The sequence below is a fragment of the Pogona vitticeps genome, chromosome 1 (genome assembly GCF_051106095.1).
Source record: "Pogona vitticeps strain Pit_001003342236 chromosome 1, PviZW2.1, whole genome shotgun sequence".
NCBI lineage: Eukaryota > Metazoa > Chordata > Lepidosauria > Squamata > Agamidae > Pogona > Pogona vitticeps.
The window spans coordinates 271,063,460-271,207,638 of record NC_135783.1 but is presented as its reverse complement, the minus strand read 5'-3'; the positions used below and the strand labels follow the sequence as shown (position 1 = coordinate 271,207,638).

The window sequence follows — 144,179 nt, the reverse complement described above, 5'->3', positions numbered from 1 at the left end:
ATGCTGAGGCCACCTTAATGGGTGGCTCAGGACTTCATGGTCACCATGACAACCATGGAGCTGTCTCAACATGTCATCAGCCCGACTCATGAGAAAGGCCATACACTTGACCTAGTATTCTCAACGGGATGGGAGGATGGTGGTCCGGATGTGGTGGGTTATCTTTGACTCCATGTTCATGGTCAGACCATTTCCTGGTAAACTTTAGACTCTCTGCCACTACTACCCTCTGCAGGGGTGGGGAATCAATTAAAATGATCCACTCCGGAGACTAAAGGATTCCTAAATGCTCTAGAGGAGTTTCCAGCTGATATGGTTGGCGCTCCTGTCAAAGTCCAGGTCGCTTTGTGGTAGAAAGAGATGGCCCAGGAAGTTGACACGATTGCACCTAGGTGCCCTCTCCCTGCCTGCAGAGCCTATATGGCTCCAGGGTAACAGAGGAGCTTCTGGCTATGAAATGGCTGGGGAGACGGCTTGAGCGCAGATGGAGGAAATATTTCTGCGACTATGACCAAACACAGCTTAGAGCCCATTATCAGGCCTACTCTGTGGCAATACGGCTGGCAAAATGCCAGCATTTCTCCAGTTGTATTGCTTCCTCGGTGTGTTGCCCAGCAGAGCTATTTCGAGTAGTCCAGGACCTTCTTCAGCCTAATGGTTCAGTGGAGGTCCTGGACTGCTCAGTGGCTCGCTGTAACAAATTTGTTATACACTTTGAGGGGAAAATTGCTCAGAATTGCAAAGAGTTGGACTCCACTGTTGATGCAGAGCCTATGGTTGGGCCCAGTGCTCCGGACTTATGTCATAATTTATTGGATGAGTTTCAGTTGTTATGACCCAAGGATGTGGACAGGGTGCTTGGATCGGTTCGTGCCACCACTACACAACTCGACCCTTGCCCATCATGGCTAATAAAGGAATTTGTCAGGGGAGTTCGCACCTAGATCCTGGAGGCCATCAACTCCTCTTTAAGAGAGAGAGTGGTCCCCGCCCCATTAAAGGAGGCAGTGATTTGCCCACTCCTAAAAAAAACTAATCTGGACCCAGGTCTAGTGATCTTCTGACCAGTAGTGAACCTCCCTTTTCTGGGCAAGGTGTTGGAATGTGTGGTGGCTGAGCAGCTCCAGACTCTCCTGGATGAAACGGATTATCTAGATCCATTTCAATCGGGTTTCAGGCCAGGTTATGGGACGGAGACTGCCTTGGTCTCCCTGTTTGGCAACCATTGCTGGGAGAAGACGGGGGAATGCATCCCTGTTGATACTCACGGACCTCTCAGTGGTTTTCGACACCATCGACCATGGTCTCCTAGATATGCTGGCTGGGTTGGGAGTTGGGGCACTGCTTTACAGTGGTTCTTCCCGGCTGACTGTGTCCAGAGGGTGGTGCTGGGGGACAGTTGCTTTGTCCCATGGCATTTATGTCATGGAGTTCTTCAGGGCTCAATAATGTCCCCCATGCTGTTTAACATCTACATGGAACCACTGGGAGAGGTCATCAGGAGGTTTGGGCTGAGGAGTCAGTAATATGCTGATGACACCCAGCTCTTCCTCTCATTCTCTACCAATCCAGATGTGGCAATCGCTGTTCTGAACTCATGTCCGGACTCAATAATGGACTGGATGAGGGTCAATAAACTGAGGCTCAATCCAGTCTACTAAGGGCTTTGAAAAAGATCATCCAGCAGATTTACCAAAATAAAAAATAAAAATAAAAAACCCAGGCTGGGTATCACCCATAGAGACCTTTACACCAGTGGTTCTTAACCTTGGGTGACTCAGGTGTTTTTGAACTGCAACTCCCAGAAACCCCAGCCAGCAGAGCTGATGGTGAAGGCTTCTGGGAGTTGCAGTCCAAAAACACCTGAGTAACCCAAGGTTAAGAACCACTGCTTTACACAACCTAACCTCATGACAGAAGTGAAACTTTTAAGATATCAAGATCTATTTAAAAATGATTGTTAGTTAAGGTCCAAAGAAGGGTTAGAAACACAAAACATATCTCGACTGGTGGTTCAGAGCACAAGTGGAATCTAGGTATAGAAAAGATAAAATAGAGGGCTTTTACACAGAACAAACAATATTCGATAAACTTCTGCTGGGCTCAAATGATAAAGTAATTAAGAAAATGTATGATTATTTGCTTGAAACTAAAATGCAGGATGTAATGGTAAAAGAATGTATGATTAGGTGGGCACAAAATATAGGACATGATACTGATCAATGGTTGCAAATATACAAAAATAACAAAGCTCACAAAATCGGTAAATTTCAAGGAGAACATATATAAGATGTTTTATAGGTGGCATATGACTCTTGAAAAATTGTCAAAGATTTATTCAGAGGTGTCAAATGTTTATTGGAAGTGTGAAGCACATGAGGGAAGCTTTTACCATATGTGGTGGACTTGTAGAGTAGCGAAACAGTATTGGATAGCAGCACATACTCTGTTACAAAAAATACTGCTTTGTAATGTTCCACTAGCCCCAGAATTGTTTTTACTGAGCATTATACCAGATAATATAGATAAGACAAAGAACTACCTAGTTATATATATAGTCACTGCAGCCAGAATTCTTTATGCTAAGAATATATCAACTTCGCCCTTACCTGGATGAATGGAGCCTGGCAACAGTCACACGTGCACTGTTAACAACCAGACTGGACTACTGCAATGCGCTATATGTGGGGCAGCTTTTGAAGACTGTCCGGCAACTACAACTGGCACAGAACCGGGCTGTGCAGCTGGTAAGTGGTGCAGCCTCACAGACTCATATCACACCTGTTCTGAAAAATTTACACTGGCTGCCAGTTGCTGCTCAGGCCCAATTCAAAGTGCTTACTTTGACATATAAAGCCCTAAATAGCTTACGACCTGGTTACCTAAATACTGTCTTCTTCCATACGAGCCTGCCTGTCCTCTAAGATCAGGCCAGGAGGCCCTTCTGAAGATGTCATCCCTGAAAGAAGTGAGGGGGATGGCATGCCGAAATAGGGCCTTCTTGGCTGTTGCCCCCCCAACTTTGGAATGCCCTCCCTATAGAGATCCGCCTGGCTCCGATATTTTTGGCTTTTTGGCACCAGGCAAAGACCTTTCTGTTTAGCCAGCATTTTAATTAAATAGTATTCTTTAGCTGGCCATATTAGCAGCAGGATTTATTAATATTAATGTTTTAATGATTTTTCATATAGAATATTATTATAATATTGCCTATTTTTAATGTTTTAAAATGTTTTTATAGTTTTAATATTGTTGTACACCGCTCAGAGACCACCGATAATGGCATGGCTAAAAAATCTTGTAAATAAATAAATAAACATAGGAAACATTTGATGTTTTTGACCTAGTGGAATAATCTATCCAATAAGTAGGACAGAGGGAAGTGACACTGGCCTACTGTCTCTTTCCCATGCAACTCTCTGCTCCACTCCCAGTCTAGAAGGATCCCCAAAATCCTCTTGAATACATTTTTGAAAGATATAAGGAAAGGAATTGGCAAAAACTCTTCACCCAGCATCATTGGGAGTACTCATAATTCGCATGGAGCTCAACTCAGAAGACAATCCGCTAGTAGTAGAACTGAAGTCTCAATCCAAACCAGATTTATTTAAACATTGGGAAATGATGCTGTTTCAGAAGTAGGTAATACATACAGATGGTTTCATGCCTAGAATTCCATTGGTGGAATGGAAAGTTTGCATAAAAACAGCTTGTTTTTTTAAAGTTTTGAATAAACAACAACTTAAGGTTTGCATTTTAAAAAACCTGTTAGAACTTCTCCGCTGGCTGCCAGTCTACTTCTGGGTATAATTTGAAGTGCTGGTTTTGATCCATAAAGCCCTAAATAACTTAGGTCCCAGCTCTCTGAATGTAGCACTTCCATATATGAGTCTGGTTAGATTTTAAGATCATAAGGGCAGCCAATTGATAAAGTATCCGGTGTATTTTGGCACTGCAATTGGGTGTGTGACCAGGGGCACTTCTGAGACACCTTATTAGTTAGAGGTTATACAAACATTATATAAGCAGTGATAGGATTCTGCCAAATTTTTTAAAACTCACTTTGTCTCCTGGGAAGGTTAAAGTAATCAAATTAAGTTGTGCTAGACTTGATAAAATGTGTGGTGCATTTTATCACTTTAAATGACTTTTTAAAAATATATATCTATATGAACATTGCTGATCAATTCTCCTAAGCAATTGTCCTTTTTATTAGTAAAATATATATCTATGGAGGGCTAAACAAACCTGAAATATATGGTGAGAAGTTACAAAGCAAAATTGTGTATAATAAAGAGACACTTACAGCTGATATAATAGGGGGGAAGGGAGAAAGGGAAATCAGGAGGTGGTGAAGAGAAACAGAGAGAAAGCAAACCCCTTCGAAGACAATTAAAAGTGACAGTTGGTCTGAAAAGTAACAGTTGGTCGGAAACAACTGTATCTAACTGTTGAGAACTCTCATTCACATGGGGGTAGGTGGAAGGAGCATTACTGATTGAGTCATGGAACAAATTCTGAAATTAAGAAGGAAAAATGTATATTGAAGTGATGTAAAAAAGGTGCTTGCCCACAGGGGAAGCACAAAAAATCACGCAAAAGGTGGAAATAGAATATGCAGCAAGATTAAAAACAGAATGCAACTGTCAAAGCTGGACAGCTAACGAAATTAGGAAAATGTTGAGAAAGACATCCCATTTTAGAAAGCACCTATTCTTTACATTGCGCAATAAGAGCTTTGGAATAAGTTTTGCTATTTTTCCTTCTTTTCTTTCCGGAGGCAATGTTGGCACTGTTTTTTCCCTCACTAAATTACTAGTTTTGCATGTGCATAAATATATTTCAGATTATTGCAAAAAATAAATTCTGTGAAGAAAACGCCATGACTGCAAAACCTATGAGAGGTGGGACTAGCAAGTAAAGCAGCAGCCCTGTGGCCTCTGGGAGGCTGTCCAGGGAAATAATCTACAGAAGCTAAGAGATCCCTCTTTGCACCCGTAGTGAAGGGAATCCATGGATTGAAAAAGATGTCCCTCTGCATCCCTCTGGAATATATCTGCCAGGGTGTGCAAACTCTTTGCACTAACCCTGGAGTTGATGTTCTTGCGTTCTTTCCCATTAGGACCCAAGGAGAGAAAAATAAAGGATTTCTTCCTGCCCCACCCCCCAAAAAAAGTAAAAAAGAAAGAATATCTGCTCCCCCTCTTTACTTTCCTCTTTGCTGACACAAGTTTAGGAAATGAGTAGAGTACACTCAGCAAAAACAAAGGATAAAAAGCAATAGATCTTTGTTCCCCAACCCCCCTCCTGCAAAATGGTAACATATAAAGTGCAGGCAAAGAAAAGGAGGAGGAAGCCATTAATAGAACTGACCTAAAGCTATAAGGGGGAAATGTGATGGTACTTCCAAAGTATATTTTTAAAATATACATTAAAGTTGTCTGGTTCTTCTGCAGTCAGGATATTTGTCTTCTTAATGTTCAATTGCAGCCCTGCTTTGGCACTGTCTTCTTTAACTTTCGCAAAAAGTAATTTAAAATTATTGCTTCTTTCTGCCAATAAGATGGAGTTATCTGTATATCTTAAATTATGGGTGTTTCTTCCACCAGTTTTCACTTCTCCTTCATTGGAATGGGTGTGCTTCAGCACTTGATTGCCCTGATACAAAACTTGTAGACAAGAAGCTACCATTAGGAGTGAATATGAAGAGATAGGATGGTTTCCTATAGGAAAAAGTGTTACACAAGGATGCATTTTTATGGCTTTCTGTATTATATGTTCTGTGTACAGACTGAACAGATAAGCGGAGAAAATGCACCCATGTCTAACACCTTTTTCCTATAGGAAACCATGCTATCTCTTCATCAATCCTTTGATGAAGAGGACCTTTATGGTCTTTGCGTGAGCAACACATTCTTTAATACGAAGCTGCAACACAGAGTTTCCTGGAGACATCCAAGATCCAAGCATTGGCATCAGCTCGATTTGATCCTCACTAGACGTTCTAGCCTTTCTAGTGTTACGATCACACGCAGCTACCAGAGTGCTGATTGCGATACTGATCACTCCCTGGTGTGTAGTAGAGTAAAACTGCGAACAAAGAAATTGTATCACACGAAAAAGGAAGGAAGACCACGTATTGACATCAGCAAGACTCGCGATCAAAGAAAAGTGAAGGAATTTGCCCAAGCACTTGAGGAAACCCTTCCAGGTCCAGCTAATGTAAATGCACCCGAACGATGGGAACACTTCAAGACTGCTGTGTATAACACCGCCTTGTCCACCTTTGGCAAGAAGACCAGAAAGATGGCTGACTGGTTCGAAGCCCGTTCGGAGGAGTTAATGCCAGCCATCGAGGATAAGAGAAGAGCTCTAACAGCATACAAAACCTGTCCTAGCGAGTACAACCTGCAAGCTCTTCGAGCTGCTCGTAGTCAAGTCCAACAGGCTGCCAGGAGATGCTCCAATGATTATTGGCTTCAGCTCTGCTCTCAGATACAGATAGCAGCGGACACAGGTAACATCAAAGGAATGTATGATGGTATCAAGCAGGCCTTAGGTCCACTACAGAAGAAATCTGCTCCCTTGAAGTCTGCTACAGGTGTGATCATCCAGGACCGAGCACAGCAGATGGAACGCTGGGTGCAGCACTACTCTGAGCTATATTCCAGAGAGAATGTAGTAACCGAAGAAGCATTAAATAACATTGAGTGTCTGCCCGTCTTGGAAGAGCTGGACAGTGAACCAACCCTAGCAGAAATAACTGCGGCCTTGGATTCCGTCGCCCCCGGCAAGGCACCTGGAAGGGACAACATCCCTGTTGAAGTGCTGAAATGCGGTAAGAAGATCATCACCACCGAACTGTATGAAATCTTTTGCCTCTGCTGGAGGGAAGGTGGAGTACCACAGGACATGAAGGATGCAAACATCATCACATTGTGCAAGAACAAAGGAGACAGGGGCGACTGCAATAACTACCGTGGCATCTCTCTTCTTAGCGTTGTAGGGAAGCTGCTTGCCCGTGTGGTGCTGAAGAGGCTCCAGATGCTTGCAGACAGAGTCTATCCAGAATCACAGTGTGGATTTCGAGCTAATAGATCCACCACTGACATGGTATTCTCCCTCCGACAGTTGCAGGAGAAATGCAGGGAACAACAACAGCCACTCTTAGTGGCCTTCATAGACCTTACAAAAGCATTTGACTTGGTTAGCAGGGATGGCCTTTTTAAAATACTTCCCAAGATTGGATGCCCACCTCGTCTCCTTAACATCATCAGATCCTTCCATGAGGGAATGAAAGGCACTGTAGTTTTTGACGGCTCAACATCAGATCCCTTTGACATCCGAAGTGGAGTGAAACAGGGCTGTGTCCTCGCACCAACCCTTTTTGGGATCTTTTTTGCTGTCATGCTGAGGCATGCCTTTGGAACTGCAACAGAAGGTGTCTATCTCCGGACTAGATCAGACGGAAAGCTCTATAATCTCTCCAGATTGAGAGCAAAGACCAAAGTCCAACTGAAATGCATGCGGGACTTCCTCTTTGCAGATGATGCAGCCATTGTTGCTCACTCTGCTGAAGACCTCCAACAACTCATGAATCGTTTCAGTAAGGCCTGTCAGGACTTTGGACTAACAATCAGCCTGAAGAAAACACAAGTCATGGGCCAGGGCGTGGACTCACCTCCTTCTATTACCATCTCCACACAAGAATTGGAGGTTGTTCATGACTTTGTGTACCTTGGCTCAACCATCTCTGACACCCTCTCCCTGGATGTTGAGCTGGATAAACGCATTGGGAAAGCAGCTACCATGTTGTCTAGACTCACAAAGAGAGTATGGCTCAATAGGAAGCTGACGACACATACCAAGATCCAGGTCTATAGAGCCTGTGACCTGAGCACACTTCTGTACTGCAGTGAGTCCTGGACCCTTTGTGCACGTCAGGAGAGGAAGCTGAACACCTTTCATATGCGTTGCCTCCGACGGATTTTTGGCATCACCTGGCAGGACAAAGTTCCAAACAGAGTAGTCCTAGAACGAGCTGGAATATTCAGCATGCACACATTACTGAAACAGCGACGTCTACGTTGGCTTGGGCACGTAGTGAGAATGGCTGATGGTCGGATTCCAAAGGATCTCCTGTATGGAGAATTAGTGCAGGGAAATCGCCCCAGAGGGAGACCACAGCTGCGATACAAGGATATCTGCAAGCGGGATCTGAAGGCCTTAGGAATAGACCTCAACAGATGGGAAACACTGACATCTGACCGTTCAGCCTGGAGGCAGGCAGTGCTTCACGGCCTCTCCCAATTTGAAGAGACCCTTGTCCAGCAGGCCGAGGCAAAGAGGAAGTCACAAAAGCAGCAAAACCAGGGAGCTGGACAGGGGACAGATTGGATTTGTCTTCAGTGTGGAAGAGATTGCCACTCTCGAATTGGCCTCTTCAGCCACACTAGACGCTGTTCCAAGTCCTCCATACAGAGCACGACACCATAGTCTTTCGAGACTGAAGGATGCCTAACCTAACCTAACCTTCATCAATCCTAGTGGTAGCTTCTTGTCTAAATACAAGTTTTGTATCAGGTCAATCAAATGCTGAAGCACACCCATTTTTTCCCAGAACCCATTGTTTATCATGATCTACACCATCAAAGGCTTATAACGTAAGTTATATGTTATAACAAAATTTATGACATAGAATAGTCAAATGCCTATCAAGGAAACATGCAATAAGACGATTCCTGTAGTCAAAAGAAAAGTCTACATGATGATGAAACTCTTTAAATGATTAAGGACGTATGAGAAGCAAAAGAAAGAGATCACAGAAATAGGGGCAGAATCTTAAAAGCAGCCTTAAGGTTAATGACCTGTAGAGACACAGAAGATCTCTTACACTAATCAGTGCAAGAAAATAAAAAAAAAAAAACAGGAAAAATCAGAGATCAAATCAAAGGGAAATTTAAACATAGATTTCCGATCAGGATGAAGAGAATATGGAAATAAAATACTGAAAAACTGTAAAGAAGGGATACAAGGGTGGCCGGTTCTTTTGAAGAAGCATCATGCGATAAGGAGCTTGCAGTTTTAGTAAGCTGCTTTCAAAGCACTTGGAAGAAATAAATAATTAGGGTAAATGGAACACCGCTAAAACTCTTCCAAGTTACAGAGACTAAATTTATCAAATTCTAACAAGAATATGCCAAGAAATATTGAAAACAAAACATTGGCCTGCAGACTGAAAACATTCAATATATATTCTAGTCCCAAGAAAGGAGACACCAAGGAGTACAACAACTATAGGACCATTACATTAATTTCCCTTAGAAGCAAATTGATACTCAGGGTTTTGCAATAAAGATCATATTTGAAGTGAGGAATACTGGATGTTCAAGATGAATTTAGAAATGGAAGAAGTACTAGAGATACTACTGCAAATCTATGTTGCTTACTGCAGCCTACCAAAGAATTCTAGAAGAAAACAGCTGCACTTTGTAGATCACAGCAAATCCTTTGACTTCATAGATTATGAGAAGCTAAGGATTATTACAGGTGAAATGGGTGTGCCTTAGTATTTGATTGTCATGACTGTTAACATGTACTCTGGACAAGAAATTAGTGGACAAGTTGAATGCAACAGAAAAAAGGAAGATCAAACAAAAGATGGCATTACTCAATAAAGGAAGCCATTGTGACCACACTGGTTTCCACTGGTCACTATCTAAACCCTTTAAACTCACTTGGAGGTTTCCCAAATCCTAAATAACTAAATACTGAGCATTACTTAGGAATGAAAGTATATTTTGAAAGTTTATTCGTAAGAGTATAACAGTTTCTCAAAGGTACTTAAGCTTGCAGTTACAACATATTCAGGTCAAGCCTCTTCTGTCTAAAACCTCATATTACACATGTTGGTTACAGTAGCTTATTTCACAGCTAACACCCACCCACCCACCATCAGTTTATTCTCACTCTGTATTTCTTATTCTTAATCTCTTTCTCATTTGTTATTTTCTTCTTCTCCATTTCTCTCTCTCTCTCTCTCTCTCTCTCTCTCTCTCTCTGTGTGTGTGTGTGTGTGTGTGTGTGTGTGTGTGTGTGTGTGTATTCTCTGGCATCCTCTTCTGATTGGATGTCAGTCTCTGGACATTCTCCAGCCAATCATGTGCTGATTTGGTGTTGCTAGGCGTCCTCTTCCTGCTTAGTTCCATCACACCCATGTCCTTGAGTTTGCAACAGTTGAGAGGGTTTTTTTGATGATACGACTTTTGGTATCATCAACAGTATGTCACTAACTCAAAGAATTGCCATAGGTCAGAAGCAAGCTGATGGCAGAGAACAACAGGGAAATTCCAGTGAGGAGCACGTCTCAAGGCCTGCATTCCACCGTAAAGCAGGGCCGAGTGAGCTGGGTGTCAATCAGAACGATTTTCCCCACTGCAACAACTTTCTGCCATGCAAAACGTTTCCAGTCAGGTACTTAGGGCCAATTTCCCTGCTATCATTTCACTTGTATTGGAGACCTTTCATTCCTGAATGCCCCCACAGACTGAAAAGGGAGGGTGTCTTAGGAAAGCAAGGCAGAAAAAAGTGTGGCTGGTTGACTGGCTGATATTTGCAGTTGCACAGACAAATGTTAGCGGTGCAGTTTTGCCATCAGAACCAATTTCAGAAGAGGCAGCAAAGGGAAGGAGCTGCAGGGCCCACAAAATCAACTAGTGCTACCGTCCAGACTCTGCTTTAAACCCTAAAGGTCTTCTGTGCAAAAACAAAGTAAATGCTTGCGTCTTTCCAGGACCATAAAAGTATTTGGAAATTCTTTCAAGTAATACAGGTCCACAGATCAATGTAGACGTAGACGTTATTATGCTTACAATAGCTACATAAGCACCAAGGCAGAAGTGCTATCTATGGAGCACTTCTGCCAGCACATTGCACAGTGGGAATCATACAAACAACAGTGTGAGCAAATTGCATGCTTCCCTGTTACCAGATTTAATGCCCCACACATTTGTATGAGTGTAACTTTACGTTGTGCCTACACAAACAGGATTTTTCTTAATATAACAAGTTTTTTCCCCCATAATTCCTTCTCCTTGCAATCTGATAATAAGTGAAATAATAGAATCAGACTTAGGACAGAGCTTGGAGATTATCTAGCCCAGTCACTTGATCAGTGCAAGACTCAACTGTTTTCTGCAATGCAAGATGCAACAACAGCATCCACAGGAGATGGTTGTCCAACTGTCCCCAGAGAGTACAGCTTGGGGAGAGCGTCTCAGCCCTGTGGAGTCCCAATTGTGGGGTTCCACAGGGGTCGATTATCTCCCCAATGCTGTTTAACATCTATATGAGGCTGCTGGGCAGGGTCATTAGGAGATGTGGGGCTTCATGTCATCGATATGCTGATGACACCCAGCTCTACATCTCCTTTTCATCAACTGCAGGTGATGCTGTCCTTTCCCTTCAGCGCTGCCTGGGGGCCATACTGCAATGGATGTAGGAGAACGGGCTGAGGCTGAACCCGGACAAGACGGAAGTTCTGAGGGTGGGTGCCCCCATGGTAGGTGGCTTGGGTGACTCTCTCACGTTTGCAGGGGCCACCTTGGCCGCGAAGAGTGGGGTCCGCAGCCTGGGCATATATTTGGACCCGACGCTCACCATGGAAACCCAGGTGGCATCAGTAGTCCACACCGCATTTTTCCATCTTTGGCGGATTGCCTGGCTGCGACCCTATCTCGACACGGGGGCATTCACTACCTTGGTGCATGTGCTCATAATCTCTAGATTAGATCACTGTAACGTGCTCTACGTGGGGCTGCCTTTGAGGCTGACATGGAAACTTCAGGTGGTGCAGAATGCAGCGGCCAGGCTCCTTACAGGAGCGAGGAAATACCAACACATCTCTCCAATGCTGGCCGCATTGCATTGGCTGCCCATCTGTTTCTGTGTCAACTTCAAAGTTTTAATGCGTACTTATAGGGCCCTAAACGGTTTGTAGGTAGGCATCCTTCAGTCTCGAAAGACTATGGTGACGTGCTCTGTATGGAGGACTTGGAACAACGTTTAGTGTGGCTGAAGAGGCCAATTCGAGAGTGACAATCTCTTCCACACTGAAGACAAATCCAATCTGTCCCCTGTCCAGCTCCTTGGTTTTGCTGCTTTTGTGACTTCCTCTTTGCCTCGGCCTGCTGAGCAAGGGTCTCTTCAAATTGGGAGAGGCCGTGATGCACTGCCTGCCTCCAGGCTGAATGATCAGATGTCAGGGCCCTAAATGGTTTAGGACCTCGATATTTGGTGGAATACCTCCTCCCACCAAGGTCTACCCGGATCACCTGCGTGAGTCAGGAGGTGAGGCTGAGGAGCCAGACGCCGAGAGAAGCCCAGAAGGAGAAAACACGAAACCGGGCCTTCTCGGCGGTGGCTCCTCGCCTTTGGAACAATCTCCCTCCAGGGATTCACGCGGCCCCCATGCTGGGCATCTTTAAAACCCAACTAAAAACATGTCTGTTTATCCAGGCCTTCCCTCCAGCCAATTATAGATTTCTCTCTTACTTTTCCTTCTTTATTTTACTGCTGTTGTTGTTTGATTATTATATATTTGCCTATGTTTTTATTATCTGATTTTTTATTGAAAGCCGCCTAGAGTGGTCCGGTGGGCCAGATAGGCAGGCTAAAAATCAAATAAATAAATAAATAAATAAATAAATAAATAAATAAATAAATAAATAAACAAACAAACAAACAAACAAACAAACAAACAAACAAACAAACAAACAAACAAACAAACAAACTTCAGTTTATTCAGTAAACTCATATATGAAGAAGTGGATTGTAATTCATGAAATCTGTTCCTGAAATAAAAGTGATGCTTTTAAACATGCTGTAATACTTTTTTGTTTAGATTTGATTGCTTCTTATTGTACATTAGCTTTTTCAGCAGTTACATTGCGCTCTTGGTTCATGTTCAAGCAAAATCAGATTTTTGAAACTTTAATGCCCTTCACATCTCTGGCACTCTGCTGCTTTGTATTCCACAGTGGCGGAAATCCAAATCTGTGGCAACTTGATGAGTCAACTCCTCTGTAGGTTCCATTGTTTGAATAGCCTTACTCTAGTTGCCACTTACTACTGGATTTGAGCCAGCATCTTGTTGCAGAGTTTTCAATTTCTGGTAAAATTCCTCTTGCTACACAGTAGAACTACCGAGATTTGCAGATGAGAATAGCTACAAGTTTGCCAAAGTCCACCCCTTTCTCATTAACTGACACTTAAGCTCTCAATAACTCACTCTGAAACATTTGTAGGACAAAGAATAGAAAAGTTCCATTACTTAGTTACAAACAGATCAGCAGCAAACCAACAAGTGCTACTAACAGACTAAAAAGAGGGGGAAATCATTCAGCAGAGAGGCGGGACTTTCTTTGAAATCAATGGCTGAAAGGAATGATTGGTTACTGCTGGCTATTGTCTCAGCCTGGAAAAGTCCCTCCCAGTCACACAAACTACAGACAGCATGTGAGGTTGCAAATACAACTCCAATATGTCTTGTAGGTTCTGACTAAACTCTCATTTCAAACTGACCCTCAGACATTTGCAGAAAGGTCCATTGAAGAGGTTGCTTATGAGGGTGGGTGCTGGATGTAAATCTGTGACTCTCTGAGTATAGCTGTTTCCAACCTCCCCACCTAGTTCTTCCAATTTGTAGCACTGAGTGAGAACTAACTGTACAAGTGAACCCCAAAAGTAAAAGCATCACCGTGAACAGTAAAATGGGGATGAGAGGGAGAAGTAATAAATACCTAGCTTTTTTGTGCTAGCTCAGTGCTGAAGTAAGATAGTTGAGTCATCCTGAATATGTACTTATTCAACTGTATATCACTATCCTTAACATTACAGCTGAATAGGAACCATGTCAGACAGCATCCTCCAGAGTACATGGTGTTAACAGACATATCCCAGAAAAAAATATTTTCCCAATCTGGGAGTAAATTTGGAAGACAGGATTTTTCTTTAGGGTCCTTGATAAATTGTTAGGGATTATGGTGCTAGGACCAAGAACCAACTGAGTAGATAAAGTTCCCTGCTATTTATGCCACTTGTGCTGAGGGCCCACAATTCAATCTGCAAAGCAGTTTCAGCAAAGAGAGACTCACAGAGTAGCCCATAATCCTCATGGTTTGGCATGTTCAGTGGTGTTAGTTTTAGTACCACTGGAAAAGGTACAGGCTATCAGACCTACCTCCTCCTTCCTTGGGCTGTGGAGAAACTCTCAGTTTCTCCTTTCCCCGCACCAGACTACTGGCTTTTAGCCAGCCTACCTCCAAGCTGTCTTCGGCATTCCTGCCTGCAGTCTGTTTCCAGCCCATCTGCCTGTAGTCTGAGTTTCATGTTGCTTGTAATTGAGGAACTAACCAATGAAGAAGTGGAGTCATTGTCTTTGAATAAAGAGCAGGACCCCCACCCCGCTGTTTTGTTTCTTTTCTCAGTTTTGGGTTGTTCTTTTCTGAGAGATGCTTTTTTTTTCTAAAACAAACATTGCTTTCTCTAGTGTTTCTGTTAATAGCAAAGATGGAAGCAATAACATGGCACTGATTTTAAAAGGAAGAAAAGGACAAGGTTTTAAAGATGGCCATCTCAGAGAATTTTTAATTGCTTAAAATAAATGAGGCAAGGAAGACGCTGCTGCTTTTGTACTGGTTGTGGTAATATTTCTAATAATTTATTTTTTAAAATTTGTTTTAAAAATTGACTTATGCCATCTTATATTGTATTACATGTGCATTTATGTAAGCTGCCAAGACATTTTATATCAAGCAGTATATAAATAAAAAGTATCTGTCAAAACAGAATAAAAAATCATGTATTCTTTTGAAAGAGTTTAAATTATCCTTTAGGTATCTTCCCTTGCTTCTGTTAATAAATGTATCATTGTTCTTTTCCAGAGCAAGTGTGACCCACCTCTTTCCTGCTGCTCTGAAAGAGAGAAAAAGATGTTTTTCTGGCATCTGTGCTGCCTGGTGGTGCCCTGGAACTTGACTTGGAAGCAATCGCATAATGCAGTGCATAACATTATCTCTCCATCTGGAAGTTGAGTCATGGCAACTGGAATTCTTTCTTGTTAGGTTGAAATGTTTCGTTGTTCATCCAAGTAGCTTCTTCAGTCTGAGGAGAGTTGGTAGGAGACCTCTGATATATCATCCAGGTTGGTTTCACTTCCCCCTGGTCTGAATAGGCTTGTCAGATGGACAAAGGGGTGTATGTGTTTGAGTGAAAATCCCACCTCTGCAGTCCTTCTCCACTCATTGTCATGGATCCTTAACAGTCGTTAACAGTGGCCTTTCTGGTGGGTGTAGTCCTGACTCAACTTCCAGATAACCTCATCTGAGAATCTGCACAGATATATCATCTTTCCATGTCACCTGACTGCATACCCCTTCGCTGCTGGCTGTGCAAAGCACTTCTTTCATTTGTGAAGCAAATGAGCGTTCCTGCCAGTTTCATATCTTTCATGCTTTGTCAGACTGTTATTTTTTTTTAAAAAAACATATATTCCCATAGTGCTGTGTGATTTTTGTACCACAATCAAACAGTGTTTAGGAAAGAGAATATGGCAGAAAATGGTGAGAGAAGATCCCATATGAGTAATGAATGGAGGCAGGACCTGTTTGCTACTGGAACCAGCAAACGTTGCAGGTATTATCTCTAAGCTACACTAATCTACACTTCAGAGAGGAGTGTCATATTCTGGGCTATAGCCAGCCAAAAATAAGGGGCTTTTGGTGGCTGTGAAGGGCTTTTTTGTGGGCAGGCAGCTTTCTTTGACATCTTATCATCTCTCCTTGCTGTGCTCCATAGAACTGAACTGCATGAGTTAAATGCGCTAGACCCTGAACTTGAGGATATTACCGTATTTTTCCATGTATAATACACCCCCATGTATAAGATTGCCCCCCTTTTCTAACCCAAAATTTCTTTCTTCAGAAGAAAGTGGAGGGGGAAAGCACTTTCCTCACAAGAAAGTAAAGCACTTTCCTCACAAGAAAGCACTTTATTATGAGGAAAGTGGAAGGGGAAAGAACTTTGTTCACAAGAAAGTGCTTTCTTGCAAGGAAAGTATTTTCCCCCTCCAGTTTCCTCACAAGAAAACGCTTTCTCCCTCCACTTACTTCTGTGTATAAGATGACCCTAAATTTTTAATCTAAATGTTTTAGAGAAAAGTATCATCTTATACATGGAAAAATATGGTATATGTTTTATGGAAGGAGGATGGGAGAGGAAAGAGATTTCCCTTTTTCTTTTCTTCTTGTCATCTTTTTTAGAACTGCAGAGCTGAAATGGACCCTGTGGATCATTGAGTCCAGACTCTCTCAAGGAGGCACAGGGGGAAATTGAGTTCCCAACCTCTGGGTCTACAGCCAGATATCTGAACCACTGAGCTATCCAGTAGTTATTAATGTGAAGGCTCAAAATGGGGCATTGAATCACTAGGCCACTCCTGGGCTATAACCCAACATGTGATATTAAAATGTACTTTGTTGTCTACAATCCTGAAACAAATACTTGGCCAACAGGACAAGTAGCCACTCAGAGCAGCCTGATGTTTCTTACTTCCTGAAGTGCTGGCACACAAGGGCAACACAAGCACACACACAGCCTGCTACTATGGAGATGCAATAGGACATCCTTCTGTTGTGGAAGTGATGGCAGTGGCACCCTCCACCCTCTACAAAACAAAAGAGAGAGAGAGACATCCCCCTAGCCTTGGAGAGAGAAGGGGAGAAAGAGACAGTACAGAATGGCAAGAGGGAAACAGCAACCTTCTTATTCAGGAGGAGAAGTTAACCTCCCCTCACAAAGAGAAAAAGATGGTGTGTAGGGCAGTGCAACAGTGATTGCAGTACAAACTCCCTCATAAGAAGAAAAACAGGAGGCATTAAGGCAGTGGTGGCAGCCCCGTTCCACATGCCCCCATTCAAAGCTGAGTCTCCAGAGCCACCTCTGTCTTCAAACAATGCCATGCTCCTACTGGTTCTCTGAGTCAACACTCTGAGTCAACACTCAATGGGGAAAAAAAATCCCTCACCCCTCAGAGCCTGGCATAGCTTGAAGAAGGAAGCCTCTCTGGAGACCTGGCCTCTGACATGGAGCATCGCTGTCTCTGTCACAAGGGAGATTTCTTTCACACCTCTATGTTAGTGGAGCAACGGGCCATCTCTTTTTCTCATGGCAAAGAGAATACATTTTCCAACTTCATCTTCTGGTATCTACTAGGACCACCATAAATTAGAATTTCAAAATATCAGGCAAGTGATATCAAAGGTTTCATTGGCCAAGGTGACTAAAAAAAACATAGAAAATCCAGGAGAATCTAAAGAGTTATCCCATCCATCTCATAATTTGAATTGTTTGTCAGTGTTTGTTCCAAAGTGAGACAGCAGATGGGTTGAAATACTGTATCCAGATAAATAGCTTCATCTATAAAGCAAGTTCCGCAGCATAGGCACTTACTAGAGGTTTCTGGTCGGTTCAGTTGTGAAAGAGAAAAAAATAGATGTTAGTGAAGTGGCAAAATAATAAAAAAGGCTATTTTGGGTGCTATACATCAAGACATTATTAATAATCCATCTGGATTATATTGCCCAGTTTGATCATCACTATGAAGGAGGGGGTGAACAAAGGAAAGAAAGTAGCAATTTAATAAAGAATTTACAATAGCTGATAGGAGTGAAAATGGAATAAAATTGGCACCAATCAGTTAGGGGAAAAAAAATAAAGTTTAGAAAAATACTTGATAGCCTTCAGTTACCATGCTATAAAAAGAGAATGACGGTTTTCCTGGGTGGAAATCTACCTTTGTGACTCCAGCAAGATCTCTGGAACAGGCAAGTGAAATACACATGGATCAGCCAAAACAAATCCAATCACCGATTACATTTAAACTGACATTCCATCACCTAATCAAGGGGATAAAACTTAAATTCTTGCTCCTTGGAGAACAGCAGCCCCATTCCTCTCTCTCTCTCTCTCTCTCTCTCTCTCTCTCTTAACCAAAACTTTAATTACCCATCCCTTCTTTAAAGGTTCCTGTCCCACTGGGCTAAAACAAGTTTTTCAGAGAGATTACACTGGTGTAGGGACAGTGACCTGACCTGCTAGCCACTCCCCTGTCACCTCTGCACTTAGCTGCAGTTTTCACAGCAGGCAGAGGGAGAATGGGTTTTCCTAGGCACAATATATTGGCCAGAATCCTGTTTGTTTTTCCCCACATAAATAATGGTTTAGTATACATGAACTTCATTACCCTATTGTTCAAGTGGAAGCTCTGTTCTCCTGAAGGGAACGACCTCCAACTCCCATGACTGCAAGCCAGAGATCAAATGGAGCGCATGGAGGAGGTGCATATATGGGAGAGTTACATTCTGTATTTCACAACAGGATACTGTTGATATTTGGTGTTAGACCAGGGGATAGTTCAGTACTTATGAAATGTTTTAGCCTGAATATTACCAAAACATAAGCTTTACAAAACATCCGCACCTGTGGTAGATGAAAACTGATAAATACAGCCGCTTGTAGTTTGGATTCCGCTTGGGGCTGTGGCTATGAGGGTTCTTTTGATCAGTGCTTTCAAAATTTACCACTACTCCACTGGAACTGCATTAGGAGTTACACAGAGCTTACCATACACCCTAGACAGAGTGGTGGTGGTGGTGGTGGTGGTGGTACGCAACTGTGCTGGGGTTGCATTCTCTTCCTAATATTACCACCAACGTTCAGTGGCCACCACTGAGGTTTCCACATCTGCAGTTGCTCCCAAAATTCTGCTGCAACTTACAATAGGTGTTCCTCTGTGGTTTAATAGAGAAGAAGAACAAGCACCTGCACCATACAGTCCTGGAAAGAGCCACTGCAGAGCAATTCCTTCCATCCTGAAAAGGAAGGTAGAAAGACCTCTCCCACCAGAAGCCACGGCTGCCTTTTTTCACACTGGCAGCAGCAGCACGATCAACTTCATCACCACTGTGACAACAAATAGAGGCTGCAGGGTACTGGCATTTGATGCCCATTGCTGCTGGTGGTCTTTGGTGGACAAAGTCATGGATGACATGTAGAGTAAAGACAAAAATACATATTAATACATGCATACAAACAAAGGCATTCAGAGGCGGTGGTGGAGAGGTGACATTCACAGGGAGAGGTAAGCAAACAAGCAGGCATTCCTATGCACCTTGGAGGAAAGGAGACAGACATGATTGGCTTGTTAAAGGCAGGCTGAGCCTGAGGCAATGGGGTAACAATGCTCCATTTGCCCTACTGGACCAGCCTCCCCTGCTGTGAGGGCTGAGAAAACAGCCAAGGGAAGCCAGATCCTATGGGCATTGCAAGTAGAAGCAGGATGGAAGGAAGAGAACTAAGGACAAACATGAGGAAGGAAACTGTGCTGGCAAATGTGTATGTATGTGTTCTGAGAATTCAAGGTGGGGTGAGGATTTCCATTGGACTGTATAAGCTATTGCTTTGCATTGTATGAAAGTAAATGAGTACAAGTTGTTGCAGACTGAGGCCAAACACATTTCCTGACTGTGGAACTAGATAATACATTGACAGCCATGAACCTTCTCTTCCTCATAGATTTAAGGGCAGATGAGTTTCAACAATATTATCTCACAAGGTCCATTCAAACTCAGTTTAGCTATTACTGATAGATCTTCAAGCGTTACACTAGCATATGCTTCAAAAGGTTGAGGCCTCTTTAGAACATGGCTTTGAAAATCTTTAAAACTACACGTAGAAGGTGGAATTGGTTTGTAACTCTCATCAGCCACAGCCAACATAGTCAAGGGTGAGGGATGTTGGCCAGTGTTGTTCAACATCTGGAGGGCTGCATTTTGTCCATCCCAGGCTTAAGTATTAGATAGGTTTGTTTATTTGTTTCAGTTTTCAGAAATATTCCTTCACAAATACTAAGGCTGATTTCTTAATGAAAACTTACCTGTCAGACCTACAACATATCACAACACTTTCCCACCCATTAAGAGGAGGGGTGTCCCTCTTCAAATCTTCAGACAGCCTCCAACAAGACCCTTGCAGTGTTCATTGAGCTCCTGTGAAAGGGGGGGCAGCCATTTCAGGAGTGGTGGTGATGTAATTGAGGAGTCATTTTCTCACTCTCATAGCCTTCCTTAAGACTTCTTCAACTGTCCTGTATAATGTTCTGGGGTTTCCAGCTTAAAACAGTAAGTTTGAAAGTTACATTGTGGGGCAAGTGGAAACAGAACTTTATTCTGGAGGCAAAACCATTTTTGCATAGTGCAAGAGAGCAGCCTTTTCAATATCATGATCTGCACCCACCCACCCCTAAAAATCTTTCATTCCAAGATGATACCCTAAGTTGTTTGAATAGGCCAATGGACACTCTCCACCTATGCCCTCTGTGCTCAGCATCTATGAGTTTTCAGCTGACATTCTAGCATTGCGCACCTCAACAACTCTTAATTGCAGACAAACTCACCTCCGATTCTGGTGTTCCACCGTATTGTACTAGCGAAATACTAGGGGTAAGTACATTGGCTAGATCACAACCAAAGCCAAGATGGACAACAGTCTGGAGAGAATGTTGCACTGCCATTCTGCTGTAGATATGGAAGCCCACACTGTGTTCACGCCTGCCTCCACTTACATAAAAACCCTTGCTAGATTTGAAGCAAAATGATATCAAGTCTGAAACAGTTCTCTAGGTTATAATGGAATTTCTGTTGTACATAAGAGAATGAGGGCAAAGTTCTGATTGAGTAAATGTCCAGTACTATAAAATCTAAGTCGTTCATAAGAGGGAGAAACAAATACAAATCTAGAAACAGATTATCATCAGCCATGTTTGATAACAGACTAAAACAATGTCACAATGTTCAGAATTCTGCTCCTTAAGTGTGGAATGGAAAGACAATTACCTAAGAGTCCTTCCAGTTTGGGTCCTTGGAGCTTGCTTGTTCTCACAGTATTTGGGAGGCTGATTGCACAACTTGTCAAGAGACAACAAGTCTGGTTGCAAATGGAAGGCAATGCTAGCTGAACCCCTACAATAGAGGACTCCCCATGTAAATGGTTAGAAGGCTTTGTGGAACAAATCTGTCCTTTTCTCCTTCATAGATTTTCCATGGTGAGCAGAAGAAGTAATTGGAAAACAAGAGAGGGGTAGGAAAACATGATCTGGAGTCCCAGTAAAATTCTGAAAATAAGGAGGGAGATGTCTTATTTGTCCATGGTGACCCATGTCTTAAATACACCCCACTTGGATTACTATAATGTGCTGTACATTGGGCTGCGTTTGAAATGTGTTTGGAAACTGCCGCTGGCTCAAAATGCTACAGCCAGACTGTTGATCGGGGCTGAGTGCAAGGATCATAGAACTCACCTCTTAGAACAGCTTCACCTACTGCCAGTTCGTTTCAAGGCCCCGTTCAAAGTGCTAGTTATTACCTATATTGTACTGTGCAACTTAAGTCCAAGGACCACACTTTCCCATGCAAGTTCCTCAGATCTTGAGATCTTCAAGAGAAGCCCTTTTCTTGGTCCTGCCATCCTCACAGGCACACTTGGTGGCGCCTTCCAAGTTGTGGAATTCCCTCCCCCAGGATACTAGGTTAGCCCCTCCCTTCTGTCCTTCAGGAGACAGTTGAAGACCTGCCTTTTAGACAGGCTTGTAACAAATGCCATGGGGAACAAAGATGGCTGCTTTTGGAAACCTATACATTATAGTCATTGTTGTCTTTATGTGTTTTTTTAGGTGTATTCTTGAATTATTAGTTATTTTAAACTACAGTGGTGCCTCGCTTAACGATTGCTTCGTATAACGAAAAATTCACTTAACGATGGCTTTTTCGGAGTGATCTTGTGCTTCACTTAACGATTTTCCCTATGGGCGATTTTCGCTTAACGATTTTGGGACCATGCTTCACTTAACGATGACAGTTTTAGGTCCCCTTGTTTCGCTTAACTTCTTTTACAGCCCCGTTTTTGCTATTTTTAAAATATTCTAAAATGTTTAAAAAATGTTTAAAATCCTTGGAATCGTTAGTGCACCTAATAAAACCTTCGTTAACTTAATTTGGCTTTGTTCTGAGTCTTTTTTAATTTTTTGTGAATTTTTTTCCCCCACTGAAATAGGCTTCAATGCATTTCAATGGGTTTCGCTTAACGTTTTTTCCTATGGGGATTTTCGCTTAAGGATGGTAATCCGTTCCAATTGGAACGGATTATCCGGTTTTCAATGCATCTCTATGGGAAATGGTGTTTCGCTTAACAATGTTTTCACATAGCGATGTTTTTTTGGAACCAATTAAAATCGTTAAGCGAGGCACCACTGTAATTGTTTTAATATTATATGTTTAATTTTTTTTACAACTTGTGAGCTGCCTTGGGTTCCCTCACTGGCAGAAAAGTGGCATAAAGCTGAAATGAAATGGAGAGAGAGAATGCGAGAGAGAGAGAGAGAGAGAGAACTTTTAGAGTCCTCAGTTATAAAGCTAGATGAACTATATGTTTGGAGAAAATATTTTGAAACTGAACAGTCCATTTTAAAAATACACCATACTAACTAAATCAAAATAAGGTATGACTTAGTTAATTTCTTATAATATCTAAGCCATAATGTGGTTCGGTCTGTTCCTTCCCACAATGGCTCTTAAATCATAACAAAAATTGCTAGTTTTCCTTTTTTTAAAGTGAGTTGGTTTCTCTCTCTCTTTTTTAAAAAAGTCCTTTTCCTTTTCGGTCTCCAGACTACTAAGGTTTGGGAGATCACATTTGGGAAAAGGAGAGGAAGAAAAGAGAACTTTCTCCCCAACCCCCATACCACCCTTGATTAAAAGAATGTGGTGAAGAACAGACACATTCTTCACTGAAAGCTGGATCCCCTTCTGAGTCCTGTGAGGTTCCACACAAAAGTGAAGAAAGGCAAAGACAGTGTTAAGCATCCATCATAACATCGAACTGTAAAAAGAGCTGGTCCCCAAATTAACACTAAACTCTGCAAGTGTTGCCTGGAGAAAATTAAATTGCACAATGTGATTGGAAAAGGGCAAATCAATCAAAACAAAACAGCCACCAGGTCATGTATGTAGGTGTCCGTCACTGATCCTTTGAAAGGCCTGGCTGTTCTATTTTGATTGATCTGTCCTGTTTCAATCACATTGTGTTATTGGTGGGCAATTAAAATTTATGACAAGTCACTGGTGGACGGCAGTAGTGGTTGAAACTGGAAATTGGTTGCCTTTTTGTACACAATTGCACACGCTCTCTTCTTCTCCTTTGTCTTCTTTTTTTTTTTAACAAAGCAGGCAGCTTAATAGTTTGCAAAAGAAGCACTGGAAAGTCACACTTGAAGCCCGTTCAATGGATTGTCTGTCTTTGAGCAATGGATAACATTACTAGTAATTTTAAACACAAAATTATTCATTTAAAAAAACCTGACTAGATCAGCATTTTAAAGTTTAAGAGTTTAGTGAACCTATGGGTCAGTCAAGTATAACCTAAAATGTTTATGGTATTTAACTGCTTTTTCCTGCTTTTTCTAATCCCATTGGAGAAATAATTCGTCAGTACAGTTCCATTCCTTTCCTACACTGACATGATGAATGAGAATTTAATTTGCTTGCAATGGAATTCCATTTAGCTTGTATTGTGCAGATTAATTTATATAAATGACAATGGAAGAAATGCCACATTTCTGGATAACAGGAAGCTGGCATTTGAAAGGTGCTCTCTTTTCAGTATGGAGTAGTGGTCAAAGCATCAGGCTAGGACTTTGGAGGCCTGGGTTCTGATCCTCAATCAACCATGACATTCACTATATGACTGTTGGCTTGCTGCAATCTCTCAGACTGACCTACTTCACAGGACTGCGTGGGGGGAGGAAAAAGCTATGTACACTACCTCAAAATGATTGGAGAAGTGGAATTTTATTGCAACAAATTAGTGTAACAAAAATAAATATTAAGATTTTTGACTGACCTTCATAAGCATCTGTCTTGCTTTTTAAGCAGCAAGTTCACTCATTAAAATAATATTAAAGTATCTCCATGGTGAGGGTATGTTAAGGATGCTAATATCTTTCTTAATAAAAAGCATAATCCATGGAAACTTCTACACAAGGTTCCTGAAGCATTCTGCATTGATTGATTCATCTTTGGAACAGATAAAAGGTAAAGGTAAAGGTTCCCCTTGACATTTTTAGTCCAGTCATGTCCGACTCTAGGGGGCGGTGCTCATCCCGTTTTTCAAGCCATAGAGCCAGCACTTGTCCAAAGACAGTTTCCATTGTCACATGGCCAGTGTGACTAGGGAATGCCGTTTTACCTTCCCACCGAGATGGTACCTATTTATCTACTCGCATTTACATGCTTTCAAACTGCTAGGTTGGCGAGGAGCTGGGACAAAGTGATGGGAGCTCACTCCGTCGCATGGATTTGATCTTACGACTGCTGGTCTTCTGACCCTGCAGCACAGGCTTCTGTGGTTTAGCCCGCAGCGCCATTAGATAGCCTTACCTAATTCTTGTGAGTTTCAAAGAGTTGGATCCAGCTTCTTCTCCACCAATGAGAGCAACTTTCCAGGCAGTACCTCTAAGGTCACATTCAATTGCAGAAAGGGAAGCAATTCTAGTTCCCCTTGACTTTGCGGCCCCTAACATTCCTTCTCTTCAGAATATAGGGAATTCTGTAACAACCCCACAGCAGATTTCGCTTTACAGTGCCATCAGCTCTGAACATTCTTTGACAAAGTGCAACTCCCAGCAATTAATCAATTCATATTTTCATCCCCATTGTTACTATATGATAACATTGATGTGATCATTGTGGTGGTAGTAAGAGATTTGCCTACTAAAGTTTTGTATAGCAGTTCTGCCACAAGCCTGTGAATACCAACAACATCTAAAGTTTAAGTGATACATAAATAGAGAACATACGTTATTCTCCCTTACAGTACATTGCCTAGAAGTGAACATTTTAAATGAACACCACATTAGGAGACATTACAAATTCACACACAAATCCCTATCCATGTCCCTGCCTACAACGTAACATGCCTTCAGGTTTATGTATGTTGTTATCCTAACTGCATATACACAATGCAACAGGAAATGCACTACATTCCTGAATCCAATGTACCAAAATGGCGTGTTCTGGGAAGGGGAAAAAATCAGTAGCAGAAATCCCCATATATTTAATAAAAATGGGTTCAGTATCTCAAATAGACACTAAAAAAGGAAAGGAAAATGAACCCTCATGAAGTGCTTTTATAAAATAAAAAAAACCATCCAAATTTAACAGTATGTGCCATTTGGAACATATATTCAAGCTCTTTTTATTTTTACAAATGGCAGTGTTTTTTTTTTTGTAAGCTGTACTGAGCCCAGGCAGGTAGGCAGACAGGCAAACAGATGCATATTTACAAATACACTTTCTATCATTAAAAAAAAACACCTCCTGAAAATTGTTCTGTACTCTGTTATATATGTTCGGTTTACCTCAGAATTTCACATGACCCTGAACTTGCTTTTACTGGGAATCTGCAGTCTCTCTCACAGCCCTCCTCCTCCTGCTGCAGGCAATTGGCTCTTGTCAGGGTTCCAGACAAGCATCCTCCAGCACAATGCCGTGCGAAGCTCATGTTCCCTACCCACAATGCCCCCTGGCTCAGAGAGCAGCACTTTTTCCAGGCAAGCTGTGCTCCCAGGCCCAAGCAGCCTAGCTTCAGCCTAATGAGCTGTAAGCCAGGGACTCTTCCCAGCCTTTCCAGTTCATGACAGGGACTGAGGGAAGGATCACCAGCCTGCCAGTGAGCTATAAAAATATTGTACTTGCTCCTAATAAACCCAAAGGATGTGCTGCCACTCTTGCACATGACAATTTTAGGTCATCCTCTGAACTATGCCTCTGGATAAAGAGCAAAGAAAATAGATAAAATAGATAATGCAGATAAGCCTTGTTATAGAACAGGTCCACTGAGTAACAGAAAGTAAATGCTTGTCCAACGTATCTAAACACTGAATTGCTGGGAGAAAAGCAGGGAAAAGGGGAGAAGGCCTAGAGGAGGTGGTCTTTGGATCTCTTCACTGGCTCTTCAAGATAAGGAGTATCTAACTGGAGAAGTGTCTCCCTCCCCCGCACCCCGTATCAGGCTCCCTATAGCATAACCTGAGCCCTGAAATTATTTACAAAACATCTTTGCTGGAATATTCTTAAGATCACTTCACACATTTTACCCCTTAATGCATTGTAATAACCTATAATCAACATGGTTAAAAACATATAGTGGTGTTTTCCCCCCCGTCTCTTCACACTTGCATTGTCTGTTAAGATCTAGCTTGTTCATTTTATAACCTGTTTTAGTGATGCTAAATACAAACATTGGAGAGGATAGTTAGATTAATTAACCTGGAATAAAAGTGCCATTTTGTCATGTGCCCTAGGACATGATTTGACTCCCATGTTGCTGTAAACATGATGGAGAAAACCTCTCTTTATAAGGCCAGAAATCAAACTCATAGAGTGTAAAGGGGTATAGGCTGCCCAATTCAGATAAATACAGAATGTGCCCTGTTGATGTCTAGGTATCAAAAAAATGATATTTCTGTCAGGATTCACACATTTCCATACATATCCAAGATAAGGAAATATAGTGAAAGACAGCTGATCCTCAGATTAAATTGTGTTGTCAAGAATTAGCAGTTGAATTTTATGCAACTTCATTCAGAAGGAAGTTGCATTGATTTCAGTGGTTCTTATGCCCAAATAAGACAGGATAGGATTACGGGCTAGGTTAAGAAGCATCCTCTCTAACCTGATGCAGTTAAATGGACATTAAGTGTTGCCTTTATTTCTTTGAAATGTGCTCTGTGTATTGCTGATTTCCTCAGTGTTTGCTATCTATTTATATGCATTTAATATTACTCTGTGTATAAAATGTGTTGTCTCTCTATGAAATAACATTAAAATGGATTGAGAGAAATAAATAGCTAGCAAAGCAGTGTTGACTGTTCAAAACACCACTTTTTGTTGAGATCAAAAAGCTGTGTTGTTTTTCCCCTCTGTGAAAAATGTATCCATATAAAATCTTGCATCTTTATTTCCACTTGCATTAAGTGTGTGTGTGTGTGTGTGTGTGTGTGTGTGTGTGTGTGTGCGTGCGTGCGTGCGCACGGCCTAATTAAAGCCCATATTATGCCTTGCCTGTTGAGCTCTCCTGCATTTGTCAATGGAAGCACTTTATACATCCAGATGCTTCAACAGAGCTAGCAAACTAGTATCTATGTCCAAGTAAGCACAATTGTGCCAAGTTACAGAAAAAGCAATATTTGTTTACATGGCACATTGAGCAGAAGAAAAAGGCTCTCCTCTGTTTTTTCACAAAGGCAGCTTGTAGTGCCTTCCCTTTGATTCCTAGCTCTCTGTGCATTGCCTTTTTACACATCATCCGTCTGTTCTTCATTGCAACATTGTAGGTAACAGCTGGGCCACAATGAGCCTACTTCATCGATGTGGGAATGTTTATATTTAACTGCCAATGACTCAAGGCCTTCAGCTTTCAGTAGCCTGTCACAGTTTGCATTGTTGGGGCCCCAGTTAACTTCTCTTTCCTAATTATTTTTTGACAGGCTCCTCTTCACCTTCTCCCACACTTGTGCAAAACCAATGAAATATTCACCACTTCAGAAGTTCATTGGGAAATTATTCTGAGAAGGTGCTTTGTGAAAGCACTCAGGGAGGTCATATTCTTAGAGAGCTTGCCCTTGTTGTAGAAAAACAGTTTAACAATTTAAAAAGAAAAACTATTTGAGGCTGCAGTCTTGCAACCAAATCGCCCAAGTTAATCTCAATTAGATTTAAACTGCATTTATCTGAAGATAAGTGATTTCAGGATTGCAGCCTCACTGAAGTAGAAAATCCAAATCTTTCTACAAATCCACATTTATCCCACAAAATCCAAAGTGCAGAACTGTCATAAAAGTTAACTAGATTTCCCCCCCTATTAACTAAACTCTTCCCTTCTGTATACTTCTGTGTAACCTGAAAATTTCCCTTTTTATATTATACAGCTAGACTTCCATACATAATTCTGATGTTACAGCAGTCTGTTAACCTTTCACCTGAAGTTCCAAACTGAGCTATAGTCACTATAAAATATATTTCTTGAGGCCCTTCAATATTTTAAACTGAAAACAATGTCAATGTAAGACCTGTCTGTATGTTAAAAAAAAGTTAAAACCTAACAAGGAACAAAATTTGCCACACAACACTATAAGGTTAAAAAGAAAATAGTATAATAAAGGAAATACAAAGGCTTTGGCATGGTTTTTACAATCAACAATGGTTAATTTTGATATGTCGTTGTGAACAACTTCAAAACACTTAAGTTTAAAACTCTTGCAAGCACTTTTAATTGATTAGGAATGAATTCTAGATGCACAAAAATGATTGGACTGTGAACAGTAGTACAACTATAGCTAAGAACAATTAACTTTTGCCGACCAAAAAAGAAACGTTTGATGCATGAAAATGTGTATAAAACATCTATAGAATATTCTTGTCAAATATAAACGAAATTAACTTTATTATAGAAATCATTCTGGGAGATTTCTAGGGAAGACAAATACTTACATTTTGACATAAAACAAATCGGATTATATCGAAGACACAATCTACCCTTTTCCTATCGACCTTTCTTCTTTGAAGTTCTCTCTTAACCCTTTGTTTGCACATGAGCATCATCTGTTAATATCCTTTGGAAATCCCAACAGATATTTTTCTCACAGAAATCTATTGTGTATTGTTCCAGGTTGAATTATATGCAATGGAATGATACAAACTTGGAGTCTCAGTCTGAAATCTATGAACAGCTTGGTAGAAGTATTCGATATAGCTTGATAAAACTCTTAATTCGTGGCAAAGCTTGTTGATCATGGCTTCCTTTTTTTCCAAAACAAACAAACAAACAAAAAACAACTTCATGACCAACACAAAAGCAAACATCCATTCAGTCTACATTGTTCTTTTTTCATTATAACATACAAATGCCCATTTACAAATAATACACCAAAATGAATAAAAGTTTGGATACCAAAATGAAGATTTGTTCCAACTGATATAGCGCCTTTCATATACAAAGGTCCATGTTAAAGTCCTTCTTGTGCTGTGTTGTAGGGAACAGTTGTAGTACAGAAGTACTTTGAAAGCCATTCTTCTTTTAGAAAAGACAGCTGAACCTCCAACTGTTGTCCATATAGCAATTTACAAAATCAACACATGGTTTACTGTAATCTTGGCCAATACTGAGACATGTCAGGTTCACTACCAGGAACTTGAACAGGAACCGACACTCCAGGAGAAATAAGACCTTTAAATTAGAGAGAAAAGGGAAAAGAGTTAATACACATAGACCCGTATCCATATCCTGCATATCTACATATCCTTTGTTTAAGAGCTTTTAAAAGAGTACACCTAAAATTTTCTGACCTTCTGCAATCAGTCAGTAATTACACATAGAACATAAATTCAGCACTTGAATTCATTGCTAGGAATGTACAATATTTATATCAATCTAGAAGAAAAGCTGACCTGGAGATATTATTTAATAAAGAGATTAAAGAGGGCCTTCAGATAAGAAGAACTGAGGTGGTCAAGGTTCACATTTTGCAGCACAATCCAGGCACAAAAGACAAGCACTTTAAGATGCTATTGATCTCAGTGGGAAATAATTAAGTGCACAGCTCTTTCATTTAAACCAACGGAACTTTCAAGTGCTGAAATCTGCTTGGATTGTTTCAACAGATTTGGATCCCTCTGTATTCAGAAGATTAAGTATGAGGCCCCTGAAATGTTATCTCTGAGGCCATACTGGCTATCCTCCCCTGAAGATGGACACAGAACACTGCTTTCTGGGTGGCTTAGAGTCTGGTGTGGGTGGATCCGGGGAGGCAATGGATATATATCCTTTCTAAGGCCCTCCTTGCCTTGTACCATCACTTCCTTCATCCTGAAGCTGCTGCTCTAAATATCAGCCCCTCCCCATTGGCCATGAAACAAAGTAAATGGTCTTTAAAAACTCCTTCCTTCTCCCTTCTTTACTTACTTTAGAAGTATCACGGCACTTGGATTTAGCAATAGGATTATCCTAAGAAGTGAGTTCAGACAGACAGACAGGCAAACAGATGTCATGTTCAAGTATGACTCATCTTATTTTAAGGTGAGGAAGGGAGAGACCAGCTGCATGTCTTCTAGTGTCACCTTCCTCCTACTAAAAGCAATTCATCAGAAGAGGATATGCTTCTGTTTCCATGGAGGCTTCCCACAGGAGCAAAATCCCAGATTTTCCTGGCATTCTTACTCACATGGAAATCTTCCTCCTCAACAAGAACCTCTTCTCTTTAGATCTTCTGCTTTCCGCAAGAGGAAAGCAGTGCCTGAGGGGGCAGGGTTAGGCAGTTCCCTGCTCACATTTTGGGTCAACTGAGGTGAGTAACTGCTAAGAAGGGCTAGACCAGCTCACAGGAGCCATAGGCATATATAGATACCTTCTGCATTCCCAGTCACACAGCTCCCCATTCTACGACCCAGAACATTTTGTGTGCTGAACTACTTTCACCCACAGAAGTGAATGGAGAAACACACAAGTAGGTAATTTTGGTGGGCTTATCAGACACTGAATTACAACCGTTTCTGTGACTAACTATTAAATTGATTATTTACATCAATAGAGGAAATGTTATGTAGGTATTTTACTCCTTTCAACTGTACCTTCTAGGTTTGTGTTGTTTATTTTAGTATGTCGCCCTGTTTTATCATTTCCTAATATTAGGAGGTAATTTTACCTCACTGCAAACACACTGGAGAAAATTCTGCACACATCCCCATAATTAAATACATACTTTTAAAAAATCAATCTGGTATTCTGTTTTTAAATTTTTGAGATACTTTTTTAATAAAAGGAAAATTTACACACAAGCTAAGTGAGCTACAGTTTAGGGTTCAGATTATAAGAGGCCTTTAAATGCAATCTTAAATTTCACTACATTTCAAGTTTTGCATGATAAATCCATGTGCTTGGAGAAATGGTGCTAAGGTCCATCTTAAACTTAGCATTGTTTAGTACCTCAGCATGTCTTAATTTGGCCCTGTTGTTTATGATTTTAGGAGAAAAAAACCCCAATTCTTACTTACCTGTTGAAGTGGTGCCAGAAGTGCCCATGGGCTGGCTGTTCATATGTGTTTGCATGTGAGGAGGGGTATACGTATCATAGCTCCTCCCATTTACTGACGGACTGGTAGGCAGCATGCAAGAATAAGAAGAAGTCTGGCTGGGTACTGGCGGCTGTGCAAAGAAAGTGGGGAAAATAGGTTTGTGGGTCTAAATGTCATAATGTAACAATTATTTCTTTGCATCAAGTAGGACAGTGTCCTCTTCATAGATTTACTCAGCATATATGCCCAGAGCCCCATTCTATAGAGCTTTCCTTCTCTGTTTCAAAGGAGGCAATGGATACTAGGTTACCTGGGGAATTCTGGGACTGTGTATTCCCCCCTAAAACAAAACAAAACAAAACCCTCAAATCTGCATGTCTCTTATGTTTTGTACTCAAACCCATCTTGTCCTGGCAACTGAAAACTCCAACAATCAGATGATTCCAAAGCACCAACAAAACTGTGGAACTAACACATTGGATTGGAGGTTAACATCTGCATAGATGTTTGGGATAGTCAACAAAAAAACAAAAAAAAGGAGCGCTGGTCTCAATGAGTTTCCCCATGTCAGCAGGATTCATGCTTGTAAAAGGAGACAACAATTCAGTTTTCAACTGTTTCAACCAGTTTTGAGGTTTCAAGCTTTAGAGTGAGCAAGTCAAAGTTGAAACCCCATTAGGTCCTCTTATTAATGGAATAGCTTCCAATGACCAAAATGTGATATCCCCTTTCCCCCCATAGGCCCCCAGGTCTCCAAATATCCGCTTTGGAGATTTGGGGGTCAGATTGTTGGGGCTTATTTTGGAGGGTTCAATTGAGAGCAGAGGGAGAGCAGAGGGAAGAAAGAAGTCAATTTATGTTAGGTATTTAACCCAAAGTGAAAACATTTCCCCTCTCAGTCTCATTCAAAGTCTCCTCACAACTCAATTTAGCCTTTGGGAATGATGTAGAATGTAGGAAATGTGCAAGGTATTGAAAAACCATACCACCAAAAAAGAAATCTTGCCCATAAAACTTGCAGTTATTCATAGTTTGTGATAGTTTTGAGCTAATGAGTTGCCTTTAGTTTTTTTCTATCATAGTAAAATATCTGGATTAGCCAATGAATTAGTATTTGAAATGATTTAGTCACACTGATGTTTATAGAAGAGTAGCTTAAATCCAAGCATTTCATCTTGCAGCAAAATTCTGTGCATGTTTACTGAGACAGAAGACCTTAATTTTTTCCCCCTCTGGGTAAATCAGGATATACTCCCAGGATTGCAAGTCTAAGTGGATTATACATTTATGTGATCTTCTAGGGGTTTTTTATATTTAGGTAAATAAGTATGGTTATAGAGGCAAATATAATAAACCTGTTATTATCATACTGTACTCACTTAATTTTTTTGTTCCTTTGTCTCTAAACTGATCAGACACCCCTTTACTTGCTGGAACTGGTGCCTGGATATTCCAATAAACTCCAGATAATTTTGTTTCTAAATTCCTTTAAGATTTACAGAGATTTGGATATCTTGGTTTGCATGTTTTTCCTATGATCTCCACTGCACATGCACAATAATGATCTAGGTCTTACATTTGTATTTCTTTCCAAAGCCAGCAACCCATGTGCTTCCAAGTCATATGGGTTGGCAGTTCTACTCATTTTAACACAGCTATTTAGTACTGCAGGTGCTATTCACATCCTCCTCTTCCCCTTGGGTATTTCCAGGGTGCCAATAGCCACAGTGTCTCATCAGCCAAGGTGTAATCCTGCTAGCATTTTAATAAGCTTTTTCTCCACACTAATGCTATACTAATGAGTTTCTCCATTTCTACACATATTCCTTAAACAGATATTTTCCTTTTGCTCAAACGAATTTTTTTGCCATTTTAATTTAAATTTGTGAGCCTCTATTAATCTTATTGATATATACTTTGTATAACTTTATCAATTCCCTCATCTTTCTTCTTCACCCCAAGTTAATCAGTGCAAGACCTGGAAATAAGTTCTTAAATTCTTCCCTGTTATGTGCAACAATATTCCATTCAGGCAGTCCCTACAACAGCCCTTTTACTGTGACTCCTTCTACCAGTTTGGAAACCAACACTAGCTGGCTTTCTTTGAAAAGGATAGGGGAATATCCAAAATGGATTCAATCTCCAACTTTGTGTTTAACATATCCTGCCCCCAAGGCTTGTCCTGCATCTTCATGCTAAACAAAGTGACCCCACCTCAAAGAAAGTGGATTTCTAGTTCCAGAGGCTAACATCTTGTTCTGCAGCTCCAATGACACAGCAAGAGTGATGTCATTGGCACCAACAGACTGAGGAGTTCCTGCTTTGGGTTGTGTGCTATTTTGTCTCATTGCATATATGCCACATGCAATCCGTAATCAAAACAGAAACTCTTCTGCTGCAGTTCATGTTATTTGCTCTGTGCCAGAAGGGCTATATGACAAGATACTGACCATTCAAATTGATCTATCCATGGATAGCAAAAATGGCCAATATAATATATACCGTATAAACAAAGAGATTTACAGAATTTCTATTCAGCACATCAGGATCACACAAGATATGACTATGCCTACTGAAAACAATGTGAGAAGGTGATCAGAACTCATTTCAGTTCAGTGGCTCTTAAGCATGCCTAGCATCCTTTGGCTCAGAACTGATGAGCATAATTATCAACACCGAAGCAAAGCACACATTTGGACTGCACCCTTGGAATAGAGCTTGGGCTTATAGATTCCCAAGTGAAAGGAGGCCAGTCAAGTCATCCTATGGATTCCCTAAGAATTTGTTCCAGTTTTCCTCTTGTTCAAGCAGACCTGCCACTCTAGGATTGGAGTGGTCTACAACCTGCCAATTCTATAGCACAAGACAGCCAAAAATACTGACAACTTGTTTCTTAGAGGCCTCATATCCCATAAAATTGGAGTGTGATGAACTCATAGATATGATCACATCTTTTTATTGATCTTAAACTGTATCTGTTTCAAGTTAAGTTGCTCCTGATCTACAGCTGCCCCATGTCCTTTACAGAAACAGTCTTTAACCCAAAATAATCATTTAAAAGTGGAGGCATTATAGCTGTAGGTTTAAAGAGACGATTAAAGTGCACCAAAGCATGTAGAATTCTGTGCTTGAACACTGTTACTAGGACTTAAAAGAAATGTCCAGCTTTGCTTATCCAAACATTGGTCATAGATAGGACTAGTATAATTGGTCCCACAGGCTTAGGGGCGGGTTGTTTTGTTGTATTTATTGTCAAAAGGTTGGGAGTCAGAAACTGACACTGCTGATTGACTGCAAATTATTCAGAGATCTCTTGGTAGATTCTGATCTACCTTTCACTCATCGTGCTTTGATTACTTTACCCAGATTAATTATCCGGCAAATACTCTATAGACACTTGTCATTACAGAATTAAAGTGGTAAAAACATAGCAATTTGTGTTTCAACATGTGATAAAGTGGCAGTTTTTATATATTATAGCCGCCTAGAGTGGTCTTATAGGGTGGGGTATAAATAAATAAATAAATAAATAAATAAATAAATAAATAAATAAATAAATAAATAAATAAATAAATAAATAAATAAATAAATAAATGCTACAAGCGGAAAACAAGATCAAGCAGTGGAAGTTATCCTTGATTAATTAGTACAAAGATGTAATCTTGATAAGGGGCCAGGTGTTTCCCAATTTACAAGGCTAACAATAAAATTATGCAGTCCCACTGAAAGTTTGCACATAACAAAATGGGGCAATGGCAGGATGCAGGAATTTTCCAGACCAGGCTTGGGAAATTGGTTGCCATTTGATGTTATTATTCTCTTATTTCCCATCATCGCCTGCTGCAGCAACCAACAGTGAAGGATGATGTGAGCTGTAGTCCATCAATACCTGGTAGGCCAAAAAATTTCCTGATCCAGCCTTAGACATTTGAGAACTTCTTTGTTAGATCTCCCCCAAAGTGCCAATGGGCAGGTTTCATCTCTGTAATCACTCAGTTCAGAGAGAAGCAGCTTATTAGTACATTATACTTACTTGCATAGGCAGGTTGTTAGCCATTGTGAAGCTAGGCATGGGTGGCAAAGCACTGTATGTGTTTGTTAGCGCGGTGTCTGTTCTGCCCAGCATTGAACCTGATGTGAAAGAGGAAACTATAATAGAATAGAATAGATAGACAGGATGAACGTATTAGTTTACGCTTCAGTCAGATGACTGCATTACTCTAAAGAGCGTTTCTGTTGTATTGCCCTGAATGGATGAGTGACTGATCATTATTTGTCTCAAAGATTATTACCAGGTGTCGTGGGTTGTGGGATTGGTTGGTAGACACTTGTGCTGAAACTACTGCTGATGGGAATGTGACTGGGGGTGTTGCTGGCTTGTCTTCTCTGATTCCTTAGTTTTTCTTCCCGTCTCCACTTTGCCCTCCGATTGGAAAACCAAACCTTGCAAAGACAAAACCATTTTCATTAAGAGTAGTGAACCACAGGTGTTGTCCCAGAGTGCATACATGCAAAAGGGCTTGGCTTAGCCATCCTCTAAAGCATGGTGGCTTTGCAAAGACCAAGAGAGTTGGTCCTACCATGTGGAAGGGTGAAGCAGAGGCCTCAAGTGGCAGACACTGAGGGCGGGGGAGAAATGGCAAAGTGTTGGAGGACAAAGCTGTACTTGACAAACAGCTTGTCTTCAGCCTTGTAGGCTAGCCATTGCCCACAGGTGCTGTAGAGCAGCGGTCCCCAACCTTGGGCCTCCAGATGTTCTTGGACTAAAACCCTCATAACCACCACCTCTGCTGGCCAGGATTTCTGGGAGTTGAAGTTGAAGAACATCTGGAGGCCCAAGTTTGGGGGCCACTGCTGTAGAGGATGCCCACCTGTCACATGTACCTAGGTAAAACTCATCTGCCAGAGCTTCTGCATATGGAATGAAGGCTGCCCCCCACCCCCTCCCTTTGCCTCAGTTATCAAAATATCTTGGACCAGACCTCATCTTCCTGAATAACTATACCAACTGTTTACCTTTGCTACCAAATGGCTGGGGATAATCGTCTCTCTGCTGGTGTTACACAGACAGGTGGCCACCCATAGGAGCCATGTCCCCCAGGACAAAACTTGGGGCAGCACTGCTGAGCTTTTGAAATTGAAGCCAGCCCCAGAAACTCCTCGTCTGAATCCTGGCTTGGCCCAGCCACCCTCTTTTTTGCTCAATGCAAGCATCAGTTAACTGCTTCAAGGCTGGGTAGGAATTTCTGCCCTCGAAATGGTGCTCTTGGCAGACAGATGTTTTTTTTCTTACCCTGCACTGAGCTGGAATGAACTATGGGATACCTGGCAATAAAAGTGTTGCTTGTTAAATAGTTGGTCACTTTGGCAAGTCAATGTAAAGGGAAAAATGGCTGATATTTCAGAGAGCATCCATAGGCATCGATTTTATGGATAGCAGACTCTGAACGTGCCCCTTGGGTTGCGGTGCCCAGGGACGGAAGGTAACAGTTTTTGGGTGTAGTCTATCCCATAGTCTCACCTGGAACGGCCTTCCTTAATCTTGGGTGATAGTTGGTGTAAACTATGGGAAAGGACTTGGAAACAGAGTTTGGATGACTATCCCAAGGTATTGCCCATGGAGTGATCTAGTTTGACCTATGACTTAACCACAGCCTACACCTCTAGCAGCCACCATGCAGACCTTACACAAATAGTTAATAAAGTGGGCCTTCATTAATTCAATTTATGCATCTGGCCACTGTATTCTATGGGGGGTGAGCAAATGTTTAGCCACAGGCAAATGAGATTATCAGCATAAAAGTCAAGCTTTCCATAACGGCTTATCAGCTGTACGTTCATTGTGTAGGGACTTGCAACACATGTGTAAGTCCAGTTGAAATCTAGATGAAACACTGTTGAACACTATTCACTGTTGATAGATATGTGCTTTCTCATCTTCATGCTGGAACCCATACAATTCACCCTTAAAAGATCAGCATGCCCCTTTACAGAGTGAGAAAAAGAGCAAGGCAAGGACATAAGGAGGGACGGAGCAAGAGAAATATTGTCAGGTCATTTACATACCTGTATTCTTGCTTCAGGCAAGTCTATTTTGGCAGCTAGTCTCTCCCTGGCAAAGACATCGGGATAATGAGTTCTCTCAAATTCTAGTCAAAAGAAAACATTATAGAAGTAATGTTAAAAATAGGTTTCGGAAAGAACTATCACCTTTTCCTTTCAACTTCCATATATGTCTGAGTGCACTCAGTGCTTTAAATCTTTGATGAGAACAGCTTCACAAAAGTACTTGGGAACAAGATATTCTGGGGGTTTGTTCCCAAAGGGAAAAATATCATTTGCCAGTGTTCCCATGCATGCACATGCACATGCATATTCTGCTGGATTATGAGATTAATATTGAATCACATGATTGCAGATCACGGAATATATCATAAAGAAAAAAATCAGCAAGAGTTTGGGTCAGCACCTAGAGACGTCGTTGCTGCTGCTTACAATGCTCCTCAGAATAATGAGTGGAACTAGAGGATCTCATGACAGTGATGCCACCCATGTAAGATGACCATATCATGGCTGTTGGAGAATTTGAACAGCAGATTTCAAATGCTGTCATGTCAGGTGCACTGTCACTTTTGTCTTATGGTATATAAGAGATGCCATAAGAAGCAAAAACCCTGCTGCTTATATACCACCCCATAGTGCTTCAAGCGGTTTACAATTTAATTATGTGGGCTCCACCTCCCCTCCCCCCAGCAAGCTGGGTACTCCTTTTACCAACCTCGGAAGGATAGAAGGTTGAGTCAACCTTGAGCCGGCTACCTGGGATTTGAACCCCGGGTCATCATGAGCATAGTTTTGGCTGCAGTACAGCAGTTTAACCACTGCGCCACGAGGCTCCCTGAGGTTTTTTTTTTTTTTAATCAACACCGTCATCCAGAACTTGTCAGAATGTTCCAGTGGAGAGTACAATATACTTCCCTTGCTCTGGTTCTTGCACATGGATGCAAAAGGCTCTGTTGGGTTACCTTTCTCAAGCGCTTCAATTTGTTCTTGGGTGAAAGATGTCCGATTTCTCTGCAGCTTCCTCTTCAGCTGGAGTCTCATCTGGGCCTCGTCTGAATCTTCCCCATTTGAACTGATGGAGTTAGTATTTTCACCCCCTCCTTCTTGTTGTGGGCAGCCATCTGCATCATAGAAAGAAAGAGATTCTGAGAAAAATTCAGACTGAATGGAATGCTGCCATACGTATTATGTTTGGGAATCCCTCTTCTTCAGCACATCCAAATTACAAATACAGTACTCTGTCTGTTCAATTGGATGTTCATTACAACATATATGATGCACCTCCTACAGGTCATTCCAGATGACACTTCTACCAGCATATTTAGATTTAAATCAATTTCCACCCTTATCGAACACACACAGAGCATGCTAGTTCTTCTGTCCATATGTCAGGGATGTCAGCAAGTCTTTGGGTCGTAGTCCAAATATTTGGCACCAAGTCCCAAGCCCTTATTAAAAACAAGCTCTTTTCCCCAGAAAAAAAAGGGAGGGGTGGGTGGACTCAGAGTTGAGACTGAGTCACTGGGGGAAAGAAAAATGAGTTGAGTCACCGGTGCGACATAAGTCCAACTTGACAGTGAATCCCGCAACTTCAGTCCTCATCTCTGCCATATGTCTAGCTAAAATCATATGTCTCTAACTTCTGTGGTGTCTTTGTTATTAATTTCCTGTTGTGGGATGTGGAACTCTCCCATGCAAAGGGTACGCACAAAATTGACAGCTACTCTGAAATTCAGAGGGAGACCTGTGCGCACAGAGTTCATGGCAAATGCATTACCATCACTGGGCTGGCACCATGTCCCAGGGTCAATGGTTTGTGAACCTGAATATGAGGCTGTACTCTAAGAACCCATAGTTTCTGAGACAGAGGAAATGCCCTATTTAAAGCATCGATCAGTTTAGAACTTCTGTGTGTCACGGTGTCTGGGATAAGAAGGAATTAATATTTTGGAGCTCAGAATAATGGTAAACTGTGGGGATTTTGTAGTTTAGAGCTCCATTTTGTGGTTGTTTAGGGATACATCAGTGATGTTTAACATAATCATTATTTTAGTATAATCATGCATTCTCCTGTGATTCTCCTTATAACCATCCCATTGTTATGTGATTCTCGTTGTGTGCAGGCGTGGAATGCCTTAAGACTGATAACCACACGACGCCTCTATGGCCAAATTCTTATCTTATGCTAATTTTGCTTGTTTTGCGTGCTTAATAAAAACGTCTGGGGTGAAGAAGGTAGCCATCTTCTTCTTCTCTACCGATACCTGAATACTAACAAGATAAAGTCTGCAGTGTCTTTTTTATCAGAGAGTTCTCTCATCAACTGTTGCCGGGCAGGCCTGGTAATAGTTCCCTGGCTACTTTCCCACAGTAAACAAAGCAAAAACACAAGTTAGTATATTACAGTTTGGATATAAGTTGTATTCAAATAAAAAATATTTTAGCAGTAGCTCTTTACAAAATGACAAATTAATGAATCTATATTTATTCTAATAACATAAAACACCCCTCTTTACTCACTTCCAAATATAGTAAGCAAAGGCATTCTTTCAATGAATAAAATGGTGATCCCCCCCCCCAAATGCCCTGCAAAACTCTCCTTCTATGGAATATGTGTACCTATTGCTTGATTTAAAATAGTGATGTATAGTATTCAGATTATCTGTAATCAGTAATTCCCATCTAATCAATTAGATGTTGATAGGTTTGCAGAAAATGCTATTAAGAAACCAAACCAAGCTTGTAATCTTTTTAAAAAAATATTTATCTAGTTTTGATTTGAATTCTGCACAGTCAATTTCATTTTAAAGGTTGTGAATTTAGAAGTGCCTGCATTGTTCTGCAGTTTTATTCAACTATTGTATGAGTGTGCATTGTCTTGACACCTATTACAGAGCACAGCTGTAATTATATCATCACCAAGAACAGGCTATAATTGCTGAAAATGGAATTTTATATTTAGATAAAAGGACTGTCCATTCTTTGTAATGTGTTGCACCAGAGAAAAGTAAGATTTCTTTTAAAATTTTAACATGTAATTTAAAAAAGAAATAGTAGTGAGTTTGCTAAGTAGCTAAATGTGCTATTCTGCAGCTGAGTGCTTGGCATATCATTGAAGTGGTACATTTTTAATTAGGGCATTTCTACCACTTTTAATGTAATTTCTATCATTAAACAAGAGAAAGTTTTATTGTTTTTGCATTGCTGCTAGAGGTAAAGATTTGCTCATGGTCTAAGCTGTCTTTCAAAGTGTCTGCAGACTCTGAAGAACAGGAGAAAGGGGGAGGCATCATTTGGATGTGTTTTATATATATATATTGAGCCACATCAAAACCACTCTGAATTATACTTTGAAAGGAGAGAGTTAATTTACTGACAACTTCACTGCCTCTACAGAAATGTCCATTTCTTACATATATATATATGTAAGAAATGGACATTTCTGTAGAGGCAGTGAAGTTGTCAGTAAATTAACTCTCTCCTTTCAAAGTATAATTCAGAGTGGTTTTGATGTGGCTCAATGAAAATAAAGGGGATTCTTTTGACACTTAAACACGCCAGAGCAGAAAGAAGAGTGAGAAAAATAGTAAGGTGGGTGGGGGGGATCCTAAGAGAAAAGCTCTTCTGTTTTGCTGTCTGGGCTCAAAAATGTATACATACATGTACACGTATGTGTATATTTGTGGGAAATCAACTTTAAAGTAAGATTGTTGATAATCAGTTAACAATGGCCCCTGGCCATCAAAGCCAAAAGAGAATTGTGACAGGATCTGGTCGGGATCTTTTCAAACACTTTGAAATGTTTTAAAACCCCAACGTTCTCCCCCATTTAAACAGTTGGATTCATCTCCAGTGGTCACCATATGGGCGTTTGGAGATCTATTGAGATGACCACCAGCATTTGAATAGAGAGGGGGCTGCTTTTCACCGGGACACAATGCCAGCCGAGTGAGGGAAACTATTAAACTCTTGGGGCAAGGAGGAGGGTTGGCAAACTTTCGTGGGCAGAATTTTGAGGACACAATCAGGCCGGGGCCCAACAAAAGGATTCTCTTGAGGCGTGCAGTGGCCCACATTGTGTCACAAGGATCCCAGTCAACAGACTTTTCAGTGAAGTATGTTAACCTTTAGGCAGTACTATCATTAATCACTGTCCCCTGGGCTGGGCTACTCAATGCTATTTAGGATTTAAGAAAAAAAAAACCACCACAACTTTCTATAGGAACTGGGAAAGAAAGAAAAAACACCCCTAAACTGGTGAATAGGCCAGCTCCATACACTGAGCCTGTTTACTCAACACCAAGGGAGGGGGGAAGAAGAGAAGTGGGGTTGGATAGTGGAGAGAAAAGAGAGAACTACTTAGCCAAGATTAGAGAAGCTTCAACTAGCAGATAAGAGTTCTAGACGAGCCTTGTTTTTATTTACTAACTAAAGTTGGATGCTGACTTTTTAAGTGTCTTTGGAGTAGAGGCTCTCCTGGATTCAGATCTGATCAACACTTGCTCTTAAGAAAGGGGGAGAGCTGACTCAGATCCCCCCCCCAACACACACACTATTCTATCTGCATTTTCTGCTCAAGGGTGAGGGGGATCTCAGGACTGATTCAAACAGCGTTCTTTGGCAGTCTGATTTGGATAATGGAGTACAAAGGAAATACACAAGAACAGATGTTTCCTGAAGCTATACAGGGCCAAGTCTTGGATGACATATATTCCTGGGTGCCAGAGAGAGAGATTTCCAAGGCCCAGCAAAGTATCTGTGCTTGCACCACTAGCACATGATGCTCTACCCTTGCACATCATGCTTAAGCAGTTGGTGCATCAAAGTAGTCAAGACCAAAGCTTTGGACATAAGGGCTAGGAGCGGGAGCAGTTAACCCGTGATGGATGATCTCTACCGATATCTCTGTCTGGCCAGGCAAATGCCTGTATGCCTTTGGCTGGGGTCGTAGTTCCCCACCGGCGTTGTCCAAAAGCCCCATCGTGCGTGTGCTCTAATCGGCAGGCACGCGATTTTCCTGACACGGTCGTCGGAAAGTCGCCACTCGGGACACATCGACAACCTAGAGGACGAAATTGGCTAGAATCCGAATCCTGTAGCTTAAGCAGGTTTGGGACCGGGCTGCCCGCCAACAAAAAAAAAAAGGTCCAATATTGCACGAAGTTCGGGGTAGGAATGTAAACACGCTTTGGGGGAAAGAAGCCCGTAGAACTCAGCTGGACTGGCTTCCGTCTGGGCATACTTAGACTAAGACTAAACTGAGGCAGAACTTCTGCAGCTAAACCTCCACAAATCAGATCTGGGGCAAATTCGGTTTCGTCCCACTGATAGGGGGCTACACTGATGGCTGCGTGTAAGGCCGACACACAGAGGGACCCCCTGAGTTAGCGGGAGCTTGAAGACTAAACTTCTGTGGAGGCCAACCGCGCCTGGACTGCAGGCCGGGCGTTTCACAAGACGAAACAAACAAACAAACAAACAAACAGGATTTGACTTTACTGCTTTGTGGATCAGGCAATAGAAAAAAGCAACCCACCCAGACCCGACCCCCCCCCCCCGTTCAAACCAGTTGAGCGGAACTGAGGTCGCAACCAGCGCGGCTCAAGTCCAAAGCCCCCTCCGGCCACTGGGGGCTGCTGCTCAGTCGCGGCACCGGGCCGAGGGGTTCAAAACACCCCACCGCGTGTGCATGAGGGGTGCGCGCGCGCGGAGGCTTTCTCATGTCCTCCCGCTCCCTTCCATTCCTCTCCTGTCCTCCCCCTGAGATCCCACCAGGGATGGGTGAGAGGCCGGTCCGGGGTTGGGGGCAAGGTCAAAGCCGCCTGGGCCCCTGGCTGCTCTCGGGGCGGCCTCTGGCCCAGAAAGCCATTCCTGGCCTCCAGCATGATGGACCATCCAAGCGGCCGGCGGACCTGGCCGTCCAGTTTCTCCGGCAACTCTTGGAGGAGAAAGAGAAAAAAAGGGAAACAGGAGAGGTAAAAATAGGACAAGCCATTCCGGACTCATCAACAAATGAAGCCGCTTTGGATCTAGAAGTTAGTGATTGTGTGTATGTGTGGGGGGGAGAGTAGCAGAAGCATCCCCGCCCCCCGCCCCAATAGCGAATGGTCATATTTTCCTCTTAAAGGCTAGTGGTAGTTTTGCAATAAAGAAACAAAACGAAACATTCTTAGCACTCGGTCACCCAGCATTTGCCGTTCAGCTCCGTTAACATCAATGAGAAATTTACAATTAACCTCAATAGGAGGTGGATGGTGCGCCCTAAATCAAGGCACTTTAAGTAGCACTTATGGCAACCTTTTAACCGGCTCTCATTCTTCTTCTGAAAGTCACTCTTCACAGACCCAGACCTTCCCTCTCCCGCAACCCCGAAAACAGCGTCTATTAATACTGCTTAAAGTTTTGCTCTCGCAAGACAGAATTGTGTGCGCGCGTGTGCTCATGTGTTTGAAGAAATGTCAGACAATTAAGATATCTTTCTTCCTTTTAAAGAAAGACACACACACACACACACACACACACACCCGGGGAGGTTTTTTTTTTTAAAAATAGGATCCTTTAAAAGGAATGAACTCAATAGTCCGTTCCACCTTCTCTAGACCTAATCCGTAAGAAAGAGACAACTGAATATGCTGTCCCTATTATCCTAAAGCTAGACCATCTGACGCTGGGTATAGGATTTGTTTCCAGGAAAGAAAAAAGGGAAGGGGAAGGGGGGAAAAATAAAAGACGCTGGGAAATAAAATCATTCCTTAGTTTCTTAGTGTCTTAATCAGTGAGGCGGAAAACTAGCAGAGAAGAAAAAAAAGAAAGAAAGAAAGAAAGATAGCAAACCGATTGAGGCACCTTTCAGCTGTGGAGCTGGGATCAAAACGTTGTAGCATCTGTTGAAAGAGAAAGTGTCTAAATCCTATAGAAGGCTTTAGTCTTATAAGGAGGGGAGAGAGAGAGAGAGGAGGCGGGGTGGAGGCGGTGGGGAGATAAGAAACAGTGTCTCAGTGATCCCTAAAACCACTAAATCACTGGAGAATTTCTCCCGGATAGAGATGTCTCTTTTTGTTCCGTCAGTCCTCTTGTATCCATTATTTTATTCACTGCTGCATGGCGTTTATCAGATTGAGACCATATTTGTCCCCCTCTGAGACCTTATGCTTTTGGAGTAATGGACTCTTAAAATCCAGCATCACAGAGGCAGCTCTGCAAGAGGAAGGCGGGGGGGGGAGGCGGGGGAGGCGGACATTAGAGCTGCGCATGAATATTCCAGGGCAAAGCCATTTTATTAATTTTAATTTAGCGATGCAAAAGCTTTCAACGTGTTTCTCTGCTCCCTCCCTCGCCACATCTCCCTTCCCCCTTTCTTTTCCCCATATTTTGCGTGCGTGACTTGGGGCCAACGATAATAGCAGAATTCTACCCAAAAAAACCCACAAAAAAACAAAACAAAAAAACCCGCCCCCGCGCTCTTTCCTATTCACGTGTTTTAATTGTATGGCAAGTGGTGATTAATGGTGTGGGGGAGGGTCTAAAACAGTGGCACCCGATCGTGGACTCTTTTGCTCGGAAAGGCTTCAAGGAAACTTAGTTCCCCCTAAGTGTGTTACACGGGACAACCGCTTAATAGGTGGGAGGGAGGAAATCCAGCCCAAGTTAAAGCGCTTCAGAGACTGAAATATGTTTGGATATTTACTAGGAAATAATTCCCCAGGGTACGAAGTGAAGATTTTCTTCCGGGTAAACATCTTATGATCGGCCATAAAAGTCGCACGGATATTGGCGTAACTGACTTAGATATTTGCTTTGCTCTCTCTTTAAAACTAACAGGACACGCAAGTCCTTAAATTAAGCCCGCCCCACCCCAAGGCTAAGGCCTCCATGAAATCTAGCGCAAGCAAAGGGCCAGCGCAGTAACATGGGAAGGCGTGACAACACCCTGTCCACCGATCGCTCCCACCGAGCAATTTGTGCGGCCCCGCCCGCCCCGCCCCACTACCGATTCCTCAGGATTTGACGCATCTTTAAAGCAGGACGCTGGAGCCCGGGGATCGCCCCAGTTTCCCAAGCTAAGACACCCGCGTGGGCCTTAAACACACACACACAAACACACATATCATCAACAACAGCAACACCCGGGAAGTCCTTTGCGCTCGGGTGAGGCGGGTAGGAATGGCAGCGACGGGGTGTCTAGAAATTAGACATCCAGGTTTTTCTTTCGGGAGAGAGATCCAGGCCAGGACCCCCTGGGATGTCGACACTGCAGTACATCCAAAACCTTCTCCTCTCTTATAAGCGAGCTGAAATATGTCTATAGGCTTTGGAAGGAAAAGCAACACATGCGAGCATCTGGAGGGTCAGTCTGGATAAGCACCTGGGGCTTGGACTCGGCTCTAACAAAATACACGGACGGGGAGGGGAGGAAAGAAGGAAATATTGGCCCCACGGAAAAGGGTGAAGCGCCAGAATTCGGCCTTCAAGCATCGAAGAATATGTAACGCCCGCCCCATCCATCATCAGCAATACTGGAGATGTTCCACCTTTTGATTTCACAATTTCTCCTCATTCTTCTAGTATCCACAGCGGCTCGAAGAGAAGGACAGACTCTCTTCCTCGCCTGCAGAGATGAGGTTTCCTCTGGAATCTGCTGCCTATCCTGGATTCCTGCTCACTCGCTCGCTCAGTCTGTCAGCCTCTCCGATCCCCGCCATCCGGAGGCTAGAAATCTTCCCACTGTTGGTTTAATCCCCTTATCTGCCATTGCGATCGGCGCTCCAAGGCGAGCTGAAGAAGGACCCTGGCGGTGTTCCTAGCTCTGTTGGAACTGCTGTCCTTGCGTGCCACTGAACGAAAGGAGATTTATTAAGGGCCAGGCTCCAGATCTTAAGGAAACCGCTCATAAGGGTGAGCCGAAAGTTTGAGGACGCCAGTCTGAGACCAGGATCTCAACCAGTGGGCACCTTTAAACAACTATGTATGGAAGCCTTGTCGATTACAGTGAAACCAACGGTCTGATGCCAGACCATTGAGAAGCAAGACCTATTTGGGCTTAGTCCCAGTAAGGGGTGGTGGTGTACGGTTGCAGCCATAGGTTTCCGACTGGGCTCTGACCCGCCCAGTTTGATAATTTTGGAGGTAAATGTGTCTGGGATCGGGCGAGTCCAGCTGTGCTATTGGTCCGAGGCATCATCAAGCTAACATCTTGAGATGACCACTTAGATGCCGTGGAATCCAATCCGCTGAAGGGCATGGGAGTGCCCTTGCCCTACTCACATGTATTTCGGTACGGGGCGTGTGCCAGTGGATCGTGCTCAGGGCGTTCAACATCACAGCCCAAAATCAACAGGAAAGATAGTACACTATTTAAAGCCTCGGGTCTATCTTTGCAGAGCCCGACCTAGCTTCTCTGACTTTCAAGGCTGATGAAAATCGACTGAAATGCCTGTCCCTCCAAGGCACTGCCTGGACAAGAAATTTTACCACCTGGGACCAGCTGATCTTCTCTCTCTCTCTCTCTCTCTCTCTCTCTCTCTCTCTCTCTCTCTCAGATGGTTATAAATGCTGTGCATGCTTTGATACTGTATTGGCGAAACCCTTTCCTGGCCATTAGATCAGTTGATCCTGTATTTATATACTATATTTATCTGTACAATCCACGGCATACGGCGGCGGGGGTAGTGGTGGTGGGAAGCATAAGGTTCGCTTTCCCAAATACACAGGCAGATTCCATAGTGGTCGTGATACAGATATATCAATATAAAACCAGCTGATCTAGTGGACTGGATCGAGTTTCGCGGACACAATACCAAGGTAGGCACCATATGTATACCCAAAAGCGTCCATATTCCGTCGGGCTCTACGTACACGTATTAAAATGGCTTATGGGGTCCAAGCACACAAGGGCTCCTTCTTGCAACAGCTTGTGCCACAATGCAGGTTCCCCCCCCCCTTTTCTGGAAGTGACCACAAGACTCTTGGTGTGCTGTTTTTACGCCGCCAGACTAGCGCTGCTGCTTCTCTGGAACAGGTGAGCAACCTCTGGTCTTCCGGGCTTGGGCAGCTGAATAGGTCTCATTCCTCGCACCAGAGCTACGCCTGCCCCCTTACCCAAACTACCATTGGGAGCACACTTCCAAATAAAGAGGGCTAGGCTGAGGAGGGGGAGAGGCAACGGTCCAGGCAGGGGTCTTCCCTGGCCGAGCATTTAATTGCCAGGCGGATTCCTTCTCCTTTCCCCGCCTCGGCAGCCTCCCTTCCCAGCTGGAGATCTGGGAGCCGGGCCGGCAACAGGGTGCCCGAGAGCGCTTGTCTTTTCCAGGGTCCCTCCTCGAATGCTCCCTTCTCTTAAAACTGACATGTCTAATTGGCAAGCGGTGCCATATCGTGTCCAGGGGTCTCCTGTGGAACATTTCTACAGCTGTCTCCTTCAACTAGACGCTTATTCATGTCGCCTTAATGAGAAACAAAACGATCTCTAATGAGCAATTACATAGCGACAGAATTGTTCCCATAACAAATTCTTGCGTGTGACAGAAACATCCTTTGTACCAGATATTCCGCATATGGTTACCGGTTTTTTCTTTCTTTTTCTCTTTCTCTCTCCCCCTCTCTCCCGTCTTAACCTCATTTTGGGAGATGAAAACAAAAAGCAGGTTGTTGGGGAGACACCTCTCGGGAGAGACTGACCACCGCTCGGCGAGGGCCTTGCGTGCCGCGTTGGAAAACAAAAAAACACCCCAGAAGCGATTAAACATCTCAAAGAGAAGGAAAGCAACATCCTGTTATCCTCCATATTAACCCCTTGTCAGTGCCGAGCACAAACACCTATTAATCTTCAGGATAAACAGTGGCCCATATTGGCAAAGTTGGAACAGGGCTGCGGGAAGAGGGAATTAACCGCCCCTGAATTCGAAGCACGCCGCTGAGGAGGACTTCCAGATCGGCTCCGACTTGGAGCACGCCAGTCTCAAAAGGAAACGCGAGCGCGCACACGCACGCGCACACACCGAAGGGAAATCGAATCAATCCACTTCTGTGCTTTTTCTATAAAAGCCTTACTTTCTCTCCTAACTGCTTAAGAATCGATTTTTCCCCAGCCACAAAAAACAAACAAACAAACAAAAAACGACCAGAGGGAAAACCAAAAGAAAAAAGAAAAAAACAAAACCGCGACAAAACTTTAAAAACAGCCAGCTGGGACGTGACCAGATAATCAAAGGTCCTGGAGGCAACGCGCCTCCATTTCTTTCTCGTCCATCATTCTAGATGCTTCCCACTCGGAGTCACCTAATTTGTCAATTACACTTAAGGCGCAATCTGATACAATTATGTTTTCCTCCCCGCCTGTCAGAGATTTCGCCTCTCCCAGTCTTAGACTGGGGTTTATTAAATCTCATTGCGGTCGTGTGCACGGGCGTCCCTGTGCAGGGATTTCGACACAACGCGGTATAGGAAAGGTGGGATTCCGTCCCCCTCCATCCTCGCTGCCGCTGACCTGACTTTCGCACCCGCCACCTTCCTGTTCACACGATACACCACCGGGGCCCCAGAAAGTGTGGTACGAAAGGCTGAGGCGGAGAAAGGCCAAAGAGAGAGAGAGAGAGAGAGAGAGAGAGAGAGAGAGAGAGAGAGAGAGAGAGAGAGAGAGAGAGAGAGAGAGAGAGAGAGAGAGAGAAAGAAGAAAGAAAGAAAGAAAGAAAGAAAGAAAGAAAGAAAGAAAGAAAGAAAGAAAGAAAGAAAGAAGACAGAGGCGGAGTCAGAAAGGCAGACAAACTATGGCGGGATTTGTCACTTTCGCCTTTGATGGGTCATTAGAGAAATCGGATTGATCAGGGTGGAGAGTAGGAGGTGGGAGGGAGAGGCTGGGTGAGTTGATCTTTCCCCTCCCCTCTCCTCCCCAAGACCTCTCTCTCCCTCTCTTTCTCTCGCCCCCTTACCTTGCGTTGGCTGTCCAGGAACCGACGTCCCCGGGTACCACCCAGGCCTGGTGCCCCACGTCCCGGTCTGCCCGTTCAGCATCCTCAGCTTGTCATACATTCCATCAGCACCCATCTGTTGCTTTTCGCTAGCCAGGTTGCGGAGGACTCGGTTGATCGAAGAGACCTGAAAGGGAAGCGACATTCAGCGAGATGGTAGCGGGGATGGGAGTACCCTTTGAAAAAGAAGCAGTTCCAAGACAGAGAATCCACACCCTTCCTCAGCCCCCCCCCCCGCCCGCTCCAAAGGACATCTGAAATGCCTGGATCCTATTGACCCCCTTTCTCAAAACGCTCTCCCGAAATCATTCTTCTTCGCTGTGGTTTAGGCTCTGCCAAGGACCACGCACAGTATAAACTCTCCTCTTTGCTCCAGTGCAAGCTCACTGATTTGAACAGGACTCCTCTGGAGCAAATGGTCTAAGCCCTGCTGCCGTCCCAGACTGATTTGTTCCGCAGGGACGTTCAGAACTAGGGCATGAGACACAGATCCTTAGGCTGATGAAGACGGCCAGCCTACGGGAAAGCGAAGGGGTGCAATCGGAAGCAGACAAAATTCGCCCAGGACAAGTTGAGAAGCGGGTTGCTGGGCAGCAATTTCGCCCCCCCCCCCGCCGCTTTTCTCTTCTTTAGTACTGTAAGCTCAAACGATTGGTGATCCGCGAGATTGCTTTTGTAGGAAAATGATCACCCTAGACGGGGGGGGGGGGAGGCAGAAATGCCCTATGTCTTCTTCAGCCTGGGCACCACTTAGAACACTAGATGGACACAGTAGACCAAGCCACTCTGGACTGCTCTGCCTTGAGATGCCCTTCCAGTCGGCACCCCGCAGATATCTCCCCTTCGACCTCTGTATTTGATGCGGGCTGTTCCTTGGCTTTTACCTGCCCAGAGCAAGTAGTTTTAATTTTCGGATCCCTAGCAATTCAATAACCAAGTCTTGAATCCCGAATAATTTAAAAAGAAAAGAAAAGGAAAGGAAAGGAAAGAAAAGGAAGGAGGAGATTTGGGGGGCAGGAGGGTTCCCAAAAGTGCTTCAGGACAAAATTCTTCCCCAGTAAAGGACAAATAGAGAAAGCCCGCGCTGGGAGGGGGGGGGAATTCTTAGCCCTGGAGGGGGCTAGAAGAACAAAAGAAGAGGGGTTAGGAACAACAACTTCCCGGGTATCGTTCTAGATCAGGTAGAAAAGGGTTTCTGGAGGAACTTACGCTGGGTATATTATCGTTGGTACAGACCCCCTCCGATAGTAATCTGTCTCGGATCTCCCAAGCAAAGATGGAGGGGCACTCCCGTTTATACTGTGCTATTTTGCTTACAACTTCTGGAGTCGCTACTCTCGGTTTGCTACCTCCGATTGCCCGCGGTCGGATGGAGCCAGTTTCGTAATACCTGCCCAGAATTTTACTCACACAGCCATTCGATACCTGCATCAGGGAAGCGGACAGAAAATCACATTATTAATAATTTCAAGACAAAAATAAAATTGTTTAAGTATGCATTAAACAATGACAAGCTTACGTTTTGATTGTCCAGCACTTGGACTTTTGCATCTGCATGGGTCTATAACACAAAAATATACCTTAAATGGTATGAGAACTTACTTAAGAGAGGTTTTTTTTTTCTTTTCTTTTTCCCTAAAAAAATATTACATTTGTGGCCCTACATGCTACACAGGTGAGATCTGTTTTAAATTAAAAAAAAAAGAAACCACAAAACGGGGAGGAGGGGAGAAAAACTGGAGAAAAAGGTCAGATGTTGGTGGGGTTTTATTAGAGACATCATCGGACCGGTTTTCAAAATGTTTACATTGCTGGGGTTATTGGAGGGGGAGGTTGGAAAGATGTGAGGAACTGTATTGTAGCCCTACGCCAAATCGTTTTCTCTAAGATAATCAAGACCAAGTAACTATTCCAAAGGAAATCTATCGATTCTTACAACGTAGTGTTTCATAATATTGCTTAACTTATTTGCATGCAAAAACCAGACATTCTACACGGTGGAGAAGACACTTTTAACATTCCTGACCTATACACACTTGCTTGGATAATAAGCCATCCGTGGGACTTATTTCCAGGGAAGTGTGTCTAGGTTGGGCCGACTACGTCGCTGTCATTTCATTCCAGCCAACTAATTTAAAACAAAGTTACTGCATTCATGGAAGGAAGATGGTCAAGCATCCATTCATTGAACAAGCAAGACAAGGCATCAATATTGTATCCCCACGGTTTAGCAAAACAGATTGACTGAGGATGAAGTTAATCAGCATTTTAGCCCCCATAGAGGCTGGACGGGAAAGGCGAGAGTCACGGGAAAAGCCCTTCTCCCAGTTCACAGGCTGGGGTGGTGTGTGCGTGCCTGTGTGCGTGTCCGTGTGTGTGCTTGGTTTTCAAGCAAGGTAAGCGCAGGAGGGCGGACACTGGGGAGGTGACCGGCATTTTCACCTGCAGGATTCGGGAGATGTCACACGGCCGAGCCCCGCTGTGGGCGAGTTCCACGATTTTCTGCCGGGTTGAATCTGGCAGCGGCCGCCCGTTGACAAACACGCCGCCGAGCTGGTTCACGCCGCTGTGACCTGTGAGGTGGGGGAAGGAAGAGACGGACAATGGGAGCCTCGGCCGGCTACCTGAGGAGGGGGAGGCGCAGGAGGAGGAGGAGGAGAGGATCGGGGACACCCGGCAGGGCCCTCCCCCGGCTCAGGAGGCGGCTGAGGGGCGAGGGGGAGAAGAGAAGGAAGGACGAGGGACGGGCAGGCCGGGCGGGGGGGGGGCAAGCGGGGAGCGCCCCTCCAGCAAGCCACTCCAACCAGGCGAGGGTTTTTTCGTGTGTGGTGGCTTCGTTCGGTTTTGTAAGGGGAGGAAGGGCACGGGCACGGCCAGCCCCCACGAAGAAAAGGTCGGCTCTCTTTCCCGCTCTCAAGTAGGCGCGCACACACGCACACGCACACACACGCACACACACACACGTATACACACACACACACATGTATACACACACATGTACGTTTCCTTAACATAGGTAAAGCAATAGAGGTCAAGGACAACAGCGCCAGTGGCTCCCATTCCTCCAGTCGCCATCTCTTGCGCTAGCTGGAGATCGTCTGTCTCTGTCCGACTGTCCTTCCAGCGTTCACGTTTATTCCGCTATATTCATCAAAGGCAAACTCAAAGCAACCCACAAAGCTTTTCTCCCCCACTCTCCACGGCTCTCGCTCTCTCTCGCTCTCCCTCCCTCCCCCCTCCCCCCTTCCCTGCCTCTCTCCGCCATCCAACCTCAACCCCCCCCTCCCCGCGCCAGCCCACCATTCCGGGCTAAAAGCCGCATCCTCTCTAAAGCGCCATTCACGCGCCTCCATCGCTGCCTCTCAGCCCAGAAGAGCAACATTTGGTTACACACTTTCCCTCCGAGTCATCCTTTCAGCCGACTTGGCAACCGCGCCAGCAAGCAAAGGCACGCCGGCTTGGGGAGAGGCAGAGGGGTAGGGGGTGGGCTGGGAGGGGGTGGGGGTGGGCTGGAGGAGCCCCGTCTCCAGGAGGCGGGGGAGGGTGGGGGAGACGGGGTGGCGCAGTGGCACCGAAGCCTCTCCGGCCGGCTACGTGAATCCGAACTCGCCTGGCACCTCAGCCCCCGAGACGGTCCACCTGCCTCCCTCTCGCTCCCTCCCTCCGTCCCTTTCCGCCTGCCTCCTTGCCTTCCACCCTCCCTCCCTCCCTCCCTCCCGGAGTGCCTCCGTCTGAAAAAGGCTCCGCGAACAGGCGCCTCCCGCTTTGCACCTTCTCTAGCCGCCGAAATGCCATCACCGCCGAAAAAAGTCGCCTCTCTCCTTTACCACCACCCCACGCCCATGGACCGTATGGAAAAGAAGGGGAGGGGGAAAGAGAATTATTATTATTATTATTATTATTATTATTATTATTATTATTATTATTATTATTATTATTATTATTATTATTATTATTATTATTATTATTATTATTATTATTATTATTATTATTATTATCGTCTTCCTCATCCTCACCCTCGTTATCAAGAAACCGGCGTGATCTATGCCCATCTTTGCCCCCGTCTCTTTACGTCCTCCCGCTTTCAGCTCCCTTGGCCCAAATCAGCCTGAGTGGCATTTCAGAGAGATTATCGAGCTTTAAAAAACCGGGTTCGAAAAGGGTCCCCAACCTGCAGCTTTAGGCTTTGGAGGCAAGAGTCTCCCTGGAGATGGTCTGGGCTCCCTCGCTCTCCGGGTGTCTGCCTCTGTTCTGCTCTCCTCCTCTCTTTCGAGCCTCCTGCTAAATTGACTCCAGGAGCCTCGGCTTCTTAGCAATAAATAAGCTCCAAATATAGAAGAGGGGGAAAATATGATGAGTCTCTCTGACATTTGTCTTTAAAATAAAACTAGCTGCACGTCAAGTTTGAGCTTAATTTCTGGAAATAGGCGGAAGTCGCCCCGGATCATGCATGGAAGGCTAATTGAAAAGATCAGTTGGAGCGTTTGTGGCAGACATGTCACTTTATGACAGTGCTCCGCTTTTGAAAATTGCATCGTCACGACAAACAGGAGCATGATAAAAACGACCCTTTCTGTCCGGATTTGGGTATCACTCCGACGAGATTGAACTCTACTCGTTTCCCCTTCGAGGAGAAGCGACTTTTTAAGGTAGCCACGGGGCCAGTGCGGACACAACCGAGGGGGCACACTGCCGCCTCGATAAATCCGAAGTGACATGCGAGAGGAGGAGGAGGAGGTGCTGCTGGGTGGAAGGGGACGGGGAGAGGAGAGGAAGGGAGCGACTTCCACGTTTGGCGAGGGGGGGGGAAACACCCCATCACAACAACGCTGGAGAACGTAGGAGACCCACCCCCACCCCCACCCCACCTCGACATAAACTGCAGCACATAGACGGCAGAGAGCTTGCCCTCTTCTCTCTTTCTTAGAGGCACCCACTCATCTTCCATCACCCCCACCCCCACGACCAGAGGGGGAGCTTCCGTCCCCGAGTTGAGGAGGAGGGCCATCCCGTGCCCCTTTTTAATCCCCTCCACCACCACTCATAGGTGTTTACTTCCAGCGGGAGCAGGCCACATTTGCCTCCCCCCCCCCCCTCGCCAGCTTTCTCTCTTTCCCTCTCTCCCTCTCTGTCTCCCTTACCCCTCCCATTGCCCTGGATTGTGGAGGAATCTGGGTTGCCCGCTCTCAAGGCGCACAGGGACCCGATCCAGCCCAAACGAAGCACTTCTCAGATCTATGGTTTTTCAGGGGGAAGAGCGGAGCACGTGCTTTCTTTTTGCCCGTTGAAACCAATGGCTCTTCTTTCCTAAAAACCTAGAAAGGTGGTTTGGTGGTGTCGTATTTTTTGAAGCCTTGGCCTGTTTTGGAGATCCACAGGCAAGATCTCTCTCTCTCTCTCTCTCATGCACTCACATTCCCTCTGACACATACTCAGGCCTGTGGATAGGAAGCCATTTGCCCTCAATCTCGCTCGAAACGTCCCTCGTTCCTTCCCACGTGTGGCAGCGAAGAAAGCCCAACTCCCAAGTTCCGCATAAAAAAAAGGTTAAGCCTTAATCAATGCCTTAATTTCCCTGGAGAGCGGAGGCAGTTCGAGCCTAGTGGCAATGATTATGCGCCTCTTCTTTAGGGCAGAGACATCTAATAGGAAAACATATGGTGTCAATTTGGACGCTCGGCACCAGATACACCCAGGAGTTCTTCACACAAAGCCGAAAGAGCTTGCCGGCCACCTTTCAACAAAATCCAAGCTTCAGCCGAAGGGGCTCCCCGCCTCGCACCGGCATTGCAAGGGGCAGTAGCCGGGTGGAGAAGCGAGAAGAGTCATTTGCGTGCAAGCGCCCGCGCAAAGGCATCCGCTCGCCGCAGAAAGCAGGGTGCGCGCTCCGGCTATGAGCCAGTACCAGGAACATTGCGGCCTCGCCATCTTTATTTCTGATCTCTCTCTCTCTCTGTCTCCTCGCGATCCTTAGAGGTGCCGGGATTTGGGAAAGCAGGGCGCGGAAAGATCCCACGAAAATCCATCCCTTTCCAGGTCGGAAAAGTTTGGGACGGGAACGCGAGATCTAGTCAGGAATGTGGTCTCGTAAGGGTGTCGTCAAACAAATTTACACACGCACACGCACACACGCACACACACCCACACACACACCCAGAATGAATATTTCATTCTCACAACCTAGGCATTTGTGAGATGCCCCCCTATGATCTATGCTTATCTACTCCAGAGAGGCATCTCACGGGTTTGATGAGGCCTACGACAAACGCGCCCGCAAGAGTTTCCCTCGGCTCTGACCCCTCGGCGCTTCATTGGCAATAAATGCCACTGAAATCATCAGCGGAAGGGCAAAGGGACGCCTACTCCACCTAAATACCTTTGGCTGCTGAATCAAGCCGGCGGAGGGCCAGATGCCCTGAGCGCCTACTTACTTTTACTTGGAAGGAAATACCACTGAGTTCGGTAGGGCTTACCACCAAGAAAATGAAATTACAACCACTGAAATCTGAGGAGACGAGGAGAGCCCGGATTATGTTCAAGAAAGGAAAGAGGCCAGACCAGGGGTGGGGTGTGTGTGAAAGTTAAAAACAACAACTATGATTCTCGAGTTTCGAGGCTGGCTACCTTCCCTTCTGAGTAAATTCGAAGGGCTTTTGACTTCTAAGGAAGTAACTTTAGAACGCAGTAGTTTAAAACAGCAACTGGTTCAGCACAGTCTTTTCGAAGGTGCCTTTTCTGGAAAAGAAGAGGCGGGACCAGCCAACATTAAATATTTCCCAACAATCCGCTCTTGTTTAGAAGTAAACCGCGTTGAGTTGAGTGGATCTCACTGGCTGTGTACGAGGTAAATAAACGACTGTGTATAAGATCGCAGCTTTAGCCCACCGCATCTCCGGAGGCGAGCTTTAAGTATGTGGTTAACTTTCCCCTTGAATCGAACGGACTTTCAAAAGCATCCTTTGAGCAAGATTGAACCCTGGGCCCGACCCATCGTCGTGAATACATGAAGTGGACATTTAAATCTATGGGACTCACTTCCCCACAAAGGTGAGCAGGAAATTGTACTCCCTGCCCTAAATAAATATATTTGTGAGGAAATAAGTACCACAGATTTCAAACAGCGGATTTATTTTGCAACTTCAGAAATCCGTGAGAGATAATAGTTTTGTCGAACACTACGTTTGGAAACCTCACTAGAGTTTAAGTATAGTAGGACTTCGAGTTTAAATCAATTGACGCCATCCGGCAGTAGATGAATCCGCAGCGGATCCATCCAGTTCCAACAAACAACAACAACTGCAAATAGAGAGTGAAGGGCTGGGGTGGGGTGGAGATTGTCGTCCGATTTTTGGAAACGAAAATCCGTGTGGAATTCAGTCCCCAATCTCTTTGTTCAGGGCGTTTGCCTGTTTTCCTCATCCTATCACTCGTGATTCCCGCTCCAGAAGGGGGGATATTATGGGTAGGTTTTCCTCACGCAAAGAGCAGTCAGAATAAGCCTTCTTTCAAGAAAAGTCCCACTAAAATGAAGACGACATGACTCCTTCTAAAGAAATGGACGTAAAGGAATCGAGTCCCAAAGACCGTAAGGAAGCCACTAGTTGGATGCTGGAAGCCTGGTCTTCGAGACAAGCCAGATGAAACGGACAACATCGTAGTGAAATTGACACGGCCTCAGTTATTCTCGCCAGCAAACCCTCAGCTCGCTCCGCAACCATCCAGGGCTTGTTGATCTGACGGCTCTTAAACAAGTACGGTCCGTAACCGAATTCTAAACCCAAACGCGCACCATCGGCCGCTATTTTCTCAGCCACGGCCTCCACATTGTTGATTGATTTGACACTTGCTCTTTATACACCGCAGACGCCCGCCCTCAGATTCTCTAGGCCTCATGAAAGCACAGAGCAGGGCTAGGGACATGGAAACTTTTCCTGACACATTTTGCACTTTGGCTTCTGCTGCATTTAGGTTGCTAAAAGCAAGATCTGAAAATCGGAGATACGATTCAAGGACCAAAAATAATTCCAGTGAGAGAGAGAGAGAGAGAGCGTGCCTCGGTTTTGGAAGAGACTGGCATTTATTGCAAGCAAAGAATAACCGAAACCATCACCACCACCACAACAGACGCGACTGCGTCGCTGGAATCTGGCTCTGACGGCCCTTCCATGCCCTGCCTTCTGGACGGTGCTGGGCTTTATTATGACAACAGACCCAAACTGCGAAGCTGACTGGGGGCTCATCCAACTTTCCCGCCTTGCCAGCCTGCTCAATGCGGTTAGGACGGATCTTCCGGCAGCCGTCTCTCCAATTCTAAAGTCACTAGCACAAATCCCCTCGATTTCAGTGACACTTCCTTCTACGTCTCCAAGTTACTTTTTCTGGGGGCGGGGAGGGGGAAGCTGTGGTCTTAAACTGAGGCGCCTTCTTTCAAAAGGGCTTCGGCGCCGCCATACGCGCTTCTTTCCTCGGCGCCACAACTCCGATTTTCACCCGGCGAGAAACGCAGCGTGTCAGCCACACACTTCGATTTAACGCATCCCCTCTTTTTGCCCCCAAGAAATCCCGAATCTACCCAGGCTTCTCGGCCCAAACACTTCAGGGCGATGCACACTCCATCACCGTGAGATATGGGGGGGGGGGCTGGAGGGGGTCCCGGGTGTGTGTGCCGGGGGTGGAAGCCAGTCAGCACAGAAGGAAGGCCAGGGGAAAGGATGCGAGCGTCACCAGGAGAGGTGTGTCTCCCAGGCCTCCCCCGGTAGTGAGGTTCCTCTCACCTTCTCCTCACATTCAGAGCACTTTTCTCACGCCTGCCTCCCAAGCACAAAAGAGCCTCCTGCTCCTGGTTAGCGCGGATGCCTTCCACGGGCCTCTGACCTGGAGACAGGTTAATTCCACAGGCAGGGAGGGGCCAGCCCAGGTACGCGCCATCCACAAAGCAGCTGCCTGAGTGAGGCCCCTCCGGTCCTCTCAAGGCACACTTAGTTGGAAGTACGTCCCTCTGAATCGAAGGGCTCTTCCCTCCCCCCAGGTAAGCTTGCCTCACAAATCTTCCCTGGGACAACAAAGAAGGGAGCCGCCACCCCATCTCTCCTTCTCCCAAGAGCGCCAAAGCGCCTCTCTCGGGGCGCGGGGGGGGGAGCGCGCTCCCTTGGTCGCTGCTCACCCAAACCGCTGGGTGTTGGACCTCTTCAGCCCTCCCGCTTCCAGAAGAAACCGCTTCAAATATGATTAGTATTTTGAAAATGTGAAACTCTACACCTTTTGCACCTCCCCCGTCTCCCACCGCAGGATTCAGGGGAACGCGGTTCTTCCCGCACCACTTTCTCAACCCGGCAGAGCCGTTCAATAGAGGGCGAGTCACTTACTGTTCTGCATGGTGAACTGAGGGCGCAGGATCCCACGTGGCTCGTTTACACGGTTCTAGGAGAGAGAAAACACAGGCATAAATCAGAGGGATGGGATGGGGAGAGCCAAACTCAGAGGCGGTCCCGCCATTCTTCTCTCCAGGTACTTCCCCATCGATGGCCGAGTTTTAAAGGGGGGATTGGTAGGGCTGGTTTTTCCCTTTCCTTTCGTAAACTGTATATACTCCTTCCCAAGTCGGACCCCTCTCCTACCAAACCTCTCAGTACTGTCATCGAATATGTTAAATCAATTCTTTTTTTTTTTTTTAAGTGTGGGCTCTTCCTTCAGCAATATTGCCCTGAAAGTGAGAGGGAAAACACGCGCTTCTTCACCTCCGAGGCAATGTGGAGGAAAAGGGATCGGTAACCATTCTTGTGAGAAAGAAAGAAAGAAAGAAAGAAAGAAAGAAAGAAAGAAAGAAAGAAAGAAAGAAAGAAAGAAAGAAAGAAAGAAAGAAAGAAAGAAAGAAACGGAAAGGTGCTTCAGACTTGCCTGATTTATGAGCGGACTCTCCTCTCATACAATTTAAGGGCTCACACATCTGCGTAGCGCTAGTTAAAGTCTTCTTGCTAGGATGGGGAAAAAAGTATATTAAAAGTATATTAAGTTCTTTTTAATGTACGCCCTCCCCCCTCATAGCGCCGCCTCGCAGTTGGGTGCAGCATAGAGTGGAGAGCCACGTCGTTCAAAAGATTCAACACGCACACGCACAAGCACGCACGCACACACAGAGAAAACAATGGAATACTGCAAAGTTTCCAGCACGCCTTATTGGTGCGCCTGTTGCAAGTCTAAAGAGTTCTGATCTGTGACACTTTTTTGTGTCTGTATTTACAAACAGGAAGGACCTCGACTTTGATTTGATTCGATTTTGCTGGAGTGAGCCGGCGGTGCATCTCTGCCCTTGACAAGTTTGCACTTTGAGGACCAGGAACCCTGGCTTGGAAAAAAAAGGAGGGGGCAGCCGAGTTTGCTAGTTCTTTTTGGTTTGAAGGGAGGCGAGCATTTCTAGATTGCTTATGGGGAAATACCAAATCTGTCTTCTACATGTGCGTTTGCTTGCTTGCTTTAAAATCAATGTTTGATATTTACGTTTGAAACTGAGGGCTGGCGATTCTTTTAGTGGCATTAACAATTGCACCCACCCACCCCCTTATTTTGAAATGAGAGAGAGAGAACGCGAGAGAGAGAAGGGGGAAGAAATCCACTTATTGTGATAAACTTCTTTTTTGGTCTTTAGATCTTCCCCTTTTTCACTGTACTGTGACACACGCTGTCTACCTCGCCTCAGTGCTTTAAAAAGTAAGATCAGGAGGGGGTGAGGACTGCGAGCACAAAGCCTACAGAAGGCGAACAATGGCCTCCATTTTACTCCCCTACCCAGCCCCAGAGCGCGAGACCCCAGCCAGTCAGGGCTGCCGGCAGCTTCCCCACTGGACGGCCCAACAACCCTCCAACTTACAAAGAAGAGGGAAATAAGCCCCCTTCCTCCCTTCATTAGGGCCTACCTTGACCCCGAGCCTGGACAGCCCAAAGCCTGCTTGCCGTGGGGGTTTAGGGTGGGGCTGGGGGTTACTAATTTTTTTAAAGCCACATTTAAAAAAAAAAGATTTCTGGTGTTCTTGCATGCAGGCATACGTGTATTTAATCCGAGTTCTTTCTGTTAGGTTCCCAGCCTAGCAGGGAGAAAATAGAAAAGTAATTTCTCGTTATAAATATCTGGAGGTAATTATGTTACTGGTGTGAGTTGTTAGGGGTTGTAAAAAGATACAACAGCGCAGTGGGGTGCTCAATTGGGGTGAGACAATTACAATAAAGAACCTATTCAAGAGGTTCTGCTTTTAAAAAAAGAGAAGGGGGAGAGAGAAGCCAGAGAGATAGAGGAGGTAAAATAATGAAATAGTGGCAGCCTTCATTTTCTTCATTCCCCCACCCCCCCTTTATTTTTTGAAGGCTAAAAAAAGAAAAAGAAAAAGAAAAATACCTAAGAATCCGATGTCCTTTATTTCTGGGCTCTAATGAGCATTAATTTTTAGTCGCCCCCCCCCCTTACATACAGCCAAAGTAATCGAGATCCAGCTTGCGTAGGGTGTGATTTGTGAAGTGGTTTTTCAAAGCTAACCCGTTTCCAAAGAAAGAAAATCAGTCTGGCTTTCTCGCAGCATGAAAGAGACTTCCAGTGGTAAATATTTACTCCGCTCTGAAGAAGCACCTGATTCAGAGCCGAGAAAGCGGCCTCGAATCGTCTTCAGAGGAAGCCGGGGGGGGGGGGGCTGGTTCCTGGAAGTTCTCGGGCAGGCGCCCCTTTAACACACCAAACACGTCTGCCGGGCCACACGCTCCCATACAGAAAATCGTTCAGAGGCACACAGACTCCTCGCCGTGAGAACCGGAGAGTTTGGTACAAAAAATGGGAGAAAGACTATTGTTCACGCTTCTAGGCTGCGCAGCTAACTGACGAAATTCTCTTTCTTTCTTTTCTTCCTTTTTCAAAAACACACACACCCCACTTTAGATGAATTTGGTGGCTACAAAACTGATGTCCAGCCAGTCTTAAAATACCAAAAATAACAAAACTCCGTTGTTCTGGCACATGGGTGATGGAAAGGGAAGGGGGAAGTCGGGGGGTGGTGGTTGTGCTTTGCAACCACTTTAATTGCAAAGTACTTTGAGGAGCACCAGCATCGGCGAAAACAATCATCCTTCCCTTCCCCCACCCGGAAACATAATCACAGCGGAGTTTCTCTCTGCCGTTAGGCCGATCTTTCGACTACAGCCTCGCCCCCACGTATCTCTCTGCGTGTAAACCTCGTAAATTCACAGAGGCGGAGGGACTCCTTAAAAAAAGGGCCCTTCTCTCGGGTTCCTGGTAGCTCTCAGGTCCTAAGAGAACCGTCGCGTCCTCACCGTGCCTGGCTAGGCCTAATCTGTGAGTCTTAAATCTCGAAATCTGTCTCTAATCTGATCGTGTTCGGGATTTGATCCTCCTCTCCCTCACAAACATAATTAGCTATCAAGATGACAAACGCTTACAATCGCGAGCCAAATAGGCAAAAGATAAACGCTAATCCATCGGCGTGGAGACGCTTGCAAAGGTTACCAGCTATAAAAATTTATTGAGAAAGACCACAATTATTATTTCAGGCCTGTAAAAAGGCACAACCGCCAGCCATAACACATAGCTTCACTTTGCAAAAGTTAACGACTCCACCAACTCGGTAGGCCTGAAAACTTTATTTTGCAAACCTGGTCAGAATAGAATTTCTCCCTGGCTTTTACCACCAAATTTCAAAAGAAGCGTTAAAACTCTGTATTTAAAGTTCATAGGTTTCCTTAAACACACTCTAACCCCTGGGAGGAGTTAAAGAAAACAGACAGGATTGTTCCTGCACTTGTTAATCGATTACCCGCACCTGCTTTTTTCTGTGCAGGTTTATTGAACAGTTGGTGTCATTTATTTCCATGGGAGTTTTATCCCAAAATCTGTGTGGATGGGAGCACAGCCGGATGAGGGTTGTGCTCCCATCCGAGCAGGAAGGGATGAGGGCGGGGGAGGCTTTACGAGGGTCACAAGTACCAACATGATCCTGAATTTTTCCGGGACCTGAAACGAACCTCTAAGATGATTTTCAAGTATACACATACCGGGAGAAATTATTATTCCGAATATCCCGGTCTCTCTCCCTTTCTCTCTCAGATGCAAGCGGGGGGCATTTCCTTGTCTAGAATATTTTTGGGGAAAGCCTTGCTATTGATCAGGGCTTCTCCGGAGCGCCAAACCCAGGAATTAAAAAGCAAACACAAATCTCCCAAGAAAGAAGACCCCTAAATAGGGTGCAGTGAAGGACTCGCGCTTCGTTTGCTTAAAAAGAAAAACGCCACAGCACACCAAACAAAACAGTTTGCAGTTCTTGCCCAGTTGTGATCCTCTTAGGAAGTTAATTCAGGTTCTCGTGGTGGGCAAGTTTGGGGGAGATCTCTCGGCTCCTTGATTTAGAGTGACAGTCCTTCAGCTCAGCTCAGACCTTCCCGGATACAACTACGGAGACCTGACTTGGCCTAGAATGTGACTCTCTCTCTCTCTCTCTCATTCTCTCTTTCTCTCGTCACGACCCCCCACCCCCACGCCTCCACAACCTCTCGGCATGTCGTCTTCTTTTTCTATGTCTTTACGACCAGTTAGTTTTGATAAAAGGCACATTAAAGAGAAGGAAAGGACAGGGGTTCCTAAACGAGAACAACTCCTCAACGCGCGAAGGCACACACATTCATACACACGCGTGGGGATACAGGGGAGGGAGGGGAGGGAAGCGGGGGCACCACGCTCCGGTGCATCCGACTTCCTAAGAAAGCAACTGCTAAATGAGCGCCGAGCGGTCATAAACCATCCGGAACAGACGGAACAAAACAAATGGGAAATTTCTCTGTAGGAATCCGGCGTGACTCGATCGTGTCCGTGTATGGATGGATGGAGAGATGGGTAGATTCGGATCTCCACACGCTGGGTCTCTCCCCCCCCCCGTTTCTCTTGAGAAACTGGGGCACGTTTGTTGGGCGCCCCTCTATCCAGTCAAGGGGAGGGCGAGCTTGCTGCTGTTGCTGTTTGATGCGGCTGCTGCCACTGGCTTCGCATTTGAGACGCTCTTCCAGAGAGAGAGGGGGAGAGGGAGGGAGAGAAAGGGTATGTGTATTGGGGGGGGGGGAAGAATATGAGTGGAAGAAGAGCGTGGTGGTGGGGAACATATAACTGAAGGATAGAGTTTGGGAGGTTTTGGACAGGCGTCTCCCTCTAGGACTTTTTCCCGGGATGTGAGAAGTGGGGCTCCGCAAAGAGGGTGTGCGTAGGGGAGAGAGCCAAAGAAAAGAGAGTGCGAGAGAAGGATGATGTGTGGCTGTGGGGAGGGGGGGGGAGAAGAACAGAGCGAGCGAGCGAGAGAGGGCGAGACCTGTCTAAATATTAAAATGAACTGAAGGGAGAAGTCGGGAGAAGAAACGAGCAGACTCACCTTTCTGCGGCATCCTGCCTTGTTGTCAAAGCTCCTGTCAATAGTGTTAAAAAGCGCCCCTGATTTGAAATGATGGTGCCTTAAAAAGGGTTGCCAGTAAAAGAGTTTTCCTCCACTGAAGCTGCTGGTTGTGTGATCTTGAGTTCCTGGGAAGAAGACAGAGATTGACAATAAAATGGGCTGTCACTAACTGGAGAGGGAGAAAGAAAGAGGATGTGAGTGAAGTAAGCGGGCGGAGGGGAGGGGAGGGGAGGGAGGGGAGGGGGGAGAGGAAGAGAGCTAGGGAGAGGGAGAGCGAGAGCGAGAGAGAGAGCACACCTATGCTGATTGGTGATGGTTCAAGTGTATGAATGCAGGGGTGTGTGTGTGCGTGTGCGCGCGCCTGGGTCTCTGCCTCGCCTCCCCGGCTCTCCACTGGCCCATTAGCGAAGCCTGACCTCTGTCATCATCTTCCAGCAAAACACTTCCTCCCTACGCCTTAACCAGAGCGGGAAATGAGGCTGAGCCCTTTTCAAACCCACTAATCACTCCACGCATGCAAATGCTCCGCTCGCTCCCACACAAAATATTGCTTTATGCAAAGCAACGCCAGGGCCTCCCAGCTGCCGATTGGATGTTCACTCACATTGCCTGGTTCAATTGGCCCATTTGTTTGAATATGAATGCCCTGGCCTCGCTCTCTCTCTCTCTCGCTCTCGCTCTCTCGGCCGCCGCCACCCCTCTCTTGCTCCTCCTTGTTTGGCTTCCACCCACCTCCCCACCCCCACCCCCACCCCCACCCCCCCCTACCCCGCCAGCCCCCTCTTGCTCCGGTTTTCTCTTCTCTCATCCCGGAGCTCTCAGCTCCGAGACTCCCGGAGGCGCGGCGAGCGGGACCATCGCCTTCTCGCCCCGTGTTGCCTTTGGGACACGGTTTGTCCCTCGGCTCGGCTCGGCTCAAGTCTTCCAAAATAAAGCAAGCGGGGCCTGCCTAGACTTTTTTGCCCCCTCCCTTCCCCCTCCCTTTTGTTCTTCTCTCCCACCCCCCCACCCCTCTTTGCCTCGTAACAAGGCGATGAGCTCGAGTCACACCTGCCCCCACCGCTCCGAGTTAGGGCCTGGAGTAAATAAATAACAGGGCTTGGAAAAAGGAGGGCCCTTTTCTCTCCGAGGCGATCTAGGGTTGTGCGGGCGGAGGGTTTCAGTGAGATGGAGAGGAGAGGAGGAGGAGGAGGAGGAGAATGGGACAGAGAGGCGAGTCATTTGCATTTAAACAGTTAGCTTCCCTCAGACAATGGAGATAAGGGGGGGGGGGAATAACATTCAAATGGTAACGACATAAATATTTGGGAGACAGGCGCTTTGTCAGCTGGAGAACGCCTGGAGGTAGCCAAGACCCAAGTTGGGTGTGTGGGTATTTCCTCCGCCCCCCCCCCCGCGCTTCCTCCACTCCCTTGCCTCTTTTCTCCAAATCTGAAGGAGAAGGGAAGCCCTCTCTCGCTCTCTCCGCTGCCTGGAAAGAGCAGAGCAAATACACAATTTACTTTGTGTTTTGAGAGCTCTCCTTGAAAGGGCCTGAAGAGTCCTTGCCCAAACACTTCCAAACTTCTTCCACGTGCCGTTTGTTGACTAAGAGCTGTTGTGCTTCTCTCTCTCTCTCTCTCTCTTTCCCCATCTCTTGCAGACACTATAAGGGGGGGAGGGGGAGAGTTAAAAATTCCTTCGCTGCATGGTGTGTGTGTGTGTGATAGTGAGAGTGTGTGTAAGGAGTGTGAACGTGCTGCTTCCACCAGCTTTAGCTCACTCATGCACGGGGTATTTTTCTTTTTTTGGTGGCCTGCCCCTCCCCGCCTGAGAAACCAAGGGCCAAAGGAAAGCAAATGACTTTGCTGCTCTGACCACACACCACTACAAGTTCATTTGTTGAATGGCGGAGTATTAAGACACACCTCAGTACACTCCAAAGCAACCCCTCCGCGCCTGCATTTAAGGTGACACTGGCAGCACCAGTTTGAGCTCAGGGTGTCCCGCTCGTTTATGGCGAGTGGTCTCGGGGGCGGAGGGGGGGGGTTGGATGGGGGAAGGGAGAGGAACTTCCACACATACTCACAAAGAGAAGGGGGGAGGGAGGGAGGAGGCAGGGAGGAGGAAACCCCCTCCCGAAACTCCGTGGAGGGAAAAGAGAGGAAGGGAAGGCGCTGGATGCGTGGGATGGGAGGCGGTGGGGGGGGGGGGAAGAGAAGAGCACGAACGCGCCAAGCATAAAATGAAGTCGTAGCCCCGCATACACTTGACTTCTCTTGACATGTGAAAAGTGCTAAAAGTCAGAGCTCATCAATAAAGTAGCTGGCGATTGAATGAGGGCCCTGACAACCATTGCATTCTTCAATAAAGTACAATGAGGAGACAAACGACTCTGCCAAGGAGTTTGCATGGGAGTGAAAGGACGCCTCAATAGGAGCTGGATAATGGGCTGCCAGGCCGTCATGCACTGTCATCTCCAGCCCTGCAGAGAAACTACCGCGGCCCCTAATAGCACAAAATGGGCTCTTAAGAGACTACCGGGCGATTCCTCTCTGGGATATATATGTGTGTGTGTGTGTGTGTGTGTGTGTGTGTGTGTGTGTGTGTGTGTGTGTGTGTGTGTGTGTGTGTGTGTGTGTGTGTGTGTGTGTGTCCCTCTCTCTCCGCCACCGCTCTCACCCCCGCCCCACCCGCTTCTTCTTCTGTTGCTTCTTCTCTTAACCTCCTTCCTTCTCTCTTGTGCCAATTTGCCTTGATGCTGATTACCACTAATGTGTCGGGCTGTGTTTTTCCTAGGTCTTGCTTTTTTTTTTTAAAGTGTGTGTATGTGCGCGCATGAGTGAAGCGGAGGAGGAGGCAAAAGACGGATAGAATTTAAAGTCAGGACTTCCTCCAAGGTTTCCTCTTTTTAGACCAGCGATTTGAAACTTTGGGGTGCCCTGGCTCCTGCCACCAAGGAAAGTTGAGGGAGATCCCTGCAAAGCGCCACGAAGGAAGAGGGGGCTTTGGGGGGGGGGGGAAGGGATCGTCTCGTTTCTTCTGCATTTACTGACCAGAACTCCCCCCCCCTACTTTTCTCTCTCTCTCTCTCCCAACCCCCAAGCCCCCATTTTGGAAGGGTCTTCTCTCCAGCTTCGCAGCCTTTCTGAAGAACACAGACCACTTCGATTTGCTGAAGAAAAGAGAGTTCCGGTGCGCTGGACAAATCCTTTATCCACAACCACAAAAGTTCAGGCCTTAAACAACCTGCATTTTCCTCTGATTCTTCTTTTGTTTCGTTTTTTCTTTTCTTCGTTGTATCTTTGTAATCGGAGCCGAATACAGAGGTGGAAAACTGGGGGGCGGAAAACACCTTACCCCCAGAAATATTCTGATAGGATTTCCTTCTAAGTAGGTAAGGAACTTTAGAATTCTCATAGTAGGGATGCTGCTAATGATACAGTAGATGTGTGTGTTTGTGGCGGCGGCGGCGGGGGGGATATTTTTGTAACTTTATTTTAAATAATCGCCTTACTTTCTGCTCGGCCTCCTGCTCTTGGGCTTGAATCGGCCTGAGTTAAGTTTGAAGACGGCTCCTCTCTGCCGAAATTAAACAACAAACAGGGCGGAGATCTACGGCTAAACCCCGAAAGCGTTTTCCCATTCCATTCAGTTCCATGGGAAACGATGCAATTGCGTTCAATAGGAGCGAGCTTGTTCAAAGTGTACCAAAGGAGATCAAAATGGAAAGAAAACAAAGATTACCAAGTCAATGTCTTGTTTGCCTTGCGGGTTTTTTCAGCAAAGAGTTGCCGCTGCGGGATAGTTTAGCAAGGGCCCTGAAAAGACCCCGGCCTTACTAGTTAGAGCTATACAAAGCGCTCTCTCTCTTTTTTTTTAAAAAGAATATTGGAAAACTTTTTAAAAAGAAAAAAAATCGCAAGAAGAATAGAAATGGGGGGGGGAGGCAATGCTCGCTTTTCTAAGGCTTCTGGTCCTCTGGAAACGAAGCGAATCCTGGTCTTTTTGTTGTTCTTGTCCTCTCTCCCTCTTTGTCTTAGAAACACTTTTTAAAAAACTCTCCGGAGTAGCAGCGAGGCAAATGAAGTAAACCAAGATACGGAAAGGGGGAAAAAAAGGAGGAAGCTATAAAAGTGAGGACGCTCTCGACGATTGTTGTCCAGATCTTCAGGCAAATATCATTTTTACAACCATTCAATTAGCTTTCCTTTGGATTAGCACCTTCTTATATACTTCGCTTTCAGAATAAAGAAGCCGTAATCTTGTTGCTATTTTCCCTGAGGGCACAGTGGGCCTTGTGTCCCTTTTCCGCCCTAGCCCCCCCTTTTTTTTAAGTAGGAAGGGGAAAAAATAATAAGGGGAGGGAAGCGGGTGAATAATCTGACGTCATTCTAGAGATGGGAATGGAAGAAGAGAGGAAACTGGCCGGAGTCAAAAGAAAAGGGGGAGAAAGTACCACAAAAGATGGAAGGGGAAAAAAATTGGTGGCTTCCAAGGTTGCGGATTTATCAGGATTTGGCGGCGGGCGAGAGGAGAGGAAGGCGCCTCAGAACTTAAACACGGCCGAAGTTGAAAGGGGAAGGGCTTGGGCCAGCGGCGGCAGTCCTAGAGCGCAAAGTCTGTTTTAAAATGTGCATGTCTGAATGAAAGAGAAGAGGCGTGTAGAGTGTGTGTGTGTGTGTGTGTGTGTGTGTGTGTGTGTGTGTGTGTGTGTGTGTGTGTGTGTGTGTGTGTGTGTGAGGAAGGAAAGTAGAACTTGTGTGAAAACGAAGAGGTGGGGAGGGAAGCGAGAAAAGGGGTGGAGGAACAACAGATCAGTGTCAGTGTGAGAAGTGTGTGCGTGAGTGTGCGATGAGAGGGGGGAAGGGAAAGGAGAGGAACAGGAATGATTGTGGGTGTGAGAAAAGAGCTTGGTCGGTGTCTTCGAGGAGAGCTGGAAGAGGCGGGGCAGCGGAGGGGGGTGCCATCCTGTTCCCACTTTCCTAAGAGTAAGTCCAATGGAACGCCGCGGCGCTTGCTTCCGAGTAGACCTGTGCGGAACGACTGGGCGAGGCTGCCATCCAAGGCAAACCGAAGGCTTCTCGGTGGGACTTCCGTGTGAATCCAGCGCTCTGAGGATCCGGCTGCAAACCCGCAAAGACCTTTGAAGAGCTCCGCCATTCTGAAAGTATGCATGCGCGTATGCGCGCGCGAGAGAGCAAGGGGATGCCCAGAGGTCCCGGTGTGGAAAAACCAGCCTGCCTGGCGTGAGGTGTTACCAAGGTGGGCTCTGGAGGGGGGGGGGGGAGAGAGCAGGCGCCCTTTGTAAGATTATGCTTGGAATGTCCTCCCAATCGGAGGGTTCTCCTTTGCCCGGCGGGGGCTGGGCTGCTGCTGCTTCCAGACACCCTCGCCCAGAAACCACGGTTGGGGACAACCCAGAGAGCTTTTCAACGATTACCTGCGCTGCAATTTACAGACAAGGGAGGCCCCAGCAACAAAGACGCCATTTTAACTCTGACGGTCGGATTTCCAAAGGGAAAAGTTATGTAATAAATATAAGATATGCAATTAGTTTTTTTTTTAAAAAGTAAATATTAAGAAAAAATGCTGATGATTCTGTGTTCCCCCTCCTTTTGGGTTTAAAAAAACCCGAGATACTTGGCAAACCTCTCTATCGTGGGGCTGGCCGGTCAGTAGCTTTGAACTTGAGAAGCAACTTAAGAAAGTTTCAGGAGAATCTCGCGGGCCCTTCCTTTAAACCCTGAACTCCTGCCAAGCACAGATCCGATAACGGCGGTGCGAGGAGAGAGCACAGAAATCGTTGGAGGTTGATGGGGAAGTTGAAACATCTTTCTTGGGGATGGATCGATTATTAGATCCGGTTTGCCTGGGGAGTGGGAGAGACCAGGATTGAACGCGGCCGTGTGTATGTGTGGGTTGGGGAATGGGGGGGAGATTTATTGTCTCCGGAGATCTGTCTTGACCAGGAGGGAAAGAGCGTAACAGAGAAGCAATGGGATGGCAAAGGCGTTCTTTGCCGGCAAGGCCTGCGTCCACCCCGCCTTTAGGACTTGAAGGAAATGGCCACAGCACCGGCCAGACCTGAAAAGGAAAGGTCCTCCTGCCGAGCGGTCCTCTCAATAGACACGTGGACACTTGGGCAGCGCACATTGACCCGGACATGTCCTCGCGCGTGAATCCGGCGGGGCTGTTCTGCTCCAGAAGCGCCTCCGGGGTTCGAGGCTGCGCCTTTCCCTGGCTCGGCCTGACTCTAACGGGCGAGAAAAGGAGTGCACCCTTGTCAGTCAGTGGCGGCATCGGCCGGTCCAACAACAGTAACAAAGTTGACGAAGAATCTAGTGGCACTTGAAAGACTGAGCGTTTTCGGAGGACCAGAGGCGACTTGGCAGATGCAGAAAGCGTTATCTGTGAACGCAAGCGGAGGCTTCCTGCATCTCGGGAAGTCGGCTCTAATCCAGGAGAGCTTCTGTGCGCCCTAATAAATCTGCTGGGCGTTAAAAGGTGCCACTTCATCGTTTTCGGTACAGCCGTGCCTGAACTTTCCGGGTTATTAGCTTGAGCTCCTGATGGAGTCGAGGTCTGGGCGTAGTTGAAGAGGCCGAAAAGCGAGAATTTAATTCTGTATAAATCTTCGGAGGGAAATCAGGAAGGGGAATAACAGAACTAGTCCTCCGTCCTCCTGTGTATGAAAGCGGCAGTGGCAGGTGCATTAATCATTCCTTCTCAGTCATTTTTGTCTTGGGTGCCATCTTTCCTTCGCTCTGCGTGGTGTATAGTATATGTACTGTGAGGAATGCACAGGTTTAACAACTGGAGTCAATGCCGCTTGTCTTTTTAAAATCACACTTGGCAAGTATAGGATGATGGAGAGAATTACTGCCCCAAATAAGAGCCGGTTCCACCTCTGTAAAATCTCCTTGTATCCACTTCAGTGTCTAACTTCAGCACGAGCCTCTATATTTACATCCCAGAAAGTGAAATAAATCAATAAAGGAATGTGACTAAACCATATCCACTGTTTCCCGGTGTCATTTGATCTCAGGAATAAGTATTCCTTTATCCCGGGATGGAGGGGGGGGGGGCAGGAGGGAGAGAACTCCACCCCATCGGCATGCCTGAGTTAGGTGCTCCTGGATCGTCTTGTTGCATTAAGATCTGGCTTGCGCACTAATTTTTTTTTAAATCCAGGAAAATGCTTAAAGTCCTCTTGTCCACTTCAGTCTCCCACTGAAGAGATACACAAGCCCTGACGTGTTAGACGACAACGCTTTTGCCTTGCGGACACCGAATGCCGATTTAGATATGGAGAAGCAGCGCCTGAAACCTCTAATGTGCCGGACATTGAGTTAAATGGAGCTTTGACGAGTTTAGAAACAGTCTGTGAGAAGTTTGGAGTCCATTTAACCTCTTTGTTACGCCAGGCGTTTTTGCAAGGCGACACCACCTTTTGTGTGAAAGAAAGAAAGAAAGGAAGGAAGGAAGGAAGGAAGGAAGGAAGGAAGGAAGGAAGGAAGGAAGGAAGGAAGGAAGGAAGGAAGGAAGGAAGGAAGGAAGGAAGGAAGGGAGGGAGGGAGGGAGGGAGGGAGGGAGGGAAGAAAGAAAGAAAGAAAGAAAGAAAGAAAGAAAGAAAGAAAGAAAGAAAGAAAGAAAGAAAGAAAGAAAGAAAGAAAGAAAGAAAGAAAGAAAGAAAGAGGGGAGAAGGGGGGACGGACTCTGTCTATGAACTCTGAAAGAAGCGGCAACACTCAGTGTTCGGGGAATTCTTCCCCTTCATCCAAGCAGTGGTTCGATATTTATGTTGATGTACGAAACTCTTCAAATGAAGTTTCCAGGGTAAGAAAGAAAGAAAGAAAGAAAGAAAGAAAGAAAGAAAGAAAGAAAGAAAGAAAGAAAGAAAGAAAGAAAGAAAGAAAGAAAGAAAGAAAGAAAGAAAGAAAGACTCTTCCAAAAGTGAGAAAGGGTTGAAGGAAGGAAATCACCGGCAGAAATCGCATCCTGACGGGCTTTTTAAACGCTATTGATTGGGACAAGCTGTTCAAACCCCCCAGTAACAGTTAATCTGCCTGTTAATCAAGGCGCTAAGGAGCTCAATGCGAGTTTTATTAGCGACTGGAGAACACAGCAGCAGAAAGGATCAAAAGACTCTCCCCCTTGATATTTGTCAAACCAGCCTCCCCCGCAAAAATATATTTTCAATTACAGAGCAATTCTTAGCTTATCATCGCTGCCTAACAGAAACACGCAGATGGTTTCCCAAACGCTGCCAGAACAGCCGGAATGAAAAAGCAGGGACAGATTCAGGAAGCCTCCATCGCCGAACCCCGGGGCTTTAGCAAAAAGCAGAACTTACCCATTTGTAAACAAACAAACGAACGAACGAAAAACCCACCCATTCCCCTTTTACCCTTGAATTTGGGAAAGGAAAACAGGAACTGGAAAACCTAAGACGACTGGGTTTTAATCCTCTTTTTCCTTGTGTCCATTGTGCAACCAAAATCTTTGCAAGGGTTTATCTGGAGACAACATAAACGACTGGACTCTTAAGTGTTCACCACATTGCATCGCCATTTTTTAAAAAATTAAGCACTGACAACGACAACAAAGAACAACAAAGAGAAGAAAGAAAGAGGGAAAAGGTTTTGTTCTGTGCTGTTGTTTTTTTTTAAAATGCCCGACTCCGGTTCCAGATCTGACCGTTCACCAGAGCTGAGTTTCAGTTAAGGTAAAGGTGAAGAAATATTATCCCGTTTGCGAGCATCAACGTTTTGGCCTTGTCGTTTTTAATGCGAACCGATGGTGGTGGATGTCGATGAGATATGCATATAAAAGACTATGTGGTCAGAGGTAATTATGTCACAGCTTTTTCTCATCGTGACAGCTAGATAAACACAATCTCCAATAAACATCTCTAATTAGGGAGGAGGACCTGCAGGCCTGGGTGTTTGATTTATTACTCACCCAGAATGTCCATTTACCGGTGGAGATTAACAGGGACTTTTCCTCTCTCTCTCTCTCTCTCCCTCCCTCTCTCTCTCTCTCTCTCTCTCTCTCTTTCTCTTTCTGATGCCAAAGCACCTTAAAAGATTTGGAGCAGGGCTTCAGGGTCTGGAGAAGGCAAAATCCTACAGCTTGAATGGAAGAAAAGAGGGGCACGAAAGCAATTACCCTACAAATCCTTTATCCCGCTAATTAACTACATTTTTTTTAAAAGATAAAACAAATCCAGGTTCTGAAGCATAGTGTAAACTGTCTGGGGCTGCAGTCCTAAACATACTATTCCAATCCAATGTGGAGTTAGTCTTAAATAAGTGCACGTAGCCAATTACAGCCTTACTTACGGAAAGGAGCCGAGGGTCAAGATTCTACCTGAGCAGCTCAAGTCTAAGCATACTTATTCAGGAGAAAATCCAACAGGCTGAAATAAAAGTTGTTTTTAGGTAAATCAGCTTAAGACTGCATGCCTGGAAAACTGCGTCTTGGAATTCAGTTTCTAACTGGATACATATCTCCTCTTTTCTCTCCTAGTCTTCCTCCTCGCTTTTCGCCACAAAGCAAAGCAAAGCACAACTAGTAAACACCAACGTTTCCGCACAAGTTTTCAATGCTTTCCAAGACACTCAACCATTCCTTTAATTACCTCGACGAGAAAAGGAAAGGCGCGGGGGGGCCCCCACACCTTCACACTCCCCCTCATGGGGAAGGCTACACTTCGGAATCCATGAACCCCCTTGTCAATCCTGGCTCAATCCATAGATGTGCCCACCTCGCCCATCATTTGATAACATTCTCATTTTCTGCAGACTAAGAATGCTAAAACTGTAGCGGGGGGGGGGGGGAGGGGAAGAGACATTTACACCTTGACGCTTCCTTTGCAACTACGTTCTATGGATTTCTCCGGGAGTACCAAGAAAAGAGTTCATTTACTCGGGAGTAAGTCTCTGGTGGCTTGACTTGCTCTTCCCGGGGGTGTAGAATCCAGAAGTTAGTTTCAGGCCTGGAAAACCCAGAAGCTGGAATCCAGACTTCAGCGCTTTCGGCCGAACTGCTTTATGGATCGGGCCTTTAGAGAATGGCGCTTCAAAGTGTGGCTAAATCAACGCAACCGGATCCTTTCCGCGCGCGCCCCTCTCCTGTTTCCGCCCCGTCCAGCTTTTCAGTTTGGCTGACACAGCGGCGGCAACAGCAACGACCGCAGCAACTGCAGAGAAAGCACCAGCGGCAGCCAAAGCGGCGGCGAGAGCCAGGAGTTGGCCAGTGAGGTGCATGGCAGGTTTTACCTTGTCGGGTGCTGGGTGTTTGGGGGTCCCGAAGGTGGTGCCCCAAAGGGGAAGGTCTCTTGGCTCGTCTAGGCTCAGCAGTAGCCGCCACCGCCGCCGCCGCCGCCAGCCAAGCCATGCAGGACTGGGAGCGGATTTGCGAGGCTCCCAAAGACAAACCCAGCGCGGGCAAAGGGGACCAAACACGTGGATCTTTCAAAAGAGGCCCGCCCTGGGGAAGCGCCAGGCCAGGCTCCAGGTCGGAAGGGAGGGGGGGGAGAACAACAACAACAGCAACACCCTAACCAACCACAACAGCCCCCCAATCCGCCCTCCGCCCGAGGTTTGCTCGGCTCTGCCCTGCCCTGCTCCGAACAGCCAGCCTGCCCAGTCCTCCCACTCCCCGCCCGCGCCTCCCCGGCTGCAGAGTCCTTCCAATTGCCGGAGAGAAGCCCAGGAGGCGAGCAGGGTTAGCCGGAGCCCCAGCTTGTAATCCGAAGCCCCTTTTCGTTCTACCTCAGTGGAAATCGTTAATTATCAGGTCTTCCCAAGGAAAGCTCAAATCACACGGTCTGGGGATTGAAAATGCTACCCGGCTATGCCGGCCGCATTCTCTCCCCTCTCTGCCTGAAGTGCGGAGCATCCAGTCGAGGGCTGAGCTCCTGTGGACCGACTTGTTTGCATCCGAACCCCCAGAATTACCGTTTACACAAACACACCCCTGGCACGAAATGGAGCCCAGGCTTCCAACTGGGCACCTTAAGCGTCTCAGCGACCCTCCGGCCGCCTGGCCCTTCCACGGCGGTCCCTTTTCCACCTGTTGTGCCCTTTCTGCGACACTCCGCCAGCCTACGGGACCGCGTGTCGCCCAGCCTTGACCCTCTCGCCTGCCGGCAGTTCACACCCTGCCCAGGTTCTTCGCCCCTAACGCGGGACAGCTCGCAAACAAGGAAGGACTGGAACCGAGCAAAGAGAACCCTCCGCAGGAAAGGATTTGACAAGTTCCCCCGCCTGGGTTGTTGGGTGAGGGAGTGCCAGTAAAGCGAATACTACATCTGCATGGCAGAGCCAGAGGGAGAGCGAGAGCGAAGGGAGAAGAAAGCGAAAATCCAGAAGAGGTAATAAATTCGGAAGTCAAATTGCAGAGGCAAAGGTTTTAGGAGAAATTCGGTAACTCCCCAAAACAACCGGATAAAGAGCATCAAATATTTACCTGTTAGAGAGAAGGCAGGCAGAGGCGCATGATCCCAGTTCCGCCTGCGCGAGTCGGTAACTGGCAGGTTTGATCGCCAATTTCTACATAAGAATCTGCCACACAGTTTAAATGTCAATGACAATATAAAAAAAGATGTGTGTGTGTGGGGGGGGAGAGAAAGAGGTTGCTGGGCTTCGCACTAACTTTCCCTTAATATCAGTGCCAGAGCTGCTCTCATTGGCTGGGCTGCCCCGGTGACGTCACAGCGGCGAGTCGTTAGAGCTGCTGAGCTAATAAGAAATTTTAGATAACAGGCAGGCTCAGCGCGGCCCCAGCTCCGAACTCACCTTTTCGGGGCACTTCGGAGGTTTGGAGCCCAGGCGTGGTGCGTGAACGTGGGCAATCACTCCACGCAGCCCCCTTTCTCTCTAGTCTAGAGCTCTGCCTGCCTCATCTATCCCCAGAAAAGTCGCATTATACTAGAGGATGCGATCCAGTATTGGCCAAGTCCGTCCGTGCATCAGTCGTGTGTGCAGGGGATTTGTCGTCTCTCTCTCCCACCCCCCACCCCCCCAGTTTTCAGGCCTGTGGAGAAAACCGGGCAAAGCCAAGTGTTTCGGAGTCTGACTTTCTGATCCGCGCACAGCTGCCTGCCCACTCTTCTCCCCAGCCTTCCTTTCCCTTGCGGAACCGAAGCCCTCGGCTGCGCCTTCTGTGCGCGAACATCCGCAGTTTTAACTGCGACGCAGCGTCTACGGGCAGCAGCGGGCGCAGAGATGTAACCGGGCAGGTTGAAGGGAGAGAAATCCTAGGAAGCGGAGCCCAGGCGCTAACTCTCCCGGACCGTTCAGGGACGATCTTCCTACCTGAGCCGCTCCAGATTAACTCCGAAAAATGCCCACTGCGCCTACAACTCAGCGATGATCACAAAAATCGACGTTTAAGGAAAAAATAAATTAAAAAGCCCCCGGTTCATAGTTTTGCTTATGGAAGGGAAAGTCCGATTTGTACTTTCCGTTGGCTGTCTGCTTCGGAGCAGGGGCAAAGTCTAGGCTTACTAAGTCTGCCAACGCCCAGTATCTTTCAGTTGCACGCAGACAATTTTTCTTCCAAAACGCCTGGGACTCAGAGTCAATCATATGAAAAAAAAATCGGAAAAGAAAGTCAGACAGCATCTTAGACCTGTATCTTGAATAATAATTAAATAAAACAATTTGGCGCTGTTAGACATGGCATGTTATGAGATTTTCCAGTAAAGGTTTCTCCTCCCTCAGGTCCAAACCAGATTTTAATAGCAACCAGTTGAACCACCTTCGTCCCCCTCTCAGTTTTAAAAACTCGGACTATAGATCGAGCCAAAATTAAGCCCTTTTAAGAAATTAATAAATTGTAAAACATCTTAGCCTTGGTCCACTCCTGGACTCAAAGAGCTGAAAAGAATGCAGCTCTCTTCTTTTATCACTTTTACAGACGATGGACAATAGTGCCTTTTATTTCTGCCAAAGGCTGGTGAAATCATAATGCTCATGTCTTAAAACAACATCGAGCTATAAATCATTTATTTCTATTACACCCGCCGTGTCCCCATTCTTCACTTTCACAGAGCGTGGGGGAAACAGTACTGTATTTTCTTTAGCAGCAACAGCAGCCCGGAGAAGGAAGGCTTCTGTGCAGTTCTCTCCGTGGTTTGTAAAAGGTGACAGAGGTTCCTGACTCCTAATTGTTCCTCGCCAACAATAACATGGCACCTCCCTCAAGAAACTGCGCCGTTGTCAGGACGAAAGCTTGGCGTGGTCAGGAATGGGCACTTGTGCGAAAAGACTGCGAGCTCCATTCAGCCCTACTGCTCACCACCAATGTTCTGGAATCAGAGTTGCATCTTTTCCACCTGACTCCGGTCGGTGGATCGTGAGGTTCTTGTAAAAGCAAGCACAGAAAACAACCTCGTCTGTCCACTCTTCCTATTTCTGAATATGATCCCACCTCCCCGCCCCCAGGTTCTCTAGGCGTTGATAAAACAACCCTCTCTTAGCGCACAAACCAGCAAGAAGCACTCCTGCTCAAGATTTACTGCCAGGAGGGCTCGCTCTTTCTTTCTTTCTTTCTTTCTTTCTTTCTTTCTTTCTTTCTTTCTTTCTTTCTTTCTTTCTTTCTTTCTTCCTTCCTTCCTTCCTTCCTTCCTTCCTTCCTTCCTTCCTTCCTTCCTTCCTTCCTTCCTTCCTTCCTTCCTTCCTTCCTTCCTTCCTTCCTTTCCCAGGATTAGTTACTGGGGACAACTCCAGAGATCTCTTTTAAATCCACCGAACTGCCTATACGCAAACTCATAATATAAGCAATGTGTTGCCTGCACGTGTGAATCAGAAGAGGTGACGGCAGTAAAATATCATAAGCAGAAGAGGCAACATTACAGCCAGACATTTCTCGGAGACCATACCTGATTAAGACAGAGGCGCCACACCCCGAAGTTTGTATGGTTGTGACCCCGCGGGACTGTAGCCCATCGAGAGCTCGGAACATGATTTCTGGAAAATTTGTTTGCAAGCAGTCTTTGAAAAGTGAGATGAGGGGGGATGGAGCAAGAAAGTTTTCGTCGGAACACTAGGATTTTCGAGTTATCTACATTTAGAAATACATGTCCAGGTGGCTCTCTAAGCAGGCCAGGGGAGGAATGTGTATCTTTACTTCCCTGCCAAAAGCAGTATCCCAACCCACATCCCGAAGACCTCTCCTCTCCCACGATCGTCCCTTATCAAATCTGTGCCCTGCTTAGCAGAGCAGGGCCGGGACCTCCGGCCACCACACTCTTTAAGGTACAGGTAAATAAATGAACTGAGGAGAATTGGGCTCTTGAGAGGAGAAAGAGGAGGAGAAGCAGAAACAGCCATCGCCAAAGGAGCACAGATCCGCTTACCTAAAAGGTGTGAGTTTCCTATCTCGGTTTTCTTCACTGATCTTCCTGGTGTAAAATAAATAAATATATAGGAAAACGAAGGCAACTGAAGTACTAATGCGAGGCGCTACAAATGATTTGTGAAACTCCTCCGAGATTTTCTATTACAGGTGTGTGAAAGGGTTTTTTTTCCCTTGCGAACCCTCCTCCCCGCTCCCATAAAGGATTCCCAAACGGAAGAGTAAAGGCTGTTGATCTCTCCTCCAGCTGAAGGTCACACACGTTGGGATCTTGAAATGCACGGCCGGCCACAGCGTCCTAAGTGGAATGTGAATCAGAACAGGATCTCATTTGCGCTGAAATTTCAAACAGGCCAGGATTCCTGCCTGTTACTGCCCTACTATTTTCAATGGGTGTTTTTGTTCACATTCTTATTTGAGATACAGGGATTTGAGATTCCCCCAAGATGTTTGTTTGGGATTCAGGACTGTTGGGATCTGTTCCTTGGAATAGGCTAAGAGGGGAGCTGGCTGAAAGACTGAGTCCTTGGGTTATATGGTAGGTCAAGGGTCAGGTCCTGCCCACTTCAAAGATGAGGATCCGGAAACCCTTGCAGACTGGCTTCCACGCCACTCTGGGCTTCGTGGACCACTGGCCAGACACTGGCCAAATGCAGAGTGCCATCGTAAATTCCCAATAGAGAAAGCAAGTGCTGGATAGCTCGGTGGTTTATATACATCTCGCTGCGGCCCGACTTTGGGAGTACAAACCCCCATTGCGCCTCTTGACAGGAGCTGGACTCCATGATCCACGGGGTCTCTTTCAGCTCTGCAGTTCTAACTCAGTTTTGGGTTTATCCAGGAAGATTTTTCTTTTAGGGAGTTGGAAGACTTTGGTACGTTTAGCTTAGCTGAGAGAGGATGGCCACGAACTTACCCTTCTTCCTTGGCCTCCAGCCCCCGTTGGGTGGAAAGCCCAATTTAATCAGCGGGTTGTACTTATGCAGGGGCAAACGTGCTCAGCAGCAGGATCGCTCTGGAGAAGGGAGAGACTCGGGTGCCCCGAGGAAAAGGTCGACCGCCCTGCCTCCGCCCCTGGTCTTGCTTAGAAGATCCGAGGGGCTTCGGAGCGAGGCGGGTCGTCCTCCTTCCTCTTCCTGCCTCCTTGGCCCTCCGCTGCTTCCTAGGGCAGAGGCGCTCTGCAAGGGCCATCCAGCCCAGTTTAGAAAGAGGAGGAGGAGGAGGAACAGGCGCCGCCGCCCCGCTTCGCTCGCTCGCTCTAGTCGAGAGAGGGAGGGAGGGAGGGAGGGGGAGAGCCCTGGCGAAGGGCTTGTCAGGCAAGGAAGTGTGTTTGTCTGATTGTTTGGAGTTGCTGCCATTAAGGGACTCCGGCTCCCTGCAACCCAGCAGGGTTCTCCAAGGAAGCGCTGGAAACGCCACGGCTCCCGCCTGCTTATCTGGCTGTCAATAAAAGGAGATGGCTCCGAAAAGCAGGGCCAGGTGCGGCCTTCCCTTCCCTCCAACCGGCATGGCTCTTCAGAAACTGATCAGGCGTGAAGCCAAGTCTGCTTGGCCAGGCCTTCGGAGCGAGCAGACAAACAGTCCCCCGGCCAACGCCTGAGTGCTGCTCGGGTTGCCTTTGGAGCTGAGGGGCCGCAGGCCTCCTCGCTCTCGCTCGCTCTCGCTCTCGCTCTCCCTCTCCCTCTCTCTCTCTCGCTCTCTCGGTTAGAATCAAACATAAAATAAAGCCAGACAAGCTAGGAGCGCCCCCCACCCCCCCCCAGTAGATAAACACAAAAGAGGTTCTACTTTGTGGCCTTACGGTCCGGCTTTAAAAGACCGCTTGGCCAACACGAAGAGCGGACCGTCTGAATCTGCCGGCCCGGGCGGGGAAAGGGCGCCGCTCCCAGCCTGCCGGCCGCCCTCCTCCGGTTCCTTCGGACCGCGCAGCCCCCTCCATCGGATCAGATGGCGGTTTAATTACACGCTGCCTTTTCCCCTCTCTTTCTCCCGCTAACAAATTTTCAGGCGAGCATAATTTCAGTCACTCTGCATCTCCTCAGCGCGGAGTGACATGAGATGAGAATCTAATACCTCTCCCTCCCCGCAAGGCTCCAGTGAGGTTGCAGCTTAAGCCCCCCTCTTAATTAAAGCCGCGGTAAACAAAGAGGGGCGAGCGAGAGCGAGGGGCAGAGGGGTGTGCCCGCGTGTGGCGAGACCCGCCACCCCGGCATGCCCTCACGTCTTAGACAAAAAAAAAAAAAAAGAAGAAGAAGAAGAAGGGGGGAAACCGAGAAAAGGCCCCGACTTTACCTCCTCACAGGTGGCTAAAAAATTTATCACGGTAACTGAAAAATTTGGGGTTTGGAAGAGGACCTGGCAGAGCGCTCGCTCTCTCTCTCTCTCTCTCTCTCTCTCTCTCTCTCTCTCTCACACACACACACACACACACACACACACACACACACACACACACACACACACACACACACACACACACACACAGAGAGAGAGAGAGAGAGAGAGAGAGAGAGAGAGAGACTTTGCAAGTTGATAATTGTGCTCCTTCTCCCTTTTAAAACAATTTTTCGTACTGAGCTCCACCTAGATTCCTAGATTTAAAGATGATGGAGCCATGAAAACAGAGACCCGATCTTTTCCCTTTTTCCAGGAGAACATTATAAGGAGGGGGGAATTAATATGCCGTCTAAGTAGAGCGAGGCGTTAATGAGGGCTTCGAGCCGGGAAGGGGGGGCGGGGGAGAGAAGGAAGCCTGCCTTCAATGGAGGGGTTTTGCTGCTCAAGATTTCTGATGGGCAGAAGGCTTGAAAGCTGTGAAGCCACTTCGAATGGGACGTAAGCAAGAAGCAACAATAATGTGTTACAAATTTATAAGGATTATACATATTTGATTTTCACCGTAATAGGAAGCCTCTTTCTCTCTCTCTCACTCCCTTTTTCCTTCTACCAGGATGCCTCAAACCCCCGTTTGTTCGCTTAGATGGAGCAATTCTCAATACACACACCACACACGCGAGCGCGCGCACACACACGCTGTAATAATGAGCTTTAATTCTCTATCCAAGCAGAACTTGAGCAATAATAATAAGCACATCAGAACAATTTGTTTACTGTGGCATCGCACAGACGGCAAAATAAGGTCCGAGAAAGACTAACTGCTAGGGACGGTTTTTAAGAGGGGAGTGTGGGGGGGGGGGGGGTGAAAGAAAAATGCAAAAACTCGAGCCAGGCAGAAAATCAAATTCCACAGAGCAGGGGAAAAACCTTACGCGGAGAAACATGGCTTGAAATGGAAGGCAAAAGGGGGATCTTCCGATAGCAGGGAAGCTGATGTTGGACTTGTTCAAGGTATGTGTGCTTTCCAGATCGGTCGACTGTTTAGACATTGCTTTTCCTAGGACTTTGACTTCAGGACAAGAAAAAACGCCCTGTTCTTGCTTGTCCGCGCACAAGAGTCTGTTACCAGAGACATCTGTCTGTGTGTCTGCTTGCCTGCCTTGTCCGTCTATCCATCTGTCATCTAATCCATATACCCATTCAATCTCCTTACCTATTTACTTTTCAGGTTTATTTGATTTCATGTTAACTTTTAGAATAATTTTAACCGCTTTAAATAAGGCTGTTTGTACTATAAAAAGAATAAGCCATCTACCAAGTGATAATATTTGTATGGATCCGATCAGACTGCCTTAGAGTGCAGTCCTGTGCATGTATACTTAGAAGTAAGTCCTGTTTTATTCAGTTGGGCTCACGCACACTAAAGCCTTAGTTTTAACGTTGTTAGGCAGTTCAGCAAATAATTCTCTTCACTTAGCATCTTGCTAATCAGTGTCCCTCTAGCTAAACTTTCCAAAACGTATAATAAATCATACAGTGTTATTTCATACCCCACTTCATGCCCCACTTCCAAACTGCTCAGTCTGTGGGAGCGGCTCGCAAGGATTCTGTATCCCGACCATCATGGAAAGGCTACGATCCGCAGTTGCAGAGGCCCAAGCACGCTCCCATCGAAGTCACTGAGACTTACATCAGAGCAACCGTTACTAAAAAGGACAGTAAGTCTCTCGGAAAATAAACGGCGCTGCTTCCTTCCAATAGTATCCACCTAGATCTCCGTGTTAAACAAGATCGGGGAGAGGGATACTGTGCAGGACAACCCAAGTGCTGTAAGAAATCGATGAGATTCTTAGCTCTAAAGTGTTTGTGCAATGCCACGTCGTAGTCTCTCTGAACACAGGTGTCCACAAGAGATACATAAGTAGGACCATTTATTCAGCCAATGCCCTAATCACTTCGGGTCGTTCCTACTCACTCACTCACTCAAACAAAAAAAACCCCAAAAAGGAGAGATCCTAGCAGTTTTCCTATAACGTTTAACAACCGGTGTGCGCGCCCTGTAGTGTGTTGTGGCGAGGAAGAGAGATCCTGGGCTGTCCAGTAGGATCCTAAGCCTGTTTGCTAGGAAGTACAGTAAATCCTGCCCAGTTTCTAAGGGTGCAGAGAAGATTACAGCCTTAATTTATGATTTGTTTTGTTTTGTTTTTTTGGTAGGCGGGGGGGGGTTTAATCCAATAGGGGTGGTGGTGTGAGAAGCAAGCTTCCTAGGCTGAGTTTGACTCCCCTCTTCCCTGCCCCCTTCAGGATTCCTAATAGTATTAATTTGGCTCCAACATGATCTGGGCTTGTCTCCGTTCTCCTTCTCTCCCCGCCCCCTCCCGTTCCTTTAAAACATTTTCATAATAAGCGTGATGCTGGCCAATGTTGGTGGATTTGTTTTTCTGCCCCCTCATCCCCGAGCTTTCCTCCCTCCCCCCTGCTCCTCTTCCCCCTTTCCCCTTTTTCTCCCCCGACTGAGACATTAGCTGAATTCCCTGGGGGTGATTGGATGCAGTTCGCTGAAAGTCGACAGGCACGTCCTGGATGTTAGAAATCCACTTTTCCTCGACGTGACAAGCCTGAGTTCGATCTACAATTGTATTTGAAAGGGCAACGAGCGGAAAGATCTCCCATCATTAAAGCTTCTCCTCTCCTTTAGCAAAATAACAAGATACTTCATTTGCACACAAACACTCCTTTAAAAATAAGATAAAATAAAAAGGAAGCCTTCTGAACCTCCATAAGTCTTTTAATAATAATAATAATAATAATAATAATAATAATAATAATAATAATAATAATAATAATAATAATAATAATAATAATAATAATAATAATAATAATAATAATGGTTGGATAATTTACTTTGGGGAGGGGAAGGAAAATCTAAAAACAAAAACGGGGGAGTGGGCTTCAGAATTTCTCTCTCTCTTTCTCTCAAGGTATCGGACTTTCCCCAAAGCGCCCATGTGATCCAGTTGACTTTTCATTTTTTTTAAACTTTAAATCTTGAATAAGATGTGAGTTGTAACAAGGGGATTTGCACTTACTCCCTGACCCTTGTAATTGGATTAAATATAGACGGAGCCGTACAAAAACAGACCAAGATTGACACCTGCCAACTGGGCTTCCTTATGATTGATTGTGATGCTTCGTGCTGGCAACAAGAATGAAATAAATTGTATGGATAAAACAGCGCGTTTGTCATTTCCGTGCCATAAGAGAAGCCGGGGAGGCAGAGTGGCTGGCAAGCTGTTCTCTGACAGCCCAGAGCAGAGCCTAGGCGCGTTGGAAGTGCTCAAGCAAGAGAGGACCGGCCTCTGACAGGACAAATGATAACTTGTCACAACCTTCTAAAATTCCCAAGTTTGTCAATTAACATATAGATTGCTCTTAGGAGAGAAGATAGGGAGGGATATACCCGCATACGCACACGTACACCTATACGCGCGTATAGGTGACCCTGACACAGAACTCCAGAAGCTCAAGAAGGCGCCAACATGGCCTCGGAGTTTCCAGAAGCAGCAAATCGCCGAGCGCGGGAAAGGCCGCGACAGGAGGCCGCTGGGGAGGCCCTCCAGGTTCAGCTCAGGCTCTCTCGCCCGCTGCCTTTCCCCTTAGGGTGAAAAGAACGGGGTACGTTTAAAAGAGGGGTGCCGGCCCCTTCCGTAGACGTTGCAGGAGCAGCGCCCAAGTCAGTAGCCGAGCCCGAGCCCCGCCGCCTCCCCTCCCCCACCCTGAAGTTCCTATGGGAGTTGGTGGGGGGGGGGGAAAGCTACTGTAATGCTCCCCAAAGGCTCCCCTCTCGCAGTGAGGCAAAGGGCTCCCTGCCTTCATGCCCTTTCTATGTGGCGGGTCGCGACACCTCTTCCTTCCATGGAGCCTACTTGAAAATTGGGCTGTTCTCTGCGCTGAATGCCACCACTGGGCAACGTTTGGCAAAGGGCCTTTTTTGAGTGGGTGGGTGGGTGAGGAAACCTCTAGCCTAGGGTCGCCAGCTCGGGGGAATTACTTGTGAGTAGCCAGCCCCAGATATCCTCTGTCCTCTAGGTGCAGTGGTTCCCAACCTTGGGCCCCCAGATGTTCTTGGACTACAACTCCCAGAAATCCCGGCCAGCACAGCTGGTGGCTCAGACTTCTGAGAGTTCTAATCCCAAGAACATCTGAAGACCCAAGTCTGGGAGCCGCTGCCTAGCGTAGGGTATTCTTGGAGCTCTGATGGGGGGGGGGAGGTCCCTTGGTCAAGCTTGGCTCCCCGTGGAGTTTCTAGACTGCGAAGTGTGGAAGCCCAACTGCAGCTTGAATCGACCCCCCTCCCTCCCCCGTGATCTTAGGAGCGCTTCCTCACATAGGATGGAGGTGGAGTTTGTACAAGCCTGGGAAGAAGTTACTGAAAAGTATAGTTTCGCGAGCCTAAGTCTCCGTCTGGGAAACTGCATCCGAGACTTATTTTTGCTCCGTTGACTCCGGGAATCAGTCAGGAAGCCTTTTTTTGCAGCAGAGAAGGGATTCTGCCCTCTCATTTCCGACGACAGCCGTTGGAGTCCTCCCTTTGAGGCGTTTATCAGGAAATGGCGAGGGGCATTCTCTCTGGCTTATGGGAGCCTGAAGACAAGGGGTGGTGGTGTCTTGATGACCCCCCCCCTTATCTCAGGCCCCCATAAGCCAGAGAGAATGCCCATCGCCATTTCCAGTAAGCAATCCCGCATCCAGCAAAGCTAAAAACGCTTCAGAAAGTAGCGCCAGCCTTTGATCCACAGCGATTATTAGACCATCCTCCCCACCGCTCACCTATAGCCAAGGCGGGGGAAAAATCATTCCTTTGTACATAGAAGGAAAAGCTGCTGACGGGACCCCCTCCCTTGTCCTCGCAGAACAAGGCCCTCCTCCAAAACATGAGTGGACAGCAAGTTCCAACCGCTGGCAGGAAATGTGCTGCTTTGGGCCTTGCCAGGGGCCTGAAATTAGGAAGCCTGTATAGCTTTTAATCGGCCACAGAGAGTCACTTTATTAGTCCACCCCCATTTCACGAATGCATTTCCTCCGTTGCCTGTTAAACTTTATAGGAGATAGCGAACAGCCGTCGAGGGAGACTTTGCCTTCCTGTACGTTGAAACTTTTCCCTTTGCCCACTGGCCTGGGTGGAATTAGCCACCCTCTTCCCAGGCCTTAAATTGCGCATTCCCCAGATGCCTCGTACAGGATTTCTTCTACTCCCAAACAATCTAAGCCTGCTTAATCATCGTTTCAGGTCTTTGAGACACCTCTTCACTCTGCCAGGTGTTTGATTGTTTGTGTGTTTAGATAAAGTCTTCTGTTCCACCCCCGGGGTGGGGGAACATCAGGTATTTTCCAGCAAGCACCATCTTTGAATGGTGTTCTCCTCTCCTGTATTCGCCCTACAGCAAAGGCTCCTCTAAAGCCCGATCCACAAGCCAGTTAATCTAAGTAACCCACCTGGGGAAAATACTCGGTTTCTAGGTACGCCGAGTTGGAAGGACGTTTCTCCGAAAGCAATGAGATTTATTTTCGAGGAATGCGTTTCGGAGCGATGCTTAAAGGGCCCCATCCTGTACTCACTCACTTAAGTTCTTGCCTTTGAACAGACGTGTAGAGGATTACTCTGTAACGGGAGAAATCCTAAAGACGCCTGTTTGAGAGTACACCCCATTAATCTCAAAGGGACTGACTTTTGGGAAGGCAGGCAGGCAGGCATAGGATTGTGTCATTTGTCTCCTATGGTTTAATGAATTGGGTTTAATGCCTTCCCGCATCATTGGCACTTTTGCATTTCTGAAACACTGATGATCTTACTGCAGCAGTTGTTCTGGGTGGGTTACTGGAGATTTTATAGCCTCCGATGAGTGCATTAATATCAACATGTATCTCGGTGGGAAAAAAAAAATCTTCATGGCTTTTTTCCCTTTGCCTCAAAAGTTCTGTTTAGCATGTATGAAACAAACAACAAATAAAAAGAGCCCAGTAATACAGTACTCGTATAAAGAGGGTGCAATGAAACAGAGAAATGGGTGAAGTTACGCGGAAAGTGTATAAATAGCGAGGGACCTTTTCTTCTCCTAAGTGCTATTTCTACCCCCAAAAGAAACAGAAGACATACCCCCCCCCCAAAGTAGATTCTAGGATTCTTGGCTTCACACACCTCCCTGCTTGAACAGAGTTCCTTCCAAATGGGGTAAGCCAGCAGTGGTAGGTTGGGAGAGCGCCTGCGTATATTCCTGTTCTTTTTGCTAAGCAGAATCTTGGGCGTCTACCCCCAAGCCTTGACCTGACAGCAACGCCGAACGGTGGGCCTGGGTTGTGATCTGAAGACAGCTCTGCTCTCACATGAACTGGTGATAGCAGATAATCGTCGAATAAAGCGGGGGAGGTATTCACGGGTGGGGCGGTCAACTGCAGATTGCAGAGCAATGAAAAGGGAGACCAATGTCTTCTTCCACTGTTCAGCTGGGTGGGCTTGCAGAGCAGTTGGCAGAGTTCACCCAAGCCGAGAAGCCCCCCCCCCCGTAGGGCTGCCAAGGAACAGGAGTTTCTTTGCACTTGGAGTGAGAAAGATGTTTCATGCCACCTGTGTGAGGTGGTTCTCTGGAAACCTGTGGAACTCTCTCCCAAGGAAGCAGCCATTTTCCTGGCAACCAATCCAAGGGAAACCAATAGGACAGATTTCATGAAAAACAAGACTGTGGCTGGAGCAAAACATTGCCTTGAGACAGAGGAGCAAATGCCCCTCCCCTTATTGAAATTCAAGTGCCTAATGGGGAATGCGAGTTATTTGGGCCAATGAGGCAAAGCTCCCCTTCCCATCATTGGGGAAAAAAAACACCCCACAGTAAATTAGGAATTACAGAAAGTACAACCCAAAAAACAAATAACCCATGATATCCAAAACGTGTTGCCTGAGGTAGGCATGTGATTCTGCCTAATGGTAAGGCTGGTCCTATGGAGGGCCTTCAGTTATACTGGACTTAATATCTGACAAGGCAGTCCACCACTTCTGCTATTGGACTGGAACTACTCCAGGACATTAGGGCTATGTCATCAGTATATCAATTGATTTCTATCACTGCTGTGCAGAATCCTATGAACAGGATCAGTCCAAAGCAATGAGAAGATTCTGCTTCTCCTCTCATATAGGTGGAGGTCCCTTCATAGATGCAAAACTCTTTGATCTATATGACGGGTGGATAAAGTAACAAACCCAGGATGATGACCTGCACCTACCTTCTTTACAGTATAGTAGATGTAGACAAACCAGTAGCTTCAATACATTAAAAGTGTTCACTCACTATGGATTTTGGATGCCCATTTAAATTTTATCCACAGTAAATCTAGTTTTTTTTGGCTTCCTTGGTTTTATATTCTTATGATCAGGGGTAAAGACTTAACAGGGCAGTGGACTTGCAAAGTGGACTTCTTGCTAGCAAAGTGCTGGTTTGCTATCGATCAGGGCAATTCTCTCACCACCTCCACCTCCACCTCTAACCAGCAGCACCTAAATAGAAAGAATAAAAACTGGCTGTGAAAAATGACAAATGACAGAAGTAAGATCGAGCTAAAGGCCTACAAATATCTGCCGACAACAGAAGGCTAGCTTTTTACAGGCCTAGTTCATCTCTGTTATTGATCAAAAGCTAGAATTGTTCTATTGGGGAAACAGAATGCCCCCTCTTTAAAGATAGGTCTGCCTTGTTTTCCTGAATGAATTAGTTTATATAGAAAGCAAGAATGAATCTATGTATATAGATAGAGAGTATATAGAGAGTATATCTGTATATCACGGAAAGGCAGAGAAAGGAAGAGAACAAAAACAAAGGCTCAAATTAACCCCAAGCAGCACAGATCATAAAGCAGCTTTTTCAGTTTGTTTTATAATTTCCTACCAAATCCCATTCGTATAAATTAAATGCTGAAGGTGATTAGCATTCTGGTAAAGGAAGAGAAAAACAACAAGAAGGAGAAGAGGGGAAAAAGAGGGACAAAACCCAAGTTCCATCGAATTAGTTTTAGCCTGCCTGCTCTCCCCAGTGACTGCATCTATTAGCATTATAATCTCAAAACACCATTTTTTATGTAACACTATTGTTAGTAAATCAACTCCTCAGGTCCGCAGAGACGCTGACCCCTGGCAATTCAGGGAAAGTGTAATTATCTCCCCGAATCTTGGGCAGATTTAAGAGATTACATTGCAACTAAATCTATATCAATGCTAATTTTTCTTCTTCTAGACTCCAGGTGCCAGGCAGTAGGAAATGGTGTGCCTGCCCAGCAGAAACGGCTTACAAAGAGGAAAGTGCTTGCTGTGGAGAGGGCCGAAAGAAATGGAACCCCCCATAAAATTACACTTTTCCCCTCTACAAAACCTGGTTCTTATAAGGCAAAGTTAAACAAAGCAGCTATGCTAAATTAGCGTTAAATAAAGGCGGGTTTAATGCTCGGCTACAGTCAACTGGTGTATATTTGATGGCTAATTGTCTATCAAAATTAAAGAGAAAAGAACAAATGATTCGTTATAAGAAGGTGTTAAAAGCTCCAACAAAGGGAGACATTTCACAAATATAATATCTTTTGGATGGTGAATTTGAGCCTTTCGGAGGGTTTGAAAAAGTGGAAGGGGGACCTCAAAGTCTCCAGGCAGCTCGAGTTTTAAGCAGGGAGCTTTTTAATCGTCAGGAACGGGCTCTTATAATCAAAAGAGACAGTCGACTCAGTGAAATAAGACTGTGAGATTTTCTTTGTTGAATACAAGAAATAAATCATAACTATTAACTCTCTAATAATGTTCAACGATATCGCTCACTGGGGAAGAGGTACCGAAGGGCAGGCAAGCAGTGGAAGTAAAGGGGCTACGGTGGTCCTTTGTAGTTAAAAAGAGCTTTTGGGATTTTGGAAAGTTCTCCTGCGCATACCTCGCCGAGATGGACGGGAGCTATGCGAGCGGCAGAGCTCTTCCACGGCCTCCATAAAGAATAATTGCCTAGGGCTCACTCACTGGACGATTGCCCCCTCCGTGTATGGGGCTGCAGATGTTACTTGTAAATTCGCTCTATGTTCTCATACGACATATGCTTATGAGATTTCAAATGAAGAAAGTAATGACTCCCCAGAAATCTCCACAAACGAGCAGTGTTAAGGTATTGTCCCCTCTCTTCCTCCGGTGGTTTTCCTTCCTTTATCAAAGAAAATGGTATAGATTCTGAAATGACGTTGTATGGATGCCCTGAAAAGAGTTTTAAGAAGAGCGAAGGGCACGATCCACCCAAAGTTGACCTACTGAGGTCAGCGGAAGACTTGAGGATAGGGGTCTCCTGCCGGAATCAAGGGGACCTCAAAGTCTAGAACGTTCACTGGATCGCGCTGGATGGAGACCGGAGTAATAATAAGAGAAAATGTACCGCGTTCTACATACATTAGGCACGAAAGCCTAAGAGAGGACGACGACGAGAGAGAGGGAAGCAGAGGCAAAGCGCGCTCTAACCAAAGGCGTCAGTGCCCGATGGCCACTGACGGATTCGACACCAATTTTGTCGATCTGCATTAAAAGAAGACGTGGCTGAACGCTTTCGCTGGAGTAAATGTAAGAGAACCCATGTAAGCGAAGAAAAGAAAAAAAAAGGAGAAGGGGAAAAAAAGCCCCCAAACTAAATCATGCAGTAAGAAGGACAAACCGTCTGGAAAATGGACCTACGGAGCAGCAAGAATGTACTTTAAAAAGAGAGAGAGAAAAAAAGTCTTTGACAACTTATGTCCTGAAGAAACTATCTTGAAGATAATTGAAATGATTACAATTCATTGCAACATTACTTGGAATATGAACAGTCAAATAATGAAATCTTAGCAATACAGCCAAAATTGAATTTACATTACAGCATTGTCCCAGTTCTTCTTTTATGTCTAGCTTCTCCTAGAAATTTTGAGCTAATACATAATTCTGTACTTCGTTGCATTATTCATATGCGGGGGGGGGATTTATTTCCCTTCCTTCCTTTCCTAGTAAAAGGTCTAATAAAACTTCAAGGTAAGGCTACAAATGAAAAACACGGAGCAGTTCCGCTGCTGTTCGACTCATTTATATGTCTCAAAAGCGGATATGCTCCACTAGGCAGGCAGATAGGGTATACTCTATATATTCTATATACTGTATATCTGAATGAGAGAGGTTGGGGAAAAGATTTAGCCTATACAGTACTATATAAGCTGATCTGCTCCTGTAGGGAAGCAGGGAGTTTATTAGATGGATAGATTAAATAGTGCTTCTCTGTATGTATATCCTATACTTATATTTAGATTGGGGAAGGTGTATATGTATATAAGTGTGTTTATGAGTATATCTCCTTCCCTTAACCAAGCTTCTATCCAAAAACAGCACTGGCAAAGGAGAAAATTTATTTTAAGAACGTCAGCTTGTCCTTTCTTTTCTTAAAAGTAACAGAGATTTTAAAAAAACACACACTCCACTCAACAACCAAAAGCACAAACACTCGCTTAAAAAATACGAAATAGGTGTCTTCATATTCTTGAAATCTCAAAAGTTAAAAGGAAAATAAAGCAAAATATTCGAGACTTGAGAGCAGAGTCGAGGAAAGGCAAATAGGTCACTGAAAGAAGACCAGAGTTAATATTGCATATTCAAAAGCACCATTCACAGGTTTGGCAGACTTTTATAGTAAAATTATGTTGGAAAATAATTCATTCCCCGTTCCCATTGCCCCCTTCCCACAAATATTTCTTGATGATCATATTTGGACTGTGCAAATGGGAGTCCCCCTCAGACAGAGATCTTTATTATACTTCTTTCTTTCTGAAAAGGACTCTACATACACTAATCAAACAACTAAGTGAGCAGTGGGATTTATGTCCCATTTATTTCAATTTAATTTGTTTGGGGATCGCTGCCCGGGACACGCACATTTAGTTTTAACTCTTTCGGTCTACAGTTTTGGTCAGACTCCTTCAACACTTAGTTGAGCGCAAAGTTCAAGAGGTCGTGAACTAGACAATTATAGATAGATGGACAGATGAAAGTGAGGGAGTCCAGCCAATGAAAAAAGCCGTGATGATCATACTCTGTTTTTTTTTTTTTAAAAAAAAACTTGTTATTCGAGGAAAATTAGCTTCTTCCATATAGAAAGAAGACACATAACCAAGCTCCAATTAAACCAGAGACCCTACAGAAATCACCGTCCCTACCCCACCCCCAATGCTTTTTTTCTCTCCGCACGGACACAAAACACACAACACACACACACACACACACACACAGACACACACACAGACACACAAACACACACACACACATTCAGAAACTATGTCGCAGGCAACGTGCCTCTTAATCTAAATCAGAGATAGGCCACTATACATCCTTCAACAGACTTTTTAAAAAAAGACCATCTGGTAATTGTCTTTCTTTAGATCTTCCCTTAATTATGCTTTTAATTAAAGATGGTTCAAGGCATTGGACCACATGAAGGGCAGTAATTACAAATTACATTACAAATTCAACAGATGTAGATGTATCTGCTGGGAGTGTGTGTTGTGGAGGTGGGAGTGGGGGTGGGGGTGGGGAGGTATCGGAATATAAAATGGACTAAACTTTGGAGGAGGGGAAAAAAATTAATCCGCTGCCCTGAGAACAGAAGCACATTTTAAAAATTATTTTTATTATGCAGACTCTCGCCAGGATTTAAGTTCTCTGTCATGATTGTTTTCATATTTCTTTGACATCTATTGATTCGGAGGCAGCTGCGAGGCTTTGTCACAAGAGAGAAGACCAGTCACAATATATTAACTTGACGGCATAACTCAGAGACGAAGAGCAGCGCGAGGAAACACGACAGCAGCCCACGTGACCCAGGGCTGGGGCCCTCCGACAAAATCAAGAAATTAATTTTTAATAATATTTTTTTTTCTAAGGGGCAAAAAAAGAGAAAAAGAACAAAAAAAGAGAGGAGGGGACAGAAACACGGAGGGAGGGGGAGACGACCGCGGCCGCAACGCTCTCGTTAATTACCTAACACCGGAGAGGCTGAGAAACAGACCTCTTCTTCTTCCCCGATTTTTCTAAAAAACCTTTTTGGCTTAAATGTTTATTTCGAAATTCTTTTTCTCCATCCGGCGCGAGTCGTCCGGGAGGAAGTTTGCTGTCATCCTGCCCCCCCCCCCCCCACAATTACGCTCGGGAAAAAAGCAAACCAGTGAGAACGCGATCAAAAAGTCATGATGACATTAACACAGGGTCTACTTTCAAGTAAGTCCTGCTGCGTTCAGTGGGATTTATCTCTGGGTGGGTGTCGGTAGGATTGCACTCTATTCCACTGAGATCGAACCGAGGGCTTCTTTTCCGTCAACGAGTTCGCTAAAGCGAGTCAGGTCCCATGCCAAGCCCCCTGGAACGAATTCACACGTTGATCTGAAATACGTGTCACTCAGAAGCGTTTCTCATTGGGGTGCTCGGCCTTAACCCTGGTTTGAACTCCCGATGACATTGACAAGGGAGGCGGAATTGTTGGCGAGATCTGTGGCGATGAATTCTCTGACGCTCAGACAGGATAGAGAGCATCAATCAGCAGCTTCATCCGCTTAACCCCCCCCCCCAACTTTATCAAGTCGTCATTTAGTGACACTTAGCTATGCTAAAGCAAAACCAGGGGGTAGGTGGGAGGAATATAGCTTTGCTATTTATTTGCGCCTCATATTTGCACCGCGGAAAATAAAGTCCGTTCGTGTCAACAGATATATGATTCCGGATGCTGGAGGTTCAAGGGATTGTTTCCCATCGTTTTGAACCTCTTCTGTGCAAATGTCAGGCTGGCGTGTTTTCTCCCTTTCTTTGGGATCCACGCGTATGATGGATGTGTATGAAGAGCTCTATACAGCCTAATTCCGGTTCAGTGGACAAGCAGACTGAACAAAATAGAAAAAAATCGAGATTTTTCTTTATTCTTTCCCGAAAATCTTTCTTTAGTTCAAAGTCTTCTGCTTTATTCCCCCCCCCACCGCCCCTCGCCTTTCAAAGTTCCCACCTCAACACCCTGCCTCACATGTCGGTTTTTTTCAGTATTTTGAGCAGGTTCGGGCAAGAGATCCGAATTACCGCAAGGGAGGCTGGCGTTGAAAAAAAAAAGCAGGCTTTGTGCTTCCTCGGAGAGGAGCGGGGAGGGAGGGAGGGAGGGGAAAAAAGAGAAGAGTCCGGGAACAGCGAGACCCCGAAGCTGGCGCACGACCGAAGGGCTCTCGGGGAGTGAGTCAGGCCACCCCAGTCACCTGTTCCTCACCATCCCCGCCTTTCCCTTCTTCAGCCCCGAGCATCGGAGCTTGGAACGGGCGCAATGGCATTTCTGTCGAGCCGGATTAACGCTGGGCGAGGCGCTGCGTCTCCGCATCGAGCTGAGAGGCGTTTACTTCGCGCTCCCGGACTGCCTGGCGCTGAGCGCCTCGGGCGCCTCCGGGCCGCGCCGCTCCTCGGCTCCGACCTGACCTCCTTTGCACATGCTCCGCGCAGGTGCGGGAGGGGAGCCACCCGGCCAGATGAGGTCGCTCCGCGCTCACGCCTTCCGACGGGCGGGCGCCTTTGGACTGCCGAAAGGTGGGGCGGGGCGCGGGGGGGGGAAGCCGCGCCGGGCGTGGAGTGGAAATCGCGACACCCCCCTCCGCCCCCGCCCCCGCCCCCAAGTCAGGCGGACGTCTCATTAAATCCCAAAACAACTTTCCCCAAGGCAAGGTTCTAGTTCTGGGCTACTACTGATCCCATCATCCCCAGCCAGCGAGCTCATAATGTGGAGGTTGACCTGCAAAGCGGGTTCTCCAATCCTTCTCACCCTGTGGGGATACAGCTGTGGTTGGCCCGGGGCTGAGGGGAAAATGCCCTGCGGAGCAAACGCTAAACCCGTCTGGTCACTTCTGGCATTCCAGACTTGGGCCTTGGAGAAAAGTCTCTGAGGGCGGCCCTTCACCTCAGGTCCCCCAGATCCCGAGTAGTCATGCCAAGCGTTTTTTTTTTTCTCATAAGGTCAGAAGCTGAAGCAAGATTTCTCACTTCCAGAAATCATCATATTGTACTTCTTAGTTTTCAGCATTGCTAGTACTTTGGGTTGGTCCAAAGGGTCAAGCCTAGACATTAATAGTCGAATCCTAAACATCTCTGGGTGAGATGGCATCTTTTGCAAAATGTGAATTTTATTCAGGTTGAATTCTAGGAAGCAAATGGGCAGCTATTGGCAATTGTTTGAAATCAGCAACCAAGTATTTTTGGAATGGTTCTCACTGCTGAAATTAACATGGCCAGGAGGTTGACCTTGCTTCCGTAGTCTTCTCATTTCTCATCTTAACATTTTGAGCTTTGAAATGTTTGTACCTTCTGTACTTCTGAGGCTGCTTCTTCAGAAGTACAGAAGGTACAGTACTCCAACTTCTATAAGGTTGTTATTATTGTTATTTTTAATCTTTCCCTTCCTCCACATGGAACTCAGCTAAGTCAGATCACTGTAAATCCTATATTTTCTCACTTTGAAGCCCAAAAATGTTGGTTTATGAAATGGATTTTTTAAAAATTTCTTTTAAGTCTCCCATCTTCCAAAATAGCCCCTTTCATAGACTAACTGAAATTACAAGAGTACCCTTGCCTTGTGCTATTTTCACCTCACCACAAAAGGGACAATAATAAACTAGAGTGCCAGGCGATTGAGTCTCTTGACAGATGTGCCAGGAAAATGAGACCAGCATACATACAGTACTCACTTTTGCCAATGCATGGCCTTCTCCTATTGCTCTTTCCCACCCATAAGTGTGTTCCCTTGGAAGTGTGCCCTATACAGACTAAATTCCATAAAATGTAATGTCAAGGAAGTGGATTTAGAATTATGTCAGGGAAAGGAAAGGAAAAGTAGCTTAGCAAAGTGAGATAAAATGAATTGGTTGATATGGTGCTCTGAAGATACCATATGATGCTGATCTTGATGTAGTATTTAGGTCACACCTAATGGGGGGTGGGTGGAAATTAAACACATGTTTGCAACACCCATTGGGAACAATGAGATTTAGAAGTGCTGGGTACTTAAAAGAAGGTGGACCATGATCTCTGAATGTATTACTGTATTACTGGCTAATTTTGCACAAGGTTAGATCATTTTCTCCAAATATATTGAAATAACTGAGTCATATTTTTGAGTAAGCGGGTACTTCAGCACTAAGTCATCTGGAATACATGTGAACTTCTAAATCTAGGTATAGAGAGATAAGACTGTGGGCCAGCTTAATTTCTGACCACACCTTCAGTTTACTTTATATGACGTGACACAACAGTGATGCTTCTGTGAATTTCAAATAATCTTGTTTTGAACACCATTCAGTGCTTTTGGGGCTTAATAAACGAAGAATTTGTCATTCTTGGCTCACTCTTTTCCTGCATAGTTACTACTTATTCCTTCCTAGGGTTAAAAGAAAATGTGTGTTCAGTAGATAGAAAGGAGTCAAGATAGTGTGCTAAAAAGAAACACACAGAGACACACAGAAAGAAGTAAAAAAAAGATGTTGTGGCACCTTAAAGACTGTCATATTTTTATGTAAGCTTTTATGGAACATTGTCCACTTCTTCAGACATACAGTATGAGACAGAATACAGAGACTTCATGCAAAGATCTAAGATACAGTGGTGCTTAGTTGCATTTCACACCTAGTAATGATTTATGACCCCGTTTGATGGTTTACAACAGAATTCCCCACAATTACCCCAGATCTAACATGTTGCAGTGGGGCAATGGCGAGACACTATGGGCTTGTTTGGACTGCAGAATGAAGCATTGATTCCTATTTCTGCCTTGGTGGGTGTTTTAATACTCTTGATCCAAAACAGTTTAATGCAGACTACTGTCATTTAATTGTACTGACACCCTCAAAATAAGATCTATAAGCATCTCCTAATTCACACATGGATTGGGGGGGGAGTCTTTCTGTACCTCCTTATGCTTTTCAGAGCTACCCTCTTTACAGTCCCCTTCTTGTTGGTCTTGTATGTGAAACTATGGAATGTTCATAATTCCATTAATGAATATTTATTTTATTTATTTATTTATTGGACTTATATACCGCCCCATAGCGCTACAAGCACTCTCCGGGCGGTTTACAATTTTAATTATAAAGGCTACACATTGCCCCCCCAGCAAGCTGGGTACTCATTTTACCGACCTCGGAAGGATGGAAGGCTGAGTCAACCTTGAGCCGGCTACCTGGGATTTGAACCCCAGGTCGTGAGCACAGTTTTAGCTGCAGTACAGCGTTTTAACCACTGCGCCACGAGGCTCTTAATGGCCGGCAGATGGTCTTTGGCTCCTTCTGGGTGTAGGCACGATGGTCTGGTGCGGTCCCAGGAGCAGCTCCGGCCTGAAAGCTCTCTCTCCCCCTAGGCCAGGTGGTTGATGTTGAGAGGGGGTGAGGCAGCCAGGAGCAGCAGGCCGCAAGGCCTGTAACCATAGAAGGAGATCCAGCAGGGGCCCAACCACAGACTCACTGCCTCTCACACAGTGAGCTATGGCCGGCAGATGATCTTTGGCTCCTTCTGGGTGTAGGCACGATGGTCTGGTGCGGTCCCAGGGGCAGCTCCGGCCTGAAAGCTCTCTCTCCCCCTAGGCCAGGTGGTTGATGTTGAGAGGGGGTGAGGCAGAAGCATAACAAGAGTTTGTTCTTCTAAATATGCTGTATGCATAGCCTTAGGTGGCCCACACATTCTCCTTGCATTTCATTTGAAAAAATAGGGATCTTTTGTTGCAAAACACTTCATACGCTAAAAATGAGACCCACATGATTTTCACAGATATTTGAAGGCCATATTTTACACAATTTACTTTGCAGGAAGAATGTTATTGCTTTAAAGCTTTGCCTCACATTTCAGTTTCTATTTCAATGCACAAAAGCAGGGAAAAGAGAGAAAAAGCTTTGATATGTTGGCTCTGTGGGTTATGATTATCAGGTGTTGCTGTAGATTCATTTAAGAACCTCTGACAGTCACGCATGAGTCGACTTTTAGCTGCAGAAGCTAATACTACACTTTAGCAAATAATGAACTGAATGTGGCAAAACATCTTGTGAAGTGGTTGTGCTGAAAATGAACTCATGAAAGCTGGTGCCACAACAAATCTGCTAGGGTTTTAGGCACCACAAAACTCACACTTAGTGTTGCTGGAACAGATTAACACAGACAACATTTTAGAATTTTACATTAGTGTCTTGAGTTCAATGAGTACAGAGTTCCAGCCTCAATTTTCTCACACCTCCTCCTCCCCATTGTATGGACTCATGCAAGTTACTCCCACTGTCCTACACAGAAGAACCAAACCAGGACTGCAGGAATGAAGGCACAAGAAGGATCAGGATTCAGCTCCCTCTTTCTTTAAATCAGACCTCCTATGCCCCTTGCAACTAAGGGCACATAACATTTAAAAAACAGGCCTGGATTCAGTCTACTTTAACCCTAAAGGTTTACTTAGATATGCTTCAGAATGCTTCAACGGTGTATATGTTCATCTATATATCACTATTTTGCTTTTAAAATGTATGACAGAAAGTGGTATTAAAGGACTGGGCCCCAGTGCCTTGCGTTTTAAAAAGCAAGGTAATGATTTGTACACAAAAGACACCTTACACGCTATTATAAATGTCACTGACCAGGTTATTTAGTTATTACACATTGATTAATGTTACAGACTATTTACTATTATTGGGCGAAACTAAAAGATGAACAGAGATTTAACAAAAGAACTTGATGGTCCCTTTATAGCTAAAAGCATTCTCCAAAGCATTTGGAAAGTGCTTCCCTTCAACAGGTGAAAAGGATAGAAAAACAGTTTGCATATGGATACAGAAAACACTGAGGTGGACAGTACATTTTTACAGGTCAATTAAAACCGTTTTGGGTGAAATTGCTCTTTTTGACAACCACATTCAAGGTTAGCAATTGGGCTGTCTGGTTTTGGAGTCTCTTGCTTCTCAAATGCTTTGCCTTTGTGAAAAAAAAAAACGGCATATAGAGGTGCTGTAAATATTTCCTTTTCTCATCCCTAGGAAACTATATATGATTTTTAAATGCTTCTCCTTGAAATTCTTGCCATTCAGAGAAGTGTGAAGTGCTGAGTACTTTGTCCATTTTATACCTCAGGAGAAACTGTAGCATGAGACAGGGAAGGGGGGGGAAAAAATCAAAGAATGAGATCAAAAAAGAAGAAAAGAATGAAAAAGAAGAAAAGTACAATTATGAAATAATACGCGTTTGCTCAAATGGAAGGACAATTAGGCTCAATTCATGCAACAAATTGTCTTGGATGGTACTGCCCTAGTTAGCGCCCCAAGGTGATTTTTTTCTCTCACCTAGCTGGAAAATTACCTCAAGGGTCATACCTCAGGGTCCATAAAATGTGCTAAACGGATAACCAAGCAAACCAGTAATACCCATAGAAGAGAAGAGTTTCATGTCCTCCTACTTGATGTTTTAGATAATTGAATCTCTTCAGAGCTATTTGTCTGTGTTATTATTGTTAAAATACCCACAAAATTACAGAAAATGCAATCTAAAACAAATTCAAGCAAAATTATAAAATGACAAATAATTCTTTAATTTAATTTAATTTTTCCCCTCTGATTATTGATAGTTTTATTTCTTATAAAGCCTGACTTGTGGACCAGAGAACTGAATGTAGCACTTAGTTTTCTGTCCCCCCCCCCTCAGTGCCCCAGGGCCAAGTCATACCGTTTTTTGTTATTAGTTTGTCACTCAGTCCTGCTGCACTCTAGAGCTCTTTCCTTTATTTTATGATAGAATTCTTTGATATTTTTAACATATTCAATGGTTTTATTACCAATTTTAGGCTTCATTTTGTATCAAGCCATAGGTTCTCTTAATGAAAGGTGATTTAAATATATTTCGACACAGGAAGAAAACAAATAATTAAAAGAAATTTAAAAACCCCAAAAGCAACAGATAAAAACAACTGTAAAAAAGAGAGCTTGGTGAGTCTATACCGTGATCCCCCCCCCCCCAATAAGACAGAGTCTTATATTAATTTTTGCTCCAAAAAATGCAGTAGGGCTTATTTTCAGGGGATGTTTTTTTTTTCTGTGTACAAAAATCTACATTTATTCAAATGCAGTCATGTCATCTTCTTCTGGTGGCTGCACAATGGTGGAGGGCGGGGTTTCACTTAACTAGGACTTATTTTTGGGGTAGGACTTATATTATGAGCATCCTGAAAAAAATCATACTAGGGCTTATTTTCAGGTTAGGTCTTATTTTCAGGGAAACAGGGTATCTAATTTGGTGGAGGGAGTGGCGGGATCTTTGAGGAGAGAATGAGCTGATGTGAACAATATCAGTTTCTAAGATGGCCTGTTGGCATGTTTTATGCTTTAAGAAATCATGACCCTTTAATTTCTGAAGCAAAATCTATAGATATAACAGAATAAAGGTATGGTGGAGCATACCACATTGGACTACAAGGGGAAGAAAACCTTTTTGAGTGCTTTCTCCCAATAAAATATTCTTTCCAAATTGTAGAGAACGTTTCTAGCAGATCATGTACCTGCTTTTTTTTTGTTTACAAAAGGAACCATTCAAAATATGCTCCAACACCGGAGGCATTCAAGAAAAACTTAGATAATCACCTGGCAGATATACTTTGATGGCATTGAGCAGGGGGTTGGATTTGATGGCCTTGCAGGTCCCTTCCAATCTCATTCACTTTTCTATGATTCTATGATCTCAGAACTTCTAGTCTGGAATGGAATTACTGTATCTGTTTTATCATCTCAGAAATTTTATTCCCCTTTTCTCTTTTATAGATGGTTGGACAGCTCAGTAATTTAGATATCTAGCTCTGGAGCTATTGATTGGGAGTTCCACTGTGCAACCTAGAAGAGCCAGCTTGCATGGTCTTGGGCAAGCTGCAGGGTCCCAAGGTAGTCCCAGAAGAAGGGAATGGTAAACCACTTCTAAGTACTCTCTACCTAGAAAACTCCGAAAAGGGTGGTCATAAGTTAGAACTGACTTGATGGATGATGATAATGATGATGATACCGATTCCAGTTCTATCCTGCAGAAACAGCGGTAGAATACCACTGATGTCAGTGGTTAGGCTCCCATAGTAAAATCTTCACTTGATGGACTGCTCCATTGATCTTTCTAAGCTTCTAAGAGAACAGGTGGGGCAAGTTGAAACATAAAGTGGTGATCCAAGGATATCTCCAGTCATTGTAACTGGATTTATGTCAACATTTTAAATCCAAGGTTGGAGTAAGGTGGGATGGGGTTAAATCTGGGAGTCTTAAATCTGAGATTTTAACAGACTTAAATGGCTTAAAATTCAAGTACTTGGCTTAACTGGCTTGTGGACTGAGTTATGAATGCCTGGTAAAGCTTCACGAGAAGACAAAGACATTGTTTATGAGAAAACACATTTTGAAGTGACTGACTTCCAAAATAGTTAGTAATCTGGAAATAGAACTCCTTCAAATGCAAAATATGAATATGTGTGTGTGTGGGGGAAACACCCTTTGGTTTCTATTGTGACAGCCATAATCTGATTATACAAGCCCATGTTGTACAACTACCCAAATACTTTTCTTAAACGTTAAACTGCCCCACCTTGCAGACAGGCCCGAAGAGAATCACTAACTCAAACACGTTCCTCCAAGTCACGCAACCTTTCTTGCTTACACGGCTTGCAAACAGTTTGTTGATGTGTAGCTTTTATTCCTGAACACTAATGTTTGGAAATCATGGAAGAATCAAATCAAATCAAATACGAAAATCAAGTTCTTTTTAGATATGCTGAGACAAAAGACCTAACTCACCTATGGGAATTTCAAAGCTCTGTGACATTTCATGGGAAGCCAGATAGCATGAAACTTGCTGGTTAACCAGTAAACAGTTAGATCTCTCTTTAAATGGCTCCTGTTTTGTCTTTCCCAGAAGATGAAAGATGCCTTTTCTTTGAACAGAAGAAAGCTAGCACAACCCTTCTGAAGCCAGGTTGGTTCCCTTCCTCATAAAACAAACAAAGAAACAACTCCCCCCTCGGAGATTTAAACCAATGGGATGTCATGCCAGCAAATAAGCAGGCTGTGCTAAGCCAGTGTTGCAAAGTAAAGCATTAGACTTACTGGGTCTAGTTGCATTATTTTTGAAATTCCACCAGTGTCATTACTTCATGCGTGGAGTAGGCTGAGGTTCGGTTTAGAACAATTGCCTAGATTTATTCATTTTTTTCTATTTCCAATGATGTCTGCATTTGCACCAAGATCAATCCTCAACAGCTCCATTGGTAAATTTCCAGGAGACATTTGTGCTACTGGTTCAGGCTGTCTGCTGTTGCCATAATGTAGCTGCAGGGCTGCTTTGGAGATTTATGAGCTTTAAGTACAGAAATACTAGAGCGTTTTCAAATTAATTAACTCTTTTCAGTATTTGCCCTTACTCTGGCTTGTTATCCATAGTCTGGTTATTCCCTTTGATAAACTCTATCTTGTCCCCCACTTCTTGTAATCCCTGGTATGCATCATATGTTATGTTCTTCAGAACAAGCCAAATATCCTTTTTGAATATCCACAGCATCTTTATCAGGTGACAAGCTGCTTTGGGCTCCCAGAGTTCAGGATACTATACGCCTTCATATAAATTTCAAATAATCTTATCCTGAATGCCATTATATGCTTTTGGGGCTTAATAAATGAAGAATTTGTCATTCTTGGTTCATGCTTTTCCTGCACATTCCCTGGTGGAGATGGGACCAAATGATGTTCTGCATGAATGTGTGTGTTTGTATGTCAGCTGAGGAAAGTGGACTCTCAGCAAGATCTGAATAGCTGCTCACAGATATATTGAGGATTAAATTGCAAAAAAAGAAGGAAAAAAGCAGTATATTTTAAGAGGATTTTTGCAATAACATTTATTGCCTCACTATTCTTGTCCTAGAGCAGAAAAGTTTGAGATTCACCCTTATATAATATATAGGCTAGACAAGATGAGATTAATTTTCTTCACTCATTCAAATAGTCCAAATAATCAGTGCATCAGCCTAATGGTAGCAGCAAATGTGACTATAAAAGGAAGCCCCCGAAATAAAGAGTGGGCTTTCATTTTGACTTTGCCAAAAATAAAAGCGTTCACATCAAATATGACATTGTTGAAGGATATTTTTCCAACAAAAACATTGCCCTTTTCTGTCTGCCTCCTACTTGGATCAGAAGCTAAACCAGTGCCTGAGCTATTAAAGCACATTCCTTCCTGCGTTGGAATCCAGCGATGCTTGGGTGCATCGGATAGCAGAGAGCGGCTTGTGTGTGGTGAACAGCCATAAATGGACTGGAAAAGCATATGCTTTATTCATAAAAGCAAGAGGCATATTTCGGCAAAGAAAAAAAATGTAATATAAATAGTGCATGTTTCTTCTAATGAAATGGTCTCCAATGATGTGGTTGGGAGACTTAGCTTTTCCCCAGATCTGAACACCAGCTACTGAAATGACCACTAATAGTGTGCAAAGTGGAGTTAAATAAATGAAAAAGCAGACATGCTGCAAGGGCATTATATTTTAAAGAAGTCTTAGGTCCCTACTAACTTAATAGCAAACCTGTGGGAGAGCAAAATAAATAAATAAATAAATAAATAAATAAATAAATAAATAAATAAATAAATAAATAAATAAATAAATAAATAAATAAATAAATAAGAAATTGAGTGATAAGATTGGGAAGAGGACAGGCAAGAAGGGGGGGGAGGAAATTATTACAAATTGTCTGAGATTCGCTCAGGCTGGCTTTTATAATTTTTAGAATATGTTAAGCTGTAAAAGGCTCTGTAGTCTCACATGGAACCACTTTTTCACTGGCGTTGCCTTAGACCAGTGATTCCAAACCTTGGCTAACCTGTGGCCAGGGTTTTGGGGAGTTGCAGTCCAAGAACACCTGGGTTACCCAAGGTTGGGAACCACTGCTGTATACTTTCACCATGATCTACCTGGTCTGGACATGTAGATCTCTTTTTACATTATGGACCGCTCTTTTCAATCTGGGTCAACAACTATTTATGATTTCACTAAGGCCCATATATATGGTACTTAGAATAGATATCATCAGGTCAGATGCTTGCTTTACTCCTACCCAGTGATTAGTGCCAGAATATATTTGCAAGTACAACAGAGAAATTCTGCATGATGGACCCCATGTGTGTTTGAATTTTAGGAATGTGGCATCAGCCCCAGTCCTGCCATTAGGCAAAATGGGCTAGTAGCTTCAATCAGCAGATACCTGGGGACAAAGGATGCTGGCAAGATGTTGGAAGGCAGAGTTGTGAGTCTTTTTAGTTAGTTTGCTATCTTGCAATGGGGTCATTGTCTCATTCTTGGTGTTGAAATAAAATTCAACCAGAGCTTAGAAGTTTTTCCTTTCTGGAACTGAACTTACAAATTTTTTTTCCGGCCAAGATGGCCAGTCGCCGTATAGCTTGGGAATTTCTGGGGAATATAGTCCAAAAAGGTGACTTTTCCAAGCTCTAGATTAAAGCGCTGGCCTAGTTGACTTCTATACATAGAATGGGGGTAAGCAATCTTTACTTGAGTCAGCAAAATGCCTACGGCTAGTGCTGAAATACTAGCTTCGAAGAAGCTGAACTTGGAGGCAGCTAGTTATACAAAATACCTGCCAACCCCAGTCCATATGCACATTCTATTTTATTTCCAGCCATTTCTAAAGGGGGCAGATGAAAATTATGATATGGGTGGACACAGACAAGCACTTCCATCATCATCACTGATCTGCCTGGCAGGCTGCTTCTCCTCATGGGTCTCCCTTTTTAGATTTGGATCATTGATTTGCAGTCACTATAAAAATGGATTCATAGAGTCTTTCAGCTTGAAATTCCTAGTGATTATTATCAGTATTCTCCCCGCTTGACCCATTTCAGTGGAGACATTATGAAAAGCAAAATGGTCTTTTCTTTTCTTTTTTTAAAGTCTTGATACTGCAGAAGACAAAGCTAATTTACAGATATAGAACCTGAAGGAAGATTAAGCATTGATTTGTAAACAATTCACATAAATTTCAATCAATGCGCTGTCACCCTAATAGCCAGTGCAGTCAGATGAGATGGGTGTAATATGATGAGACAGTTTAATTCTTGTTATGACATTAACAGCTGAATTTTACAAGAGCTGAAAATGCTGGAGTGTGAAAGATTTCCAGTTATCTGTGAGAGGCTATGGCTAAGTTTGGATTAGAATAAAATACCAACTAGGTGCTGGAAATGGAATGAAGGCAGAGAATGGTACCAAAATATTGTTTGGGAAACTGATTGCACTTCCTTTAGAAAAGGAAGGATTAATTCCAGATCTGAAGCTTGGTATATATTGTAGGATGGCCTCATGGAAAAAAAAAACCCCAATGCATTTGCACCTTTAATAGCTGTGTGGAAGAAAGGGTTTTATCAGGTGTATGCAACACTTGATGACATTCTTCCTTCTACACCACTATTAAAGGTACAGTAGCCCTGTCCTCCCTTTCATATGTCCATTCATGTGTAGAAGATGACTGATAACACTTACTGGGCTCTCCCTCTCTCAATCTCTCTCATATCATTGACCTGAAAGAATCCAAATGGGAGTTGTGTTCCAGGCAAGAAGGTTAAACACAAAAATATTTCTTTAAATAAATGCCCAAGCTTGAACCTCAGGTAGAAAGTAATAAGGTATGACAGCACTTCAGGAGAATCTGCAGGAATAGACAAGCAGGGCTGGGTGTCACCATAAGAATCTGATAATCAAATTCAGATCTCTGAATAACATCACCAAGTGTGAGCATGCCAGATATAAAGGGAAGTGGGCTGTGAAGAGGACCCTGAGGGACCTTTAAAGTCTCAGGGTATGATATTAGAGAGAGAGAGAGAGAGAATGAAGGCATGACTTAGTCTAAGATACACTCCTCATATCTTTGATGGGAAATTGAAGTTACACCTTCATCATTCCTACACTATTTCTGATTAAAATGCTAATTCCCACATGGAAGGCTTACTGACCCAACTGTTTTATAGACTGCGTAGTATCAAAAAATGTCATCTCCTTTATACTGGTCAATACCATGTACAATATACTGCCTGACAGTGTGACAGCTGTTAGGGACATAAAATATTAGCATGTATACATTGCATTGTACAGGAGGATTATGTATAGGGTAAAAAGCTTTTCAAAATGATGCATGCCACATGGAATACTAATAGGGATACATGTTTTGAGAGCCAACAAATGAGGATTATCGCATTTAAATCCAGGGAAGGTGAAGTGGCTAACCTCAGACTTCAGGGTTTGTTGTACCCCATTTGCAGGGGGCATAGACTTCTTTGTAAAGGTATGATTGGTCAGTCAATTAAATTTGAGCCATACGAGTAACTGGGTAAAATATTTTTGACTGACTGTCCTTACAGCATAAATGAGCTCAATATCCCTTTTGTAAATGTACTTTTTAATCATACTGCCATGCATATTTACAGATGTTCATGTGTGAATGATTACATTCAAACATAATGAGATGACTTGTCACATTCTTCTTTTGTACACACCAAAGACTTTTCAGTGGATTCAGAGAATGAAGAGGTTTTCTTTTATGAATCTTCTTGTGAAATGTCATTAGAACAGGGGAAATGTTTATGAAAGGGGAGCCTACATGTCCCACAGCCCCTTCATCACAGATCTCCTTCTTGTTAAAATGACAGAATTCCTTGGGGTCTGAACACAGGCACGATGCATGGTCCTCATTCAGAGCCTGTTAGTGAAGGCCAGGTTATTGAAAGGTGTCAGACATGGGCAAGAGGATCTTGAAGCCATCACAAGATGGTCCAGTTAGGAAAAGTGTGAAGAAAGGTAGACTGGGATCCGCTGATAGACCTCTGGGTGATTTGCAGTAGATTTCCTGGGTTTCTGAGTCTGAATATTTTACAATACTCCTCAGAACTCAGAGGGTTGCATCCACTTCCAACACCCCAACTTAAAACAACAACAACAACAACAACAACACACACACAGACACACACACAAAGGTTGCTCATGCTCTCAATTTCGCTACAGTTTTGACCCCCAGGCCATGTTTTAGTTCTTGGGAACTTTGGTGTTTTTTTTCCAAAAGCAAAAGGGATCAGGCATCATTCTCAGATGTGAAAAAGGTGCTCCTGGCCTGTAACAGGTGACCTAAAACAAGGTGACATTTCACACTTGCCTCCTATAGTGCATAGGGAAAGGGTTTTTTTTTTTGAAACCACTTTAAAATGGGTTATCTGGGTGTGTGTGTGGGGGAAGTAAGATGTATTGGAGGCTGCATGGCGGGCCATGGGTTACACTCTCTCCTGCTTTCATGAGAACAAGTACAGTATAATGATAAGCAGACAACAAAACCTTCTGCTATGGCTGCCTTTAAGTTAATAGCTTTCAGTTTCAGTGTTCCACAGCAGTTAAGGAAAAGCAATATTTGGTTGTTTTTAAGCAGGTCTTTGTTCAAGCTAGCTGGACAGCTCAGTGAATTTGGTATCTGGCTTCAGAGGCTGAGGTTGTAAGTTCAGTTCTCCAATGAGCACCCCAGCAGAAGAGCCAGCCTGTGAGGCTTCGGGCAAATGAAACGGTCTCAGGGAGCCCTCAGAAGGAAGACTGGTAGACCACCCTGGAAAGGGTTTCCCGGGTTTTCTAGATAAAGGAGATCAGAATGGGCTTGATGGCACACAATTATTATTATTGTTCAGTGTTACCGGCCATTTTTAGAGCTCAGTATTAGCAGCCCTAATTTCTGGTAATGTATATGTAGTTTGGTATATATTGTTAATGCATTATTATAATTTGGATATGATTCATGGATTGTCCACATGGAGGCAAAAATAACTGGTTCAATAATGTTATTTTCAGTTATTTTTCACACTAACCAGATCAGATTTCTGAGGGTTTCTTTCCCAGGAAACATACAAAAGTAAGAAACATGAATTTTCAATGCAATATGGATAAGATTTGGTCTCTTTTGGGATGAATTCTTCACCAAACTCATGTGTTGTTATACTTTCAGCTACCTGGAAAAGCCCTTAATTTTCTCTCCTTTTTTAAAACCACAGTTCCAAAAGTTTCTATACCAGTTGCCATGGTCACTGACTGTGGATTTCTCAGAGATGTAGTTAAAAAATAACTTTTCCAAGTTCTAGGGTGCCTTTGATATTTGATTTGATTTGATTTATTTCCCTCACCCACCATTTTGTGTCCATCTGTGGTTGGCTGACCCCAGCATTCCAACAAACAATGATGAAGACAATGACAACAACAACAACAACAACAACAACAACAACAACAACAACAACAACAACAACAAAACAAATCTGCAAAGTTAGAAGAATTCCTGCCTTAGGAATGACAGGCAGCAAGATTTAGGTGACAGGTGGCAAAGGAATTTATCTAGGACAGAGTATTCTGTATAAAGACCTTCATATTTTGTCCACAAGATCTTAACATACAAGAGCCCATTGATAATTAAACCAAGGTCTGTATTACCTTTTCCTGGGTTCTATTATATATTTCTTTTACGACAACTATAAGCACATTTTCTCTCACATCGGCAAGAACATATTTTTTAAGATGTTACTTGTTATGATGTATACATATATTATACAACATAAAAAAGTATGTTTTTTGTTTCAGAAATATTTTTATCCCCTTTTCCTTTTTCAAATTTAATCCACAAGTTAATCTAAACACCAGCTAAAACCCACACAACTGTTTAATAATATATTTTTTTAAATGGTTGCTACTTTTTTCAATATATGCTTTAGAATGGTTTCTGTTTACGGTTTTACCCTAAGGAACAGGGGAAATCATGACAGCAATTTGTTCAGCTCTCTGGCCCTTACCAGTCCCCCCAGCGTCCCTCCCAGTACTATGAAAATGGTGGAAAAAACTGAACCGCCATTTTGAAAATCTCTGGTAGTGACAATTTACCTTTTAAACTTGTTTCACATCCCCATATCTTTTCATTTTAAAAAAAACAAACAAACAAATGGGAAGTGCTGTGTTGTTTTGTTTAGTAGAGGCCAGTGCAGCACCTGTTACTGGGAAAATTTACCCCCAGAACCCCAGAACTTGCCCAATCTTGCCACAGGGTCTATATCATTGGCCACTGTGGGAAAAGCAAGCTGAACAAAATGATTTGCCACAGCAAGGCTCTTGCTGGGTTCTTACGATGCAGAATATTCAGCAGTTTGTAGGTGAACACCAGCATTCTTGATGGTCTTGAGGAACCACTCCACCTCTACCCCACAAAAGCAGCATAGCTCTTCCATTTTTTAGTTATTTATTATGACAGAGTTTCATGCTAGCAGCAGCATTATATTTTCCAACAAAATCTTCCAAATCATATAGAAGACATAATTCCCAATCTCATGAATGAAGTATGAGCCTCTGTCTGTCTGTCTGTCTGTCTGTCTGTCTGTCTGTCTGTCTGTCTGTCTGTCTGTCTGTCTATCTATCTATCTATCTATCTATCTATCTATCTATCTATCTATCTATCTATCTATCTATCTATCTATCTATCTATCTGGTTTGATATTGAATAAAATAACATATCCAGACATATCTGAATATTTTTTTAACATCTTTTTCATCATCAGTTCCCCACATCAGAGAAAAAGAAATGCCCTTTTATGGAAGTGCAAAACCTTGCTGTGTTGTGTCTTCACAAGATGTTTTGATCTGAGAATCTAGAGAGCTGCCAACTCTTCCAGGTTTAAAACTATCATTACACATGTACTCTTTGAGGAGGGGATTTTCTGGATCTTCCCTCCTGACCCAATGATAAAACCAAGTGGGATTTAGATTGAAGATTCATTTCTCCCTCCTTGGCAATTATCTCTGTGACTGCCCACAATCCTTCCCAATCTTTTTAAACAACATCCTGTTATTAAACCACTTGGCAAGTATTTAAAGCCCTGGCTAAGTTAACTATGCACAAAATATCCTACTTGGGGCACAATCCAGCATTAAAGAGGCACTGTTTATACTCAGAAGGCCAGAGTTCAGGATGGGGCCTACTCATATGTGAAAATGGCACATCATTAGTGACAATAAAATTATCAAGGTTTTGATCCTCCCCAACTGGAGTCAACCGTAACATTCCTACTGATTTCAATGCTTTTTTTAAAAAAACCTCAGTCAGTAATTAGACATTAGAAATCCAACATCCTGAAAGTAGCTTTGAAAAACATGTGATGTGGTAGGATGGCTTTTGAAGATGTATCAGATTTGAAAACATTGTAAAGTGTGCCGCAAATGGGATCACTCTGTACAAATGAAGCAGAAGTCCGTTTAATATTGCCCTTCCAATCTGCTTCTTTGGAGTTGAAACTGCAAAGTCTTATGAAATTAAATCCCAAAGGTTGCAGAAGAACCAGCTGTGAAAGAGAAGGAGATGGAAAAATTTCTGGTTAGCACTATAAGCAAAAAATAGTCAGGTTTTAAAATGAGAGAAAACAGATATCTCAATGGCAGTATATGCGACCAATTTGTGTGGTGAATAATACATTACTTCGATGGAGCTATGCTGAGGTTTAATGTGACAGAGCTGAGGTTTTACTCTGACAGGTATGTGATTACTTTAAGTCAAATAGAGTAGAGCTGGGTGAGTCAAGTAGAGAAAGCATCGGCAAAATACTGCCATTCAGAAGTTGTGGGGCTACAATTCCCATCATTCTTCATACATGATATGTGGCTATGTTGCTGGGCTTTGCAGGCCACTAAAGTCAGCACTTTGTCATCTCTGGATAGGGGGAAAGCTAATACTCAGTAAGATGGAATTGGGATTCAAGATGGGCTAAACAAATGCGAACTTGACCAGAAGAAACAATGTGAGTTTCAACAGGGAAAAATGTAAAATTCTACGTGGAGGGAGGAAAAACTGGATGTGCAAATATAAGACAACTGGCAGCTAGCTTGGTAACAGTATATGTGAAAATGATCTAGGGGTCTTAGTAGACCACAGACTTAATATGAAACAACAGTGTGGTATTGCAGCCCAAAAAAACAAACAAACACACACAACCAACAGAAAGAACACCTTAAAAAAAGCTAAATCAAAACACACAACAACAACAAACTAAATTTGGTTGCTTTAATATCACTGTATTCTGCTTTGGTCAGACCTCACAAGGAATGCTGTGTCCAGTTTTGTACACCAAAGTTTAAGAAGGATATTGAGAAGCTGGAACATGTCCAGAGAAAGATGACCAGGATGGGAAAAGGTGTGGAAATGAAGCCCTATGAGGAATGGTTGAGGGAGTTGTGCAGTGTTTCACCTGGAGAAGAGGAAAGGAGACTGGGATGTGGTATGATAGCCATCTTCAAATATTTGAAGGTATGTCATAGACCAGAGGGAAGGACCTGAAGTAATAGATTCAAATTGTTGTTTTTAACATTTTAAATAGAATGTTATTAACTCTGCTTTATATTGGAACAGTATACTGTTTTTAGCTGTTAATATTGTGTTTTTTATGATGCACGCCACCTTGGGTTGTTTGGATAGAGAAAGGTAGGGTAAAATTATTATAAACAAGCAAACAAACAAGCAAAAATAAAAATTACAACAAAGGACATTTTGCCTAAACATGAGGAAGACCATGTTGACAGTTAAGAGCTGTTTAGCAGTTTAATGGACTACCTCAGAAGATGGTATTCCCTCTTCCTTGGAAATTTTTAAAGAGAGATTAGAAGGGCAGTGTTAAGGATGTCTTAGCCATGGATTTCCTGCTTTGGTAGGGATCTGGACTTCATGACCCTTGGGCTCCCTTCCAGCTCTACAGTTCTATGCTTTCACAATTCTATGATTCCTTTTGGAACTCTCTGACATTGTCAACAGGTACTGTATCTGTATAAGTGTAAGATAATCTGGTAGACATTACATTTATGGACTTCCAATAAGATTCTTATCAAAGTCTTTCATTAAAGACTCCTGAGTACAATGATGAGATAAAGGGATGCATTCTCTTATGAACCAAGAAACAGAGAGAAGGGATAAACAAAGTTCTTGCTGTGGAAGAGAGTAGACATGGGTTCCCCCAAGTGTCTGTATTGGGAATTGGGACTGGTTGTATTTAACTGCTCATAAATTATGTGGAGTCAGGGGTAAGCAGTGGGGAAACATTACCCACCCACGCTGAGCTATTAACTTGACAAAGTATCACAGTGAATTTAAACAATAATTTATGATGAGTTGTGGGCTGCTGCCTCAGATGGAATTATTGGATGAACTGTGAATTTATTAGAACTGGTTCTATTGTGCTTTACAGATCTTTGAAAGCTTACTGTTTGGGGTCAGGAAAGCATGGAAATAAGAGGCAATTCATAACAACAGTGCAGTATGTAGAAACAAAAGCTTTAGATACTAAGAATTTGGGCAGCTTGCTGTGTGACTTGTGATACCTTTTAAAGGGATAAGAGTTACAGTATTAGAAGCTGCCTGCAAAATAATCTCCATTTTCTGGCAGCAGGGGGAGATACTATGTGTCAGTGGTGTCATGCTAATTGTCATTAACTGTAACCTAATAGTCAAATGTTTGTCTGTAAGTTTATAACAATAGGTTTGGAGCACTTTGCTTAGCTGCTCCAGTTCTTCTTATTTAAATGGAGAAAATATGCATCCAAACTGACCAACCAACTACAACAGCACATAACCAGATCTAGGAACCTTTTTTTAAACAATTCTTATTCATTGCTACAAATGTCAATACGCTCAGTGATTAAATATTAAGATTAATGAGTTTTGGAGGTTTTTTAATTTTTTTATTAAAAGAGTGATTCATTGCATTACTCATGAAGTTTTCAAAAATCTATTCATTTTTTCATAAAAAATAAACTTTAAAATACAAAAAGAGTCAAAATCCCTAGCAAAGCAATGCTTTAGGAGTGGTGGATAAATGTTATGCCAGAATATAATGTTTCCAGTTGACCCATTAGTTTTGAAGAATGACAGGACAGTTCTTACTCCAGAAGTAATAGATTTCATTGCTTGTATTGTGTGATTTCCAAGCTTTGTGTGTGTGAATGCACACCGTAATTCACTCTCCCTTGGACTGGTCTCTGACTTGAGGCTGCAATCCTACATACACACTAAACCAGAAGAAAGTCCTGTTGAACTAAGACTGATTTCCATGTAAGCACATTAAGGCCTGGGCTGTTAGAATAACCCAAATGTCAAATACAGTGGTGCCTTGCATAACGAGCGCACCGTTTAACGACAAATCTGCATAGCGATCTATTTTTTGGGATCGCTAATGCGATCGCATTGCGATGTTCTGAATGGGCAAACATCGCATTGCGATGATCGGTAAGCATTTCGCTTACCGATTTTCGCATTGCAATGTTTTCAGAACAACTGATCGGCAGTTCCAAAATGGCTGCTGGGTGCCCAAAATGGCCACCGCAAGCATTTTCGCGTGCAGCCCTCATTTACCGAGGCGGCGAAAATGGCGGCACTATGGAGGATCTTCGCTGAACGGTGAGTTTGGGCCCCATAGAAACGCATTAAACGAAGTTCCTATGGGGTTTTTAGTTCCGTTTAGCAATGTTTCCGGATAGCAACGATTAATCCAGAATGGATTAACGTCGCTATGCGGGGCACCACTGTAATTCGCACTGGTATATGTTTGGATATCAGCGCCAGAGTAGATGTAGATGCTGAAGAAGCAACAAAAGTAATTCACGTTTAGTTAGCAAAACTATATAGCTGCAACTTATAAAAGTGCCCCATTTTGAACAATATATGAACTTGAATAAATACAACCAACAGGAAATTATGTTCTCGAAGCATAATTTGATGACATTTCAGAATTCAAGTGACAGCTGAAAAAAATCACTCAGATCCTTTTCTTTGCCTTTGATTATCACAACCAACTACAATATTAAGAATTTGTTCACACCGATTAATATATATGCTTCTGTAACATTTTTATAAGTGTTATTTTCATATGGTATTTATGTACCTTTGTTTTGTAATGTTTAGCTGCTAGCATAAAACAAAGAATTTACATAAAATTTCAATTTGGAAGCAGTTTTCTTAGTGTTATACAGCCATTCTCATTAACTTTTTAAAACAAAACTTAGAGGCAGTGACATACACATCCAGTTACTTATTATGTACTCCTTTCTTTACGGATGGTCAGAATCCTGTTGTTGATACAGACCTGGAATAAGTGCAGCAGTGAAAATCACCATGGCAAACTGTTGCTTTTTGAGGAGTCACTGCTTCTGTTCCTCATCATGCACCAGCTGTACGACTTGGTGCATTACAAGGAATGCAAGCAGTGACTCCATAATTAGTAGCAATTTGCAGCTGTTAATTACACTGTTGCACTTGTGCCAGAGTACATAAGGAACAGGATTCTGGTCAACCAAGTATAACAACATTACATTATGTTTCTAAGTGGTCAAGGGATAATTATTTTATACATGTCTTTTAAATGATTTTTGTAGTATCAAATATATCATCATATTAAATGGTGAAAGAATATCACATAATTCCAACTCTGGCTTGTGCTGTGTCCCATTTGCTTTATTATAAATGTTCATGCAATGAACAGGAGGAGGATGCCTTCAGTACCACAGACAAATAACTTATTGCATTCTGATTGTAAAAGCATCATAAAGTAACTATTTTATTTACTTTTGAGAAAGGTGAAAGTTATTAACATTTGTAACTACATTAGCAACTAATGACTCTTTCAAGTGGCAAACTGTAAACTAGAATAAGTGTAATTATGTAAATTACATTGGCAAATTGGTGCTAGTTCTAAGCGAACATTTGCATCTCTGGTTGCATGCCAATTGAACAACTTGATGTGTGACCAGGAATATGAGCAGCGACTGAGTCACTGAAATCCTATTGGTGTAACTTTATGCAACACAAATAGGATGATACCATCAGCCCTTGATGTTAATATTAAATTCAGTTTAACTGAAAGTTTCTTATCACCCTCTTCCAGGGTTCAAGGTTCCCAAGGGCTCCCTTGCAATCTGGGGAAGCTGTTGGGAGCCTCAGGACAAGGTATAGCTGGGGACACTTCAATAGCCAAAAACAGCTGCCACCAGTTCTGCCACTGGGATTGGGACCACTGCTGTCTGTCTGGCAGTTATTTTTGGCTGCTCCATAAGTTTCCTCCCATTCTGAGGCTCCCAAAGGCTTCCTATTTGCACAGCTAACATTACACCTACAGGATTTCAGTCACTAATAAATAGCAATTTGCACCTACAGTTATGCCAGGGCAATTCCCCAGTAGGATTCTGGCTAGAGTAACAAAATATAACCATTTTATTTACTTTTCAGATACATGAAAATAAAGAGTTTAAAAATACAACTATAATATATTTTTAAAGCAACAAACACCTTTTCATGTAACTGTCTAAGTTGCTTTTGAGAATGAGAAATTAGGGAACGGCTTTAAAATATATATTGATAATGACAGCTAATACATTCTTTTGAGTGTGGTATTAGCTGTTAAAGAGTATTTTGCCACACCTTGATTTTTAGATCATGCTATTTTTGCCAATACAGGATGAAATTGGCTGATTTAATCAGGAGATCTAATCTATCCAAGTTGTCATTAGATCACCGTATGGCAAAAAGTCACCTCAGATTTGGCCAAGTATAATTTGCCAAACTAACAAATAGAGATTAGGAACGCTCTTAAGCATTAGCCAATAAGGTTCTTTGTGGTTTTCAACAGAGGCTACATTTGTAATAGAAATAGTCGGAAGGGGTTTGGAGGGAGTGAGGTCAGAACCTCTGCTGCGCCCTCTTCTTTCCTGATAATGTTGTAACCACTCATTTCCACATCTTGAGAAATTCCCTGTTCCAGTTCTGGTCCTGAAACCAAACCAAACTAATTCAGAAGAATCATCCTGCCTGAGACGCATAAATCAAGCATTATTCCTGCTGACCTTTGGAGGTATTAATTGGTGAATTCTTCAGTAGACAGGAGCCAAGAATGAGGGTTTGCTTTTAAAGGGATTGACTTTTCAGTTCTTACTGAAAAACCAAAATACTTTCTTCCAGTTGCTTTTCCCCTTCACATTGAATGACTTAGGAACAAGAGTGCTCCCATGAATATTTTCACATCTGTCAGTGTACACAGACAAATGTGCTATATTGCACAAAAATTATGCTATTGTTACACATGCCCTTAATTTACAGTGCAGATGTCCTGAGGGCTTTGTCCCCCCTCCCCCCAAACAGCATTACCTGGTTGGTGTTGTATACCTCTCAGATACTCTGTGTGTTGACCATTAGTATTCAACAGGTAGATATATTTTACGGTGAGAGGCAGAGTCAGTCAGAAATACCTTGGCCTGCCATCTACACTATATGTTTCTACTTCTACTTTATGATTTTTTAATTTTCTGACTTCAAACTACTTCAAGCTCTTTTTTTGGTACATAAATGAAATAATCTTAGAATCTTAGAATCACTTCAGAATTTTCAAGAGTTTGATGTTTTTGCATATACGAGTATTTTCGGGTTATATGGGTCGCAACACACTTGTTACACATAATGGTGATACAACTAGGTCATATCATTACTATAACTTAATGAGGGATTACTTCACTCTATTTTGATGTATGTAACTATACACTTTAATGATTTTTACACAACAAAGTTTTGTTGGCAAATACAGATATAAGAACACCATGGCTGTTTCACATTCACCCCAGCAATTGCTAGTTTGTAGTTACACCTGCTAGATAATTGCCCCATTGAAGACAATGGCCAGATGCACAACGGATGAATGGGTTTTCCTTTATGCATGCTGCAGAAAAAGAGGAAGTGAGTGCAGAATGGACCATTCCACAGTGATTAATGAGCAGGAGGATGCTGGCGTTTGTTACAGGGGTGTGGTTTAATGAAATGATGGAGGAGGAATAACATTTTGTTCAAGTGCTGACTCATGCTTGGTCTCATACTACTTACTTGTGCTCTATTGCAGATGTAGAGGCGACAATGAGTTCTATGAAAGCAGCCTATTCTGTCAATAGAGTGTAGCATTTGAATTTTTAAAAAGTAGCTTAAAAGAACTATTTTAGTTAATTTTGAGAAATGTGGAAGTAAAAAGCTGTTAAACACGGTTAACTTCAATGGCAACTAACTCTTTTTTGTGGGCTTTGGGACCATAACTGTACATAATTACTTTTTAAAAGTAGCTTTAGAAGAAGTAGCCATGTTATATATACTGTGCTAGCATATCCAGCAAAAAATAAAAATGAAAAATAAAGAAGACAAAAACGTTGTGGCACATTAAAGACTGACTGCTATATTTTAATGTAAGATTTCGTGGACAAGTCCATTTCCTCAGACATAAGGGTGGGACTGCGTGGCAAATATTTATATATTTATACATGGTCCCAAACCAGAGACTGCATTTGGGCACAAGTTGTTGACCTGGTAATGATCTTTAATACCCCTGTTGATATTCAGTTCTATTCTCAGGAAGCATTGTTTTTAAAAGGCTCTGGTATGATTAACACATTTTTAAAAAACCTTGAACTCTAGAACCAGAATCTTGTTTCTTATTTCTAAATGTTAATTTAATTTCATGTAATTTTTTTGTCTCCCAGTACAGATGAAACATTGTTTCCGGACATGTACTATATGGCAATAGGCCCCAGCCACACTATTTGAAATGCTTTGTGGAGCCACCAATGAAAGTATGAACATCATTCAAAATAGAATGCCATCCACATTTTTATGTCCCAATGTGAGCTATTAAAGTTCAGACACTAGAAACAGAAGGAGCACTTCAGAATCCCAAAGACACATCACCATCCCTGCTGCTAGGTAACATGTGCAGAGAGACTTCTCTGAACTGAGAAACCCTTGAGTTGTGTATATGCTGTATTCATGTGTATCTATTTCTCTGAATTGTACCAGCTATTCAAGCCTATATGTTTATTAGAGTAAAAGTCATTTTAGGCTATATTTGGGGGTCTCACAAGATTTCTTTCTTCAAATGTTATATGTTGTGACCTTGCCAGGTGAGATCATGGGACACCTTCCTGTTATATTCCACTTAGAAGTCTCACTAGGCCCTCTTTTTCTCTGACATTGTAACTGATTAAAACTTTACACTGTTCTATAGTCAATAAATCCTAATATGTAACTCAAAACAAAGGGGCATATGGGACAATGAAACTACAGGTAACTGCAGAAGCCTGTGCAAGGCAAATATACATTGATGATATCCTGCTGCTTAGTGTAATAATTTGCAACTAGAGTAGGCCTGTGTAAACAATGGAACTTACGGAGCAGTTGATCCACCAAATCCCTACTGATTCAATGGGTCAACTCTAGTTGTGATGTACACTGTGATGTAGGATTTCATTTGGAAATGCAACAACAATGGACAATGGCTACACAATGTCTCATTATAACAGCCAGATGGGCTAATGGCAATATATTTGGCCTCATTTTATCTGAAATTCCTTTAAAGTGGTTGGCAGGACCGCTTTTGATGTAGACCAATGTGCATCAACTGTGAGTGGCTTTTACAGATACTGCAGCACATCTCCTCCTAGTCTTATTTCAATTTGTCTGCTGTCTAAGTGGATTTGAGATGTGCTATACTTCTATAGCTAGCTGGATAGCTAAATTCTATGCATTTGGGGCCTGATTTGGTCCTGGCATGCAGGTTACACATTCAGTGAGGCATTGAGCTGTTCGTTTCTTCCACACTATTTCCTATGCTACATGTAGTTATTAACTGGAGAAGTCATGGGCAAAGGGGTTGAAAGCTGTTTATGTAGGATTTCTGCAAAACTATCTGTGAAACTGAAGGTTCAGTCCATAGTCCCAAACCCATTTCTCATGTACCTTTCCATCTACATTGGGGTGGACAGACTGTGGCCCAAGGCTGCATGCAGTCCACCAGGGCACCAATGTCTTTCCTCAGCCACCAAAGCATCTTTGCTGGGACAGGGAGGAATTCCCTCAAAAAGTACCTGTGTGCCTTTTAGAGAACTGGGAGGCAATGTTGTGATTTTTGTGACTCTTCAACACCCTTGCCATTCCTACCTGAAAATGTAATTTTTTAAAAAAATGGTCACTAGAGGGTTTTTAAAAATTAAACATATTTTAAAAATTGGAGTGGATGGGCACAGGAGGGTATAGTTGCAGCCTTTCAAGGTCAAGGAGTGTGTCTATCTGTGTGTGTTTGTATGTGGCATTTGGACGTCTCATGGTTACCCACCACAATTTGCAATGTACAGTGGGGCCCTGCTAGACTATTACGCCACGAAACGGGTAATCCGCAGGACACATGAGTGAATGGTCCGGCCCCAGGGGCTGGCCCTTCATTAAGTCCAGCTGCATGGGAATATTCGTATATGAATACCCCCATCTCTAGTTATGGCCATGATGGTTTAGGGTCTTGATACTTGTCAGAATGTATGCAGCAGAAAACAGCTACTTATTTCACACACACTCCCCACAATCCACATTCTTGAACGTGGTCACACTGAGAGAGGTTGAAAATGAGGAACTGGGCCTTATCCATGGTGGCCCCTATTCTGTGAAACAAACTTCCAACTGAGGTGTGCCAGCCTCTCTCCCTCCTGATATTTAGGAAAGTACTAAAGACTGAACTCTATAAAACAGTGTTAAAGAAGTATAGGTAAAGGTAAAGGTTCCCCTTGACAATTTTTGTCCAGTCGTGTCCGACTCTAGGGGGCGGTGCTCATCCCCGTTTCCAAGCCATAGAGCCAGCGTTTTGTCCAAAGACAATCTTCCGTGGTCTCATGGCCAGTGCGACTTAGACACGGAAAGCTGTTACCTTCCCACTGAGGTGGTCCCTATTTATCTACTTGCATTTGCATGCTTTCGAACCACTAGGTTGCCAGGATAAAGAAGTATATCCAAACGTTAATATTGATTTTTATATTTTTTGATAACTGTGTTCAAGTTGGCGTATAGTTGGCCATATTGTTTGTGTTGCGATATTGCGTTGGAACTAGAGGCAGGTTGGGTTTTTTGTGTTTTATTCTGTAAACTGCCCAGAGTACTAGGTATACAAACCAAACCAAATCCAGCCAGCCAGCCAGCCATCTCGCCAGCAATCCAGCCATCCATCCAGCCATCTCTCCCTGCATTTGGTCCAAGCACTTACTATTAGTTCTGCTTCTTTTCTGTTCCATAAAATAGGTGGCATGTCTCTTTAAGTTTTCCTGGAAGGGAGGGAGAGGAAGAGGAAGGGAAGGAAGGGAAGGGAAGGGAAGGGAAGGTAGGATTAGTGCATCTGTGGTGGCTGATAAGCATGGAGGATTTCAAGGGGCAAGAAAGGTTCCTTGTAATGTGGGTTGAGCTTGGAGGAGCAGTGGGGTGACAGAAAATGGGGTTTGGCAATAGGAAGGTGAGACAAATTATATTTCTTCTGTAAAAACACAGACCACACAGATACACTCCCCCAACCACCTCTGCCTTTTCTAGGCAAATCAACATTCTGGAACTAACAGGTCATCTCTTAAAAAGGAGGAGAGTCCAGGAGGATATCAGATATCTGGCTCTTGTAGTGGTAGTGCCCTTTAGAGTTTCTTTAATTTCCAAATGTTTCCAATGATTCAAAATGGTTGGACTTCTCTGTCTTGGGAATGTGCTTGTACATTCATAGGATTCTCTGGAAGCATCTGATGTCTTTTTGATACTGCAGAAACCTTGTAGTCCATTGGTGCATCTTGGACTGAAATAAAATGTCATCTTCCACACAGATGTTTTCAATTCATTGTTACTACAATAAGGACACAATCCAGCCAAAGGTCATCATATTTAAGACCCAATCATTTCAGTAGAAAGTTTTAAGTAATGGTAGCCTGTAGGCTGAGCAGTGGAGTCACCACATCCCATAATAGTGGAATGAAGTGCCAGCTCTTCTTGGATGTTGGGATCGATTTCAGTACATGCTTCACTCTCCTCCTAAAAATTCTGAGTTTGTCTTAACTTGATCTAGACTGCACCTTGCTTTGTTAGGACTAGACAAGAAAAAAACAGTTTTAAAGATGTTTCTAACTCTGTATTGCTTCTTTTCCAACTGTTTGGCTGATATTCTTATTTCGATTTCTGTCTTTTTTTAATATGCATTAACAATGTTTCTTAATCTGAGATATTAAATAAATGAGGACATTAATCCAAATGGTAGTTACTTTTTTTTATTACACTGTTGCATTAGGATATTGATTTAAGTCTTTAGCAGGAGAAGGAGCCAGTTTATGCTACTGGTCACACACACATGCAAACACACTCTGCAGGGCATGACTTGCCTTTAGGAAATCAAGTTACACTTTTCAAACACAAACTGTCACCACCAAGGCATGAAGCATCACTGCAATTAGGAAACAAACCCACTCAAACCAAAAGACACATGTAAATCTCAGCTACATATATTAGTTAAACATAATAAGAGAGACATACTTTGGTTAGGTTTAGTATAAACAGTCAGTGGGAATCCGATGATATTGTATGTGCTTTGACACTTGTGAGTAAGCTGAAGTCTAAACTCTTGCCGATTAAAACCTTTAAGCTACATCACTTTGAGTACATGGGGGGGGGGCTTTATTCTTCTCACAGTGGAGCTTGGGAAAGAACGAAACAAACTCAAGTGGTATTTTATATGTCAGGCAAGCCCCATGCACAGTGATGTCAGCCCAGGAACACTCCTCAGGTTTCAGAACACAAAGCAAGATGGATGATGATGAGTCCTGGGTGGTCCGGTGCTTTGGATCATCTTAATTTGACGTGGCACAAGGAGTAGTCAGGCAAAATCCAAAGCCTCAACAGCAAGGCGGTGCTGGCTGGCACTGTTCAGAAGTCCTGTGCTCTCCTTACAATGCACATTGAGGCGTTGCGTAGCTTTGTGCCAACCTCCATGGCTCCTGGAATGGTACATTGGATGCCCTGACAGGAGCGGGAGACCTGGCCTCAGACCAGTCAGAGGGAAAGCCTGTGAGTGATTCACTGCTCTTCTCTTCCTATAATGTGCACAGCGGAACCATCTCTTTCCCCTGAAAGTAAAATGGCTGTGTAATTCCCCCCTCCCCCTATTTTTCTTTCTTTTGTTTTCCTTATTACACATTGTAAACAGAACAGAAAACATTTAAGCCCTGGGACGTGTACTTCTCTCCCTGTTCCCAGACATTAAGGTAAGATTTTATTTAATGGTAAAGTTATTCAATTAGAAAATAAATAGATAATTTACTCTCGAATGAACATGTCTGTGTACTCTGTTCCTGAGTGATATGGAAAAGGTGTCTCACTTTAACAAAACGAGAGGTGAAAAAGTCATTCTATTATAAAAACCATTAATAAATTCTACTAATCTTCATTCAAGCGTTTGAAGAATATTGATGAGTATTTATTATTTTAAACCCACAGGTTGTTTTCTTAGTTTGCCCTGCTCCCTCTGCCTTTGTGTTATCCATTTTGGAAAACATGAGTCTGGAAATATAGACTCCAGGGGGTTCTGCTCTGACATGATGTACAGGCATATGTGAACTTACCTTCGGGCGTGATCACCTGGGTCTTGCCTTTCGGATTGCTCGTGGCATGATCTGATGTGAGCTACTTCCTGGCAAGCACATGATGTATGGGGATTAGTGTTCTAGCCTGATCCTGATCCATGACTGAGCTGGACCAGCAGTAGGGCTATTAGTTCTTGGGGCCAGGCTGGAGTGATTCAGTAAATGGAAAAGTTGCTTTAAAGGAGGTTGCTCCTGTTAAAATGACACTTTCTAGTGCAATCAAATGCACACCATTCACATCATTTGACTGCACCCTCAGAATTGTCTAATAAGAAGTAACAATTTCTGTTCAAACAAACTCCCTCTGTTTGACTAAAATTCACAAATAGAGGAACCTATATTAATGATAGGAGAGTCTGGGCTCGGCTATAATCTCCTTTGCAATTAGTGGATGAGGTGACAAGATGACTTAACTTCTCCATCATCTCCTGCTGATTAGAACAATTTTGATCCCTCCCTTGCTTGCCAGTTAAAAATGAAAGAAGAACTGAGGACTTCAAGTGATGCATCAAATGCCAGATGTAGTTCAGCCCCCAATGTGTTGTATTCTGATGTGTGTGAACTGACCATGCCCTCGTCTGTGTCCCTTAAACACAGCCTAGCTTTGGTCGCTCTTCATTTAGCCAAGGTGAATCTCTGTTGTGGGTTTGCGTTAAGAATCTTGTCAGAGAAGACTATTTTTAAGAATAAACCTGTTACGTTACAGGCACGTATATGGAATCCCGCCTGAAATTCAACAATCAACAGATGTCTATTTAATTCACTCCCAGATAAATGGGTATAAGATAGGAACCCAATGTCTCATGTTGCCTACCAATAAATCTTGCCAGCTAAATCTCGCTGGTTTAACCTTTCATTCCTTGGGGTTGGAGTTGATGGGATGGAAGTAAGTTTGATTGCTCCTTTTTCTCAGAACATAAGGATAAAATAGAAATAATTATTTCCAAACAGTGGATTGGGTAGCGCCATTTTGTTAAACTCACCCAAGGTGAATGAGTGGATTTACAGGAAGTAACCCTCCTCTGCCCACGCACATCTTCTTCCAAAATATGAGGGGCAGTATCTGAATGTGTTTTGGTAAATGCATTTATCACTTACATTTATGCATCAATATCTATGGAAGAATGAATGTCACAGCACCTTAAAACTCTTTTTTTAACCTACGTTTCTGTATACTGTACTATAGGGAACTTCCTCAGATGCAACTGATCTGATCTACGGCCACAAAAGTTTATGCCAAATAAGATTTGCTAGTCTTTGTTGTTTTTGCTGTAGCAGACTAATACTGCTACCCTCCTTCAAAGTACACATGGAATCATTTCACTTGATCTTTACATAAATAAGAAGAATAATCAAAAAGACCTGAAGTGAGCAGTACAGACACTTGCAACCAGATCTCTCCACTCCAAAGTTCATCATTTTTTTTGGTTACAGTACTTTGTCTCACTCACAGATATAGCCTAGAAATGTCAGCAATATGGATTGAAGCAACAAGGAAGTTTTTCACTGCATCCACAAACTCAACCTTAGACCTACATATTCTTTCAGGTTCTCCGTCTGGTGTTGATATTTTGGAAATTATTTCAATTCTGTCAGTCTCTGAATATAATGCTAGCTATATCTTTGCTACTGGGAGTCTAACTGAAACTTAACTCTCTGGCTTCCCAGCCTACTCTACTTCAGGAGTCAAATTACACTGAATAGAAGTGCTCCTACATTCATTGCAGATCAATAAGGAGCTGCTTTAATCTCTATGCATTGTGTTCCTCCCATTTCCTTCATTACCTGCAGTCTACATCTCTTGGGGAATAAAGAGACCATGCACAGAAACCGCTCATTTCAGTTTCTGGCAATCAAGAGACCAAACCTGGATGCAAATCGTTTGTGCAATTTTGACAAGCTGCACAGAGAGGTTTGGTGACTAGTCTTAATTAGACCATCTTTGTTTACATTTGATGTTTATCAGCTAATTGGCATGGCAAGGTGTGAGTCACACAGCTTCTCTCTGGCATGAAATCAGTTTGTGGGAGAAAAACTGGGAGAACAAATGATCCCAATTATAAGAAAACCCACTGTGCTAATTATCATCCCACGAAAGCTGGAGCCTCCCCCCTCTTTTTTCTTGCACCAGTCTCTCCTGTTTCCCCTCTTCCTGCTCACAACCCCAGTAAGTCAGGGGCTTTGCTTTGACCCATGTGCAAGCAGAAACTTGGCATTCTGAAATGATGAACTTTAACCTTGCATTTTGTTCTTATTTGTGGCACAGACTATTTGGTAAAACAAATAGATAATCGGCTAAGTGACTCCGCACAGCAATGTTTGAAATCAAGAATTCCAGCTTTTATGTCACCCTTTCCTCCCCTTTGGAAACACAGCTGCACAGCTCTGATGCAGTATGTGCAACTTAGCATTCAATATTTGAATACCTGGATGAACCTTAGATTCCAGCATTCAGTGCAGCAGAACAAGGCTTGCCTAAATTATGTTCATCTGAACAACACACACACACACAAGGAGGATAAGTTTGAGTGCTCCTTTCTAAACAACAAAACAAAAATGAAGACCCACTGGAAGAGCCTGTCTGCTTCCTGAGATCCCCCTTCTACTGTCTTGGTATTGTTTGCTCCCGAAACCATTTTTTGCTTTCCCCCTAAACACTGAGGGTCCCATGCACAGGAATGCTTCTTGGCTGCCCTCAAGTTAAATGATGGTCCTGGACCATTCGAAAAGCCACAAAGCAGGTTCTTCTCTGTGTCTCCCTGTCTTAGTCAGGGTAACAGATGGCCAAAGCTTTCACCAACAGTCCTGAACACATTGTCACTCCCAGCTGAAAGTGAAATATTCAGTGGCATTTAAATTAAATAGACTCTAATGCTCCAGTAATATTAATTACGTTTTCATTCATCCCTGCCCTAATAAATCAACACATAAAGATAGGATGATCCTGTGTCTGGCAACGGAGCGGGGCTATTCTGCCCTTTGTAAGGTTAGCTGCACAATACTCTCATTCTTAGTGGGACATGAGGGCCCCTTCAAGCATCTGTGCTCAGCACCACTTGAGGAGAAGCCAAAGTGGTAACATTTAAATGTTTTGTGCCTTTAACTCATCTAATTTGTCCATGCAACAGGGCTTGGCTTCACAAGAACGTTGGAGTAAACTTGTCAGATCCTATCAAGCTGGGGCAAATGGCTCTGATTTCTTTTGGGGGGATCGTGGAGGGTGGGGGAAGCGGGGATACAGATTTATCTGAGAAGCTATAAACTACAGCCAATGTCAAGCCCTCTATTCTCATGGCAGAATTTGTTACCCTTGTGTCAACCTTTTTGCATACTGGGGGGATGGGGAGAGAAAAGGAAGCAAGGAGAGAAGGCCTCAAGTGTCTGGAAAAGCACAACAACACTGGATTGCCCCAGGCTTTCAGGAGCTACGGAGGCCCCTGGGCTTCACATTTTTGTTCTGTGAATGCCGCACAGGAAATAGACTCCAAGCTGCACCAGCAATAGAGTCCCCCTCCTTGCCCCCATAGATATGTAAAAGAAGGCTAATAAAATGAGCAAGTAAAAGATCATGGCTAGTAAATCTTCCAGGGACAAAGCAATTGCCACTTGTGATGCTTCAAAGCTGCCCAGAGCTACCAGTTACATCTTCTCCAGTCCTTTTTCAAGAGAAGAAAAGAAGTTGCCCTGTGCATAAATAATAAAAATAAAATCACCCAACTATGTAGAAAATGAAGCATTTACGTACATCCTGGTAGATACCTATTACTAGTCTGTTCAATAATGTTATTTGTTGGAAATGTTCAATTAGACTAGGGTCAGATGGACATTTCTGGAGGAAATAAACATTTCCAAACAAGAGGACACCAGTTTGATAAAATTGTTGCAGGCTAATTTATACACACTGAGCTGCAAATTTTGAGATGATTACTATACTGCAATTCTCATAGTAACATGATAGATCTTGCAATAGTGAAGATGATTTTTCACTCAATAACCTGTACCTGCTCAGACTTCTGTCCAAAAGCTAATTGAAGATTGGCAACTTTAAAGCTCCTAGTTTCTAGAGGGCACTTTCAAGTAAAGGACTGTTCTTGAAATAGTGAACTGACCTTTATAAAGTAGGATCACATTGCCACTCCAGGCTAGGATTAAGAATGTAACAGTTGCATTGTTCAATGTCCATTTTTTTAAAAATCTGAAACTATGTCACTGCAAAGGGGTGATAATTAGTAACTTCTGTCTCATGTGCTGTCTGTCCCATGTCCCAGAACATATATATAAATATAAGTGTGCAACACACTTACATACCTGTGAAACATACCTGTGAAAATTCTCAATCATCCAGGTGAGGTTACCTGGAAGCTGAGTCATGGCAACTTGACTTCTTTCTTATTAGGTTGAAACATTGCAGACATCTTCATGATGAGTGAGTGAGCCCTGTCACTAGCCAGGAATGGGGAGGGGATGGGCAACAGGCATTAAATTATCTCTTCCTCTTTTCCTCCTCCTTGTTTTTTTCTATAGGTCTTCCTGTGTGGACACCTGGAGAACCATAGACAATCTTTGAGACTTCAGATCCAGTACCTTGTGACACAGTAACCCTCTCATAGAATCATCACTTAGTACTAAAGCTATGTTTTAAGGTGAATTTCTTTTTTTCTTTCTTTTTATTAATTAATAACACAAACAGACATACAAAACAAACACAAAACACATAATCGGGGAGAATATTTTCCATACATCTATCTAACATACAATACTGACTGCATGTACCATATTCCCCTACTTAACATCTTTAGGCCAAATCCATTTGACATATAATTCTGACTACATAAACCCCAATGATTAACATACATAAATTGTCAATATATAAACTTAAACCTGCATTGATCTTATATTCAAGTCACTCTTAGTTGCATAGACCAATTATAGTTCATGAATTACTTAGTATCTTCATGTTTCTGGCTTGTCATCAGTACCTTCTAAACAACTGTGGTCAGAATATGTGATCTAGTTTAGACATTACCTGTACTTATCAACCATTTAAGATATTCAGCAAGTAACCTTTCCCATTTTTGTTATATTTCTTTGCTCCACATATGAACCAGGGATATAAAATCTCTATAGTTTCTTTCACCTGCATACCTTTCTATCCAATACTTATCATCAACAATTCTAATTTCATCATAAAGTAGCTTAACCACACACACCTTCCCATACAGAAGCTCTAGGTCCGCTTATTACATTTCTGAGGGATCCCCACTTTTACAGGTAAGAAGAACATTGTACATCTAATATTGCCTATATAATCAATGTAGTAAATCACTCATATTTAAGCTCTACACATATATAATAAACACCAAAGCATCTATTATTATTATTATTCACTAACCTTTATAAAATTTATAGCTGCATATGTTTATCTAACCTTTAGTTTCCCATCTAGCCAAAATTGCTCATAGTGTAATTACTTATATTGCTTTCTGTGTGACTATATATATCTCAAAAACCAAAAAATTTTATCATTTAATCCGCAGGTTACTTCCCCCCTTTCATTTTTGCCTCTCGACTCCAGTATTGTACTTCCAAAATTGATTTCTCACTCCTCTTTTGCCAGTTTTAAAATGTCATCTATGAAATTTCTTTAAGGAATTTTCTATGCGATTTATTAATTTCTTCTCAATATAATCTATATCTTGATTTATTTATTTATTTATTTATTTATTTATTTATTTATTTATTTATTTATTTATTTATTTATTTATTTATTTATTTATTTATTTATTTATACCCCACCCATCTGGCCTAAAAGGCCACTCTGAGCAAAACAGATCTATTCGACCTCTGATCATAATTTTCTGTCTCTAAATTCACCCATGTCTTCTCTTTAACATCATTTTCCATCAGGACAAAATCCATGTGATTTCCAACCTTGTCTCCACCCCTCCTTTCCTCATTTTTAAGTATTTCATTCTGCTTTTTTTAAAAAAAGAAGTCTCCCTCTAGCTCTCTGGCGGTCGTTGTTCAATTAGTTCAAAGTAGTCAATCATTTCATCTCCCGTCTCCTCCTCAGGAACGATGGTCTCTCCGTCCGTCTCTGACAATGGTAGTTGTTCAGGTGGTTCAGTGAATACAGTCTGTTTGTTTCCTTTCTCTATCTTAGTGTCCAAGCCACGAAATATTGCTTTGATATCTGTCTCCAGTTCTAAAACTTGAGTTTTGATGGTTGACGAGATTAGACTCAAATGCCTGGAGACAACTTATCATAAAGGCCTCCATTTCAGAAACCCAGTGATGAGTCACCCTTAAATTTTCATCGAAAACCATGAGAGTCAGACAGACGACATTGTTCAGCTTTCCCCCTTGCTCCTTGTCCAGAACTGATTCAGAGTCTGACGGAGAACACTCTGGTCATAAAAATGACTACAGTATTTAATTTATAACCATCCTTTATGGGTTCCATAGAGATAAGCTGTTCATAGTCATTCAGGATTCTCAAACTTCTAATTTATAAAAAGCCAAACCTTAGGAGGGGGGTTAGGGTGGAAGAGACAAGTTTCACTTTCTCAGTTCTCAATTCTAACCAGTTATGGGGTAGAAAGAAAACCCTCCAAAGTTTGCCAAGATTTCCTGCCGCTTAAGAGGTCGTCTCAGCAATCAAACTTTCCAAAGAGAAACAAAACATCTTGTCTTGTTACTTGCCATAAAAATAGCCGTTCGACATCTGTTCATGCAGTCAAATAATAAATCTTCCTCTCCCGTCTCCGGACAGTTACACACCAATTCATCATGGTGACTACACAAGCCAGTTGCAATTGAGGAAAAGAACCTTCTCTGAAAAAAACAGATTGCTGTCTGATTTCTCCGGCATCTTCAGCTCCTCTGCTGCCAGCCCCACTCTCCTGCGAAGCCTAGCCCCCCCTTTCTTGGGGGGTCCGCTGACTCGGAGTAAAACCCAGGGGTTCTCAGAGCCCTGAGAATTCCCCTGTTCTCACTGCCGGTTGCTCCACCCCTTCTTCCCCCTTTAAAGGTGAATTTCTAAACCAGTGCAGCCATGCCCATTGATCACATGGTCCCTAGAGCAAGTAGAGGATGGCATAAAAATTTGTTCCAAGCACTTACTATTAGTTCTGCTTCTTTCCTGTTCCATAAAATAGGCGGCATGTCTCTTTAAGGATTAGTGCATCTGTGGTGGCTGGTAAGCATGGGGAATTTCAAGGGGCAAGAAAAGTTGGCTCCTTGTAATGGGCTTGGAGGAGCAGTGGGGGGGGGCAGAAAGTGGGATAGAGGATGGCCAAAAATTACTATGTTTTGTGTTTGCCAAACTAGAGAGATCACTAGATACATATACAGGACTCAGGCGCCAACATCCTGGGGCATTTGCTATCTGGCTGGACCTCCCTCCCTCCCTCCCCCTCCCTTTCTTTCCTTGTCTTATGCATAACTTCTTTTCCCTTCTTATCCTTATCTCTCACTTCAGCCATCTAGATGTTACCTAGTTTGCAAAAAGGATCCAGACAGGTTTTTTTATTGCTCCAATTTGTTCCCCTTTTGATTAATGGCACTTCCTTTCCGGCCCTTTTCCCTACCTTTTTTCACAGCCATCATTCAGCAGGACACAGCAACTTTTCTTGTCTTTGGCTAAATAAAGTATGCGGCATAGCAAAAAAGCAATGCATCTACTAGCATGGTAGACACAATACTGCCAATGCATCTAGTTTATCTACAATAGCTCTGCATCAATAGGAAAATATATTTTTAAAAATAATGAAATGGTAGAGTAGATGAAAATAGAGGAAGGAGGGGATTCTCCATCACCCCTTTCAATGACACAAGCCACCAAATGCATCACAGAGTTGTTACCCCAGATAAAACCACACTCAGATCTAAGTTGGTGCAAACTAACCATCATCATGGGCTACAGAAAAGGATAGTTTGAAGCAGTCTGAATCCTACCAACCCCCCCCCCCCAGTACTGTGCCAAAAAGGAGTGGGATAGTTTTTAAAAGGGGGTGGGATGGATTGCTCTAAGTCAAAACATGTGTGGACGCTGTTTAATTTTGTATATGTATTTGTTATTGTATATAGTCTAAGGCCATTTGAATAAAATGAGATCTGAAAATAAGAGGTTATAAAAAATGAATACGCAAAGGTTCAATAAGGAAACAAAATATAATAACCCACTGAATACCTTTACCTTTGGATCATACTGCTATCAAAACAAAACAAATTGAACACAAATATCTTATTTATCTATTAAAACTATAATTTTTTTGAATAAAACTAAATGAATATCTTAGATATCACAGCAAAAGAAAACACCACATAAAATGAATAATTGATTATAAACAGTTCTACCACCCGAAACTGAGGTGTTGGGACTCTGTATTGCTGAAGAATGTATGATTTAAGCTTTTTCAGACAGAAAGCGTAAAACAACAAGGTATGCACCATGTGGCTTCTGTTTCTCTAGAAAAACTGATTTCAGATTATGATGATGCCCCGTCCCCCATTTTACTTTTTGGGCACTGCTTTATAGGATCTTTCAGGGTTCTAACTTGAGCCTCATGCTGTTTAGCATCTACTGTATATGAAGATGTTATTAGGGACTGTTATTCAGAGTTTTGGAGATCAGTGTAACTAATAATCAAATGACACCCAACATGCTTCCTTTCCCTTTCCATCTTGTTCCAGTATGGTTGGTTCCAAATCAGGGTGTACAAATGGTAACAGACTGGATGTGGTTCAACATCATGAAGTCAATGAATCTAATCAAGACAGAGGTTTTCTTGGTTAGCAGGGCTATGAAGGTACTGTTTTTATGTGTGAGGAAACCAGTAGCTTGGAAATGTGACTTTGGGGGCTAAAACACCCACAGTCCCCTATTCTGCACAGACAGAATAGGGGTCTAGCACAATGATGTTATTATATACATTTTTGCACTGCTTTTTTTGCTAGAAAAATTTTACTGGAAATTTATTATCAGTATCCCCAACATATGCATTCCCCCACCTTCTGTATGCCTTATGGATTTAATTTCCCCTGTGTATACAATTTGTATGTAATTTTCCTCTATGTATGCATTTTTGCATGGGTAAAGAACTGTATTACACAATATGAAGAAGTGTGAAATAGAAGGATAATTGTGCTGAGGTTTATGTACTAGTTTGCAAAAAGACAATTATGATCGGTTTGTCTTAAAAGATGTCTCACCTCATCACAATTTGTGGGCTTGATAGCATATAAACAAAATGTCCTTTTTTGAGTCTGTGGGAGAAAAGAGGACAAAGGCACAGGAAGAGGATTTAAAGAAAAGAACTAGAACATGACATGTTTGACTCACATATGATTCTTGCAATATCTTTTCTGTGGGATTTTCCTACTTATGCACAGTTTTGGCTTCACTGAAAATGCACATTTGTGATCACCCCCTGACAACACTGGTACAGTTTTAATGAACTAATATCACAAAACATCTACAGATGGTATTAAGAACAGGCATATTTTGATTAGGTGCAACATTTCAAAAGGATTAGACCTTTGGCTGAAAATACCAATGTTATCATTGGTGGCTCATTAATTAACAACAATAGATCTGACCTTCTCTGTGTGTAAAGTAGGATATACATGGGGAAACTGTAGGATACAGAAAGATCTGTAGGAAAATGAAATAATGTGCCAACTTTCTAACCTATAGCAAAACACACACACTTATACATAGAATACAATGTGGATAACAATCTGCTGACTGGATCATTAATGAATGACTGTTCCTGTACAATCAAGGGCACAGGACAACAAAATGTTTTATTCCATTGGAAGGGATTCTGAATTATTCATGCAGAGAGAGATAGGTGGAAAATGTTACAAGGGAACTGAAAACTCATGTGGATTACTGTGTTTCTCAAACATATTCCACTGTAGGATTAATTCCTGAAGCACCTTTGTGGAGAGAAATGTTATAATGCTCAAGATAACACAGAAATCTCAGTGGTAAAACTCCACAGCAACAATCCAGCGCACAGTTTCATACATTTAAATCTCAGTGGTTTCAAGTGTGCATAACTGGATTTTGGACCTGAGCTTTGCTAGATGTCTCTTTAGTAGTGTTCAGAATGTTATCAGATATATGGACCATTCTTCTTTAAAGTATCAGCAGCCACCATAAGCTCAACTTATGCAACAGTGACTATATTGTATAAGGAGAATAGTTAATGTAAGTTGCTCAAAGCAACACTGCTCTTGACCACTTAGGTCCATTTTGATGATCTCACAGCTGCGCAACGGCACTCAAAGGAGCACAGCTGGAACCTCATCACTGAGATGTAAAACAAACAATTCCTGTGCCCATTATGTTAAACAGGAGAGAGTGGAAGTTAATGGGGGACACAGATAATAAAGGCTCCCTGTGGCTTTGGGGAATGAAGAGAGGCAGCTGTGTGGGAGTGAGGGGTGACAGGGTGAGAGGGATGAAGGAGTAAAAGTGACAATTTTAAAACTTCCCACTCCCCATAAAATGCCAAGTTAACAGCATGTGGCCTTTCCAGCGACTTTATCTCATTTTCCAAGCAGAAAAGCTTTTAAAAATGGGAGTTGTTGAATGTTTTGAATTCAGTGCTTGGTCCTAAATGGTGTCTGATTTGCACTTGACAAAGTTCAGGGTTGGGGGCAGAAATGCTTTTATGCCCCCTTTATACTGACCTAATCCGGAATCCTCTGAAGGAGCCAGCCTATGGCACGGGAGAGAACAGAATATGGAATGGCAATCTTGAATATCCAGAAGTCGAGTTGCTTATTTTAGGCAGGGGCAGCCCAAGACCTTCCACTGCCTGAGGAATAAAATCCAGATGGCAACACCTTTGCTGATAAAACACACACACAAACTAAAGAATTGCCCATGCCTTAAGACTGGCCACCCAAGGTGAGTCAGTTTGGTCCTCCTTAGCTGATTAGAGGGAGAATTGTAATGTCTGTCCCTCCCATCTTTTTCTGTATATTCAAACATTACGGTGTTCAAGTCCTCCAAGTAAGCATTCAGGTGTTATGGTGAGTTCCTATTCGTATTTCTGTGAGCAGCACTTCTAATTACACAGAATTATTGTTTCACTCGATGTTTTGCATTATCTGTCTTGTAGTCTTAGGTCAATCAGCATTTCCTCCAAGAACATGGGAAACTAGTTCTTTGAGGAGCAGTAGGGATTTGAAATGGTATTTTCTTGGAACCCTTCTGAAACCATAATTTCTAAGATTGTGGCCTGGTACAAAAAAGATACAGTACATATTTGTATAGCGCAGGATTTTTTCAGATCTCACCAGCATTTAAAATTGGTCAAAGAAAGGGACTTTTTGGTCATGAGACACCTTCTGCATCATATGTCCCTGCAGGTAGGTCATGTCTGATGCTAACTATGATATTGTTGGCTGGATAAATCAGTGGTCTAGGTTTCTGGCTGCAGAGCCAGAGGCTGGGAATTCAATTCCTCACTCTGCCTCTTGGGAAAAGAGCCAGCCTGTGTAGCCTTGAGCAAGCTGCATAGTCCCAGGGTACTCCACAGAACAAGGTGATGGTGAACCACTTCTGAGTATTCTCTACCTGGAAAACCATGCAAAGGATCACCAGGAGTCAGAATTGACTTGATAGCCCATGACAATTATGATTAATTATGATATCAATCTGGAACCAGGCAGAAATAGTTTTATTCATCCAGACACTCTATAGCAGTGATCTCCAACCTTGGGCCTCCAGATGTTCTTAGTCTACATCTCCCAGAAGCCTTCACCACCACCTCTGCTGGCCAGGGTTTCTGGGAGTTGAAGTCCAAGAACATCTGGAGGCCCAAGGTTGGGGACCACTGCTCTATAGCATTAGCTAGTGTTAATAATGGTTTTATCTGCTCTCTTGATTTTTAAAAACTTATTGCTTTAATTTGCCTTGCTTCTTGCTTCACTTTCAGTGTTATTTATTACTATTTTATTTATATCGATCACATGCTTCCCTCTAAATAAAGAGAGAAATTAAAATAGAATGAATACAGCCAGAGAAGCTGATTAAGAATACTGAGTTGAATCCAAAGGCACATTTCTGCTCATGGAAGGAATCTTCTTATATCCTTTCAGTCATGGAAAGACCCCCCTGGATCCAACTTCTACAGTTTGCAGATCACAGGTATATGCTGAGGGCTCCCCTTTCTCCAAAGCCAAGGATCTGGCCACTTTTATACACAGTTTGATAGCATCTCAACTGGACCACTGTAATGCATTGTGTAAAAACAGTAGCCCCTGACAATTAATTTGGTAATTTCTCCAGACTTAAAATATAGCAGATTTGCAACTCTTTTTGTTTGTTACTTCCAGTTTCTTTGATTGTTTGTTTTCTCCTTGGGGAAATTCCAGGGTATTGGTTGTGACCTTGAAAATCCCAAGTGGCCTGTTTCTGGGTATCTTCTGCAGCAGCTTCTTTCCCAGATGGCTTCCTCTCCCCGTCCCATCCTGTGAATTGATATTTGGTGAAAAATCATTGTTCTAGAGGCCACCAGAAATTTGAGTCTCCTTGTTTTAGCATATTTTGATCATGCTAGTACATAAAAGTCTTCTTGGCCATTGTCAAAAACAGGTTGCTAGTCTGGATAGGCTTTTGGTCTAACCACGGTGAAGTTCTTATGATCACATATGTAATCTTTTTAGACATCCTGCTTGTCAAGGCAATGCTACTCACATACTCTATTTTGAGACCCTTTATCAAACATTATACAGAAATTAAATTTATAACTCATAATTCATGGTCACTTATGTCATTTATTTCCAGACTCCAGTGTTGCACAAGAGGAAGCCAGTCAGGAAAAGATTGTGTTTTTCCTGAGTGTGGAATTTTTATTTATAGTAAAAACACATAGATATGTACAGGAATCCTCCTTGCACACTTTTACAAATTCTTTACAGGATGGTAGGATTGCACACATTTGCCAGTCCTGACACACACACTAGCTACTTGCCTGGGGTTTGTTAGTATTAGTGTCAAAGTGGGACTCGGCATATAAGCTGGAGGGGAGAATTTGATGATCCCTTGATTTTTGTGTGTGGGTGAGAGGGATGGCTTTCATTTGCGGTTCCATTTCTGACAGCAAGATTTCTGGGGCTCAGACTACTTTATTCTGCATGGGAGAAACCTTTAATTTGTTTGGGAGCTTTGTGCAAAGAAAGATAGAGTAAAAGCAGATGATGACTAGAGTCCAGGTCTTGTACAGTAGAGGAAACCCTTATTTTGTGTTAGAATGTCTAATACTTGCTGTCAAGTACTAATAATTTGTAGATCAGAAGAACATATATTATAAGCCTGTTATGCTTGGACGTGAACATCAAAGATTATGGAAACCACTCACAAAATGAATGGCAATTAATTTTAGAGCTGGCAAACATTCAACTGAGAATCTTTCAGTGGGTTTATCACTATATGCTAAATTGGCAACATCTGTTCTGAAGCTATTCAACATATTTCCTGCTATATCTGTTGAGTAATGATGTATTTGGTATCCTGTAAGGTACTTCTACTCAAAAGCAGTAAGACATAACATTATCTGCTTTTTATGATGGACGATTAGGGACCAGATTCTAATAACTACTGTTTTAAAACAAGACAGCCCCTTAGGTACCATGTTTCCCAGCATCCTTGTTAGAAAAGAACATGCCTGTGTCGACATTATTAATTTATCATTGCACAAAACAAAGTTTATGAAGTCTTAATATTTAATGTCCTGTGAATTTAATAATAAAAAATTAAGATTGCACCTCACATCATTTTTAACTATCTGGTTTTATTCAACTCATTAGTCTTTTACTGTTGTTCTTTGATAGATGGTCACATTTTGACCTAAAAACCCTTAGACTTGCATGCTGTGTTATTAGGGGATGTCTGCTATTTCAGTTTAAACTGCAGAACACAAATGAAAAGAAAATGGGCTTGCTAGTATGCCACGTAATGTTGAAAGCACCGAGCCAAGGCCCTCGCCTCACACAGAGAAGAGCAACTGTAGTGGACAAAATATCATTTCACAATCTACTGAGCAACTGGGCTATTTTCTTAATTCTTTTTTTAGTAAAGGCGATTGACAAGTGTATAATCTCTACATGATGGTCGCAATCCTAATATCACTGAGGCCAGGGCTGTCCATTGCTTAGGTAAGTAACCCCCTTTATAGGTAGGATTACACACACTTGCCAGTACTGACACACTCTCCCCCCACCCCCAACACTCATATAATCCAGTACTTGGAGTTGCTGCTACTCCTCGTAAGAGACTAGACTGCTAGCTGTCTAATAGAGGCCTCCGTAGGTCCCGTATTGTAGATGATGGAGGAGGAGAGAGTGAAATTCCAGGGAAAGGGTTTGGACCAGAGGTGAAACACCACACACCTCACCTGCTTTGAAGAGTTTTATTATTATGTATCTATTTATTTAAAGTATTTGTTTATCAGGGACATGGTGGCACTGTGCGTTAAACTGCAGAAACCTCTGTGCTGCAAGATTGGAAGACCAGCAGTCATAAGATCAAATCCACGTGATGGAGTGAGCTCCCGTTGCTTGTCCCAGCTCCTGCCAACCTAGCAGTTCGAAAGCATGCAAATGTGAGTGGATAAATAGGTAACACCTCGGTGGGAAGGTAACAGTGTTCCGTGTCTAGTCACGCTAGCCACGTGACCATGGAAACTATATTTGGACAAATGCTGGCTCTATGGCTTGGAAACGGGGTTGAGCACCCTAGAGTCGGACACGACTGGACTAAATGTCAAAGGGAACCTTTACATTTACCTATTTGTTTACCACATGTATGCCACCAGGACTTCCAAAGCAGATTTGAACGATATTTTAAAGCATGTTGAAAACATTATTTAAAAAGCAGAGGTGAACATTTCACAAAAATATTATTCAGAAGGAGATTTAAAATATGCTCTAACAGCCTATTTTAAAATTAATTTTAGAAGCATTGCTGCCATAGAATATGAATGAAAAATGTGATTCTCAACAACTAGTGGCTGTTCCCTTTAAATGCAAATAGGCCAATTCAAAGTGCAGGCCAGAGTTGGAGAAAGCAAAAACCAGACAATGCTCAACCAAACACATGGTGGAGAACAAGTACAGCTGTGGGAACCCACTAGCCAAGGTGAACTGCCAGAAGAGCAAGGCAGCCAGCCTACCCAGGTCCACAAGGGCAGCAATGGCCCCAACAAAGCAACAGAAGCAAGCAAGGGGGTATGAGAAAGGCAAAGGCATTCATTCATATCTCAATTTTAGGCTGATCATCCCTTGCGAAGACAGCAGACAATAGTTAATGGGTGGGGGCTCCCACTTGCAATGGCTGGCTGTGTTGAATTGAAGCTCAATTAGAACAAAACTTCCCAGATGGTGGAAAAGCCAACCAGGTGGCTGCCTGACTGGAATTCTGGAAAGGCTGCAAGAAGGAAGCGGGAAAATACTCCATAAAATCTCTCCTGATTTGGCTCTCTTCCACAGAGTTGCTCTGTCTGTAAAAGAACCTCAGCCTGGCTGGGTTTATCCAGCACTTAAAAATTCAAGATCTTGTTGGGGCATTCATATACATTTTACATGTAAAACTTCCTCCTGTAAGATTATGACGGTGAATTTAATGTTTGGATGTTCTTCTAGCTGTTTCGTTTAGCTGTAGAGCAGATAGGCCTGTGAATAGCTAACTGCAGAACTGCAATCAAGGAATGCAAGGGAGATGAGGGAAAGCAGAGGGAGGAGGCATAGCAGCATAGTGGACAAAAATACAAAGGCTGTGTGTGCTCGTAGTCTCAAGAATAGACTACTGTAACACTCTCTACATGGGGCTTCCTTTGAGACTGATGCAAAAGCTCCAGATGGTCCAGAACACGGCGGCCAGGCTATTAACAGGGTTGAAAAGATTTCATCATATTTACTTCACCCTGGCCACCTTACACTGGCTACCTATTTGCTTCTGCATTGATTTCAAGGTGTTAACCTTTACATATAAAGCCCTTAACGGTTTAGGCCCTTGATACTTGGCAGAGCACCTTCTTCCACCCAGTTCTACCCGCATCACCCGTTCCAGTCAGGCTGGGAAGCTGAGGGGCCTAATGCCAAGAGAGGTCCGGTGGGAAAAAACTAAAAACTGGGCCTCCTTGGCAGTGGCCCCTCACCTATGGAGCCACCTACCTGTAGAGATCTGCCTGGATCCCTCGCTGAGGGCCTTCAAGACTAACCTGAATACATGGCTATACAGGCAGGCTTTCCCTACTGCCATTACCCATTTCCCCTTTTCTTTTTTCTTTCTTTCTTTCTTTCTTTCTTTCTTTCTTTCTTTCTTTCTTTCTTTCTTTCTTTCTTTCTTTCTTTCTTTCTTTCTTCTTCTTCTTCTTCTTCTTCTTCTTCTTCTTCTTCTTCTCTTCCTTTTCTCATCGTGGACTTTGTGATTAACTTGGATTTTACCTTAGTTTATTTTTATGGGGTGGTGCTGTGGGCTAAACCGCAGAAGCCTGTGCTGCAGGGTCAGAAGACCAGCAGTCGTAAGATCGAATCCAAGCAACGGAGTGAGCTCTCGTCGCTTTGTCCCAGCTCCTTGCCAACCTACCAGTTCGAAAGCATGCAAATGCAAATAGATAAATAGGGTACCACCTCAGTGGGAAGGTAAAACAGCATTCCCTAGTCACGCTGGCCACGTGACAACAGAAACTGTCTTTGGAGAAGTGCTGGCTCTACGGCTTGAAAATGGGATGAGCACTGGACTGAAAATGTCAAGGGAACCTTTACCTTTTTAAACCCCCCAGAGTAGACACATTCTAGATGGGCAGTATATAAATCAAATCAAATCAAATCAAATCAAATCAAATCACTCACTCACTCACTCACTCACTCACTCACTCACTCACTCACTCACTCACTCACTCACTCACTCACTCGATCGATCGATCGATCGATCGATCAATCAATCAATCAATCAATCAGTCAATCAATATGTTTGTGTGTACATGCTGTAATTCTGGGGGAGAACAGAAAAGTTCATAAAATAGTAGTGAGGATACAATTCAATCACCTCAGGTTTTTTTTTTAAATTTAAAGCAAGCTGCTGGCTCTCATGGCTACAAGTCATTAGTCTGAAATTCTGAGGTGAACACATTTTAAATATGGATTAGGAACCCAACAGAATGGAACAGCTGCCACAGTTTTGAATGGAAAAATCTCCACAACAGCTTGAGAAAGTGAAAAATGCTATGTTTTTCCTGGGAGCTATTGTAGCTTGTATAGTGTTGCACATGAAGCAGTGATGACCACTACTTCTCAAAACACGGTGTAATAGAAGATTGTAATTGATGCCCAAGTCGCTCCTGTCAATCACAGTGGAACCTCATGTGCATAAGCCAATGAGAGGACAGGAGAGGCAGAGTTTTGTCAGTTAGTCAGTTGGAGAGTTAGACAGAAGGAGGAGTGAGGTTTGCAGAGATAGAGCGACAGAGATAGAGAATTATTACTAATAAATATACTCTGGTTAAATTGAAAATAAATAAACAAGAAATGATTTAATGTGGAACATAAAATATAATATTTCAATGATTGTGATCTAATGAAGATGAATAAAGACCATCTGTGATTCTGAGTTGCCCTTTCATACTCTTTAATAAAATTAATTCTCTTGTTGGCAGCAAGTGTAAGAGTAACGTTATTTACAGTGTGGATAAAAGAAATCCACTGGTGGCAGCGAGAGAGAAAGAAGGAACATCTCCAGTGTGGACCCTTGGGTTGAGGGAAACAAACAGGGGCACGGGGTGTACATCACAAAGGTGCTCATGTAAATGCCCTGGAATTAGGTTATTCAAGGTTAAACTAGTACCATTTCATCTGGTCCAGATATGAACTCATATTCATTGATGTTCATTGATACATTATAATTTTTGCTGCATTGGGGATGGCAATGGTGCAGGATGCTCCGTTATGCCTGGTAGCAGCTGTCTAACCTAGGAAGTGTAGAGTAGGCACACACAGCTCCATTTTCCAGCTTCTTATTGCCATTCCTCGATATCTAGCAATTTCTGCCTGAAGCAAACATCTCATTGATCTAATGTTAGGGATGGCCCTGCTCAGATTGTGTACTCTGACATATAGTAGTTCTCCAAGTTCTTGGGCAAAAGTTCTCCTCACCACTTCTTACAGGATCCATTTAACATCATACTGGACATTGAACTTGGGATCCCTCTATTTGTAGTGTATATGCTCTAAAACTGAGCTATGATCCATTCTCACATTTGTTTCCAGTAGTGTTTTATTTTAATTGTATTTTAAAATATTTTTAATTTTTTAAAAATTATTCTAAAATATTTTGAACTCTTCCCCTCTCATTAAATGATAAACTTGCCAGGTGCCATTCTCTTGGTCTCTGTGGGTTTCTTGAAAAGATGGGGAAATGTGCAGGAATATATAGCATTCAGAAGCGCAGCTTAGACAGTAAATATTATATGTCCCTGTAAGAACATTTGAATGGTAATACTCAAGCAATTACTTTCTTTTCAAGATCATTAAACACAAATCTGACTTGTATTTTAATAAGACTGCCAATGTATTTAATGGGGGCAGTAAAGGGTAGGGTTTTTTTCTCTAATGGATGAATGTTTATATTATTATCCATTCTGAGAGAGATGACATTAGGAGGGGGCTAGCACTCATATGTCTTGCCCAAAAATCCATTTCACCCTAAGATTCACTCTGCCCAGTCTTTTACCTTTCATGATATTTATGACCAAGATGTACCTGCAGCGACAAAGCCCCCTTCGTTGATATGAACCAATCATCTCCTGAAAATAATGCTCGGTTTTTGTTGTTCGAGTAGAATAGCTTCTGTGGGTCAAGGGGGAAGAGAAGGGAGAACTAAATTACACGAAATCAACTTTATTTGGAACTAATTGTTCACAACTTTATTGGTTACAGCTGCTCATTAGTCCTAGTGCTAGCATGGAGGATGAATCACCCATCAGCTGATCTGCTTGGTGATAACCCTGGTGACAGAACTGGAATTAACCACATGGGTATGAGCCACTCTGCATACAATGGTTTACAAAATTTGCCCTGTGCTTCTTCCCAGAATTACTCCAATCCTGCTCAGGTAGCTGCTCTGCTGCCACTTAGCTAATTGTAAATTGAATGCAGCTCCTTGAATATAGGCCCACTATCAACCCCACTACTTCCTTGCACTCTTCATGCTGTTACTGCTTCCTCCTGTTCTTCACCACTTCTGCCTCCTCTTCTTCATTGCTGTGCTCTGCACTGCTCAAGACCTGCTTGCTAAAGCTCCAATGGTAAAAGAGGCCAAGTAGGTGGAACTGGCTCTTTTTATACCCTCCAGACTGAGCCCTGCCTACTAGCTGACCTGATTGGTTGGCTTTGGATATGTAGGAAGCTCCACCTTTCTAAAAGAGCATGCTGGGACAAAGAAGATGGCCCCAACATGGCAAACACTATGCTACCCCAGCTCTCGGGAGCCCTGCCAGTGGCAAAAATGGCCCTGTTAAGTTAGGGACTGCCACTTAATTTACCTCTGTTTTTCTTATTTCCCATTTCAAGTTACAAATTTGAGTGATACATTTTGTCAAAGAATACTCTTGATAAAGCAAGATGTTATCAAATTAAAGTTTGCAGCACTGAAAAAGCAAACATAAGAACTCTTTTCCTAGGTAGTGTTTCACCATGTCTATGACCAATCATGCCATCGGTTAATATTGCTCAAAAAGCTTCTAAGTGACATGAGTTCCAGCAATGCAAAACAGTGTTAGAAATCTTGCTGTATTTATACAAGAAGTAAATCTCTGTGTGTATGTAAATATTCTTTTCATAGATCAATGAAGTTTTGATACAGGGTAAACGGCTTACTGCTGAATAGTATCTGGTCCAAACTATGATATACGACATATTTAGATGTCATGTCCCAGAATCTCTTCAATTCTTCAGAAAGAATTTTTTACGAATGTGGGCTATTGTGCTTCTATATCTACAATTAAAAAAGCAAGGAAACCACCTGATACTGCTGCACACTATTGTGTCTGCATTTCCAGCAGGAAAGAGGATTCAAAGCTTTATCTAGCAAAGGGCAGCCTGAATGTTGACAAGACCAATGGTGTCCTGTAGACCATCTTGGTTGCTGTCATTGGTGCTGTCAACAATCAGTCGGCTACATAAAGCTGGCAAGAGGGTTCATTTTATTCTACCTTGCTTTGAGAACCCTGACAAGCATAAAAGAGACCAATACATGCTTTAACTGTATAACTAAATAAATCTTGACTGAAGCTGCTGTTGTAAGATGATATTTAGCATTTATCCATCTTTTTGTCTATCCATCTATTTTCCCCACTGAAAGTAAATTGGAACTTGCAAATTTATTTATTTATTTATTTAACTTATATGTTGCCCACTCTACCCAAAGGTCTCTGGGCGTCATATAACAATTATAAAATACAATAAAAAGATAATACAATTAAAATAGATACTCTAAAAATTGCCATCAGGACCCACATTTGATATTGTTTCAATTAAAAGCCTTTTGGAACAGGAAGGTTTTGACCTGGTGCTGAAATGTCATCAGCGTCGGCACCAGATTATATTTATTGTTGTGTTGTCTGTTGTAAGCAGCCTAGAGTGGTCGCAATGACCAGATAGGCAGGATATAAATAGAATAAATCAATAATGGCAATGGTAGCTGTAACAGAAACAGAAACAGTAACAGTAACAACCTTAGAACTGTAGAGCTGGAAGGGACCCTATGGATCTTCAAGTCCAGTCCGTGACAAGGAGGCACCGTGGGGAATTGAACTCCCAACCTCTGGCTCCACAGCCAGACACCTAAACCACTGAACTATCCAGCAGTTTGTATTGTTTTGTTATTTTGTTATTTTTGTTAACTTTTGTTATTTTTTTTAAAAAATTAAATTAAGATGCTGCGGTGCCCCAGAAAACAAGAGAGAAAATAAATCGTTACCATGGTGCAGCTGATCATAACAATTCAAATAGAAGAAAATGAATCAGTAATGTTAAAACACATTGGGATGTTGATCCCACATGTCATCCTATATATACCACATGACTGCAATTCAGTGCAACAAAGGTATGGAGAGTACCGTTAGAACAAGGGAACATTTTTCTGGTGTGATCTCAGCCTTAGATGAAAATTACAGCCAGGTTTGTACTACTAGGCATTGGAAATTAAACTGTTTACATTGTGAGTCGCTTTTCTGAACGAAGTTAAGTGAATCCACTGGAAACATTCTCAATGGCGGGTTGGGGGAGAGGAGGGAACTTTTAAAAAAGCACATCTGGCTTATGTTCTGGTAAATGGTGAGATTCCTGTGAAACTTTTTGGAAGCTGTTCTTTTGCACGGCTCAAATAACCCAGCCTATTTCTCTGAAGTTATTTTAATGGAATCATCAGGAGTACCCATTCCAGTGCGCTTTAGATCAGTCAATAACATCATATGGAAGTCACATGGGACAGTGTGTTCAACTTTTACTTGAACATATAGTCTCACTAATGGTTTATCATTTATTTTCAGCAGCCCTACATCGAAGGTAATGAAATAGAAAACCATTTGGAGGTAAATTGTGACACAGAAAAATGTAGCACCTACTTTTCTGCTTCATGTATTGCTAAAATACATCTTCTCTTTTAATAAAGTGATACAGAATGATAATCAATTTGAAAATTCTTCACAGGCATTGAAGACGTTCCTAGGCTAGATTTGCTTTTCTAAAATGCATGGCGCTGAGGTAAAAATTGTGTTCTAATGTAATCAAAATGATTGGGATGCATCTCTGAAGAAAGCTTAAAATCATCAAGATGTTTCAGATGACAAACGGAGGCTCACCTTCTGTACTGTTTCTCTAACACTGATCACTTCACAGATAGTTTTCATGCCCTAGATGTGGATGGTATTGTTTGGGTAGGGCCAATGCAAATGTCTTTCTGCTGGACCTCTTCCAACGTCCAGGATTCCAGCAAAGCTATCAAAGGGGCACTGACAGATGCATCAAAATCAAGATTACCGTCAAGATCTTCTGAGCTCAATACATGCTTTGTATTGGCTGTGACCCATTGCAATTGGGCCAAAGTGTGGATGAAAATCATGCTCA

General features: G+C 43.5%; 1 protein-coding gene and 2 long non-coding RNA genes across 20 annotated transcripts; 2 read left to right on the top strand and 1 right to left on the bottom strand.

The window, feature by feature from the left end:
- Positions 1 to 28,302: 28,302 nt before the first annotated feature.
- On the bottom strand, positions 28,303 to 75,285 carry PAX6 (paired box 6). Of its 18 annotated transcripts, none has more exons than XM_072985830.2 (14): positions 75,157 to 75,285; positions 63,682 to 63,827; positions 59,168 to 59,244; positions 58,636 to 58,690; positions 51,713 to 51,843; positions 50,790 to 50,831; positions 50,480 to 50,695; positions 49,232 to 49,397; positions 38,267 to 38,425; positions 37,308 to 37,390; positions 35,534 to 35,684; positions 35,275 to 35,390; positions 31,221 to 31,371; positions 28,303 to 29,397 (listed from the first exon to the last, which is right to left on the bottom strand). In XM_072985830.2, the coding sequence occupies exons 4-14, from the start codon at positions 58,643 to 58,645 to the stop codon at positions 29,312 to 29,314; spliced, it is 1,311 nt and encodes a 436-aa protein (XP_072841931.1). In that variant the 5' UTR covers positions 58,646 to 58,690; positions 59,168 to 59,244; positions 63,682 to 63,827; positions 75,157 to 75,285; the 3' UTR covers positions 28,303 to 29,311. The 18 variants fall into 18 exon arrangements, with proteins under 18 accessions (XP_072841931.1, XP_072841935.1, XP_020651299.1 ...); XM_072985834.2 differs by having other exon boundaries at positions 35,275 to 35,372; XM_020795640.3 differs by having other exon boundaries at positions 50,681 to 50,695.
- LOC140703115 (uncharacterized) lies at positions 65,823 to 67,949 on the top strand. Its single transcript, XR_012082451.2, has 2 exons — positions 65,823 to 67,078; positions 67,725 to 67,949. It is a non-coding gene; the product is annotated as an uncharacterized LOC140703115 (long non-coding RNA).
- A 5,131-nt stretch (positions 75,286 to 80,416) lies between the features above and the next one.
- On the top strand, positions 80,417 to 138,183 carry LOC140702405 (uncharacterized). The gene is made up of 3 exons (XR_012081557.2): positions 80,417 to 81,396; positions 110,628 to 110,841; positions 117,090 to 138,183. It is a non-coding gene; the product is annotated as an uncharacterized LOC140702405 (long non-coding RNA).
- Positions 138,184 to 144,179: the final 5,996 nt, after the last annotated feature.

Excerpts from the sequence above, each read along its gene's own strand:
- PAX6 (XM_072985826.2), bottom strand. The coding sequence starts at position 53,640 with ATGTCAGAGAGACTCATCATATTTTCCCCCTCTTCTATATTTGGAGCT. Across the intron at positions 37,391-38,266 it reads AATTGAAGCGCTTGAGAAAG|AATTTGAGAGAACTCATTAT; the intron begins GTAACCCAACAG and ends TCTTTTGACTAG. Across the intron at positions 35,685-37,307 it reads TGCCTGAAGCAAGAATACAG|GTTTGGTTTTCCAATCGGAG; the intron begins GTATGTAAATGA and ends TGTCTTTGCAAG.